The sequence below is a fragment of the Oncorhynchus mykiss genome, chromosome 12 (assembly GCF_013265735.2).
Source record: "Oncorhynchus mykiss isolate Arlee chromosome 12, USDA_OmykA_1.1, whole genome shotgun sequence".
In the NCBI taxonomy this organism is placed as follows: domain Eukaryota; kingdom Metazoa; phylum Chordata; class Actinopteri; order Salmoniformes; family Salmonidae; genus Oncorhynchus; species Oncorhynchus mykiss.
Window position 1 is genome coordinate 52,798,385 of NC_048576.1, and position 144,179 is coordinate 52,942,563.

At 42.9% G+C, this 144,179-nt stretch overlaps 5 protein-coding genes across 5 annotated transcripts; 4 read left to right on the forward strand and 1 right to left on the reverse strand.

Annotated features, from left to right (window-relative positions):
• The first annotated feature begins 5,842 nt into the window (after nucleotides 1-5,842).
• Nucleotides 5,843-23,413, forward strand: LOC110537762 (heat shock 70 kDa protein 4). The gene is made up of 19 exons (XM_021624134.2): nucleotides 5,843-6,302; nucleotides 17,466-17,523; nucleotides 17,616-17,756; nucleotides 17,882-18,004; nucleotides 18,217-18,316; nucleotides 18,405-18,538; nucleotides 18,614-18,858; nucleotides 19,042-19,118; nucleotides 19,242-19,393; nucleotides 19,625-19,731; nucleotides 19,836-19,969; nucleotides 20,112-20,293; nucleotides 20,587-20,676; nucleotides 21,085-21,228; nucleotides 21,517-21,642; nucleotides 21,723-21,830; nucleotides 21,915-22,034; nucleotides 22,162-22,323; nucleotides 22,485-23,413. Exons 1-19 carry the CDS (start codon nucleotides 6,196-6,198, stop codon nucleotides 22,692-22,694), a joined length of 2,520 nt encoding a protein of 839 aa, XP_021479809.1. The 5' UTR covers nucleotides 5,843-6,195; the 3' UTR covers nucleotides 22,695-23,413.
• Nucleotides 23,414-38,293: 14,880 nt separating this feature from the next.
• On the forward strand, nucleotides 38,294-44,341 carry LOC110537763 (E3 ubiquitin-protein ligase RNF14). The gene is made up of 8 exons (XM_021624135.2): nucleotides 38,294-38,449; nucleotides 38,992-39,150; nucleotides 39,262-39,392; nucleotides 40,084-40,608; nucleotides 40,688-40,916; nucleotides 41,083-41,255; nucleotides 41,366-41,496; nucleotides 43,124-44,341. Exons 2-8 carry the CDS (start codon nucleotides 39,000-39,002, stop codon nucleotides 43,182-43,184), a joined length of 1,401 nt encoding a protein of 466 aa, XP_021479810.1. The 5' UTR covers nucleotides 38,294-38,449; nucleotides 38,992-38,999; the 3' UTR covers nucleotides 43,185-44,341.
• Nucleotides 44,342-44,734: 393 nt separating this feature from the next.
• On the forward strand, nucleotides 44,735-52,941 carry endou2 (endonuclease, polyU-specific 2). Its single transcript, XM_021624136.2, has 7 exons — nucleotides 44,735-45,658; nucleotides 46,133-46,293; nucleotides 46,836-46,956; nucleotides 50,553-50,674; nucleotides 50,921-51,033; nucleotides 52,296-52,449; nucleotides 52,652-52,941. The coding sequence occupies exons 1-7, from the start codon at nucleotides 45,520-45,522 to the stop codon at nucleotides 52,913-52,915; spliced, it is 1,074 nt and encodes a 357-aa protein (XP_021479811.1). The 5' UTR covers nucleotides 44,735-45,519; the 3' UTR covers nucleotides 52,916-52,941.
• A 325-nt stretch (nucleotides 52,942-53,266) lies between these two features.
• Nucleotides 53,267-62,888, forward strand: LOC110537765 (NEDD4 family-interacting protein 1-like). The gene is made up of 7 exons (XM_021624137.2): nucleotides 53,267-53,442; nucleotides 57,881-57,968; nucleotides 58,249-58,379; nucleotides 59,220-59,307; nucleotides 59,521-59,645; nucleotides 61,401-61,467; nucleotides 62,106-62,888. The coding sequence occupies exons 1-7, from the start codon at nucleotides 53,413-53,415 to the stop codon at nucleotides 62,207-62,209; spliced, it is 633 nt and encodes a 210-aa protein (XP_021479812.1). The 5' UTR covers nucleotides 53,267-53,412; the 3' UTR covers nucleotides 62,210-62,888.
• A 48,967-nt stretch (nucleotides 62,889-111,855) lies between these two features.
• Nucleotides 111,856-117,876, reverse strand: LOC110537767 (protein sprouty homolog 4). The gene is made up of 2 exons (XM_021624138.2): nucleotides 117,682-117,876; nucleotides 111,856-115,598 (listed from the first exon to the last, which is right to left on the reverse strand). The coding sequence occupies exon 2, from the start codon at nucleotides 115,564-115,566 to the stop codon at nucleotides 114,610-114,612; it is 957 nt and encodes a 318-aa protein (XP_021479813.1). The 5' UTR covers nucleotides 115,567-115,598; nucleotides 117,682-117,876; the 3' UTR covers nucleotides 111,856-114,609.
• Nucleotides 117,877-144,179: the final 26,303 nt, after the last annotated feature.

Below are 144,179 nucleotides of genomic sequence, written 5' to 3' on the forward strand. Positions count from 1 at the left end.
TACTTAAGTACATTTTAGCAATTCAATTTACTTTTGATACTTAAGTATATTTAAAACCAAAAACTTTTAGACTTTTACTCAACTAACATTTTACTGGGTGACTTTTACTTGAGTCATTCTCTGTTAAGGTATCTTTACTTTTACTCAAGTATGACAACTGAGTACTATTTCCACCTCTGGCCGCAAGGCAGGTGATTCCTATGGGTACAGAGTAACGCAGTTCGCTGGTGGACTGAAGAGTGTAGAGAAGCAGTATGAACAGGGCTTCCAAAATGTTGAAAAGGTCCCATAATTACCAGTACCTGATTCAGTATAAACAAGCACAAGCAGTAGTAAGAACGATCATTAGAACAGCTAAGACGGAGTATTGGTGCCAGTTCTGTGGAAACACAGGCAGGACCGCTTCTGTGGGAGAGGTATGGGGGAGGATTAAGAGGATGAGTGGGGTCTGCTGAAATTGGGATCTCCCTGTGCTGAAAAGTGGGGAAATTAATGCAGTGAGAGATATGGAGAAGGCAGAGAGAGAGATGTTAGCCCAGATATTTGTGAAGGTCCACAGCTCAAATACTTTGATAGAAAAGGGTCAGTGTGGGAGAGAGCTGGTCAGAGGAGAACATCCGGAAGTCCTGGATCAGAGAACGATGGTGGGGGATGCATTGAATGTCCCTTTTTCGTTGGCTGAGATGAAGAGCGCATTAGCTAAAGCTGAGGTAACATCTGGGAAGGATGAGATGTGTTACATCATGATGGCTCATCTCAGTGACACTGCAATAGGGAAAGTATTGGGCCGTTACAATAATCTCATGTATGTACATTTGTGGAAAGGATGATAACGGAAGACTGAAGTACTTTCTAGAGAGTAGAGGAATAATGTCACCAGATCAAAGTGGGTTCAGGAAAGGCAAGGGAACGATGGCTCCTCTACTGTGCCTTGACTTGTCATAAAGAAGACACAGGCAAATGAGAGTTGATGGTAGCTGTGTTATTTGATGTGGAAGAGGCTTATGACATGATGTGAAAGGAAGGCCTACTTATCAAGTTGGATAACATGGGGGTTGGAGGAAGGGGTTTAACTTGATAAAGGATTACATTTTTGGGCGATCAATGCAAGTGAGGTTGGGGAGCTATGATGTAGATAATGGTACCCCCTGCAGGGAAGTGTCATTAGTCCTTTGTTGTTCTCCGTTATAATTGACGATGTATTCTTCCAGGTGAGACCTGATATTGGGAGGTCATTGTTTGCGGATGATAGGGCACTGTGGAAGAGACAGAGAAATATTACCCATAAAGCCAGAGTTCACGAAGCGATTAGTGAAGTTGAGTAGTGGTCCGTCAGGTGGGGCTTCAACTTTTCAGTTGAGAAAACATAGACAGTGTTTTTTTCTAGAAGGAAGGTTGGGGAGGAAATCTTATTGAAGTTGTATGGAAGGAATCTAGAGGAAGTGGGAGGGTTTAGGTTCCTGGGGTTCTGGTTTGACTCTCGAATGACATGGCTGTGTGCTTAGGGTCATTGTCCTCTTGAAAGGTGAACCTTTGCCCCAGTCTGAGGTCCTGAGCTCTCTGCAGCAGGTTTTCATCAAGGATCTGTCTGTACATTGCTCCGTTCATCTTTTCCTCAATCCTGACTAGGATTGTGTCCCAGTCCCTGACACTGAATAACACTCCCACAGCATGATGCTACCACCACCATGCTTCACCATGGAGATGGTGCCAGCTTTCCTCCAGACGTGACGCAATATTGGTTTCATCAGACACAGAGAATCTTGTTTCTCATGGTCTGAGAGTTCTTTAGGTGCATTTTGGCAACTTCCAAGCAGGCTGACGTGTGCCTTTTACTAAGGAGTGGCTTCCGTCTGGCCACTCTACCATAAAGGCCTGATTGGTGGAATGCTGCAGAGATGGTTGTCCTTCTGGAAGGTTTTCGCATCTCCACAGATGAATTCTGGAGCTCTGTCAGAGTGACCATCGGATTCTTGGTCACCTCCTTGACCAAGGTCCTTCTTCCCCAATTGCTCAATCTAGGTGGTTCCAAACTTCTTCAATTTAAGAATGATTGAGACCACTGCATTCTTGTGGACCTTCAATACTACAGAATGTTTTGGTACCCTTCCCCAGATCTGTGCCTTGACACAATCTTGTCTTGATGCTCTACAAACAATTTGTGCGACCTCATGACTTGGATTTTGCTCTGACATACACTGTCAACTGTGGGAACTTATATAGACAGGTGTGTGCCATTCCAAATCATGTCTAATCTTTCGAATTTACCACAGGTGGACTCCAATGAAGTTGTGGAAATATCTCAAGGATGATCCATGGAAACAGGATGCACCTGAGCTCAATTTCACATCTCATAAGCAAAGGGTCTGAATACTTACATAAATAAGATATTTCTGTTTTTTATGTTTTATAAATTTGCTAAAATATCTAAAAACCTGTTTTCGCTTTGTCATTATGTGGATAGATTGACTATTTTTTTCCACCCATTTTACAATACAGCTGTAATGTAACAAAATATGGAAAAAGTCAAAGGGTCTGAATACTTTCCGAATGCACGGTATATAGCGCTGTAAAGGTCATCACTAGATTATGGAAGTAATCAGCAGCTCAGACATCTTAAAAAAATATGTAATCCAGGCCCAAGCCCTAAGAATATGTTGTGGAGCACTCAGGACCTTCCCGGTGGTAGTGATGCAGGTAGCTTTGGGAGAGATGCCGTTAAAGTTAAGAACAGATGGCCGTGACATATTGAGTAATTCTACAAGGAGATAAGGTTACACATCCTACAGAAAAGGTACTCCTAGAGTACTGGGAAGATGAACGAAATCTGAATACAAGCCTTGGGTGGATAGGCAGTGGCATGGCCAGAGAGATGGGGTTGTTTGGGAGGGAGTTTAGCCCTCTGTGGTTCTTCCTGCTATCCCACCTTGGTTTCTCTATCAGCCACTGACAGATCTAGGGTTGCTTGATAGGGTAAGAGATGTTGAGGAAGGAGTAGATTCAGTTGCGAATATTTACAAACACAATACTATGCTTTCTTGAATATATTCACATATGGATCTAAGGACCCTAAAACAGGGAGGACAGGTGCAGCTTTTAGTGTTCCTGAGTTTAAGGTGGCAGTGACCAAAAGAGAAACAGATCATGTATCTGTTTACACAATGGAGTTGTTAGCAATACTATTGGCTGCACAATGGGTGGAGGAGGTGAGGCCAGACAGAGTAGTCATCTGCTCTGACTCCTGTGCAGCGCTGATGAGCTTAAATGCATTTGTGTCTCAGAGCAGACAGGATGTATTGTATGAGTTTTTGCAGTGTGTGTATACAGTCGTGGCCAAACATTTTGAGAATGACACAAATATTAATTTCCACAACGTTTGCTGCTTCAGTGTCTTTAGATATTTTTGTCAGATGTTACTATGGAATACTGAAGTATAATTACAAGCATTTCATAAGTGTCAAAGACTTGTATTGACAATTACATGAATTTGATGCAAAGAGTCAGGGCAATCCGCCCTGGCATACTGTGAATTAACTTCTGGGCCCATTCTTACATAATCAATGGTTGGAGTTTGTCAGAATTTGTGGGTTTTTGTTTGTCCACCCGCCTCTTGAGGATTGACCACAAGTTCTCAATGGGATTAAGGTCTGGGGAGTTTCCTGGCCATGGACCCAAAATATCTATGTTTTGTTCCACGAGCCACTTAGGTATCACTTTTGCCTTATGGCAAGGTGTTCCATCATGCTGGAAAATGCATTGTTCATCACCAAACTATTCCTGGATGGTTGGGAGAAGTTGCTCTCGGAGTATGTGTTGGTACCATTTTTTATTGTTCTTAGGCAAAATTGTGAGTGAGCCCACTCCCTAGGCTGAGAAGCAACCCCACACATGAATTGTCTCAGGATGCTTTACTGTTGGCATGACACAGGACTGATGGTAGCGTTCACCTTGTCTTCTCCGGACAAACTTTTTTTCCGGATGCCACAAACAATCAGAAAGGGATTAATCAGAGAAAATGACTTTACCCCAGTCTTCAGCAGTCCAATCTCTGTACCTTTTGCAGAATATCAGTCTGTCCCTGATGTTTTTCCTGGAGAAAAGTGGCTTCTTTGCTGCCCTTCTTGACACCAGGCCATCCTCCAAAAGTCTTTGCCTAACTGTGCGTGCAGATGCACTCACACCTGCCTGCTGCCATTCCTGAGCAAGCTCTGTACTGGTGGTGCCCCGATCCCGCAGCTGAATCAAATTTAGGAGACGGTCCTGGCGCTTGCTGGACTTTCTTGGGCACCCTGAAGCATTCTTCACAACAATTGAACCGCTCTCCTTGAAGTTCTTGATGATCCAATAAATGGTTGATTTAGGTGCAATCTTACTGGTAGCAATATCCTTGCCTGTGAAACCCTTTTGTGCAAAGCAATGATGACGGCACATGTTTCCTTGCAGATAACCATGTTTGACAGAGAAAGAACAATGACTCCAAGCACCACCCTCCTTTTGAAGCTTCCAGTCTGTTATTCGAACTCAATCAGCATGACAGAGTAATCTCCAGCCATGTCCTCATCAACACTCACACCTGTGTTTACAAGAGAATCACTGACATGATGTCAGCTGGTCCTTTTGTGGTAGGGCTGAAATGAAGTGGAAATGTTTTTTGGGGATTCAATTTACTTGCATGGCAAAGAGGGACTCTGCAATTAATTGCAATTAATCTGATCACTCTTCGTAACATTCTGGAGTATATGCAAATTGCCATCATACAACCTGAGGCAGCAGACTTTGTGAAAATTAATATTTATGTCATTCTCAAAACTTTTAGCCATGACTGTAGGGTGAAACAGATGGGGGTATGTGTGATGTTCCTCTGGGTACTAGCTCATATGGGAGTAGAGGAGAATGAGGATGTGGATGTCATCGCCAAGCAGGCTCTTAGACATCCTTATGTTGAGATGGAATTGTCAGTCAGTAAAGCAGAAGCCAAGGGGTTAATAAGAAATTGGTGAAAAACAAATGGCAAAAGTTGTGGAACAGGGAGAGAAAGGGAAGACACCTGTATAAGATCCTGGAAAAGGTGGGGGCAGGGAGGTCCTCAGGCCGAGAGAAGGGAGGAAAGTGTAGTCACAAGGCTGAGACTGGGACACACAAGGCTCAATAGTACATTGAAATTGGTGGGGAAACATCCGACTGTGATCATTGTCAGAAGGAGATGGAGACAGTGGAACATGTTCTACCAGAGCACAAAGTCTAGGTCCAAAAGGCTTTTTAACAGCTTCTACCCCCAAGCCATAAGACTCATGAACAGCTAATCAAAGGGCTACCCAGACCCCTCTTCTACGCTGCTGCTACTCTCTGTTTATTATCTATAGTCACTTTAACTCTACCTACCTGTTCATATTACCTCAATTACCTTGACTAACCGGTGCCCCCGCATATTAACTCTGCACCAGTACCCCCTGTATATAGCTATTATATCACTATTATATCGTTATTGTTATTTTACTGCTGCTGTTTAATTATTTTCTACTTTTATTTTCTATGTATCTATTTTTTACTTAACGATTATTTTTTCTTAAAACTGCATTGTAAGCTTGTAAGCATTTCACTGTAAGATCTACACCTGCTGTATTCGGCGCATATGAGAAATACAATTTTATTTGTTTCTGTGCCAGAAATATGTGAGGGAAAGGGAGCGATTGTTATTAGATTTGAGGAGTAATGGGGTTGAAGAGCCAGGTAGGATTGAGACCTTCAATGTCTCTGGTCCACACTCCTGTCCAGTTGGAGGCGGTAATGCACCTTAAAGTTGGTTGCCAACCTCCATATAAAGTTGATAGAATAAGAAGGTCCTGGTTCAGAATGAAATCTTTCAAATAGAAAGGTTCAGAGCCAAATATCTATTGACAGAAAGGTCTAGAGCCATCGAGAACTATTCAATTCTCGCGATATTGCATTAAGATTCCGCGTGAACTCGCAAAACCACCTTGCATCTACCGGTGTGCACCACTACCACCAGAGTACTCCGTATTGTGCTGTGGATTATGAATTCAATTTGAATTTACACTTTTGATTTAACATTATCCACTGACTTTTATACGTCTTTCAAAATAATTCAAACACGTTTCTGTTAAAAAAAAAAAGAAGAGTTATCTACGTCTCCATTTCATACAGTAGTAGAATACAGGCAAGGTAGCGTGGAAGATGTCAGTGGTGGGAATTGATCTGGGCTTTCAAAGCTGCTATGTTGCTGTAGCTCGAGCCGGAGGAATTGAAACCGTGGCTAACGAATATAGCGACCGAAGTACACCGTAAGTAGAACATTTTAAAACTCGTTTCACTAGTCGAGATTTGCCATCCACTTGAAACAAATACATTTGGTTTGTGAGTGGCCAGTTTCTGCGGCCTTGACAACTAACGTTAGCTAGCCATTTGGCTAACAGTTGTGTGTGTGTGTGCAGGGTAACGTTACTAGCTACTGCACGTGATTTCCGCTGGATAGCGTTATTCATCCCGTTTTGTCGGCAATTGTAATTATCGTTATTATTATATGGTCTTATTTCACATGTGTATTTAACTAGATAATGGTTGCTGACTAGCAGTAAGTTATCATAAGGCGGGTGCCTACTATCATAGCTAACTAGCCAGTTAGCTAGCTCACCACTTACTGCGTTTAGTTAACACAGCCATAAAGTAATAAACCCCGCCCATTTCTACAAATTCTCTAACGAAAATCTAATTTTTAAATGTAACCTTAATACTAACCGTAACCACACTGCTAACCTTATGACTAACATTAAATGAAGACAAAAAAGCAAATGTTTGTTTTCAATAATGTTTACGATATAGCCATTTTTACTTTGTAGCTGGGGTAACTAGTGGAAACTGCTTACTGTAGTAGCTTGCTTGCTATGTATGATGACGTCCGTTAATCGCTGGTAGGAATATTCTAGCAATTTTGCAGAGCGTAAAGCTATGTCGCAAAGTATAATGAGATGTAATGATCCCAAATGTAGTAAAAATGTATTCTTATCCTTTCCATATTCGTTTATGGCACCACTGGCAACATTTTTAATTTACAGCTAGTGTTTTAGCTACATTAAATCATATTAAAATCTGTTCAAATGTACCCTCAGGAAGATTGACTTTAAAATTATTTTATGTTTTTACATTTTCGCATGTTTGAGAATGATATATATGGCATTTGTGAAAATTCTATGGACATGTAGTGAGAAAGCAGCCATGCGTTTTGGACAACTAATAGACACTGCACCAAATAAAACCACAAAAAAACATGTTGTGCAGACCAGTGCACCATAGCCAATCAGAGCTGCGGTAGGCCTACATGCAAATAAGCCATTTTCCACACCAGCCTGCCATCATTGACTTTGAACTGGACTGTATGTTTAGTAACAGTGCGACTTTAGAGCATTAGAACGAATTTGCCACAAAATACACCTGAATGGATTCCTGCAAATATGTAAATACCACAGGGGGAGTCCTACATTTGAGTACTTCAGTCCTATTGATCAAACAACCATGAAAAGGTAGGGTTAGTGGACTATGCATGTAAACAAGATCAACAACTAATGCCATCCAGAGCGAGATTATTTCAAATTTAACGAGGGAACTTTCGATAAACCCTCTCAAACTTGGACCTCAACATAGCCCTGATGGGGAATAGTAGCCTGCTCGTCCTTCTGCAGCTTGCCTGCCCATGTATGCTTGTCCCAACTTGCCTGTCTGCCCACCCATTTAATTGATGCCAAATACATAAGATCAACTAAGAGAGATGCTAACTGTAGATACATTGTTCAAGTTCAGCATAGCTAGCAAAGGAATTTACATATCTTGCTAGCTAACAAAATGCAACCAAAAAACAATATGAGGGGGAAAAGTCAATCCTTCACCCACTACTCCAATGACATGACATCCTCCTAGCTACCTAACATTATATTCTGTGGTTTTAGGTTGTTAAATAAATAGCTAGCTACATAAATAGATACGTCAACCCAGGGGTGTCAAACTCAATCAGTGCACAGGCTTTATTGGGGGAGGAAAAACAGCAAATTTGCAGACCAGACATATCCTATATTTGTTTTTATAAAAAAAAAATTAACTGTGACCCAAAGTGACCATTGTTTTATTTGAAAAAATATGGCTCATTATAATGTTCATTTATGTACATAGGATACTGTATATTGCAGTAGTGTCACTGTCACTGTGAAAGAAAATGTTCAGTTAGAATAGTTTCACATATGAGCCCTGTATCAGCAGGTATAATGAACAGATATGTATAGAGTACAAGGAACATACGGTTTAATATATTATAGACCTGCTAGATCTACTGTCTCATTTATATTATGACATTTCACCTAGATCTACTGTCTCATATTATGACAGACCAGCTGTATTTACTGTCTCCATTTCACTTTGGCCATTGTTGTGGGCCTCCCCTCCCCTCAACAGCCTCAAATAGGCTATTTCACAAATAATATTTTATATTATAAATTTCAAACAACGGCATTAACATGAGAATAACTTACCAGTCCAAAACGATGTCCTCTCAGTTAAAAAAATATTCCCCCATTTAGGAATCGCTAAATGAATCGTCCTCAATCAATTTCTTCTAAAATTGTGTGTACATCTGTATATCTAGACTTAGATTTAGCTTTCCTTGACTTAGTTGCCATACTGATTGATATATAAACAGCTGAGTATGCGCTTTACAAAAACAACGCTGTGCGCAACATCCGTTGCTCCTTCCGGTATGAAACTTCAATGGCGAATGACCCTCTTTACGCCGGAGTTTACTACATGGGTTGGTCTTCCAACACAAACATTACATATTGCCGTTTACCTCAGCTCATTGGCTATCTACCCAGCTAGATTTCAAGACGATCAGTGGTCATTGGGTTAAAATACAGTCAATCAACGAAACAGCGGGCAAATCATTGGTGCACAATGATGTCGTTACTTGTTGTCTTCAAATGGTTTCTTTCAGTCAATACGTCCCACAAAATGACCCATCAGGTTTGGTTGTGTTAAACAAACCAGTTGATTGCAATGAAACCAAACATGACTGGAAAAGTCACGTTCTGTGTGTGTATTTACTTCGAGTGTGTCGTCAAAAACGGAATGAGACAGAATTCACTACACAAGCGGTTCACAAAATGTTTTGTGTTAGGCTATAAAAATGGATTTTATCAAACAATAGACCATTCATTGTGTAACAATGAGCATTGGGATTGCAAACAGAGGAAGATCATCAAAGGTAAACAATTTATTTTATTACAGTTTGTGATTTTGTTACGCCTGTGCTGGTTGAAATAGTTGTTTTTTATGGGGCTCTATCCTCAGATAATCACATCGTATTCTTTCGCAGTAAATCCTTTTTTAAATCTGACAACGCAGTTGGATTAGCAAGATTCTAGGCTTTCGAAACATGTGAGACACTTGTATTTTCGTGAATGTTTAATATGACTATTTATGTAGCGATCACCCTATGTTGTCGAATTTCATCCCGCTACCGGGTTCCGTGTGCAGAGAGGTTAACACACACGGACGCAGCGGTCTAAGGCACTGCATCTCAGTTGCAGTCCCTGGTTCGAATCCAGGCTGTATCTTATCCGACCGTGGTTGGGAGTCCCATAGAGCGGCGCACAATTGACTCAGTGTGGTCCAGGCCACCATTTGTTAATAAGATTTGTTTTTAACGGACTTGCCTAGTTAAAGGTTACTCACACACCACACTGACCAACAAGTTATTTTGTTGGCAGTTAAGTGTATCCCCATTACCTGCAAAACATAATCAAACCCTATTTCTTTCACTTACTGGCTGTGCTGTTTTGTTGTTAATTTGTTCAGTTATTTCATTCTGAACCAGGATTTCTATGGAATGCCGTTTGGGTCTTTACATGTTTATTTTTTATTTATTTCACCATAATTTAACCAGGTAGGCTAGTTGAGAACAAGTTCTCATTTGCAACTGCGACCTGGCCAAGATAAAGCAAAGCAGTTCGACACATACAACAACACAGAGTTACACATGGAGTAAACAAACATACAGTCAATAATACAGTAGAAAAGGTCACAGTATGTGCAAATGAGGTAGGATAAGGGAGGTAAGGCAATAAATAGGCCATGGTGGTGAAGTAATTACAATATAGCAATTAAACACTGGAATGGTAGATGTGCAGAAGATGAATGTGCAGGTAGAGATACTGGGGTGCAAAGGAGCAAGACAGATAAATACAGTATGGGATGAGGGAGTTGGATGGGCTATTTACAGATGGGCTATGTACAGGTTCAGTAATCTGTAAACTAGAGGTCGACCAATTATGATTTTCAACACTGATGCCGATTTATTGGAGGACAAAAAAGACGATACTGATTAATCGGCCTATTTTTAACAAATATATAAACAAATAATAATATATATATATATATATTTTTTTAAATAATATATATATATATATATATATATATATATATATATATATATATATATATATATATATATATATATATTTTGTTGTAATAATGACAATTACAAAAAATACTGAATGAACACTTATTTTAACTTAATATAATATATACATAAAATCAATTTAGCCTCAAATAAATAATGAAACATGTTCAATTTGGTTTAAATAATGCAAAAACAAAGTGTTGAAGAAAGTAAAAGTGCAATATGTGCCATGTAAGAAAGCTAACATTTAAGTTCCTTGCTCAGAACAGCTGGTGCCTACCATCGCTCAGTCAGACTGCTCTATCAAATCATAGACTTAATTTTAATATAATAACACACAAAAATACGAGCCTTAGGTCATATGGTCAAATCCGGAAACTATCATCTCAAAAACAAGATGTTTATTCTTTCAGTGAAATACAGAACCGTTTCGTATTTTATCTAACAGGTGGCATCAGTCTAAATATTCCTGTTACATTGCACAACCTTCAATGTTATGTCATCATTACATACAACTCTGGCAAATTAGTTTGCAATGAGCCAGGCGGCCCAAACTGTTGCATATACCCTGACTGCGTGCAATGAACGCAAGAGAAGTGACACAATTTCACCTAGTTAATATTGCCTGCTAACCTAGATTTCTTTTAGCTGAATATGCAGGTTTAAAAATATATACAGTCCTTTTTCGCGAATGCGCACTGCATCAATTATATGCAACGCGGGATACGCTAGATAAACTAGAAATATCATCAACCATGTGTAGTTATAACTAGTGATTTATGATTGATTAAGTTTAATGCTAGCTAGCAACTTACCTTTGCTTCTTACTGCATTCGCATAACAGGCGGGCTCCTCGTGAGGCATTGGACTAGTTAACCGTAAGGTTGCAAGATTGAATCCCTGAGCTGACAAGGTAAAAATCTGTCGTTCTGCCCCTGAGCGAGGCAGTTAACCCACCGTTCCTAGGCCGTCATTGAAAATAAGAACGTGTTCTTAACTGACTTGCCCAGTTAAATAAAGATTAAATAAAGGCGTTTAAAAAAAAATCGGCATCCAAAATTACAGATTTCCGATTGTTATGACAACTTGAAATCGGCCCTAGTTAATCGGCCACTCCGATTAATCGGTCAACCTCTACTGTAAGCAGCTCTGACAGCTGGTGCTTAAAGCTAGTGAGGGAGATATGAGTCTCCAGCTTCAGTGATTTTTGCAGTTCGTTCCAGTCATTGGCAGCAGAGAACTAGAAGGAGAGGCGGCCAAAGGAAGAATTGGCTTTGAGGGTGACCAGTGAGGTATACTTTCTGGTGCGCATGCTGCGGGTGGGTGCTGCTATAGTGACCAGTGAGCTGAGATAAGGCGGGGCTTTACCTAGCAGAGACTTGTAGATGACCTGGAGATAGTGGGTTTGGCAACGAGTATGAAGCGAGGGCCAGCCAACGAGAGCGTACAGGTCGCAGTGGTGGGTAGTATATGGGGCTTTGGTGACAAAACGGATGGCACTGTGATAGACTGCATCCAATTTGTTGAGTATGGTGTTGGAGGCTAGTTTGTAAATTACATTGCCGAAGTCGAGGATCGGTAGGATGGTCAGTTTTATGAGGGTATGTTTGGCAGCATGAGTGAACAATGCTTTGTTGTGAAATAGGGAGCCGATTCTAGATTTAATTTTGGATTGGAGATGCTTAATGTGAGTCTGGAAGGAGAGTTTACAGTCTAGCCAGACACCTAGGTATTTGTAGTTGTCCACATACACTCGGTCAGAACCGTCCAGAGTAGTGATGCTGGACGGGCGGGCAGGTGTGGGCAGCGATCGGTTGAAGAGCATGCATATATTTTTACATTAATTTAATAGCATTTGGAGGCCACGGAAGGAGAGTTGTATGGCATTGAAGCTCGCCTGGAGGGTTGTTAACACAGTGTCCAAAGAAGGAACAGAAGTATACAGAATGTTGTTGTCTGCGTAGAGTTGGATCAGAGAATCACCAGCAGCAAGAGCGACATCATTGATGTATACAGAGAAGAGAGTCGGCGTGAGAATTTAGTCATGTAGGTGGGGGTTCCGTTTTCCGTCCGATCTGTGGGGTTCCGTTTTCCTTACCAGGAGTGGCTGATAGGCCTCATCAGCTAGCTGGGAGAATGGGCCTAGCAAGGGCAAGCTCCAGGCTAATTGGTGCTTGCTTCGGGACAGACGTTAGCCAGGAGTAGTCACTCGTATAGCAGCTAGCTAGCTGCGATGATCCAGGTGAAACGGTTCCGAGCTTGCGGTAGGAATCCGGGGATATGAAGAGAAAATTGGTTCGGTATGCTCTGGTTTGAGTCGCGTTGTACAAACTGGCGAGAGCTTTCCGAGCTAAAGGTTAGCTGATGACCGCTAGCAGTGGTTAGCTGACTACTAGCTAGGAGCTAGTGAGCTGGCTAGCTTCTGTTGGGTGTTTCCAGTTCCGAAGTAAATAAAAAAAACTTTTGAAAAAAACAGATCCACACCACATAGTGTGAGCCGGGTTGCAGGAGAGTATTTTGAAGTTGAGGTTTAGAAAAATATAAAAAAAGATATGCGAAGAAAAAGATATAAAAAGATATATACATGGGACAAGACGAAGGACAAAGACGTCTGATTGCTACGCCATCTTGGATAAGACGTGGGAAAAGATGCACGTCAATAACACTTTCACATGTCGAATAACACAACATAATCTGTTTCAGTAGCTATAGTTAGCTAGCTAACTATATAGCTAGCTGTCATCTAAAATAACCCTAATTTATAAGACGGTTCTTATTTGATTAATGGCGGTCAGACCATCTATGTGAGCCACAATAGTGGACTTTGCAGTTATCCTTCAAAATAAAAGTATGGCATAATTTTACTATTTGTATTCATTTGCATCACTGTCGATTACATACTTTTATTCAGAAGGCAACCCACAAATTATTATTATTACAAATTATTATTACATCATGTACCTACGTTATATAGGTATGCACGGTATCTTTGACATCGGTTTTTAACATCGGCGTTAAACTAGACCGGGCCGATACCGATGTTGGCATTTTTGGCTAATATCGTCCGATTTTGATATGTCCATCGATATATCGTGCATCCCTAATTTGAACAAAATATACATTTGTCCAGCCTTTGCTGCTATGCTTTCTGATGTGCATAATATACTGCGACCCTAATCAAAAAGTATTTAATAACTCCAGTAACAAAAAAACGTAGCTATAGGTTGTTGTAACATTTAAACTTAACATGTTTTTAATTGTTTTACACTGCATGGATCACCAGGGTGGTTGAATTCAGCATTTCTGTATGGTGCACTCAATGTCTTGTAGTTGAGTGCAGCATAGGCTACTGCTCAAATGTTGTTGTAATAGGCCTACATGTTTCTTCTTTGCATGGTGTTTTATTGCAGGATTTGTTTTTTGGTTATTCATTGTCAAGCTTTAACTGACGCTAGACTGCAATATTTTAGTAGCCTAGCTAGGACTGTGGAATGTTTGTACACTTTCCCTCTGCTCGCTGTAAACAGGACACACGAAAGCAGCACAATTGAAGTTGAATTTACAGACGCAAGCGCAATAGGCTGTAATGAAATAAAGTATACTCAACCAACCACAATTGAGTTAGTTCATATAAGGAAATCAGTCAATTTAAATATATTCATTAGGCCATAATTTATGAATTAAGATACCTTTTTTTTAATGTAGGAGTGTGGATAAGAACCTGTTGTGACCACCATTTACCACATACAGCGTGACGCATCTCATTCACATAGAGTGGATCAGGCTGTTGATTGTTGCCTGTGGAGTGTTGTCCCACTCGTCTTCAATGGCTGTCCAAAGTTGCAGGATATTAAAATAAATGTATTTGGCACATGCGCTGAATACAACAGGTAATTCACCTTACAGTGAAATGCTTACTTTGACATATTGATGGGAACTGGAACATGCTGTTGTACACGTCGATCCAGAGCATCCCAAAAATGATCAATGGGTGACATGTCTGAGTATGCAGGCCATGGAAAAACTGGGGCATTTTCAGCTTCCAGGAGTTGTGTACAGATCCTTGCGACATGGAGCCGTGCATTACCATGCTGAAACGTGATAGCGGTGGATGAATGACACGCCAATGGGCCTCAGGATCTCATCATGGTATCTCTGTGCATTCAGGTTGCCATTGATAAAATGCTATTGTGTTCATTGTCTGTAGCTTATGCCTGCCCATACCATAGCTCCACCGCCATTATGGGGCACTCGGTTCACAACGTTGACATCAGCAAACTGCTCGCCCACACGACACCATATGTGTTCTCTGCAGTTGTGAGGCCAGTTGGACGTACTGCCAAATTCTCTAAAATGACATTGGGTGTGGTTTATGGTAGAGAAATTAACATTACGTTCTCTGGCAACAGCTCTGGTTGACATTTCTGCAGTCAGTATGCCAATTGTACGCTCCCTCAACTTGAGACATCTGTGGCATTGTGTTGTGTGCACATTTTTGTGATCTTTAATTTCATCCCATGAAACATGGGACCAACACTTTGTGTTGTGTTGATATTTTTGTTCAGCGTAGATGACTCCACTGTTAACTTATTTATACTCGCTTGTGTTTCGTATTCGGCCTGCGGGCCTTGTTTGACACGTGTGCTAGCCTATTAGCCACGTTATGACTGACTTGTGTTCATTGCCTTTGCTAGTTTGATTGTATTGACCTTCCCAGCCTTAGTTATGATCACCCGTTTTTGTTTAAAATATTGTGTAATTGAAACTGAAACAATGCATCCGAATGGGTGGAGGCAGAAAACAATGTACCAGCCCAGCTGTGATTTACAACCTGATAGATTTCTTGGTAGTTAAAGAAATAATGCTCTTGGCGAATTATATAAATCATGCATCTATTCTGCCAGCAATGCCTTACTGTATTTCATTGTATTTTGAGTCAAATATAACCTATTTTTAAACCTCTTATAAAATTGGTTTTGAACCATAAACTTGGAATTTTATATTTGTGACTTATTATTATTAATATCGACAAAGTATACTGAACAAAAATATAAACAACAATTTCAAAGATTTTACTGATTTACAGTTCATAGAAGGGAATTAGTCAATTGAAATTCATTAGGCCCTAATCTATGGATTTTACATGACTGGGCCTGGGAAGTCCACTCCCTTGGGAGCCAGGTCCACTCCCTTGGGAGCCAGGTCCACTCCCTTGGGAGCCAGGTCCACTCCCTTGGGAGCCAGGTCCACTCCCTTGGGAGCCAGGTCCACTCCCTTGGGAGCCAGGTCCACTCCCTTGGGAGCCAGGTCCACTCCCTTGGGAGCCAGGTCCACTCCCTTGGGAGCCAGGTCCACTCCCTTGGGAGCCAGGTCCACTCCCTTGGGAGCCAGGTCCACTCCCTTGGGAGCCAGGTCCACTCCCTTGGGAGCCAGGTCCACTCCCTTGGGAGCCAGGTCCACTCCCTTGGGAGCCAGGTCCACTCCCTTGGGAGCCAGGTCCACTCCCTTGGGAGCCAGGTCCACTCCCTTGGGAGCCAGGTCCAGTTTAGCAGAATTAGTTTTTCTCACAAAAGGTATTTATTACAGACATAAATACTCCTGAGCACCCCCATTCCCCTCCTCAGACGATCCTACAGGTGAAGAAGCAGGATATGTAGGTCCTAGGCTGGCGTGGTTACAGGTGGTCTGCAGTTGAGGCAGGTTGGATGTACTGCCAAATTCTCTGAAACAGAGGCGGCTTATGGTAGAAAAATTACATTCTGTCAACAGCTCTGTTGGACATTCCTGCAGTCAGCATGCCAATTGCACACTTCCTCAACTTAATACATATGTGGCTTTGTATTGTGTGATAAAACTGCACATTTTAGTGGCCTTTTATTGTCCTCAGCACAAGGTGCACCTGTGTAATGATCATGCTGTTTATTTAGCTTATTGATATGCCACACCTGTTAGGTGTCTGGATTATCTTGGCAAATGTGTACTTTTTGTATGTATGGAACATTTTCTGGCATCTTTTCTTTCAGTTCATGAAAAATTGGACCAAGACTTTACATGTTGCATTTATATTTCTGTTCATTGTAGTTAAAATGCTGTCAGTTCCACTTTAAGTCAATGATTACAGAGTGGGGTTGCTAAAATACATGTCAGTGAGTGACACATCCATATGTTTGATTTACATACTACTTGTGATGATTCTGATATACAGTATACTTCCACTAGTATAATGGATGTTTTATTGACACATACACCAGACAGGTGCAGTGAATGTGGTGTTGTACAGCAGGGCTGCCCAACCCTCTTCCTGGAGCGCTACAGTCCTGTGGGTTTTCAGTTCAACCCTAATTTAACACACCTGATTCTATGATTAGCTTCTCAACAAGACCTTAACTAGCTGAATCAGAGATGCTAAAGTAGGGTTGGACTGAACGCTTACAGGACAGTAGATCTCCAAGAAGAAGGTTGTGCAGCCCTGCTGTACAGGGTCAGCTATTGCTCAAGGGCACACGAACAGATTTTTCACTTTGTCGGTTCGAGTATTTGAACCAACAACCTTTTTGTTTCTGGCCCAATGCACTAGCCACTAGGCTACCTGCCACCCTAATTAGTAATCACCTTCGGCAGGTAGTCTCGAAATTCTTGTCATCTCTGCACCTGACCTCGGTCTGAGATTTAAATCGGTCTGAGATTAAGTTGTTAATCAGGGTAGCAAATAACTGTGGAAGATAATTATTGTCAGCCTTTTATTAATAATGAGGTTTCGTTATACATTACTGCATTGTAAGATTTACTATACTTTGCTTGTCAGCTTAACTATACGGGTGTAGTGACATCGGCATGCAATTGGGTTGTCTACATTTTGGTGCATTAACCTCTCGCTGACATCATCATGTTGGCATTGCGAGTTTTGTCTGTTGTGGCAGTTAAGCATGTAGGGGTAAACAATTTTGAGCACCATGCACACAGGTTATTGATAACAGATCCTTCCATCTTCACTTTTTTTCAGAGCATGTGTGTCCTTTGGACCACGTAATCGTTCAATAGGAGCGGCAGCCAAAGGCCAGGTAAGCTTAAACCTTATAGCTAATACAATTCAGTTGTTAAAATAAAGTAGAATGTTATTTGATCATGGTATTTGTTGTTTTGTTTTTGAAAGGTTGTAACAAATTGTAAGAACACTGTTCAAGGGTTCAAGCGATTCCATGGCAGGGCATTTTCAGACCCCTATGTCCAGTCAGCAAAATCTAGCCTGGTTTACGACCTGGCCCAGTTGCCTTCTGGGTCGACCGGGATCAAGGTAAATGATCAAAAGTGAAGTATACTTTCTGTTTTAGCACTTGATCCATCATGGTGGTAGAGGCTGAACAGTTGAGATATTCAATCTTCAAGACGTTTGTACTTCGTTACTATACTTTTTACTAGGTGATGTACATGGAGGAGGAGAAAGTCTTCAGCATTGAACAAGTCACTGCCATGCTGCTGACCAAACTGAAGGAGACTGCTGAGACCGCAATGAAGAAACCTGTGGCTGATTGTGTTATCTCTGTAAGCAGTTTTACATCTACTTAGACGAGGCCCAGAGATGTAAAGATACAGAGCAGTATTTTTTGGTTAGCAAAATGTCATTCCTACAGCGACGCCTATGCCCTATTGTAACTCCATATCTTTTCTAAAGAGTAAATGTTTTATCACACAGTATAAGCAGTCAAGGATGACGTTTTTGTTAAGGGTCATCATTTTTCCTAAATGTGCTCCAGGTCCCCAGCTTCTACACTGACGCAGAGAGGAGGTCCGTTATAGATGCTGCTCAGATTGCAGGACTCAACTGCCTACGACTTATGAATGAGACCACTGCAGGTAATGCCATTACCATGCTAACGCTGAGCAATGTTAACTCATGGAATCTTGGTCTGAACAGATTTTTCTGTCTCTTTGATTCTTCCAGTTACACTGGCATATGGGATCTATAAACAAGATCTCCCTGCCCCTGAGGAAAAGCCAAGAAATGTGGTGTTTGTAGATTTGGGCCATTCTGGTTATCAGGTCTCCATCTGTGCCTTCAACAAAGGAAAGCTCAAAGTATGTTATTTATATGTACAAAACTTTTTTTTTTAATAGAATAAGGCATGGAATTAATGTTCTTTCTCTTTTCAGATGCTAGCTTCTGCGTCTGACGCAGCATTGGGTGGCAAAGACTTTGACGAGGTGTTGGTGAACCATTTCTGTGAGGAGTTTGGCAAGAAGTACAAGCTGGATGTGAAAACCAAGCCCAGAGCCCTGGTTCGTCTCTACCAGGAGTGTGAGAAGCTCAAGAAGCTGATGAGCGCCAATTCCTCTGATCTGCCACTCAACATTGAGTGCTTCATGAATGACATTGACGTCACTGGGAAACTTAACAGGTTGGTGAAGCAAAATACAAGTCCTCTCACCCATCACAGTACCTCTATTACATTTAGGCCATCCGCAGTGGAAAAGCCATGTGTCAGGAAGTGTTTTCATTCGGTGCCTGTGTATCGTCATGATGCAAGCAGCTGCATGTGTGTATGGTATCTATTAATATCCCATGACCACTGTTGTTCCAGAGGCCACTTTGAGGAGATGTGTGCAGGGCTTCTGGCCAAAGTGGAGGCTCCCCTGCGCAGCGTCATGGAACAAGCCAGTGAGTAACTGTAGTAGTACTAATAGTAGCAGGAGTATCCCTCAGCACAGCCTGTTCATGTTCTTGCTAACACCTGGGTGGGCTGTTTAATTTGACTGGTGGTGTGTTCCATGCATTGTTCAGAGCTGAAGAAGGAAGACCTCTATGCTGTGGAAATAGTGGGCGGTGCCTCCAGGATCCCAGCCGTCAAAGAAAGAGTTTGCAAATTCTTTGGAAAAGAACTGAGCATGACTTTAAATGCAGACGAGGCTGTTGCAAGAGGATGTGCACTGCAGGTATCATGTCATGACTCGCTGCCCCCAGTGACCTTTTCAGCAAATGGGCACGCTGTTTTTAGCCTCTCACGGAACTGGTTGTTATCACTGTAGTTGTCAACCTGATTAGCACAAACTATTTGCAGTAAATAACCTTACTGTTGACATGCCATGAACTGTATACAGTTGTTAACCAGTTAGTAATGTAGCCCCCCTGAAATGTGTTATAATGCATGTGATTGATCTCCCCAGTGTGCTATCCTGTCCCCCGCCTTCAAAGTCAGAGAGTTTTCCATCACTGATGTTGTGCCCTATCCCATCTCCTTGAAGTGGAACTCTGCTGCAGAGGAGGGGTTAAGGTGTGAACTCTCTTCTTTACATTTGACATAGGCTTATTTGACACTGATTGCACTGAACTCAGATCAGCAGTGACTCACAATCTTCTTGTCTCCTCCAATGTCAGTGATTGCGAGGTATTCCCAAAGAACCATGCAGCACCCTTCTCCAAAGTGTTGACGTTCTACCGGAGAGAGCCCTTCTCCTTGGAGGCCTACTACAACAACCCTAAAGAGCTGCCGTACCCAGACCCCTCAATAGGTACCCAAACAAACAGGCCTGAAACTCTAGACCCGTCTAATAAGCAATAGGCTTGCACATATTCAGTTAATTGTTTACTTTGAATGGTTGGCTCTAAGGCCATGTTAATCAGTGTCTAATAATCCACTTGTGAACTCCTTAGGTCAGTTCGTGGTCCAGAAAGTGGTTCCCCAGGCGAATGGTGAAAGCTCAAAGGTTAAGGTGAAAGTTAGGGTGAATGTCCACGGTGTCTTCAGCGTGTCCAGTGCCTCCTTAGTGGAGGTCCTGAAACCTACTGAGGGAGAGGAGCCCATGGAGACAGACCTTACTGGGAAGGAAGACGAGGTTTGTGTGCTTTGTTTTGGCGCGGTTTTCACAAACCTATAATCTACCCACACCCAGTTGATTGGAAAATTATCAGCCCAGACATATTTAGTAAAATGGCAGGTAATTCAGCTGTCATGTCTGAACAAGTTAGATATGTTCCAGGACAGATGTGTCCATTTTCTATTCCCTGTGGGTTTTTTTTCTTTCACAATGATGACTTTCTCCAATATGTGATCTGTGCACTGGGATGCCAAGCTAACTCTTGGTGGTGTTAACTCCACATTAATGGCTAATCGAATGTTTCTCATCAGAGTAAGATGCAGACTGACCAAGATGAGAAAGCCCAAGGTGATGGACAGAAAGACAATGCTGACAAGAAGTCTGAGACTGAGGAAATGGAGGTAGCTAACGGACTGCGTATTTCCTTTGCTAATCAGTGCGATAACATCTTTTTCTACCACTGACATTCTGAGGGGATGCTTTTTGTCTAGATGTATTAATGATTTTAATTTTAAACGTAACCTTTATTTAACTAGGAAAGCCAGTTTAAGAACAAATTCATATTTACAATGACTGCCTACACGGCCAAACCTGGACGACGCTGGGCCAATTGTGCGCTGCCCTATGGGACTCCTAATCACGGCCGGTTGTGATAGTCTGGATTCGAACCAGGGTGTCTTGTAGTGGCACCTCTAGCACTGTGATGCAGTACCTTAGACCGCTGCGCCACTCGGGAGCCCATGATATAGCCTTATTTATGGGACCAGTGCACATTTATCTAAAAGGTGTATTTTTTTTTTTTACCTTAGACGTCAGAGGATGGAAAAGAGAAGAATCAAGCTTCATCAGCAAAGAAACCAAAAGTGAAAACGAAGACTGTCGAGCTCCCAATAGAAAACAGCCTGCGCTGGCAACTAACCAACGACACAGTCAATCTGTTTGTGGAGAATGAGGTAATATTGTAGGATATCATGGCAACTTGTCCCGTCATGAATTATTTTTAATTAGCTGAAAACCTGTATTGACATGAAATGTATGTAGTTGTCTCAGCAATTGTTTTACAAGCATAACCTTGACACATTATTGTCAATCGTAAGGCTAGTTAGTGTACAGTATTTTTGTGTGACTCAAACTGAAGGTTAATGACTTGCTTGAGCATGTCAATCTTTATCTACAGCAAGGCTGTGATGGGAAGGAAAGTAAAAATATAAAACAATATGTATTTGATGTGTCCATCTCAGGGTAAGATGATTATGCAGGACAAGCTGGAGAAGGAGCGGAACGATGCCAAGAACAACGTAGAAGAGTACGTCTATGATATGAGAGACAAACTGCATGGATTGTTGGAGAAGTTTGTCAGTGAATCTGTGAGTATATTGCCACTATATACCTTACACGCATTGAAAACAAATGATGAGTTATTCAAGTGAATGTTTTCCAAATGCAGGACAGAGACACCTTTTCGTTAAGACTTGAGGACACCGAGAACTGGTTGTATGAAGACGGCGAGGACCAACAGAAACAAGTGTACATCGACAAACTGGCTGAATTAAAGGTAACATTGTTGGTCAATTCATGTCTCTGGTTTTAGCATAGGATAGATTGTGTCAGGTGACTGAACTGAATGTCCCTTCTTCAGAAACTTGGGCAGCCCATCCGGGAAAGATACAATGAGGCTGAGGAAAGGCCAAAAGCATTCGATGAACTCGGAAAGCATATCCAACAGTTCATGAAGATTGTAGAAGCTTACAAAACAAAGGTAATTTATAAGATTATTATTGCATAGTTGTGCACATAGTTTTATCAACCTTGAGCTACTGGACATCTAATGATATCTCAATGTCTCCCAGCACTGAAATGTTCCTTATGCCTGTCTTGACACCCAGGAGGAGCAGTATGAGCATTTGGATGAGTTGGAGATGTTGAAGGTGGATAAGCAGGTGAACGATGCCATGATCTGGATGAACAGCAAAATGAACGCGCAGAGCAAACACAATCTTACCCAGGAGCCTGCTGTCAAAGTCAGAGAGATTCAGGCAAAAACAAAGGTAAGTGCTAATAATCGGTTTGCATAGTCTTTCCAATAACTGTTTTGCCTGGTCAGGTCACATGGTCAAGGAAAACTCCTGGTCCTAATATGACATATGTTCATCCAAATGTAAAAATGTCCCAGATGTCTAACTATGATATCCTCTCTCCATCTTTGTAGGAGCTTGACTCGGCTTGCAACCCAATCGTGTCAAAACCCAAACCTAAAGTGGAGGTCCCCAAGGATGAGAAGGCAGAGCAGAATGGGCCAGTAAATGGACAGGAGGGCACAGAGGCCCAGCCAGGCAGCCCAGAGAAGGGTGCAGCAGGGGGCACGGTGGCTCCTGAATCTGCAGAGGGCAACAAACTGCCAGAGATGGACATTGACTAACTGCTGCAGCTGCCTCTCTAACCCCTCTGACATCTTGCTGATGGCCTCTCTTTTGATTACACAATTGGACTATTCCTTTAAATACTCTCAATCTGCCTTCTTGGCATGTAACACTTTACCTGTTGATATACAATGATAGCGTATTGATCAGGCTGTTTGACATAAAATACTATAAGGCTGCAGGATGGAAACTTGTTTTCTGTGTTTCGCTTCAATGGCCATTTTGCAAGGAATGTTCATCTCACTTCCACTGAGAATGTCATATTAAGAGGTGGTACGCAGAGGAAAGTAGTAAAGACGTTTGATGAAATTGTTAACTATTATTGATTGGGGGTAGAGGTTCAAGCTTAGCATCATCATTATTCCCCATTGGATATGACTTACTGTGCATTTGTTTCACTTAAATCTTGCACCTGTTGGATAAATGGATAGGACACCCTGCTGGGGAGAGATTGGATGGAATAAAGGTTAATGTATTCAGAGATGGGTATTATAGAGGCACCAATTATCTGTCCACTATATTCAATTAGATTTGAGTTACTGTCATGCAGTATTTTAATGTAAGGCTGTCTCTTTAAAAGCAATGGTCTGTGAGTTGTTCTCTGGTATAGACTTGTTTTGTTTTTCTATTCTACAACAGTGTGGATGTGTGGGGAAGACCAGTTTGGTGCTGTTACCACTAACCAAAAGCAAAATAAATACATGTTGGTGTCTGAGAATTATGTGAAAGATCGCTGAAAGGTTATTTGAAAATGCAATGCGGAGCGTGTTGATTTTGACCTTGAATTCAGCAAGAGGAAAAAACTCCATACAATTTTCTGGTCTAATGTCATGCAAAGGTTGTATAACAACACAACATGTTTAGATGGTATACTTTCATAACAACATTGTATGAAAGATTCAATCATTTTAAGGTCTGTGGAGGTTTTGATGAACAATGCATTATTTTTCGACCACCCCTCCACAAATAAAACCCCCAGGGGTGTACTGCCCAAGGTGTGCAGAGAAAGTGAGACCTCTTCCCCCCCCCCCCCCCCAGTGTAACAGTATAACTTTAGACCGTCCCCTCGCCCATACCCGGGACCCTCTGCACTCAACAACGGACACCCACGAAGCATCGTTACCCATCGCTCCATAAAAGCCGCGGCCCTACTACTTCAAGGTCTCAGAGCAAGTGACGTTACCGATTGAAACGCTATTTAGCGCGCACCACCGCTAACTAAGCTAGCGTTTCACATCCGTTACACAAGCTTCTCAAAGGCACTTCTTCCCTGCTGGCTGGGTTTCTCTTTCTTTCTGTTCCAACCACCATGACCTACACAGCAACATCACCAGTAGTATTCTGGTTGTGCTTTGGTTAAGGCTGTACTCTACAGCTCTCACAATATTCTGGGTTTCTGAGACTAGTCAAATCTTAAATTTATTGGTTGGGTCCGGTTTTTCTTGATCACAGGTGCAGTGAAATGCTTGTGTTATAGCTCCAATGGTGCAGTATTTTACACAGCACGAATACAGTCTGACTGCTTACTGTTGTAGTTCCCCTTATATATTGAATAACCATCCTAAGATGGCCAGTCATAAAAAGCTTTATCACTACATCAAGATAATTCCACTCATTTCCCAAAACTCTTTCCCCGCAGGAGGATCTGAAAATCTCCCCCAGCAGAGACTTGCAGAAAGATAATCCATTAATAAATGTTGTTGAAAGTGTTGCTGTAATGCAATGCCTCTTTCCGTAGGTCCACACTTTACTGGTGAGCTTACTTATAATTGCCCCGGCTCTGCGGGAGGGAGGAAGGCTGTCATCTATTATTGGTAGATAAGTTGGATGACCGTTCAAAACTATTTTCCCAGTTGTCTAGAATGTACTGAATTCGTAAGTCTGATATTTCCTAGTTCCCAGTTGTTTTGAATGCGGCATATAGCAAGATATATTACATTAAAGGAGATAGGAATACCCTTGGGAAATTAATGGAGAACGTGTTTTCACCTCACACAGTAGACTGTCGACCAATCGCGTTCACGTTGGCATGCAGCTGCTAAAGTAATCGTTACGCAATCCCTTTTAAAAGTCAAGAGTATGAGTCAAGAAACCTGCCTATTTTCCTCTAAAGTACCTAATGTCACGATTCCAAAACTATACGATATTACAGAGAACAAGTTATCTATATCGGAATATATTTGTATTATTGTTCTTGTTGACGAAGTTGTTTTTGGAGCTAGCGCCCAATTTATGGAGTCATTTTCACGCCATATGTACTAAATTCAAAATAAAATAAATCGTGAACATGAAAAAAAAAGTTGAGAATGTAAACATATTTTCGAGGACGGGTGAAATAATGGATGTTGAAATCAAAATAGAAATGTAAACTAACATAAAACATCAAAACTATTTAAAGTCGTTGCCAGCCTGTAGTTAGCCACTGCCAGCCATAGGGTTGTCCATATGTTTTTATTAAACCAAGTCACGTCGAAATAAGCCATTTTGATTTTAGACCCATCACTAATGTATCCAGTTAGCTAGCTAGGTAACGTTACATCTATCCACCATGACGACACTCTAAAATCATGAGATTGAAATCATATTTCACCCTTTACGGACAGCTACTTGGTTTACAGAAAGCATACTTTCAAACTAGTCATATCTGAATTACACTTAGAAAAACGTTCTGGACTAGCTGGCTATTTAAGCTAGAGACATTCCAACTTGGTCAAAGTATGATAATGCATTTCCCCATATATCCAGCTGATGTTCACAGCAGAGTATTCAGAGGTGGTTTTGGCCTCATCTCTGTGCTGACCCAGACTATGAATAAGTTTCAAGTCCAGTGCCACCGCATCAGCAAGCACAGGTACATCAATTGCATGGTCAGGGGCATCATCAGCTGACAGAGGTGCAGGGACAAACCCAGAGATAGCTGCATTCCTCTAGTAACCAGGATGGCCAGGTGCATATCAATGGTCCTAGAATACAGGAAATGTGTACTTTTGCTGTCTATACTCAACCCATCATAGGGTCTACCCTATTTTGGCGATTGATAAATTCAGCCAATCTGTAAATGATGCATTACTTTTCTCATCATGTCTCACGCACTCACACTTTTTTTGCATGTTACACATGCAAAGTTGTTATTTTGGTACTTTACACATTTGCAGACACAAAATAAGATTAATAGACATGCTCTCTCTGATACATAGTGATGCACACTTAAATCTCTCTCTTTCTGATAGTGACACACTGTATTGTATGCCTCTTCCACCTCACTACACCGTTTCTCATTACAATTATTAAATTAAATAAACTTAAACATAACCTTATCAATGTGAATTTTCTCCCTTTTGCTTGAAGGTCCTTTCTGAACCTCTTCCGGAGGCAGGCTGCCTCTGGAAAAATAAAAATGAACCCTTCTTCTAGAACACCAGGCAAGAATACAAAGGCCTTTTATTCAGTCTATGGCTTCCTGGAAATCCATCAGAAGCAGACAAATCTCTGCAAGAGTCTGTCCCTGGGGGAAGATTGCAGTTAATTAATGTTTTATTACTAGTTGTGTTGTATGAGTCAGATTTATTTATACATTTCATTTATCCTTCTCCAGTCCAATGCTGACACTGTAGTCGGCCTCATCGCTCCCGAAATGAGCGGGAGAGGATCCTTCAGGGCTGCCATAGTCAAACTTTAAGGACTTTGTTAAAGATGTGGAAACTGCAGGTGAGCGTCAGCCTTTGTATTTTTTTAATTGTCAACATTTAATGGTAATAAACCAACAGGGCTGGGAAGATAATGTGTTCAGTTGCTGATTACCAGTTTATAAATGGTAACATCTATTGGATTACTCACCTAGTAACATAGTCCAATTACTTTGCCTTCTAAAGCCATAGTTAATACTATGAACAAAGCAATGTTTTTCACATTGACACCAGCAAACACACACCGGTAATTGTTTCAGGAGGAATGGAGGAAAAGGAAGCGGCAATGCACGGTGAATTAGTAGGAGAGAAAGATGGACAAGAAGTGGAGCCATCCAGTTTAACAGTTCCCACTATCCCTATAGTTATGCCATGGCTGATGGGTCAGGGGCACATAAGAAATTAGTTAAAGTATTTTATACAAATACTGTTTAAATGTAGGCCTTAGACACTCACTGTAAATAAGACAAAACAATATTTTACCCTTTTCTTGTCCTCATATAGCAAAGTGGCACATCCCAAATTATGCTGAGCCGCAGGTCTATGACCCATGAAGTGTCCGTCATTTTGTCAACAAAGCAGCATGGTGCATCGTCCAGAGACATTTATATTTTCCATAAAATGTTATAATTTTCAAACTAGTTTTCATTGGGACGGCAGATAAAGCAATCACTGACATATGAACACAGAATCCTAGTCATTACTACACAGGATTAATTGCATCACTTGACATTCTGTTGCTAGTTTCTATTTGAAGGTTTAATTTCTGTTCAAAAAGATCACCATTTACCATGTAGTGAAAACATTTATTTTCTTTTACATTTAATGACTGCAACCATTTGTATTTTAGTTATTTAAATAAACTTTGTCCATAGTGTGGTGGCAGAATTTGGGGTGAGCTGTTCTGTAGCCTATTTGGTGTTGGACTGTGATATGCCTTTCATAGACTCCTAGTATGTCTGCACCCTAACACAATGCCATTGTGCTCTGGAACTGTTGCTTGTATAAATAACTTGTAACAGTAGGATTGTATTATTACCTCTCACTACATAAAGGGACATGCAACCATTTACTCTGAAATCTTCCCTGCAGCTCCTTGTTTGAAGACTATTCTATTATACAATTAAAATAGTCTGCCTGAATCTTTGGTTACTAATGTTGTGGAAAATTTTATCCAATCAAAAAAATAAAAAATAAACAAATAACATTTTATAAAAATATATATTATTGTTATTTATTTTATATAAATAGGCCAATTGGTCTCATTTTGAATTACTGGACTAGACTTATTCCTTGCGACAGTATCAAGCAGCGGTATAAGGATAATACAGCCAAAAGTAGCAGCACATACTTCAAAACAGATGCATAAATATCTTGTCCATAGTCTCGAGATGGTGAGGTTGGGTCAATGGCTGCTTTGAGCAGTGTCATATCCTGGGCACTCCACTGGTGGGACCTCAATTCCCTGGCCATGCTCCTCCAGCAGGCAGGCATCGTCCAAGCTGTTTAAATCCTGAAAAAATGGAAAATCATGTTACATTTACAACCACTTTTTAAAATATATATATTTTTTTAGATGAGACTTACATTTTCATAGTGGCTCCTTTAAAATCTATAACTCCACATTGCCAGGGAAGGTGACAGGATTCTGTACTTTCTCATAGCTGGTTGGGGGTCAGATTTTGCTCGGTGTGCAGAGGATGTTTATCCCATCCATTGGTAAAGGTGTCTAGGTCTGCTTGGAGGCACACAATAGGTGACCTGTCAAACAGCCTTCAAGGGAGCCCTCATCTTCCAAACTGTAGGACATTGTAAAATGTTTGACACGGCGATCCACACATCCCACCATAACCGTTAGCATAGGAGAGAGCATTTGAAGCAACATAATGAAACATTCAACATCATAGCCAGTCCTGTCCAACAACAAATGTTAACCTTTGAGCATGAGGAGATGTAATTGGTCAAAGTATTCTAAGGTACTTTGCATTTCTACTTCACCGTCTCCAGTTGAATTGACCCGTTTCAACCCCATCACTGTGCACTTTCACCATCCTGTGATGCTCATAATTGATTTAATCTGTAGTCTAATAAACTGCATGGTTTCCAGAGGCATAGTGTCACGATTCTTCAAAGTCGAACCCAGAAGCAGACCAGGACAAGGAGAGTAGGAAAAAGATGAGTATTTATTTACAAGTGAATGGGTAGATATATCCAGGTGGTGTAGCGGGTAGCGGTGATGAGTTGATGGGAGTAAATAGGTGGATCCAATGGGGAAGCGGAATCTTCTGACGACCAGGCGGGAATGGGGTAAATGATCCGGGTGAGTAACTGAAGACAGAACAAACAGAGGTAAGTTCAAGGCAAGCAATACGTAACAAACAACAAAACAACTTCTATCCAACTTGAGGCTGATACTCTGGCACAACATACTGTTCATGGCTAACGATCCGGCAGGGAATGGATGTCAGGTCCGGGCTTATGAAGAGGAGAGATGATCAGGACCAGGTGTGCAGATAGCTGATGGGATACAGGTGCGGGTAATCAGAAACCCCAACTGGCTACATTGCCCGGCAACCAGACAGGGTGCGTTCCAGGACGCCGGAAAAACTCTCCAAGACAGAACATAGGTAAAAAACAGACTCAGGAAACGGGATTCGTGACAGTACCCCCCCTCCGACGAACGCCACCGGGCGGACTACCCGGAGCGCCAGGGTGGAGGCGGTAAAAGTCACGAAGCAGGTCATCGTCAAGGATCTGACGCCGAGGAATCCAACTCCTCTCCTCAGGACCATATCCTTCCCAATCCACTAAATACTGGAACCCTCGACCCCGCCGTCTGGAGTCCATGATGCGGCGCACCGTGTAGACAGGACCACCTCCGATCATCCGAGGAGGAGGGGGTAGCAGAGGACTGAGGTGAACCGGCTTGAGGCAGGAGACATGAAAGGTGGGGTGTACTCGAAGCGTTGCCGGCAATTTGAGTCGAACCACAGCAGGGTTAATGATTCTCTCCACCACGAACGGACCAATGAACTTTGGTGACAGTTTCCTCGACTCAGTCCGTAGAGGAAGATCCCGTGTTGCCAACCACACCTTATCTCCGATGGTATAAGCGGGAGCAGGAATACGGCGACGATTCACCTGGATCTGATACCGGTCAGAAACTCTAAGGAGGACCTTCCTGGCCCAATGCCAGGTCCGGTGGCAACGACGAATGTGGGCCTGGACAGAAGGGACCGAAAGATCCCTCTCCTGAGAGGGAAACAAGGGAGGTTGGTATCCGTACAGGCATTGGAAGGGGGACATCCCAGTGGCAGATGAAGGAAGGGTATTATGGGCATACTCGACCCAGGGTAATTGAGTTGACCAAGAGGTGGGATCAGAGGAGACAAGACAACGCAGCGTGGACTCCATCTTCTGGTTGGCTCTCTCCGCCTGACCATTAGATTGGGGGTGAAATCCAGATGTGAGACTGACTGTAGCTCCAATGGCCAAACAGAAAGATTTCCAGACAGCAGAGGTAAACTGAGGACCACGGTCAGAAACAATGTCACAGGGTAACCCGTGGACCCTGAACACCTCCCTAACCAGGATCTCGGACGTCTCAGTGGCAGAAGGCAGCTTGGAGAGGGGAACAAAGTGGGCAAACTTGCTGAATCTATCTACAATGGTCAGAATAACCGTGTTACCAACAGAAGAGGGCAACCCCGTGACAAAATCCAGAGCCAGATGCGACCAAGGTCGCCGGGGAATAGGTAGGGGGTGAAGAAGCCCAGAGCTGGCCCGATTGGTACTCTTATTCTGCGCACAAACAGGACAAGCGGCAACAAACCTCCGAGTATCTTCTCCCATGGCAGGCCACCAAAATCTTCTGCGCAGTAGCGCCATAGTCCGAGCAACACCAGGGTGACAAGCTATCTTGCTGGCGTGGGACCACTGAAGGACAGCAGAACGAACCGACTCAGGCACAAACAACCGACCGGGTGGACCGTTACCGGGCCCGGGCTGTGTCCGAAGAGCCGCCATCACCTCCTCAATCCTCCATGTAACGGCTCCCACGACAACGTTCTGGGGAAGAATCGTCTCAGTCTTGGCCTCACTCTCCTCCGTCTTGGAGAACATCCGGGACAGGGCGTCCGCCTTCCCGTTCTTCGACCCAGGTCGGAACGTCAGGGAAAAATTGAAGCGTCCAAAAACAAAGCCCATCGGGCCTGACGAGAGTTGAGACGTTTAGCCGATTGCACGTAAGCCAGATTCTTGTGGTCAGTCCAGACCACAAACGGTTGCTCCGCTCCCTCCAACCAGTGACGCCACTCCTCCAAGGCAAGCTTCACAGCGAGAAGCTCCCGGTTACCCACATCGTAGTTTATTTCAGCTGGAGAAAGACAAGAGTAGAAGGCGCAGGGATGGAGTTTACCGTCAGTGGAGCTACGCTGGGACAGGATGGCGCCCACCCCCACATCAGACGCATCCACCTCCACAACGAACTGACGGGAAGTGTCAGGTTGAGAGAGAGTCGGGGCGTTGGTGAATCGGCTCTTCAAATCTAGAAATGCTCGGTCTGCCTCAGGAGACCAACAGAATTTTCTGGTGCAAGACGTCAGTACAGTTAAAGGGGCGGCCACCCGGCTGTAATCACAGATAAACCTCCGATAAAAATTTGCAAACCCCAGGAATCTCTGGAGCTGCAATCTCGAACCGGGCTGGACCCAATCCCGAACCGCCCGAACCTTCTCTTGGTCCATCTTGAGCTCTCCCCTGGAGATGATGTAACCGAGGAAGGACGTCGTGTGGGCGTGAAAATCACACTTCTCAGCCTTCACGAACAGACGGTTCTCCAATAACCGCTGCAGGACCTGCTTGACATGCTGAACGTGGCTAGAAAGCTCCTTCGAGAAGATGAGGATATCATCCAGGTAAACAAACACAAAAATACCAATCATATCTCTCAGAACGTCATTCACCATACTTTGGAACACAGCAGGAGCGTTGGTCAGTCCAAACGGCATCACCTGGTACTCGAAATGTCCCATCGGAGTATTGAACCCAGTCAACCACTCGTCTCCCTCCTTGATCCGAACCAAATGATAAGCATTACGTAAATCAAGCTTCGTAAAAACCGTAGCACCCTGTAAAGAATCGAAAGCCGAGCTCATCAAGGGCAGGGGATACTTGTTCTTGACCGTAATATCATTCAAACCCTGATAATCAATACACGGTCGAAGAGAGCCATCCTTCTTGCTCACAAAAAAAAATCCTGCTCCCAGAGGTGATGACGAGGGCCGAATGAGACCTGCAGCTAGAGACTCCTTGATGTAGGTCTCCAAGGCCTCACGTTCAGGTCGAGAGATACTGTATAACCGTCCCTTGGGTAAGGAAGCTCCACGAAACAGATTAATCGCACAGTCATAAGGTCGGTGGGGAGGAAGGGACTGAGCCTTCTGTTTACTGAATACTTCACCCAACTCGTGATATGTTTCTGGAACCAGGGACAAATCAGGAGGAACAGAGTCACTGATCTGACTGGAAATGGCAGGAGAACAGGCAGTCCTAAGACAGTTAGCATGACAATCAATGCTCCAACTAGTTACCTTACCCGTCACCCAATCAAACGAGGGATTGTGTTCCTTCAGCCAGGGGTAACCAATAACCAGAGGAACATGGGGTGAGGACAGAATGAAGAAGGAGAAACTCTGAATGATTCCCCGACAACAACATCTTAACCGGTTCAGTCCTCATAGTGATCCGTGCCAGACTACTGCCGTTCAGAGTGGTTGCTTCAATGGCTTCCGGCAATTGCTCCTTAGAAAGCCCCAGCTGTTCCACCAAGTCGGCATCAATAAAGCTGCCATCGGCACCTGAATCGATAAAAGCGTTAATCTCTAAGCTCTGATCCTTATTCATAAGGGTCGCAGGAAAACGGGGTCTGACAGGATTCTGGAGAGGTTGAATCTGGCTCGCTAAAATTCCTCCCAAAACTAGCGAGCCGGGCAGTTTAACGAGCGCTGTGGACAAGTGGAGATGTAATGTCCTGAGCTACCACAGTAGAAACAGCTGTTGGTCTCACGTCTACGTTGGCGCTCCTCCTTAGTTAGCCCGTGTCGCCCCACTTGCATTGGTTCAGGATCTGGTGGCAAGACCCCTCCACTAATCCCGTGTGGGGAATAACGATCAATACGTTCTGGTTGACTTCCTGAACCGAATGGTAACCGAGTTGCTGATTGATTGGATGGGCCCCACTGCTTCTCCCTCCTTCTCTCTCGGACTCTATTATCTACCCGAATAGATAAAGTGACCAAGCTGTCTAGATCACTAGGCTCTGGATAGGATATCAGCTCGTCCTTGAGTTGCTCCGACAACCCCTGGTAAAAAGCCGCTTGTAGTGACTCCTCATTCCAACCGCTCTCCACAGACAATGTCCTGAACTCGATCATAAAGTCTGCCACACTGCGAGCTCCTTGGCGAAGAGTGAACAAACGTTTAGCTGCGTCCTTACCTCGGACTGGATGATCAAAAAGCCTTCTCAGCTCTCCCGTGAATTCCTGGTATGAAGACATGCAGGTCCCCTGTCGTTCCTAAACGGCTGAAGCCCATTCCAGAGCTCTTCCACGCAGCAGTTCAATAACAAAGGCTATCCTAGCCTTGTCAGTGGCGTAGGAATGGGGCTGCAGATCAAACACTAACCCACACTGCATAAGAAACGAACGGCATCTTCCCAAATCCCCTTCATATTTATCAGGCGTCGGTACCTTGGGTTCACGGAAGGAAAACGCATCAGGCACGGCAGGTAAGATGGGTGAAATAGGTGGTGAATGAATCGCCAGCAAACTGAGCTGATCCTGGATCTGTGTCAAGCTAGCAGATAATTTCTGGATTGCAACCGCTATCTCCTGTAGCTCCGTCTTGTGTTGTCCCAATGTCCTCCCCTGCTGGGTAATGGCATGGCAAACGGAATCCAGGTCCGCTGGGTTCATTCTTGGCCGGATCGTTCTGTCACGATTCTTCAAAGTCGAACCCAGAAGCAGACCAGGACAAGGAGAGTAGGAAAAAGGTGAGTATTTATTTACAAGTGAATGGGTAGATATATCCAGGTGGTGTAGCGGTGATGAGTTGATGGGAGTAAATAGGTGGATCCAATGGGGAAGCGGAATCTTCTGACGACCAGGCGGGAATGGGGTAAATGATCCGGGTGAGTAACTGAAGACAGAACAAACAGAGGTAAGTTCAAGGCAAGCAATACGTAACAAACAACAAAACAACTTCTATCCAACTTGAGGCTGATACTCTGGCACAACATACTGTTCATGGCTAACGATCCGGCAAGGAATGGATGTCAGGTCCGGGCTTATGAAGAGGAGAGATGATCAGGACCAGGTGTGCAGATAGCTGATGGGATACAGGTGCGGGTAATCAGAAACCCCAACTGGCTACATTGCCCGGCAACCAGACAGGGTGCGTTCCAGGACGCCGGAAAAACTCTCCAGGACACAACATAGGTAAAAAACAGACTCAGGAAACGGGATTCGTGACACATAGTGGGAGAACCACACAACACTATCATCACGTGACTCCAAGTTTACTTCGATATGATGGTTATTATATCAATATTGACACAAAGGCATTTCCACAGCCATTTCTCACACAATGAATTTTACCGGCAAGACCGCACCATGTCCAAACAAATGATCGGTCGGCATTTATCAAGTTGTACCGAAACTGTCTGTTTCCATCACAGCTGTCATCATTTTTGTTATACAGTACTTGCATAAAAAGTGAATGGAAACGTTGTCTATAAAGCACTCATTTTCAAAGCATTTAAATACCAGTTATGCATGAAACAGCACAGCTTGTCTTCTCTACTCCGTGTAGGGATTATAATTTAGGTGTAGGCCACTTGTCTAAGTATAGTCTTGGTGAAATTTCAATAATGTGGTCATAATCTATGTATTCAGCACATACAAATAGTGGTGGAAATTAATGTTGATTGTGAATGTTTTTACCAGAGATAAATCTTCCCTTACCACAACCACAGACATGAAACATGCATCTTGGGATGTCCACATTCTCCACTCCTTAGTCTGTCCTCACCCTAGATGCTGACAGACAGACACTGGGATTATAATAAAGACAATTATTCGTCATATTTCAAGGTGTAATTCAGTCACTCTCCTCTGTGATGTATGAAACTTGGTCAACATGAATATATATTTGTCTTGATAGACAAGGCCTCAGGCAGACCTGGCATATGGTCTGATTCGAGACCATATACAAACAAGTGCCTGATTCTACACAGCACTACTGAGGGAATGATGCGGTTACCTTAATGGAAAGCCAAGTTTCTCTACAGACTCCAGGAAGAAACCAATGGCAGTTGATGCTTTGTTGTTGGTTGCTGCACTGTGTACATGATCTATAGGACATCATTATGAAACTGATTGTGTAATACAAAAAAATAACATGTATATAAAAACAGCGGGGCTGTTGTATAATTCAAACCCATTTTGAATAGAAAGCATTGGATTATCCACATTGAGTCAGACAAACGTCAAATACCATGGGAGGTCAATCGGTTAACTTTCTTGAGAAGCTGTCTATACCACCAAATATAAAAAGCCATATCTGTTGAAAGACCATTGGACAGTTTTGTATACTTCCGAAAGCAGGAGTCTTGCAGTGAAATACAGAGGCAGCATAGTATGGGCTAGGAGTTATGACTAAATGTGCACCCTGATCAGAAAGGGGTTTTAGCTTACCTGATCAATGTGTGGTTGGTGTCCACATGTATGAGGGAAAGAGGACACCGAACAGAGTATGTTCTGACAACACAACCAAGTCGTGCCATTCTTTGCTGTATTCCTGCAGCATCGACACTCGGGTCCACTGACTCGATGACCCATTACTTTCAGACATTCTCTCACCATCCTATTGTGGTGAACTTGTCTTGATTGTGTCCACCAGATTGTCCAGCTCCTCATCTATCATTTGGCTGCATGTTCCCTCACCACGATACCGTATTTTTTACATTGGTCAGTTTGTGTTGAGATGCCAAGCAGTTGCAAGATACAGGCAGATCCATTTCAATCAGCTGTTGAAGGTGCTGTTCTGACAATCAGTTTAAGACGTCCCATTTCGCCATCCAACTCAACAACAATTGATGGGGCACATGTTTCTTCCATTGCAGCATTGACGAGACTATACAGGTTGGGGAGACCCCGCACTACCTTTTGTGGCAAGTCTACTTGATTTGCTAGTGAGCGGAGGATGGGTATAATTTGTGGAACGTTCCAACAGGAATCTGTTCCAAAAACTTTGTAAAGTACAAGCAACGTATACAAAGTAGCATGATCAATTCACCTAGCGAACTATAGCCGAATAGGCATCAACTCACCACGTAGCTTATTCTTAATGTTTGAGAACTTTTTCAGAATAAATGTGGTGAGTGAAAACTTAAGGAAATAGCCCACTCCCTACACGGTACTTTATTCGGCCACTATACAACTTTGTTTGCGTTGTTTGTTGGCAACCTTATTTACTACGTTTTTGTTGAAATGTTCCACAAACGAATGTTCCACAAATTATACTGATAAATATAATCTCAATGGTGCTGACAAACTAAGTAATCAAGGACCAGAGGAAGGCATTGCATAGCCTGCTGTAATCTGTACAGGAGCGTCTCCATAATGTGCCTCCCCATAGACTCCCCATAGTCTATGAAAGGCAAACAGCTGGTATCAGGCAAGATTTGGTCTTGACTTCAGGTATTGGAATAGCTATTTAGGGTTGTCACGGTTTTCACTCTCGCTCTCTCTCTCACACACACACACACAAGCCATGTTCAGAATACCCGGGTACAGAAAGGGAAGATTTGGCACGTAGTGGTGACGTCAGACCGTCTACTTAAGTAGGCAAAAGAAAAAAAAATGACAAAATTCAGCTAATGAAAGGTGCAGTGTTCCTGACGACTGTCGCCTCTCCTGGGATGATTGCAGGATTTGGCTCAACGTTAGCCTTGGCCAAGAAAAATAGCCAGGGATAGTTTAGCATGGTAGTTATGATTGATGTAGGCTAGCATTACATCTAGGCAATTTAGATGTATGTTAGCCCTGACCGATGACGGAGTGATATTACACTGGTCCACATAATCTGACTACTAACATTAATTGTCCAAAATGTATTGCATTTCTTGCATAGCCTCCCTGGGTGTATGGCAATTTTATATTATGAAGAAAAACAAATTGCTCGCGCTGAAGACATCTCTCTGTATTTGGGTGTTTACCAGCATTTGTAACTTGAGTCTGAAAATTATCTGTATAAAACAGTTCATTTGATAATACTTGTGGAATATACAAATACTTGATTGTGTTCGTTGATAGTGTTAAGACGAACTGTCACTCCAAAACTAGCGGGCCTATGAAGACTCATTGTCAACTCCTCCCTCTAAACCCCGCCCTTCACGGAAAAATAATGCCAAAACACTCAATCGAAAAGACTGTCAGTGAAAGCAAAGAAACAGACATCGAAAGCAAAGATACGAGTAGCGTAACCAAAAGGTAGTACATGCAGGCAAGAGCGTAGGCATTATTGGAACGTATTTATTGATAATATCTGTTGGAAAAAAGTTTGGCTGTTGCCACACACATACCTACTTGTTAACAAAATTAAGGAAGTTTCCTTTAAAATTATTCACAAATATTACCCTGCCAACCACTATATGAAGAAGTTTAAGGAAAACATAAACTCAAATTCTTTTGGCCTAATTTTATATTCACAAATGTAAATTTACAAACAAAACACCACATCTTCTTACCTTACACAAATAAACTGAACTGTTTTTTAAGACAATTAAATACTCTTCTGACAAAAAAGCTGTTAGAATTATAAGTGTATGTGCGTCCCTTAAGGTCCTTGTGTAATGTGATATTGTACCCTAGCCCAATTGTCCTTTATATATTATGTATATATACTTGTGTTCCCACATGTACTTCCTGTATTGATTTGTTGTTAATAAAAAAAAATAGAATATATATATTTATATCATTTTAAAAAGAGCATAGGCAAAATGTATTCAATAGGATTGGTTGCTGGGAAAGTTGAACCGAAAACGATTTTTGCATTCGTTTTCAAATATTGTTTAAAATCAATTGTCATAGTGTTTTTCTCGCGCTTTAAAATGATTTGCTTACGAGTTTTTTGATTTTGCTTTTGAAGTCTTATTTTTGTTTACAATTTCTATACATTTTGCTTTCAATTATTTGTTTTGATTTCAACATCCATTATTTCACCCGTCCTCGAAAATATAATATTTACATTATACATCTTTATTTTTCATGTTCACGATTTTATTTTATTTTGAATTCAATACATATGGCGTGAAATTGACCCCATACCAATTGATTCCCATTCACTCATTGACAGCGCTCCTTGTCCCAGTATCGCCCAGAATGCACCCCGCGGCCCTTTGACGACACGTCGACGACGTACGCAATGGGCGTTAATACGATTCCAATTGAGCTTTCCATCTCCTGTGGAGAGATGTACTGCTTGGATTCTTTACCTACAATAGAAATAAGCTGAAACATTTTTATGTAATTAATTTAATTATTCTTTTGGACAAATTTCATATACACAAATGTAAATTTACAAACAAAACACCACGTTTTCTTACCTTACAAAAATAAATTGAACTGTAAGACACTTTAAGACAATTAAATACTCTACTAACAAAAAAGCTGTTAGAATTATAAGTGTATGTATGTCCCTTAAGGTCCTTGTGTAATGTATATTATTTATATATACTTGTGTTCCCACATGTACTTCCTGTATTGATTTGTTGTTAATAAAAATAAAAAAATTCCTCAGTGGTCATCCAAAAACGGGGGTTCCTCTAGATAACACAGCCACAAAGACAATTATTGTAAACATTTATGAAAACAAAAATGTTAGCAGTGTGGTTAAGGTTTGGTTTAAAATGTAAGAAGATAAATTGTAGAAATAGGCGGAGTTTATGACTTTGTGGCTGTGTTAACTAGTGAAAACCAATACGTAATTTGTGGTGGCTGAAGTAAAAGGTAAATAACACAACATGATCTAAGAAAATGATAGCTAGTTGTGATAGTCGTTTTATATATCTCGGCCAGTGACTGATTAGTCATGATAGATAGATAGCTTATTATTAAAGAGGCACTTAGCTAAAGTTAGCTAACGTTACGTTAACGTCGTCAGCCCTTGAGATCAGGGCCTAGCTAGATTTGTTACATAGTCACTTTAGACTATGGTTCTCTAGTTGAAACCATATAACGTTAGCTAGGTAACTGTTAGATAGCTAACGTTAGACGACTCTAATCAGCCTGCTAGCTAGCTAACTTACCTAATACCCATGCATTATTATTAGGATGATGCTGCTCTATCCTGAAACGTTGTAAGAGCTAGTTTATTTAACCTTGTTACCTCTCACTTTATCTTTAATGCTGTGTTAATTTGCTGGTGCTATACTTCTCTGTATTATTGAAGCAATACTTAGCTAATACACTACACTGCCAATACACTACCAATCAAAATGAGATTGGCTATCACGCAGAGCCTCACAAGTTTTACTATTGTTGCCGCACAGGAATGTAAATGTCGGAGGACCAGGAAGCCCAGGAGGATGAGTTGCTTGCTCTAGCGAGTATTTACGATGAAGAGGAGTTTCACAGAGCCAAATCTGCACAGGGCGGTGAGATACAACTATGCCTTGAACTTCCTCCTAGTTTCAAGTTGATAGTCGATGGTAAGGCTGTTTACCTTCCTCTCCATTAATACTGAGTGTCCCTTTAAAATGAATCAACTGTCAATCAGCATTAAAACCTGAACAATCAAATGTGTTGTATGTTTCTGGCAGGAAACAAGCAGACCGAATATGACATATCTTTCCTACCTCCTCTGGTGCTTAACTTTGAACTTCCTGCTGACTACCCTTCTTCCTCATCTCCGGTCTATACACTAAGTTCCAAATGGCTGTCAAGGGACCAGGTGAGGTAGACCCATCAACATGACAAGAAATCACATAACATGTTTCAACAATATTCCCCTTGTCCTCTAGCTTGGAAACCCAACTTTGAATTTCATTGAATTCTACGTTGGGCATAAATGAGCGTTTTGAATAAGGAAAGATGTCCCTCACATGACCTCTACAAGCCAGAATGTTGAATCTAATTATATTTTAACTTACTTTACCTGTTGTCTGAGCGGTTGGTCCTGTTGAAGGTAGTAAAGTCAGACATTCTATCCTCAGGGAAAGTATGATTACATCAACTTTTCAAGGCGATGGTAGTACATTCAGGTTTCTATTATGTGAAGCATGCGCACAAGATGAAAATACATGCACGAGATGCATGCATACTTGCCAAACTCGTGTACGTATTTACATGCTTCTATGCATGCTTCAGGTGATAAATATCGGAAAGCACTACCAGTGCTTTGAAAAGTTAATATAATTATACTTTCCTGTGGATATATTCTCACATTCCTACCTGCAAAAGGACCAACCGCACGGACAACAGGTAAAGTAAGTTAAAATCAAATTTTATTCAACATTCTGGTTTGTAGACGTCGTGAGAGGAAACCTTCCTGATCCAAACTCTCACTCATGCCCGATGTAGAATTCAACGAAATTCAACGTTGGGTCTACAGGCTCCTCACCAACCCTCTTTCTCCCCCTCAGATGACTTCTCTATGCAAGCGCCTGGATGGGCTGTGGGAGGAGAACCAGGGCTGTGTTGTTCTCTTCACATGGATCCAGTTCCTTAAGGAGGAGGCCTTTGCCTTCCTCGACGTCAAGTCTCCCCTGGAGGTGGTCAAGGGGGGCAACGCTCCGGTGGAATGGAAGAGGAGTGAGGCTGGTGTGAAGCGGGCGGGGAGTCTAACCGGGGAGAAGGATAAACTGGAGCCCCTGCTGGAGCTGGACCCCCGTGCTGTCCTGGTGGTTGACCCCCGTACTGATATCCTACCTCAGCTCCTGGACTTTGATGAAGCTCAGCGGCAGAAGGTGTTTGACGCCAAGGCGTTCTGCTGTGGTATCTGCTTCATGGAGAAGCTGGGCTCGGGCTGCCTGTGCTTTAAGGAATGCCAGCATGTGTACTGCAAGACCTGCATGACGGAATACTTCCAGATTCAGATCCGCGACGGCAACGTTCAGTGCCTTAACTGCCCCGAGCCCAAGTGCACCTCCTTGGCTACACCCTCACAGGTAACTTTGACTCTTGTGACATTAATGAGCTCTTGTGACAATCTTATGAGCACTGACTAATGCACTGCCCCTTTTACAGGTCAAGCTCCTTGTCGGGGAGGAGTTGTTTGCGCGTTATGACCGCCTTCTGCTTCAGTCCAGCCTGGATCTGATGGCTGACGTGGTGTACTGCCCTCGCCAGTCCTGCTGCCAGGCTGTGATGGTGGAGCCAGACACCACCATGGGCATTTGCCCTGCCTGCCAGTACGCCTTCTGCACCCTCTGCAAACGGGGATACCACGGCCTGTCCCACTGCAAGGTCACAGCAGGTAAAGGAAATAGTTTACATTATATTTCATAGTTTATATAGTATATTACCTTACAAGTAATTAGTTATATGCTGTGCACAGTCTATACACTAAAGATGATCAATCAAAATGTAGGTTAGAGTAATGGTTATGGTATTGAGAGTGGTCTCTACCTCCTGCCTTGTAGATGAGCTGCGAGGCCTGCGGGATGAGTATATATCTGCCAGTGCTGAGGGGAAGAAGTTCATGGAGCAGCGCTTTGGGAAGCGGGTCATCCAGCGTGCTGTGGAGGAATCCTTCAGCAGGGATTGGCTTAATGAGAACTGTAAAGGCTGCCCTCGCTGTGGCACTAATATACAGGTATGTTGCTCTCCGCACTACACAGCTTTATAACTAGTTAGTATGCATATGTTTTGCTGCTCCTACATGATTTTGATCTATCATCTTCTCTGTTCTGTCTTTATGTGTAGAAGGTTGATGGCTGCAACAAGATGACTTGCACCTCGTGTAAGCAGTACTTCTGCTGGCTGTGTCTGGGCCAGCTCACACGTGTCAACCCCTACAGCCACTTCAACAACCCCTCCTCGCCTTGCTTCAACCAGTCAGTGGCTTTGCTATGTCTGACAATTGGCTCTGTGTCCTTTTGAGGTGTAGGATACATAAGGATTATGCACAAAGGGGGGAATTCAGACACGAGTTACATATGCATCAATTTAAATTTCACTTTTCTCTCTATGCATATTCTGAACTTGAATTTAAGCATGGGGAAATTACCAGTGCCAGCAAGGTAAGCGTTTAGGGTGGAGATCAAAGAAACAGGTGTGGCAGAGGTGTGTCTACAGATGCATCCTATTCTAACCTGGACTTAATTCCCTAATATTTCCACCACTTTTTTATGCACGAGGAAACGGTGAATACAGTTGAGTTAACCTGCCGGTTCCAAGTGGAAAAAGCATCTACTTAATTTTTTCCAATACACAGTTCCATGATCAGTGCAGGCAACTAGGGTATTTTTGAAAATACTATTCTACATATTATAATTATATTGTAGGCAACACTACTTCCAACGTTACCACTGATGAACTTAATGTGTCAATTTTCAGAATGAATCAAACCACCTTTTTTTTGTTCATGTGGAAAAGGAGTGGCGCAGCGCCCTAAGGCACTGCATTGCAGTCCTTGAGGCGTCACTACAGACCCGGGTTCGATCCCAGGCTGTATCACAACTGGCTGTGATCGGGAGTCACATTTGGCCCAGCGTCGTCCGGGTTAGGGGAGGGTTTGGCTGGGGGGGGGGGCTTTACTTGGCTCATCGAACTCTAGTGACTCCAAATCCATGTGTATATATTTTTTATTTAACTAGGCATGTCAGTTAAGAACAAATTCTTATTTACAATGACTGCCTTCCCCCGTGCCAAACACGGACGACGCTGGGGCAGGTAGCCTAGTGGTTAGAGCATTGGACCAGTAACCGAAAGCTTGCTGGATCGAATCCCTGAGCTGACAGTTAACCCACTGTTCCCCGGGCGCCGAAGACATGGATGTCGATTATGGCAGCCCCCTGCAAATCTCTTATTCAGAGGGGTTGGGTTAAGTGCGGAAGACACATTTCAGTTGAATACATTCAGCTGTACAACTGACTAGGTATCCCCTTTTCTCTTTCCAATTGTGCGCCACCCTATGGGACTGCCTATCACGGCAGAATGTGATACAGCCTGGAATCGAACCAGGGACTGTTGTGACGCCTTAGACCGCTGCGCCACTCTGGAGCACTTATGTAATATTTTGTTTTGTTTTTAAATCTATCCATGGGTTCTGAAACGGAGAGCCATGAAAACATATGCACATTTGTATCTTTGTATATTCTGACCGCGTTCCCCATACATTCAAGTCTTGGGCCAATCAAATTAAATGAACACCGTATTTAAAGGGATTGCTTTAGATAAATGAACAGAAACTAATTGAACAAAAACTCACTGATCAAATTGTGTTTTCTGGGGTTGAATTAAATGTATTTAGTGTGCGCAAGGGAACCACGCCCGCAAACCTCGTTATGCACCTCCATAAGGTCATTCTAAATACCAACTACTGAAGTGCGTACGAAAGGCGTACATTTCCAAAGTCTGAATCGGCCCCATAGAATGTCTATCTAACCTTTTTTTTATTGGCTTCTTAATAAATGAGTAAAAATGACAAATTTCTTGTGTTTCTTTGTTGTTATTTTATAGGCTGTTCCAGGGTGTGGATATTGATGAAGATGATGCCTTTTGGAGTGATGAAGAGGACTGATGTGCAATACCTCCCATGCGTGCTTCATTTGTATGCACTTTAACCGCCCATGGATTTAGCCAATACAATTTCTCACCATCATTGATCAGGCATTTACTTACCCAAAATACATCAGTCATTTCTGATGGTTGAATGGCTAGCGGAGAGCAATTCCAGTTAGAAGTAGGCACATTACCTTACTCCAAACAGCAGTCAAATACTCAGGGCCAGTATTTTTCTGAAAGAATACTTGTGAAGAGAGTGTGAGCGAGTGTACCAAAAACGAATGGGTTACAGTGTGTTTAGATGATTTGAACAGATAACGTTGGTATGTTTTATCAATCTCGATATGAAAAGGAAATTCAGGGATCCGGGGGTGAAATCTTTCAATCAAGAACAGAGGACAACATTTTGGGATAATGTTTGTACAATTTAATGTCTGTCCTTTAGAACCACTTTAATCATGAGTTAACTCTCTGTATACCCGGATACCATCCAAACCATGAGCTCACAGCTTGATGTAAAAAAAAAAAAAAGGGTGAATAAAGCTTTGCCAAATGTGACATTCATCCAATGGCCATCAAGACATGATTTTTAGACACACTATTGTCCTTTTTTGTATGTTTTTGTTCCTTTTTCACCAAAAGGTACACTTTATTTATCATGTAACATGATTTGTTTGAATGGGACACACTCAGGAGGAGGCTGGTGGGAGGGGTTATAGGATTATGGGCTCATTGTAATGGCTGGAATGGAATTAATACAACATGGGTTGATACATGGTTTCCATATGTTTGATACAATTCCATTTACTCCATTCCAGCTATTACAATGTGCCCGTCCTCCTATTGCTCCTCCCGCCAGCCTCCTCTGACGCACACTGTTGATTAGGTTAAATATGGCATTGTTTCAGTACAAAAGATATGTCTGTAACCACCCTGGCATTTGCTAGTTACTACCTACTCACATTATGATCTTCATTGAAACTTTTCAGAAAGTGAGGCTAATTTGGAAATGGACATCAATGTAAATCACATTCAAAATACATGTCCTGCTCTTAAAGCAGTTATATTGTGCTTTCACTTTTATCTGTTAATGTTGAAGGGGGACAGTCTTTGATATTTGCAGTAGTCCTGAATTTAAAAAGTGTTGTAATAACCATAAACATACATAAATAACCCTTTGGTTTTAGTGTTCATTCCCATGTTGGGGGTTTTAGGACATTCTTCATGTATTCCTTTTCTCAATACATGTTATATGAAGTTACTCAGAAATGTACTCCCTTGTTTATTTTGTCACACTGTATTAAGAGTGAACATGTGTTAACAGAATCACTTCCATTCCTATACTTGCAAAAGTGCTTGTACCTTGATACCGCTGCATGCAATTATAGTTCCTTATATCTTGTCCCATAGTCGCACTCATCTGCTGGTAGAAATTCTGCCTTTTGGCATTGTTTTAATCAAAGTACTTACTCTTTTTAGTTATATTGCCTCCCTTGTAAGTTCACTGTTGGCTTTGCTGAAAAGCTGACTGCTGAATTAGTGATGAGATGAGACCCATCCGAAGGACGCAACCTTTCCAACGAGAACATACAATGCCTTTTCCTTCCACAAGAGTGTGCAAGGGCTGTGCTGTCATTGTCTTTAACACAGAAGGCATTGCTGAGTCAAACAGGTGGCAGAGGAAACCAAGAATGATTGTTGGTCCAAAATTACTGAACTAACATGAGGTGTTAGACATGTTGCTGATTATGGTTACATTCTGAAATCAAATGTTCTGACTTCGATTAAATCCTGATCACTTAATCAGCCTTTATTTTATTGAAGTCAACCTTCGATTTTAGAATGCAAACATATTTTAATTTCCTGTCATGAGTTTAACAGATGTGTATTAAAACATGTTTTGGATTTATGCCACTCATCTACAAAATGTTTGAGAATTGAGAGCATTGTTGTAACTGTTTGTCATGATCTTACAGACACAGACTACAATGTAACTGTTGTCTTTGATTCAACTGGCCCCTTTAATCTGTCCTTCAGCAGGAACACAGCTTCCCTGGTCTCCATGCCTATCAAGGGACCTTATTTATTACACGCAATAGTTGATCTTATTTATACACACTATTACCATGTGTTTCCACCTGGGAAGGGGACAGGGTGATGGAGGGACAGGACACAGAGGCAGGAGAAGAACAAAACAGTACTAAAGAAACAAAGAGAGTCCATGTTGTAGCAAGTGATTCAAAAGCCATCAGTACAACACAGTTTAATCCCTTTGCCTAAAGTTGCTGACAGTGGATAACCCTTTAAAATGGCCCCTGTCATGCCTCGTGGTATAGGAGCGCCCCCCCAGCATGTTAGTAAAGATTTGTGCTTTCAAACGGGCCAGTTCCACACGCACAAATTCGGCCACAGGACTGAATCCCCTTAGCTGCCCCAAACCCACAGACCACTTCTCTTTATACGCCGGTGAGCAGGCCAAAGCTGAACAAGGTCAGTAATATATGATGAGTAGCTTGCGTCGATGGCGAGATACTGATTAGATGATAGTGTCAATCAAAACCTGAATGTTGAACTAAAACTGTTGATGTAATAATTTTAGCTTGAAATTGGCTCTTTTTTTGGTGTGTTGATTATCAGTTCACTGAATGATTCAGTGATAACATGTCTGGAAATGTATTATTTAGTTCATTGTCATACACTTAATCTGTTTACCTTGATGAACACAGAATTATTTTTCTCCGTTATAACTTGATTGACCACTAAATGTGTTTGTTCAATTTTATGGAGGGTATACAAAAAAATATATGATATTTACCACACTTCGTAGGCCTATGTGTAATTCATACATTGAGAAGATGTATAATGTACAAATGTTGGAATGCAGGATTGACAACACCATTCAGAGTTGTATAGCAACGTAAGCATAGGACTCACTGCACATGATGTGATATTTCTTCACACCAGAGGAACCTGACCAAGTCAGCTGTAGCCTGCAGAGTAAAGAGGGACCAACCAGTCACATCATGATTGAAGCTGACCGAGAGCTATCAACCATGGTGCAGGATATATGGGATAAAGATGTCAACAGACTGAAACCAGGGACAGACTACCGGATCTCTCTGCAGGTAGCAAAACTGAAAACGATCCAAATGGCACTACAGTATGTGGATGTTTTAAAAAATATATATATACACATCATTCCCGTGACAAATTGTACAGAGGCGTTTTACTCCAAATTAACTAATGGATGTTTTTGCACAACATCCTGAGGCCACAAGCATTGTTTGATGAGAAAGGTCAGAGCACATTGAACAAATCTAGACCTCTAAAGTGCTCTAGAGTGTTGCTCTGTGGTGTCTTTCTGAAGGACACAATAGCATGTTAGACACTGTGCCACAGACAGAGAGCTGCCACAGACAGACAGAGAGAGAGAATGCAAGTCAAGTGAAAACATGCTGCTGTTGTTAGAATTTCCTGGCTCTCATAAACAAAACACCGGAGTTGCAGCTTTATAGGGCTCTGGGTCATGTTTCTTTTCCATCAAGGGGTTACCATGTAAAAAAAATAAAAATAATATTTATTCCTGGATCATTGGTGGGAGTGCTTAGACATTTGGAATACTGTATGTAACTGATTTGCTCTTCCTCCTCTGCTGTGCTTTGTGCAGGGGAAAGCTGGGCCTGTGAATGCTGACATGAATGATGAAATGAGTGATGACAATGATGGAGCCGGATATCCTCTGTTCTCATTTGTCGATGAACGAATTTTCAAAAAGGAGTCTTTCTTAGGTAAGGGCCTGACGTGTGAGGGTTAGAGCTTTGGGATCAACTTTTGCCTTCAACCATGCAGTTTCCTGTGTCTTATCATTATTTTCCTTTGGAAATTCTGCCATATTTGCAATGTATACATAAGCAGAGAGTAGCAGGAGTTCGAGTATAATTGAACAAAGTGGCAATTTTAGCATAAAAATCTTGGTGAAGCAAACTCAACATTTTTTTTAATGCATGCCAGCAAAGCCACAACACTAACAATACATTAATTGCACTATAACAGTGACAAGCGGTGCCCACAAACTGTTAGGGCCTACATAAAGCTGTCCCAACAGCAGAGCTTTCTTTCCAACACCAAGGAGTCCTTACCACTGCTACACCTGGCTATCGGCATAGCCTTGTCTGGCAGCGAAACAGTTAGTTTAGCTCATCGTTCCCTTATGCCACAACCCACATTTGTTTAAGCAAGTCAGCCATATCAGCTGTGTTTTTAAAAAATGCAGTAAGCATTTTTTTAAAACACAGCTGATATGGCTGACTTGCTTAAACAAATGTGGGTTGTGGCATAAGGGAACGATGAGCGGATAAGAGGCAATCTGTAATTTCGATTAAGACATTGATGAGTGAGCTAAGACGGACTTAATCAACATAAATATTTGTTCAACAATTTTGAAATGTAAACGACAGATTTCAGAACATGGGCTATTCTTACAGTATTCTCCCTGTACACCAAGTCAGAACCATAGGATAAATAAAGGGGGCATATAAGCAAACAATGAAAGCTCTTACAATATTCAGTTATGATATTTCTCTAAAACAGGCTATAGACTACACGTGCAGCACCAAGTCAGAACAGTAGGCTAAGTTATGAGGGGGAAAGGGACAAAATTATTAGGGTGAGGCACATGGGCCACTAGCAGCTTACTACACAACATACACCTAGTATTACTTTCTTAGCTACAATATACAGTGGGGCAAAAAAAGTATTTAGTCAGCCACCAATTGTGAAAGTTTTCCCACTTAAAAAGATGAGAGAGGCCTGTCATTTTCATCATAGGTACACTTCAACTATGACAGACAAAATGAGAAGAAAAAATCCAGAAAATCACATTGTAGGATTTTTTATGAATTTATTTGCAAATCATGGTGGAAAATAAGTATTTGGTCAATAACAAAAGTTTATCTCAATACTTTGTTATATACCCTTTGTTGGCAATGACAGAGGTCAAACGTTTTCTGTAAGTCTTCACAAGGTTTTCACACACTGTTGCTGGTATTTTGGCCCATTCCTCCATGCAGATCCCCTCTAGAGCAGTGATGTTTTGGGGCTGTTGCTGGGCAACACGGACTTTCATCTCCCTCCAAAGATTTTCTATGGGGTTGAGATCTGGAGACTGGCTAGGCCACTCCAGGACCTTGAAATGCTTCTGACTGTTCAAAACGTATTTCACCAGTCGGAGCTAGTTTTTTTCAGAGTTTCCACTTGTCTTGAACTCACTGAAGTCCGATATTTCTGAGTTTCCAGTTGTTTTGGACGCGGTAGAAGTCACCTGGATTAACAGCATGGCCACTGTATTCAACCTTTTCTGGCCCATGGTGTTGCATGTGAATGTTTATCCTTTTAAGCTTGGAAAAGAGACCCTTAAACCCAGACTTGGACCACAAACTTTCTCCACTGAATAGAAGGCTAGTGATTGCTTTGCAACGCTTGCAGTTAGCCACCGATTCCTTCCAAAACACTCAATGTTGGATTTGCGATTTCTGACTTGTTGTATAATGTTTATTTGCAATGGCCGATGAGCACCGATACGATATATCTATAATTTCTCTTTATATGACAAGGATTGAAGAATTTGCCAGTACATTGTCAACTTGATTCATGATGATGACTGCTTGTCTAGCTTGCTAGCTAAGATTTTGAAAGTATGATGTTGACATGATCAGTCCAATCAAAGCTACCGGTAGATATAACGTGAGCTGACATCATTTTATCTGATGCCAATGGCCTTAAGCCTTCTTGGATGCCAATGGCCTTCAGCCTTCTAATGTAAATCTATGCAGCACATAAGGGGCTTGAATTTTCGAGCTCTCCCCTGTAGATTTTTGCAGTGATGCCAATTATGGTGTAACTAGAAAACATTACCAACCTCTATGGTCTGTATTTTCCGCTGGCTGCCCTACAACCACAGAAAGCACTGAGCTAGGCTCAAACACCTGCATTTTTGATCTGCCTTACTCAAGAAAGCAAAAAAGAGACCATGTTTGTATGCAGCTTTATTAACTCAGTTATGTATTTTTTTATATTGTTTGCAAACTGATATGTGACACGTACTAATGCCAAAATAACATGCAAAACTGGCAACAAAACAGGTGGGGCTCAGCCCTACCTGAATGATGGGTCACCACTGATTGAACATGATACAACAGGATGTGTACTAACTTCAGTGGGAGTGGATAGACAAAACAAACTTGTCCTGTCAGCAAACATGTCCACATTGGCACAATGTAGGCCCAGTGTGGGCTAAAATATTGGCCTCATGTAGGCTGCCCACATTGGGCCGATGTGCCTTTAACCCATAAACTCCACATTGGCCCCAGGGCAGGTGGGCACAAGGGCAGGCCTCACGTCACTTGAAATAAGCCCACCCTTTTGGATCGGCTGCAAGTTACATTGTATCAGGAAGATAACAAAGTTGTTACTGTCATACATATTTTTACCAGAGAAAAATCAGTTTATCTTATGTCATATGCACTTATCTAAGGTTGCGTTTACACAGGTAGTCCAATCCTTATCTTTTTTCCACCAATTAGCCTTTTTACTAATCACAACAGATCTTTTCACATCAGATCTTTTTCTAAACTGATCTGATTAGTCAGATGACCAATTAGTGAAAGCCACTTCATCACTGGCAGTGTACAATATACATTTTTTGTTGATTTCACACAACAGAACACTTGGAATAATAACACTGGAATAACACTCAGTAATGGTTGCACAAAAATAACTTGTGAACTTATACGTTTATAACTGGAAACAAATAGAATTAAAAGAAAATTGGCTGTAAAGTTCTGAACCCTCATTGGTTTGAATGGTATCAGCCATTATTATCTTGTATTATTTTTTACTTAACAACATGAAATTGGGTATTTGTACACCACGCCTGCAAATATTCGAATGAGCCCCTACTTCTACATTATGGTGTGGACTTGCCTGTGCTGGGCTTGGTGTAGACTAGCCTGTGCTGGGCTTGGTGTAGGCTAGCCTGTGCTGGGCTTGGTGTAGGCTAGCCCGTGTTGGTCTGGTGTGGGCTTGGTGTGGGCTAGCCCATGTTGGTTATGGTGTGGGGTGGCCCATGTTGGGCTGGTGTCCACTAGTTTGCTGGGTTGGTGTAGGCTAGCCCGTGTCGGGCTGGTTTGGACTTGGTGTGGGCTAGGCCATGTTGGGATTGTTGTGGGCTAGCCCATGTTTGGCTGATTTGGGCTTTGTGTGGGATAGCCCCTGCCCACCTCGCCCAACAAATACCCACATGGGGCCAATGAGGTCATGTTTGCTGGGATCTTACAAGATCAGAACACACGCTACACTCTAAACTAAACTGGATGTCTTCTTCCAGCCTTTATCTCTCTACTGGATAACTATGAAAGTGATACAGGTGAGCCTGAGATTGTAACCCCAGAGGAGGAAGCAGAAAACCACAAGTTTCTGGACTGCATGCTTCGAACGCCCACCATGAAGGTACCAGTTAAAACATATGGTGGAGTGGTCGATAAAAAGAAAACTGTATTTATTTGATCAGATTAAAAGGAACAAAAGTCAAATCACAGATAAATTTGATCAGAAAAAGTTTAATTTTTAATTTTTAAATGTATGTGACATCAACTTACGGGGAGAACCATGGCCAAATTGGAATGTCAACAGCGAAAGGGAGTCAATCAACATCCCATGATTGAAATTGTCTTCATATGTTTCTCTCATTTTTAGATTGCACATAAGTACCTAGTAGAGAAACAGCTCTCCCCAGAGGGATTACCGGAATTCAAGATGCAGCTCTACCGTATCTGGTTTGAGCTGTACGCCAGACGAGGAGCTAGCAAGTGGGTGGAACTCTCCTCTACGTAACTATTACTTTTCAGATGTCAAAATAATTCATCATTATGCTGCTAAATGTTTTCTCCTCCCTGGTTAGGGTTAGGCTCAGTCAATATAAAATCCATTCACAATTAGAGAAAGCTGTATCATCACCTCAGACTCTCTTTTCCTTTGTCTTTATGCCAGTCTATTCAAATGGCAAAGAGTGTGGACGTGCAGCTCAAGATTGGACTCGAGTCTGACTCAAGCCACACATTTGATTATTTGAGACTTGACTTGGCAGGAAAGAACTTGAAACTTGACTTGGAGTTCTCTGCTGCCAATGACTGGAATGAACTACAAAAATCTCTGAAACTGGAAACACTTATCTCCCTCACTAGCTTTAAGCACCAGCTGTCAGAGCAGCTCACAGATTACTGCACCTGTACATAGCCCATCTATAATTTAGCCCAAACAACTACCTCTTTCCCTACTGTATTTATTTATTTTGCTCCTTTGCACCCCATTATTTCTATCTCTACTTTGCACATTCTTCCACTGCAAATCAACCATTCCAGTGTTTTACTCGCTATGTTGTATTTACTTCGCCACCATGGCCTTTTTTGCCTTTACCTCCCTTATCTCACCTCACTTGCTCACATTGTATATAGACGTATTTTTCTACTGTATTATTGATGGTTGTTTGTTTAACTCCATGTGTAACTCAGTGTTGTTGTATGTGGCGAACTGCTTTGCTTTATCTTGGCCAGGTCACAATTGTAAATGAGAACTTTTTCTCAACTTGCCTACCTGGTTAAATAAAGGTTAAATAAAAAAAATAGTCATTATATCTAGGGGAAAAAATTACCAAATTAAACTAGAGGCTAGAGACTTGGGGAAAAAACACTTGTTACTCGACTCGACTTGATTTGAGATTACTATGCATGATTTGGACTTGATTTGAGTTTACTATGCGTGATTTAAACTGATTTGAGATTACAATGTATGATTTGGACTTGATTTAAGATTACAATGCATGACTTGGACTTGATTTGCACTTAGCTTTGTTTATTCCTCAGGGGAGAAGGAGAGTAGTCTATTATTTTCAGTAGTTAACACTTATACTGTATGTTAACATGCAGATTGTGCTGTAATTTCATCATGTGCACTACCACTCAAGTGGTGGATGAGCTTCCATTAGACCTGCCCCATATCATCCCTTCAGAAAGAGGGTGTAAAATCAGTAGTCTGTGTTCCAGCCTCATGATGTTCTCCCATGTTCCTCCAGGCCAGACTCCTCAGGGTTTGAGCATGTCTTTGTCGGAGAGACCAGAGGAGGCCGCACAGTCATCGGCTTTCATAACTGGATTCAGTTGTATTTGCAAGAAAAGCTGGGACACATTGATTACAAAGGCTACAGTGTGAACGCAAATTCCCCCCAGGTTAGATAAAAAATACTGAAATTATGAATGTATCTTTTGATTATCATGTTGAGTGACTGTGATGAGATGGTAGTTAACATTTCCAGGGCATTTATTTGGAAATTATGTGAGAACTTTCAAACCTATTGAATGACTGTCCCATGGGTGTAGGCCTGTATGTCTTTATTGTTGTCTCTCTCTTCTCTCTTTTATTTAAAACCAGCCTGACGAGAACAAGCATATCCTGGCACTACAGTTCAGTTGGAAGAATGGTATTAAACCCAAAGGCAGCATCTTCGTTGGTGTCAGTCCTGAATTTGAGTTTGCCCTTTATACCCTGTGTTTCCTGGTCTCACCCAATGAGCGTGTCAAAGTGTTCTTCAGTATCTATGAGGTGGATATTGTCTGTCACCACTACAACCAGAAGCATATTGGCACAACTTACCCTGTTCTTGTGAAATATCAAAATGAACCAAAAAAACAATAAAACGAATCAAACAGGACTCAAATACAAGTGTCATGAGTATTGTTTTAGTCTTTTTTATTTTTAAATAAAGATACAATACATATTACAAGAATACGTGTTATGTTGCTGTATTCATTATTGCTGAACTAAAAGAACTGGCAGCACAGCATGTCATCTTCAGAGGTAACCTCTATTATTTCACCTTTCAAGTTTTTGAATAGTGGAATACAGTGAGTAGGCTACACATAGTATTGCCACTCTAAGCCAAAATGTACAATAACTGGAATATGGATGGTTATTATTTTACTGTCAATGCCTGTGTTTTTGTGGGGGCAGTGCAGTAAAGAGCGGATGCGTGACCTAGTTTTGGAGTATTGACGTAACAAGCTCGCAGAGAAAGAGGGGAGGGACTTGAGCAGACAGCGTCCCAATAGTTTATGTTTCCGTTATACTTTCTGTATTGAATACATTGACAATCGCTTGTTTAAATTAAAATATTTGAGTCTGTTCATATTAGGATGGCTGAGCCGTGTGCTAGATATCAGCAGGTGAGTAAAAAAGTTTATCGTGTTTGTTTCAGCTAGCACGCATTAGCTAACTGTGGTTTGTTTACTAAGAAACACGGGTAATGGGTTGGATCTAGGCCTCATTGTTTTGTGAAGGCACCATGACTGCAACGTCAGTTTACAAGTTAATATCAACACGTCATGATGCTTTATAGCTAAATTAAAATGCTAGTCATTTTTGTTGGTTAGCAATACATTTGATTTAACATGGTCAATATTTGTAGGTGATGTTTTGACTTGCTAACTACTGTACACACTCGCTCCTCCAACCCTGTCCTTGGAAAGCTACCCTCCTGTAAGTTTTCGCTCCAACTCCAGTTCTAACTAACCTGGTTTATTTTGTCAACCAGTTCATTATTAGAAGCAGGTGTGCTAGATTATGGTTGGAGAGCCCTGCACTAGCTAGCTACTCAATAGGCGATTAACCTCAACTCCACGTTTCTGAGCAGCGACTAGTGTGTGCTGACAGGACTGGAGGGCAGACATCGCATAACAATACGTTTTTATAAAAAACGACTCATTTCGGCACGTAAAAAGAACCCAATATTACACACGTTCTGTGTAATTGCTGGTTAGTGGTTACTCTTTAAGTGCATAAATCCGTAGTTCGTTTATGAGAAAAACTTAATTATATTTGACCTCTGAGCTCAAATCCGCCGACACTAGTCGCCGCTCAACTCAATCATAAATCGTGGTGTTGAGTTTGTCAGCTAGTGTAACAGATGTCCCACGAAGACAAGACTGGTCTCGGCACCAGTCTAACTATGTAATCGTATTTCGTAAGTCTCTTGTGTTGTTTTTAAAGAAATAACTACTCAGCCAGCGACCACAGTTAATTGGTGTTTATTCTGACAATGGCTGTAGATTCGTGATTCATGCGTGCATGAAAATATCAGACTGGGTATTTTGTAATCAAACATAACAATGACAAAAATAGTATACAATACATGTAAGTATCTGACGATTGACACAAGGAAGCACATTAGATGTACAGGACAACATTACATTAAGTGTACAAAATATGAAACACCTTCCTAATATTGAGTTGCACCCCTTTTTCCCCTGAGAACTGCTTCAATTCGTTGGGGCATGGACTCTACAAGGTTTCATAAGCTTTCCACAGGGATGCTGGCCCACGTTGACTCCAATGCTTCCCACAGTTGTCAAGTTGGCTGGATGTCCATTGGGTGGTGGACCAGTCTAAATAAACACAGGAAACTTGAGCGTGATAAACCCAGTAGCGTTTCAGTTCTTGACACACTCAAACCGGTGCACCTGGCACTTACTGCCATAACCCATTCAAAGGCATTTAAATATTTTGTCTTACCGATTCACCCTCTGAATGGCACATATAGACAATCCATGTCTCAAGACTTAAAAATACTTCTTTAAACTACCTTCTACCCGTCATCTAAACTGATTGAAGTGGATTTAACAAGTAAATCAATAAGGGATCATAGCTTTCACCTGGATTTACATGGTCAGTTATGTTTTGTACACTCAGTCTATGTTGATGGCTGTTGTCGTAACGTTGTATTGATTAATGTGACGACTGCTGCACATCAAATGATTAATGGTTTACAATTACGTGATTCAATTAATTAACCTGGAGCACCATGCAAAAGTTTTGGCTTTATTGGGTTTCTATTTCCCAAATTAACTCAGAGAATATCGAATTTTACAACAGTCGCTAATTAATTAAGTTCCTCTACAGTCTCATTCTGAACGGCATAATCTGTGAATCTACACAAACCCGAGTTCCACTAAATAAGTCCGTACCACACCAATTGAGTTTATTATTTATTTACTAACAAGCTAAAATGATAATGTAAGATACACACAGTCTAGGCTAATGATTAGAACTTAGTATACTGAAACAGGTCCCTAGCAGGCCAACACAATATGACACGTTACACAAAATGGGGATTTCATAAGCGGGAGAAAGAGAGCGAGAGAAAAGCACACTTGTGTACATTTGTCAACTATGCTGATTTTAACCCTAACTTTGCCTCGAACTGCCGCTCTTATGGGTCAGAATATAATGATGTAATTACATGTTGAAGGTCTCCGATGGGGTGTCTCTTCGTGGACTGGGTTCCCGACTTCTCTGATGACCTCACGTCTTCGGGTTACCGGGTGTAGCTCTGTTTGTCCTCACGATGTCAGTGTCCTTTGTCTTAGTGGTCTTTTTCCTCGCACTTGCTCTGAAAAGGGTTCTTCGGAGGACAGCTAATCAGCAGTGTAGATGGTTCCAGCATTGGAATGAAAGCAGTGTAGACACACGATTCCTTGGAGAGTGGTAACTGGGTGGTCCTGCTTGAATTCACCCTCTTAGACACGTAGCATAGATTGTAAAAAGGTTCCTTTGTCTTCTTCAACCTCATGTTGAATTTTGGGTTTACAACTAATTCGAACCTTGGCTGCAGCCCGTGGTCACTTACATGGAACCCAAACGTGTGCGCCATCGTCCATACATTTATTTTGTCCCCCCACAGCAAACGCGATCACGACACGCAGGTTAAAATATCAAAACTAACTCTGAACCAATTACATTAATTTGGGGACAGGTTGAAAAGCATTCAACATTTATGGCAAGCTAGCTAGCTTGCTGTTGCTAGCTAATTTGTCCTGGGATATAAACATTGAGCTGTTATTTTACATGAAATGCACAAGGTCGTCAATTCCGAAAATTAATCCACACAAACGGTCAACCGAATCTAGTCATCCTCCTTCCAGGCTTTTTCTTCTCTGGACTTTATATTGCGATTGGCAACTTTCATAAATTAGGTGCATTACTGCCACCGACCTCGTTCGTCTTACCGTCACCCACGTGAGTATAACCAATGAGGAAATGGCACGTGGGTACCTGCTTCTATAAACCAATGGAGGAGATGGGAGAGGCAGGACTTGCAGCGCGATCAGCATCACAAAAAGAACTGACTTCTATTCTAGCCCTTGGCAATGCAGACGCTCGTTGGCGCACACAATAATTTAATAATATAGATTTCTAAATTTATTTTGCAACGCTCGCACACAACGCAAGCAGTGTAGTCAGGGTATTAGTCTGCTATGTTAATTCTTAACTCACATGTTTTATACCCTTGGGTCAGAAATGGTCATTTCCGCCTCTAGGCAAGTTCTCTGGGCGTAACTAGTTACGAGGCACGGTCTGGATTTTACTCAGATCCAATTTAGACAACTAACGTCACATTTCGTCTTTACAAAAACATTCTCTTTGATCTGGACATTTTCCACACAACGTACAGTATGCAAACATCAAGTACATAGTGTGAACTCTTCAAGTTACAACGTTTTCATTATAACGTCGTCATTTAACTTTTAATAACATAACAAAAACGACATTAATTTTCATGTTTCATCTATCGTCACTACTACCGTTTTGGTTGACGAAACATATTGTCCCAAAGTCCATTTATTTTGTGTTACTGTTCAGAGGTAGATTCTCCATAGGCCCATCATACATTCCATCCCTCCATACTGACAGGACAGAAGGGATTTTGTCTGCTGCCTTAAGATTTACAATGGGCGGGAGTTGTCATAACCCCCCACCATCATACCTTCCGATCTCTTCCCCGCTGGTGGGTGTGAGAGATATCTCAGTAGGATTATGGTACACGGTAACCAGACCCGAACAGGCCAGTCATGACACTGTAGATCCGTGATTCATCTGTTAGCATGGAAATAACTGAATTAGCAGGGGCCAATGCGATTGTTACAATTTAAAGCATGCTAGCTCGCTCTTACAGCAATAACATACAAAAGCACATCCCAGGTAGCCCCCAATATCTAATAGGTACTGTGCACTCACCATATATACTGAACAAAAATATAAACGCAATAATTTAAAAATAATCTCTCAATTGAAATACATTTAAATCTAATCTATGGACTGGGAATGCAGATATGCATCTGTTGATCACAGATAAAATGAATGGTCCTGGGCTTCCTGGGTGGCGCAGTGGTTACTGGGCCACCAGAGACTGGGTTCGCGCCCAGGCTCTGTCGTGACCGGGAGGCCACTATCTTTGGCTGAATCCTAGCGTGACCCTGTAAGAGGGAAAATGCCATCTCAACGTCGACCTTGTGCAGCGGGCGACCGTCCTATCTCATCTGAACATTGGCCTTCATTTTCAGTTAATTTCCTGACGATTCTACATGCTGAATCGCCATCGTTCATTGACACCCAGCAGGGGATATATTGCGCACGGCCGGTGTTTGTTAGGATGTGTCTTGTCCATAAGTCTGCTATAATATGGAGTTGCCTGACCCTGTAGCTTAGCTAGCTTGTTTTCCTTAGGCTACTTCTCAATAGTGCTTGGACTGATTTCTTCTCTACGTCATGTTGACGTTGTCACGGTCATCTAGGCCTAACCAGTGTATTGACTCCTCCCCCATGCAGCTGCCCAATGAAGAGGAGCCAGAGGAGGCTCTCCAGGTGGCAGCTGATGCCCCACCCCCTTACAGCAGCATTGCAGAAGAAAATGCAGGTAAAAGCACAATACACACACACACATCACAGTGCAGCACTATGGTTTGGCCTGGGAATCCATGTCCTTACCTTTACTCCAAGAGACATTGGACATTACACAGTCTAGAACTAGACTATGACCATCAAGTATCTTTGTTAGGACACAGAGGAGATTTCCCCTTCTAGCGTTAGGTTTACCTGTGCTGTTACAGCAATTAGCCCACCATGAGGGGATAGATATCACTGAAGTGTAACACAGCAGCTTATGCTCTGCAATTTCACTTATTTATCTCTCTTAGCTTATTTTGACTACAAAGAAAATGGGGGTTTCCCCAATCCACCATCATACAACGTGGCCACAACGCTCCCTTCCTATGACGAGGCGGAGAGAACCAAGGCTGAAGCCCTTGTTCCCTTGGTGGCTGGAAGGGTGAGTGTCCCACCGTTACAAACTCCACGTAATCCTCCCGTGTGGTTTTGCCAGACTATTTTATATATATATTTATGTTTTAAAGGTGTGGCCGATCTCCCATCCAACCTCACTTCTGTTTTGTGTACTGTTTACATTTAGAGCTGGAGGTAGGCTAGTTTCTGAATATAACATCATGAACCCCATTGCAACTAATTGCATATAATATCAAAGCTAACCTGTTTAACTATGGTTGTGTGTGTGTGTAGATATACTGTACTCAGTATAGTGTATTGAAATGGTGAGTCATACATTGTCGGCAGACACCCTAATAATCACTGTCAGATATTGAGACGGCTCATCTATGCCCTCTAGTGGGAAATGTTTTGCCATACCTTGTCATCCCATTTAAATGACTGGTCTGTGTTTCTTTGCCACACACTGCTTGCCTTGCGTACAGCACAGGGAACAACTGGGGACTTTTGATGATGTACTAACTTGCTGTGCACTGGAGGTACAGTAATGGGGTGGAAGTGTGTGGAATGGAATAGTACCGTTAGGCAAAGATGTCGCAGTCATTTGCAGAGACCTGTCTGTCGACCTGTAGCGTATTAGTGGCGCATTTCCTGATAGCACATCAAATGTTATTCTTTCAACTAAATTGAAGCAGCTTTCCAGCTAAATGCCTTCTCCATCCACGACATTAGAGAAATGTAAAGCAACGGGTCAATGAAGAGAAGGGGTTGTGCTTTGTAGCGGGAGTGTTTCCTTTCTTGGTTGATATAGCCTTTTTTAATGGGATTTCCATCATAAAAGGACTTGGTAATGATCTCTACCGTATGTTTATCTCTATCTCTGCAGGATGAAGACTTTGTAGCCAGGGATGACTTTGAGGATGCAGACCAGCTGCGGATAGGGAACGATGGCATTTTCATGTTGACCTTTTTTAGTAAGTCACATCTTGAAGTAAGATCTTCTCCTTGGTTGGGATGGGGGTTGGTACACTACACAACAGCGAAATGAAGAACAGTCATGTAATGTATTTATTTCCCGATACAGGTATTTGATGGATCTGTGATGTGATCGTAGAATGTTATATTGTGAGGAGAAAGCCCATCCTAGTAGACCATATAGCCTCTTTCCCTCTCTTCCTCCACTTTAGTGGCATTCCTTTTCAACTGGATCGGCTTCTTCCTGTCCTTCTGTCTGACCACGTCGGCAGCAGGCCGCTACGGGGCCATCTCTGGCTTCGGCCTGTCACTCATCAAGTGGATCCTCATTGTCCGGGTAAGATTTCCCTACCAACCCTCCCTGAGATGTAAAGGTGGTAGACAAAGGTTTCCCTGATATTTATATACAACAAATAAATACTTTATTAGAATAAGATTTTGGTCAGAGTAGATTGTGGTTCCTTAACCTTTCTGATCTCCCCATCCCGGATCCGGGTTCGTGAATACAGACTCAAGCTCATTATCATAACGCAACGTTAACTATTCATGAAAATCGCAAATGAAATGAAATAAATATGCTAGCTCTCAAGCTTAGCCTTTTGTTAACAACACTGTCATCTCAGATTTTCAAAATATGCTTCTCAACCATTGCAAAACAAGCATTTGTGTAACAGTATTGATGGCTAACGTAGCATTTAGCATTAGCATTCAGCTGGCAACATTTACACAAAAAAACAGAAAAGCATTCAAAAAAATCATTTACCTTTGAAGAACTTTAGATGTTTTCAATGAGGAGACTCTCAGATAGCAAATGTTCAGTTTTTCCTGAAAGATTATTTGTTTAGGACAAATCGCTCCGTTTTCTGCGTCACGTTTAGCTATGAAAAAACCCCTGTATCCAGGATTGTGTAAATCTATCAGCAAGCTCATTAGCATAACACAACGTTAACTATTTATGAAAATCGCAAATGAAATGAAATAAATATGCCATCTCTCAAGCTTAGCCTTTTGTAAACAACACTGTCATCTCAGATTTTCAAAATATGCTTCTCAACCATAGGAAAACAATAATTTGTGTAAAAGTAGCTAGCTAGAGTTAGCATTTCGCGTTAGCATTTAGCGTTAGCATTAGCGTTAGCATCCAGCACGCAACATTAACAAAAACATAAAAGCCTTCAAATAAAATCATTTACCTTTGAAGAACTTCTGATGTTTTCAATGAGGATACTCTCAGTTAGATAGCAGATGCTCAGTTTTTCCAAAAAGATTCCTTGTGTATTAGAAATAGCTCCGTTTTATACATCACATTTGGCTACCAAAAAAAATCCATAAATTCAGTCCTCAAAACGCTAACTTTTTTCCAAATTAACTCCATAATATCGACTGAAAACATGGCAAACGTTGTTTAGAATCAATCATCAAGGTGTTTTTCACATATCTCTTCATTGATACATCGTTCTTGGACACATGCTTTCTCCCCTGAATCAAATGGTAAAGTAGAAGCAGCTGGCAATTGCGCACCGAATTCGACGCAGGACACCAGGCGGACACTTGGAAAATGTAGTCTCTTATGGTCAATCTTCCAATGATATGCCTACAAATACGTCACAATGCTGCTAAGACCTTGGGCGAACGACAGAAAGTGTAGGCTCATTCGTTGCGCAATCACAGCCATATAAGGAGAGAATGGAAAACAGAGCTTCAGAAATTCTGCTAATTCCTGGGTGATGCATCATCTTGGTTTCGCCTGTAGAATGAGTTCTGGGGCACTTACAGACAAAATCTTTGCAGATTCTGAAACTTCAGAGTGTTTTCTTTCCAAAACTGTCAAGAATATGCATAGTCGAGCATCTTTTCGTGACAAAATATCGCGCTTAAAACGGGAACGTTTTTTATCCAAAAATGAAATAGCGCCCCTAGAGCTCTAACAGGTTATAAGCATCTAGTGGCAGGGATCTGATGGCAAAGCATCAGATCATGATCATGGTTTCCCTCTTCCAGAGCCCAAGATCAATCACATTCATGGTTACTATGACCAGTCCACTTATCTTTTATGTTTGTGTGATTATTATTTATTTATTTTTCTCCCCAGTTCTCCACCTATTTCCCTGGGTACTTTGATGGGCAGTACTGGCTGTGGTGGGTGTTCCTGGTATTGGGTAAGTACAACCAGTTCTGTCTTTCTCATTTGTAGTACTAGACATGTAAATACAGAAACATTGTAGCATTGGTGTAAAGGTCAATGGATAGTATGCATAAATCCAATACATTATGACAATGACCCTTATAGAAGAGTTAAAGCTGCAATATGTAACTTTTTGGGAGACTCAACCAAATTCGCATAGAAATGTGTGTTATAGAGGCGTCATTCTCATTGAAAGCAAGTCAAAGAAGCGGCATATGTGTTCTATGTGCACTTTCTATGCTTCTCGTTCTTAAGTTTTGTTTTTGCGTCTTTTACTTTTCAGTTTTGTACACCAGCTTCGAACAGCTAAAAATACAATATTTTTGGTTCTTGAGAATATATTTCAGTGGTTTAGACTGTACAATGGTTCTCTACATTGGCTGTGGTGGGTTTGTCACGAACTGAAATTAGGCGAACTATTCGAACCGGGAAATGGCAGAGCGATTTCGGCATAGTGCACCTTTAAACACACACTATCTTGTTTGTGCTGCTGGGAGTTGGGAAGTACTAACCCAGAAAACATGATTGAAAAAGAAAAATAACTACTGTTAAATCCTGCTAAAATAACAGTGACCCTTATTGCCCCAATCTACTGTATTCTCTGTCCTCCAGGATTCTTGCTCTTCCTCAGAGGATTCATCAACTACGCCAAGATCCGTAAAATGGCAGACTCCTTTTCTAGTCTCGCGCGAACCAGAGTCCTTTTCATCTACTAAAAGGGGAAATCTGAACTCTTCTTTAGAAAATTTCGCTATCTGGCCTCAACTCCATCACGAAAAACAGAGAGGAAACACCTCTTGTTTTGCTGCTGATAAATTGGACAAAATCATTTCTGTCTCTTGATGTAAACTAGTGGATGTTGACAATTCTGTAACTATTCAATCATTAGTGGTTTATTTCAAGTGCTGTTTGGAATCAAGTCTGTGACGTATAAATAATGGTTAGACTAACCTGTACCCCCCCGCACATTGCCTCGGTACCGGTACCCCCTGTATATATCCTCAGTATAGTTATTTTATTGTTTTATTTTTGTATTATTATTTTTTTTACTTTAGTTTATTTAGTAAATATTTTCTTAACTGCGTTAAGGGCTTGTAAGTAAGCATTTCACGGTACGGTCGACACCTGTTGTATTTGGCGCATGTGACAAATAAAATTTGATTTATATCATTTGTATTATCTGTTTAACAATGGCATGTACTGTTCCTGTTAAACAATAGGGGGCAGTCTTTGTCTTTTTCTCTGTCCTCTTTCAAAGTGTTTGATATGGAGACCGCTCGGCTCTATGCTGACCCTGTGGAACTACCCATAGAGTTATGTCTGTGAATAGGAGCATTGAGTGAAATCTATTGATGTATATGATAATGAAATTAAAGTTAGTCTTTTCAAGATGTAGCCTTCAATGTGGAGAAAACAGAATGATTTTGTATTCAAGCTTAATTTTTACTCTGGAAATCCTAGTAAATACAGTGGTGGAGGAATGCACTGGAATCTTGTAGCTAGGGGTTTGTGAGAATCCCAGGCAAATTGGCTAAGATAACCGTTCATTTACACTGAACAAAAATATCTAAAAGCATCATACATTTTTTTTGTGAGTTACAGTTTGTGTAAGTAAATCAGTCAATTGAAATATATTCGTTAGACCCTAATCTATGGAATTCACATGACTCGGAATACAGATATGCATCTGTTGGTCACAGATACAGTACCAGTCAAAAGTTTGGACACCTACTCATTCAAGGGTTTTTCTTTATTTTGACTATTTTCTACATTTGTAGAATAATAGTGAAGACATCAAAACTATGAAATTAAACATGGAATCATGTAAAACAGAGAAGTGCCAAAGATTTGTTTTCGCAAACATCCTTTCTGAATGTAAACGTAATCCTCGAAGTAATCATGTCGTGTTTCAAAAGTATCTAATCTGATTACAATATTTTTTCAGGTAATGTAACTGATTAAAGTTATTGTTTTTTTTGTAATCCCTTACATGTAATTGACTACATGTAATCTGTTACTCCCCAACCCTGTGCAATAAGCAGCAAAATAACTATAATGGTGAAACATGGAGAAATGGTTTGATTAAGTGGGATGAAATCTTCCTAGAAGTGACACAGGTAAATGGTTAATGGAGGGACATGTCAAAATGCAGAATTTTTATGATTCATGTAATTCTCCATGTGGTCTATATTAAAGAGAACTTAAAAGGCTTTTAAAATTATATGTTGGTGCACAATTTCTACTTAAAATATCAAAGGGACGTTAAAGGCACCCATTTCGTGGAATGACGCTGCTATTGATAGTCAACCCACATTGGGCTCCTGAGTGGTGCGTTGGTCTAAGGCATTGCATCTCAGTGCAAGAGGGGTTGAATTCTACATTGTAGAATAATAGTGAAGACATCAAAACTATGAAATAACATATGGAATCATGTAGCAACCAAAAAGGTGTTAAACAAATCCAAATATATTTGAGATTCTTCAAATAGCCACCCTTTGCCTTGACAGCTTTGCACACTCTTGGCATTCTCCCAACCAGCTTCATGAGGTAGTCACCAGGAATGCATCCCAATTAACAGGTGTGCCTTGTTAAATGTTAATTTGTGAAATTTCTTAATGCGTTTGAGCCAATCAGTTGTGTTGTGACAAGGTAGGGGTAGTAAATGACCAAGTCCATATTATGGCAAGAACAGCTCAAATAAGCAAAGAGAAACTACAGTCCATCATTACTTTAATGACATGAAGGTCAGTCAATCTGGAAAGTGTCAAGAACTTTGAAAGTTTCTTCAAGTGCAGTCGCAAAACCATCAAGCGCTGTGATGAAACTGGCTCATGCAGCGCAACACATCTCCTTCTCATAGAGTTGATCAGGCTGTTGATTGTGGCCTGTGGAATGTTGTCCCACTCCTCTTCAATGGCTGTGAAAAGTTGCTGAATATTGGCGGGAACTGAAACACTGTCGTACACGTCGATCCAGAGCATCCCAAACATGCTCTACGGGTGACATCTGGTGAGTATGCAGGCCATGGAAGAACTGGGACATTTTCAGCTTCCATGAATTGATTACAGATCCTTGTGACATGGGGCAGTGTATAATCATGCTGAAAAATTAGGTGATGAGGGTGGATGAATGGCACAACAATGGGCCTCAGGATCGCATCACGGTATCTCTGCATTCAAATTGCCATCGATAAAATGCAATTGTGTTCATTGTCTGTAGCTTATGCCCGCCCATACCCTAACCCCACCATGGGGCACTCCGTTCACAACGTTGACATCAGCAAACCGCTTGCCCACACGATGCTGTACACACTGACTGCCATCTGCCCAGTACAGTTGAAACCAGGATTCATCAGTGAAGAGCACACTTCTCCATCCAGGGTGCCAGTGGCTATCGAAGGTGAGCATTTGCCCACTGAATTCGGTTACGACGAATATCTGCAGTCAGGTCAAGATCCTGATGAGGACGACGAGCACGCAGATGAGCTTCCCTAAGACGGTTTCTGACAGTTCGTGCAGAAATGTTTCGGTTGTGCAAACCCACAGTTCCATCAGCTGTCCGGGTGGCTGGTCTCAGATGATCCTGCAGTCGAAGAAGCCGGATGTGGAGGTCCTGGGCTAGCGTGATTAAACGTGGTCTGCGGTTGTGAGGCCAGTTGAACGTACTGCCAAATTCTCTAAAACGATATTGGAGGCGGCTTCTGGTAGAAAAATCAACATTATGTTCTCTGGCAACAGCTCTGGTGGACATTCCTGCAGTCAGCATGCCAATTGCACACTCCCTCAACTTTAGACACGTGGCATTGTGTTGTGTGACAAAACTGCACATTTTAGAGTGGCCTTTTATTGTCCCCAGCACAAGGTGCAACTGTATAACGATCATGCTGTTTAATCAGCTTCTTGATATGCCACACCTGTCAAGTGGATGGATTGTCTTGGCAAGGGTGAAATGCTCACTAACAGGGATGTAATCACATTTTTTGCAAAACATTTGAGAGAAATAGGTTTCTGTGCATATGGAAAATTTCTGGACAGGATCTAGTTTTAGAAATCTTAACCCAATTGATCTCTTATTATTATTATTTGGTATCATGGCATTTGTTTGTGTTTGTGCATGCTGCCACCTACTGTGTGTGGTCGACCATGTTACATTTTGATACAAAAATAAAAAGGAAGCGGGAAAGGAAAGAATTGCACCGCCAACTAACCGTATAGTACAGTTGATAACCATGGCATTGAATGCTAAGAAGCCAACCTTACTGAAGCACAAAATTGTATCACTCTGTGTTAGCCTAGGCCTAATACTCACCCCATCATCCTCTACTCTCTTTACTGCCTCAGCACACGACACCTTCTGTTCTACTCTGACCCTGGCAATCTCAGCCTGTATCCTTCTGACTCTGGCAACCTCAACCTGTCTATCTCACACCGGGCACTTCTGATCCCCAGCAACATGGGCACCTTCACAATTGACACCATTTTTTCCCACCGATGCTACACATCCCTTTGTCCCATGCCCTCCTGCACACTTCTCACATCTTGGAATCTCCCTCCTACACACTGCTGCAATATGACCATAAGCTTGGCATCTAAAACACCTTAGTGGGTTTGGCACAAAAGCTCTCACGGGATAACTGACATATCCTGACATTACTTTGTCAGGTAAATACTCTGCTTCAAAACAAAAAAATGACAGACAGTGGGTTCTCAGTTTCACCATCACAGACACAGGAAATCTTCAGTTTCAGTTGTTCCACAGCACTTAACGCCACCCCAGTAATCACTCCTTCAAAGGTTCCTTGCTCCTGAAAGCAAAGCAAGTCACAGGTTTTGTCCCAATGCACGTATCGCAAAGTGCCCGCTCTCTCTGTGCGGAAGAAACACCGAAAATCATCACAAGACCACTTCGAACTACCTTCACCGGTTTAACAGTACCCAACTTATTTTCTACCCACCCTGAGCCTACATATGGGCCAGACAAAAGGCAGGGATCCACTTTCTCCAAAAATACCACTCCCACTGGGCCTAATTAATCCTTTACAAGACCATCAGAGTGAGGCTTGGACTCAGAGATCTTAAAAAAAAATAATAATAATGTTTTAACCTTCACCACACCTACAACCACAGGTAATTCATCCTCACTCTTGTCAGGTTAAATTTCAAAGCTATCAGAGACAGCAGAGTGTGGTTTGTACTTGGCGCCATACTTCCTCAAAACACATCTAACCTCTGCACTCATATCTTTACTTTCTTCCTCGCTGCCCATAACCACGTCTATCCATTCACCACGCTCTTGCCACACCTTCATCTGTTGTATTGTTTGCAGAGCATGCACTAACAAGGTTGGGTAGGTTACTTTCTGAATGTAATCCGTTACAAGTTACCTGTCCAATTAAAAAAAAAAAAATCAGTAACATAATCTGATTACATTCAGTTACTTTTAGATTACTTTCCTCTTAAGAGGCATTGGAAGAAGACAATAATGTATGTTACCAATTGAACAACATCCATTGCAGGACAAATCAATGTTAAAGTTTACATAGCTGGACATATATGGGGATGTTAAATTTGACTTTATGGGTTATGTATTTAGGCTTCTTCTAACCCATCGCTTTCTACTACATATAGTAATAGGATTAAATTATATCTTTACATTAAAAACCAAAGTCTATCAGAATTCCAGTCATTCCAATAAATGTTATACTCCTTGATCTTCAAGAATAGGACTTGGAAATATGGAGGTATAGATTAGCCAAATTGTTTTACTTGAGTATAACCCCAAAACTAAGGATTTATTAGCCAGCCCTACTCTGTTGTTTATTTTGTTGTCATGGAGGACTGATTGGACTCATTGATTTGAGTTGAAAAATAAATGCTGCTCTCATGGAATGGCATGCTTTGAGCTCTACTGAAAAGTGTTATTTACATGTGAAAAATGAATGCCATATGCTGCATTTGCTATAGGCCCATTGTTTACCTTTTTGTTGGCACTTTGATATCTTGATAATATGCAGCTGTTTAAAAGGCAAGTCCACATTGAAACAATAACAAAATGGTTGCCCCGCCTCTGTTTTGGTAAAAAGCTGAGGGATTGCCTGGAGAAATGTAACCACCCTCAGATTAATAGACAGAGCTATGCATGCAAGGACAGACCATCCAAGATATCAAAATGATTGTTTTAACCATGTTATGAGGCTATACAGTGTTTGTTTACATGTACAATGTTTACAAACATGGGAGAAAACAAGCTTATATTAAATGTTCTCATGGAGTGTGACAGTTGAACTAAGCTTATGAGCAATTTCTAAGTTATATTCTTCAAGAATCAATGAAAGCAATGGGGGTATGTAGCCTAGGGGTTAGAGTGTTGGGCCAGTAACTGAGCTGACAGGGTAAAAATCTGTCTTTCTACCCCTTCACAAGGCAGTTAACCCACTGTTCTCCGGTAGTCTGTCATTGTAAATAAGAATGTGTTCTTAACTGACTTGCCATGTTAAATAAAGGTTAAATAATAAAATAAATACATATATATATATATATATATATATATATATATATATATATAATTTATAAGTCAAAAAATGGGTGTAGCAACAACAGATTCTGTGCAAGTTTGAGCATGTAGGACTATGGATAAAAAAATATCACCATGAATTAGATTGAGCAATAAAAGCCTCACTTTTATTCCATAGACTGGGATCCGCACTATGCAGCTGTTGCTGGAATGCATTTTTCACTGGCTGTCCACTGGTTTAAAAAAAATGGTTGATAGGAAGCTTAAACTTCTTGAATTCAACCATTATTGGGTTCAAATACACATTTAGATTTGTGAACAGCCATCCACAACAACCAGGCGCAAATAGGCGCAAATAGCTAAATGAGAGAGCAGCAGTGTGATTCACATCAATGCGCTATGTAGATATCAATAATAAGGGATATATCTGTATCGCCGTAGACTACACCACTGCTGTCATCCTTACCTCCAAGCGTTTATTCAAGTTAGATAATCTTTGGATGCTGACAGCAGTCACACCATTGGAAGACTTAGCTTGGACTGTAAGCCTTCAAAAGCCTATTCCTGCTCTTTCCCCACGATCCATCAAACACATTTGGTGTGTCATCATAGTGGTCTCTGACTTGTGGTCGAACTCGCTCAGTTGGAACAAATTTACATTAACACCTTTCTCAAGACTGATTTGAATGTCATTGAGAAAACAGAGAAGTGTCAAAGATTTATTTCGCAAACATCCTTTCTGAATGTAAAAGTAATCCTCAAAGTAATCATGTAGTTTTGCAAAAGTATCTGTAAACTGTTTTTTTGTAATCCCGTACACGTAATTGACTACATGTAATCTGTTACTCCCCAACCCTGTGCAATAAGCAGCAAAATAACTATAATGGTGAAACATGGAGAAATGGTTTGATTAAGTGGGTTGAAATCTTCCTAGAAGTGACACAGGTTAATGGTTAATGTCAAAATGCAGAATTGTTATGATTCATGTAATTCTCCATGTGGTCTATATTAAAGAGAACTTAAAAGGCGTTTAAAATTATATGTTGGTGCACAATTTCTACTTAAAATATAAAAGGGACGCAAAAGGAACCCATTTCGTGGAACGACCCAGCTATTGATCGTCAACCCACATTGGGCTCCCGAGTGGCGCGTTGGTCTCAGGCATTGCATCTCAGTGCAAGAGGCTTCGAATCCAGGCTGTATCACATCCAGCCGTGATTTGGAGTCCCATAGGGTGGCGCACAATTGGCCCAGTGTCGTCTGGGATTGGCCAGGGTAGGCCGTCATTGCAAATAAGAATTTGTTCTTAACTAGTTAAATAAAGGTAATATAAAAATAAAATAAATTCAGCCCCAAGTAAATTGCAGGCTGATCACCTGATTGTAAAAGCGAGTAGATTTGTGTGTGGAGGAGGGGGTGTCGCCAGTCGCTACTGACATCATGCTGGCCCTCCCCATCGCTCCTCTCCTCCCCTCCCTGCCCTTCACATGAGTAATTTGGTGTGTGTGTGTGTGTGTGTGTGTGTGTGTGTGTGACAGTTTGTTGGGGGATGGGAGGCAGGGGCTGACTCTGTACTGATAAGGTCAGCCTGACAGTGGGCGGAGAAGAGAGGATAGGATGTTAGCTCACACTGGCTGGTGGCAGGAGGGAGGAGGGAAGGCTGGTTGCCTGAGGGTGACGGATGAGCAGCGGTGACTCATCGTCGGGCTGCCGTTGCCATGGGGCAGACAGCAGGTAGTTCAGCCCAGAGTTTCCCTACCCCCCCACATGCTCGCTCCGCTCAGCACACCCTCTCAGCCTCGCTTTCATCTTCATCCCCACCAGCTCCTCTTCCTCACCACTCTGACTCACTCCTCCTCTCCAGTGGCATCACTTTAAAAAAAAAGGCTTACATTGTTATGGTGAATGCCTTTTTCTCATCTCTGGGCTAAACCTGGCAGGACATATCTGAATGTAGCTAATGAATGAAGTGCTTTGGATTGTCGCCTCCCTTGTCTTCTGCGTCTCATTTGTCATTTCACTTGTAAGGATAATGTATTTGTGAATGATACTTGCTCTGTGGTGTTAGTATGTGTGAGAGAGAGTGCTGAGTCGGTCCTCAGGTCTGTGTAGGCACCGGACAGCGCCTGGGAGAGGAGAGTGGGGGGGCTGCATGGCTGGGGAGACGTCACACTAGGCTTCCGCAGTGCATCAAGGGAACTGGGCTGCCTCTGACTCATACCGTCAGGAGAGGAGGGGGAGGAGGAAGCAGGGAGAGGGGAGGAGGGGAGGAGGGGAAGGGGGTCTGCTCTTTCCTCCCATCCCTCTCCCTCCCCCACTGCTTCCATCGCTTGGTTGCTCTAGCAGTGATGTAATCCAGGTGACCTATTCGTCACAGCCCTCCCCCGCTTCCCCTCTCTCTCTCTCTCTCTCTCTCTCTCTCTCTCTCTCTCTCTCTCTCTCTCTCTCCCTCTCTCCCTCTCTCCCTCTCTCCCTCTCTCCCTCCCTCCCTCCCTCCCTCCCTCCCACCCAGCTGACTGACTGACTGGCTGGCTGGCTGACTGAATGCATGAATGGACCGCTCTCCTTTCACTGGGTGGAGGGGGAGAGGAGGGGAGGGGGGGGGGGGGGGGGGGGGGGGGCAGGGAGCCAAGCAGCAAAGCGTCACACATTCACAAATAAAAAAGAAGGCAAGCTAGAGCTCCCAAAGTAGCCGGGCTGAATAGCTCTGAAATGAGTTGTATGCTGATCTCATCCATTGCCGCCTACGTAGGTGTGTGTGTGTACAGTATTTGTGAATGAGAGTTTCATTCATACTGAAATGCCTGTGGATATTGGTTGTCTTGCATGTATGTGAATATCTGTCACCGTGACCTTTGTCCTGTATCCGCTGCAACCTGCATGCACGTGTGACATTGACCGAAAGGAAAATCTGTCTAGTTAAAGAGTCTAGAATTCTAGATTACACATGACGTTCATTCATAACAGTTTAGCGTGGAAGATTTTTGTCAATGAATTGCTGATACAATTACGTTAATGTATTTTGGAGCTTTCCCTGGATAACCAGCTGTGCTCAGCAGGCTGTGAGGCTGTGTGTGTGTGTGTGTGTGTGTCTGTGTGCGTGTGCGCACGCATTTGTGCCTGTGTGATGCTGATAGAGGAATGTATTTGTGTGTGCTCATTGTCAGTCAGCAGACCCTGGCCGTCTCTGCCTTGATCGTGTATGAGTCAGTGCTGCAGTGCTCTGTGGGAGGGGCTAGGATTGGATCTCCTGCTGTAAGCCTGGCCAAACGCACACACACGCACTGACACTAACGCTGCATACTGTCACATCCGGCCCTCCGCTCCACAGTGTGGCCTATTATTAGCTGCCTGCATAGCTTATTGTCTTGCGATGATCTAACCAAATGAACTTGGATGCAGAAGTTCTCAAACCTTGCATCGGGGACCCCCAGCCGATCCGTGCATTTGAACTATTCTGCATCTAGCACACCTGATTCAAATAGTCAACTAACCATCAAGCCCTTGACTAGGTGAATCAGGTGAGGTAGTTCAGGGCTACAACACAATTGTGAAACGTCTGGGGGTCCAAGAGGAGAGGTTTGAAAACCACTGCAATAGAGAGCTGGAGAAAGAAGAGAAAAGAGAGAGAGATGAAGGGGATGGGGAAGAGGAAGTGCATGTGTGTGAGGGGCAGGGTGGATATAGAGCTTGTAGGTGGGAGTCTCTTGAGAGCAAGCTCAGCTGTAGTTGTGGAATGTCACAAGCAATGACTGTCCTATTATTTGGGCCTCAATTGTACTGTGTTAAAGATCTCTGATCTTTATATGTCCCTCACTCTGACGATATATATAGCAACCATAATGTTGTAATTACTTCAGGAGGATTTCATGGACGCTAACACTGTTAGCCTACACCTCTTTACTTGTACACTACAGAACCACTAGTATGAATGTATGTATACTACCTTTCAAAAGTTTGGGGTCACTTAGAAATGTCCTTGTTTTGTCAATTAAAATAACATAAAATTGTGAATGTTGTAAATTACTATTGTAGCTGGAAATTGCAGATTTTTTAATGGAATATCTACATAGGCTGCCATCGATAAGAGACAATATTGTGCAGCCATATTCATCGACCTGGCGAAGGCTTTTGACTCTGTCAATCACCATATTCTTATTGGCAGACTCAACAGCCTTGGTTTCTCAAATGACTGCAACGCCTGGTTCACCGACTACTTCTCTGATAGAGTTCAGTGTGTCTAATCGGAGGGACTGTTGTCCGGACCTCTGACAGTCTCTATGGAGGTGCCACAGGGTTCAATTCTCGGGCCGACTCTCTTCTCTGTATACGTCAATGATGTCGCTCTTGCCGCTGGTGATTCTCTGATCCACCTCTACGCAGACAACACCATTCTGTATACTTCTGTCCCTTCTTTAGACACTGTGCTAACTAACCTCCAGACGAGCTTCAATGCCATACAACTCTCCTTCCATGGCCTACAACTGCTCTTAAATGCAAGTAAAAATATATAAATGCTCTTCAACCGATCGCTGCCCGCACCTGCCCGCCCGTCCAGCATCACTACTCTGGACGGTTCTGACCTAGAATATGTGGACAACTACAAATACCTAGTTGTCTGGTTAGACTGTAAACTCTCCTTCCAGACCTACATTAAGCATCTCCAATCCAAAATTAAATCTAGAATCGGCTTCCTATTTCGCAACAAAGCATCCTTTACTCATGCTGCCAAACATACCCTCTTAAAACTGACAATCCTACCAATCCTCGACTTCGGCGATGTCCTTTCCAAAATAGCCTCCAACACTCTACTCAAGAAATTGGATGCAGTCTATCACAGTGCCATCCGTTTTGTCACCAAAGCCCCATATACAGTACTACCCACCACTGCAACCTGTACGCTCTTGGTGGCTGGCCCTCGCATCATACTCGTCGCCAAACCCACTGGCTCCAGGTCATCTACAAGTCTTTGCTAGGTAAAGCCCCGCCTTATCTCAGTTCACTGGTCACCATAGCAGCACCTGCGCCCCAGCAGGTGTATGTCACTGGTCACCCCCAAACCCAATTCCTCCTTTGGACGCCTTTCCTGACAGTTCTCTGCTGCCAATGACTGGAACGAACTGCAAAAATCACTGAAGCTGGAGACTCTTATCTCCCTCACTAACTTCAAGCACCAGCTGTCAGAGCAGCTCACAGATCACTGCACCTGTACATAGCCCATCTGTAAATAGCCCATCCAACTACCTCATCTCCATACTGTATTTATTTATTTATTTTGCTCCTTTGCACCCCAATATCTCTCTACTTACACATTCAGCTTCTGCACATCTATCACTCCGGTGTTTAATCGCTATCGTAATTACCTCGCCACTATGGCCTATTTTATTGCCTTACCTCCCTTATCTTACCTCAGTTGCACACACTGTGTATATATACTTTTTTTCTACTGTATTATTGACTGTATGTTTGTTTATTCCATGTGTAACTGTGTTGTTGTATGTGTTGAACTGCTTTGCTTTATCTTGGCCAGGTCGCAGCTGTAAATGAGAACTTGTTCTCAACTAGCCTACCTGGTTAAATAAAGGTGAAATAAAAAAATAAAAAAATAAATAGGCGTACAGAGGCCCATTATCAGCAACCATGGCACATTATGTTAGCTAATCCAATATAATTTTAAAAGGCTAATTGATCATTAGAAAACCCTTTGCAATTATGTTAGCACAGCTGAAAACTGTTGTTCTGATTAAAGAAGCAATAAAACTGGCCTTCGTTTGACTAGTTGAGTATCTGGAGCATCAGCATTTGTGAGTTAAATTACAGGCTTCAAATGACCAGAAACAAAAGACTTTGTTCTGAAACTCGTCAGTCTATTCTTGTTCTAAGAAATGAAGGCTTTTCCATGTGAGAAATTTCCAAGAAACTGAAGATCTTGTACAACGCTGTGTACTACTCCCTTCACAGAACAGCACAAACTGGCTCTAACCAGAATAGAAAGAGGAGTGGGAGGACCTAGTGCACAAGTGAGCAAGAGGACAAGTACATTAGAGTGTCTAGTTTGAGAAACAGACACCTCACAAGTCCTCAACTGTCAGCTTAATTAAATAGTACTCGCAAAACAACAGTCTCAACGTCAACAGTGAAGAGGCAACTCTGGGATGCTGGCCTTCTAGGCAGAGTTGCAAAGAAAAGCCATATCTCAGACTGGCCATAAACGATAAGATTAAGATGGGCAAAAGAACACAGACATTGGACAGAGGAACTCTGCCTAGAAGGCCAGCATCCCGGAGTCGCCTCTTCACTCTTGACGTTGAGATTGGTGTTATGCGGGTACTATTTAATGAAGCTGTCAGTTAGCTAACAGATGAGCTAACACAATGTGCCATTGGAACACAGGAGTGATGGTTGCTGATAATGTGCCTCTGTATGCCTATGTAGACATTCCACAAAAAAATCTGCCGTTTCCAGCTACAATAATAATTTACAACATTAACAATGTCTACACTGTATTTCTGATAAATGTTATGTTATTTTAATAGAAAATCTGCTTTTCTTTTAAAAACAAGGACATTTCCAAGTGACCCCAAACATTTGAACGGTAGTGTATGTATGTACAGTGCCTTGCGAAAGTATTCGGCCCCCTTGAACTTTGCGACCTTTTGCCACATTTCAGGCTTCAAACATAAAGATATAAAACTGTATTTTTTTGTGAAGAATCAACAACAAGTGGGACACAATCATGAAATGGAACGACATTTATTGGATATTTCAAACTTTTTTAACAAATCAAAAACTGAAAAATTGGGCTTGCAAAATTATTCAGCCCCTTTACTTTCAGTGCAGCAAACTCTCTCCAGAAGTTCAGTGAGGATCTCTGAATGATCCAATGTTGACCTAAATGACTAATGATGATAAATACAATCCACCTGTGTGTAATCAAGTCTCCGTATAAATGCACCTGCACTGTGATAGTCTCAGAGGTCCGTTAAAAGCGCAGAGAGCATCATGAAGAACAAGGAACACACCAGGCAGGTCCGAGATACTGTTGTGAAGAAGTTTAAAGCCGGATTTGGATACAAAAAGATTTCCCAAGCTTTAAACATCCCAAGGAGCACTGTGCAAGCGATAATATTGAAATGGAAGGAGTATCAGACCACTGCAAATCTATCAAGACCTGGCCGTCCCTCTAAACTTTCAGCTCATACAAGGAGAAGACTGATCAGAGATGCAGCCAAGAGGCCCATGATCACTCTGGATGAACTGCAGAGATCTACAGCTGAGGTGGGAGACTCTGTCCATAGGACAACAATCAGTCGCATATTGCACAAATCTGGCCTTTATGGAAGAGTGGCAAGAAGAAAGCCATTTCTTAAAGATATCCATAAAAAGTGTTGTTTAAAGTTTGCCACAAGCCACCTGGGAGACACACCAAACATGTGGAAGAAGGTGCTCTGGTCAGATGAAACCAAAATTGAACTTTTTGGCAACAATGCAAAACGTTATGTTTGGCGTAAAAGCAACACAGCTCATCACCCTGAACACACCATCCCCACTGTCAAACATGGTGGTGGCAGCATCATGGTTTGGGCCTGCTTTTCTTCAGCAGGGACAGGGAAGATGGTTAAAATTGATGGGAGGATGGATGGAGCCAAATACAGGACCATTCTGGAAGAAAACCTGATGGAGTCTGCAAAAGACCTGAGACTGGGACGGAGATTTGTCTTCCAACAAGACAATGATCCAAAACATAAAGCAAAATCTACAATGGAATGGTTCAAAAATAAACATATCCAGGTGTTAGAATGGCCAAGTCAAAGTCCAGACCTGAATCCAATCGAGAATCTGTGGAAAGAACTGAAAACTGCTGTTCACAAATGCTCTCCATCCAACCTCACTAAGCTCGAGCTGTTTTGCAAGGAGGAATGGGAAAAAATTTCAGTCTCTCGATGTGCAAAACTGATAGAGACATACCCCAAGCGACTTACAGCTGTAATCGCAGCAAAAGGTGGCGCTACAAAGTATTAACTTAAGGGGGCTGAATAATTTTGCACGCCCAATTCTTCAGTTTTTGTTTTGTTAAAAAAGTTTGGAATATCCAATAAATGTCGTTCCACTTCATGATTGTGTCCCACTTGTTGTTGATTCTTCACAAAAAAATACAGTTTTATATCTTTATGTTTGAAGCCTGAAATGTGGCAAAAGGTCGCAAAGTTCAAGGGGGCCGAATACTTTCGCAAGGCACTGTGTGTATGTATGTATGTATGTATATATGTTTGTATGTATGTGTGTGTGTGTGTGTGTGTGTGTGTGTGTGTGTGTGTGTGTGTGTGTGTGTGTGTGTGTGTGTGTGTGTGTGTATGTATGTATGTATGTACGTACGTGTATGTATGTATGCACTCCATAAGATAGCCCTGTCTATGACTCATCCAACCACTCCCACTGTCATCCCACTGCAGTAGTGGTCAGTCATCAGTCAGTCCCTCCCCACTGTCTGGCTGCTTCCCTCCCTCCTTCCTACCCTCTTGCCTGCATGCCTTCCCTCCGCCATACAGCTTGCCTCCCTCCCTACTGCCTGTCTGCCTCCCTCTTGCCTTCCTACAACCTGCCTCCCTCCCTACTGCCTGCATGACTCCCTACTGCCTGCCTGCCTCTCTACTGCCTGCCTCCCTACTGCCTGGCTGGCTGCCTGGCACCCCAGGCCCTCAGGGTCCTCCTCTCCCTTCCGCTGCATCCTGTATGTAGCCCAGGCAGGCAGTACAGGCAGCCCACTTCCCTGTGGGGGCAATGTGAAGGTGAAAGGAAAGGCTTGGGGAAGGGGGACATAGCTACGGTACATTCATTTTACAATAAACTCCTGGAAATGGCACTAGGTCATGCATGTTATGTGCATATTCTTTCTGCTTTCCTACCAGAACTAATTGTGCTGTGTGCTGGGCCCTGTGATTTCACGTTGGCCTGTTAAAAGGTTGGACATTTAGATACATACTCAGAGTGGTTAATTGTCATTATCAAACAAGGCAGGTATTCTTCCAACGGCCTCAGATCCACATTTACAATCTGACACACTGAATAGCCAGCCATAAGTGTATGTTGTTTTATTTCTCCATACTCACATTCCAGTCTCATGACATCAGGAGTGTTGTGTCCTTTTGATATCTCCACTGGCCTAAAAAGGCCTAAGGAATCAAATCTAAGGAAATATCATTCTAATGAGCCTGTAATTAAATCATCCGATTGATAGACGCCAGTCACCACAGTGGGTTGTTGTTGTGTTTGGGCCAGCAGGGTGAGAGAGTGGTAGATGGGAGGCTGTCCACCACAGCCTGCCTGCTCTGTGCCCCCAGTGAGCTGTCAGCGGCTGAGGTGTTGGAGTAACAGTCATTGTGAAGTGTTGCGGTGTTGAGAGGAAGTGCTGGCTGGAGGAGGAGGGTGAGGCGGAGGGCCAGGAAGGATAATGAAGGTGTAATTTGGGAACCATCTGTGAGGTGCCTGGAGGGCTTCCTCTCCGGAACTCCCCCTCCGGAGGGGCACAGGTGCTGGAGGCGGGATTAGAGTGCGAGGGCTGAGGCTGAACTGGTGTGGAGTGCAGGGACAAGGGGAGAACTTGCGAGGCAGGGCGTGGGAGACTGGGGGCTGGAGGTACACTCCATGCAGGCTGGGTGTGTAAAGAGAGATCAGAGAGGTTTTTGTCAGTGCGAGAGTTAGGGCCGTGGTTTTTCTTGCTGATCCCCTCCTGGAGGGGATGTGTTGAGGCCCAGGGCTGGGCCCTAATTGGCAGTGACCTCACTTGAAAACAGGGTACTTTTATGGATCCCCGTCTTGCACAGAGGGTGGGCCTGACTGTCCTGGTGTGCTCCTTGATGTGGGGGATAACGATGGGAAATGGGAGAGGTCCTAATCTTAAGTGGTTAAGCTGGAGTCTTTGAGTGGCCTTTAATGGTCTTAAATCAGCCTAAATGACTGAGAAAACATGGAGGAAAAAGAGCATTGTTTAAGAGATGCTCCAGAGATTTTGTAGAGTTTTGAAAGTAGTGTTCACGGGCCGAAACCGGTCCCTGAAAATTGTGCACAATCGTGTACATTTCGTATGATATGTTACGTCCTGTAAAAACAAACAATTATACTTGCAATTCGGAAGAATATGTAACGAATTTGAAAGTGCTTAAGATCTCAGGCTGCATCTCTAAACATATAGACACAGCCACTGTTTTCACATTTCCCTGCTGCCTCCCAAGGCTTGTTGAATGGTGGTGTTTTAATTTAGCTGTGTATGTAAGTCATTCATATATGCTGCACGGAGAGGGGAGGTGGATTTTTATTACTTCTTAAATGTATAGGCAATGGAAATCCTTGTTAATAAATCAGAGGGCTCTGCATTCCTGGTGATACTGATAACCCGGCATTCCTCACCCCACTGGGCACGCCACGCCATTTCAGCGTGGAAGTGTGGGTGACAATTGTTTGAGACGTTGATCAATGAGTTTTCAGCCTTTATTCACCCACTCAAAAAAGACAGCCAGAAGTTTGTTGAGTTCCCGGTGCGTTATCACGATGCTTCCAACGATCAAAAAGCACAACCAAATTCCAATGGAAAACAGTGTCATATTTCTGGTTTTAGTTGTCGTCTAAATGTGTTTTCACTGCGCTTTCAACCATTTAAAAGCACAATAAAATTCAAATGGGAATACAATGTCAGATATTTTGATTATTTATACAACAAGTTATTGTGTTATCACTGTGCTTCATCTAATAGCAGAACCACACGATCTGGATGGCAGTTGAGATTACATTAAAAGTACATAGTGCAAGTGATCAATGCTGTTTGAGATCCTGCACAGATTATTCGAGCATTTGTGACGATCTCCACAGTCCTGCAACCTTTGCATGCTATGTTGAACATGCATGCTTTCTACGATTACATAAGAAGACATTTACTGTATAGTTACTGGTAGGTTAACCTGAAAATGGGGCCATGGATGTGTTACTCATTTTAAGGTTAAATAAATATGGTTCCATTAGTTTGTAAGGTAGTCTTAACTTTAGGCTATTTACTGTCTTACTAGAGTAATATTGAATTGTGTTTGGTTGACAACGCAACCAAATATTAACATGTAAAGGATATGTAATGCTTGGAAAGTTTTGTTGACTTAATCACATTCCTTAACTTTTATTGTTGCTTTGTTTGGAGACATGAATCCAACGTATAATCTGTTAACATGTCGAGAAGTTGATAGGCTATTTTCTGTATTGAAAAATGTATATTGAATTGTGTTTGGTTGTTAACACATAGGTGTAGGAGATGTATAATTTGTGCCACTGACTAAGTCTGACTTTATGTCCAGTGTGTCTACAAATGAATAATTAATATGTTGGATTCACTTCTCCATCTCAACCAAGAACCAAAGACTAAATCAAATGAAACTTTCTGTAAAGTGCATTTAAAGTTTGATTTGATTTGATTTAGTCCTATTCTTTAACTTAGATGTTTGGTTGCGATGGAGAAGTGAATCCAACATATCAATTATTAATTTGTAGACAAACTGGAATTAAAGCCAGACTAAGTCAGTGGCACAGATGGAACTATCCAATCAGAAGATACATCTCCTTCAAATGTTGATATTTGGTTGCGTTGACAACCAAACACAATTGAATATCCAGTTTGTCTACATATTTCTAATTTATTATTGATATGTTGGATTCACGTCTCCATCTCAACCAAAAACCTAGGTTAAATAATAGAACTTAATCTATTCAAAACTTCAATGCACTTTAAATAAAGTGTGATTTGATTTAGTCTTTATTTTTTATTTTTTGGTTGACATGAAACCAACATATTAATGATTAACTTAAAGATTACATTTGAAATCAACTCAAGCTTGAAACCCTAGCCCTATATGTATTGCCTATTTTTTAGTTGAACCCTGGTTTGAACCAAACATCTAAGTTAAATGCACATTTTATTTGCTCTGGTAAACCTATCTTTTGGAATGACTTCGATTAGCAACAGTGAATCTATTTAGTTATTAAGAGGTATCTCAATATTCATTCTCATGATAGGACATTGGTAGTAGTCAGTGACAAATATCAATGCAAAGCTGGGCTTGGTCAAAACCCTGAAAGGGATACTAACTGCATAGCTGTAAATGTATCAACTCTCCAGTAGGAGGTGCTGCCCAGTCTATAGTGGACATAACAACAGTTCACAATACTTTGACAAATTACATTGAAACAACGTTGATTTAACCATTTTGTCACCAGTGGGGAATGACCAATCAGCGTTATGGCTGGGTGTAGTAACCAATATCACGTCTCTTGCATAAGTTGTGGGGTTGGATTGGGGTGTGCATGTGTGAATAAACCAGAGGGCCCGTGTCTGGCTCTTTGCCTAAGAAGAGGATTAAGATGAAAAAAATTATCAGAACAATTTCCTATTATTCATCATATGTCTTATATGATGAATAATAGGAAATTGTTCTGTGAGCATGTCTTGGATTGATAATACTATCAAGTTTTCTGCAGAATTCCTCTCTTCCAATAAAGTTTGCCTGCTATCTCTGATGTGAGGCAGGTGTGGGAGCTTGCCGGAGAGGTTAATGGTTGTTTTTAATCCATTTGTGTCTTCCCCCTACCCCTGCCCTCTACCCCTACCTACCCTCCTACCTCCCCCTTAAATGTGCACGGTGGCGGCTAGCTCTTTCCTGCTTTGAAACGCTCAAGTCAAGCGTGCTGGCTCCCTCGCTGGTAATGGGTTTAAGAGGATCTCCTGAGCCGCCTGGGCTTCCTGAATAATGGCTCTTTCCGCCGGCTCTGTCCTTACCGGGGAATGTGGCAGGTGGCTGGGTTGGGCAGAGCTTTGTCTGTCTTTTTTTCTCTTTCTCCTTTTCTTGGATCGGACAGAACAAGGCCTTTAAACCCCATGTGCCAACCCTACTCCAGCCACAGTGCGTCTGTGTGCCCCTATAACCTGTTTTGTTACAGTGCCTTTAGAAGGTATTCACACCCCTTGACTTTTCTCACATTCTGTTGTTTTACAGCCTGAATTGAAAATGTATTACGTTGAGATCTGTGTCACTGGCCTACTACACACAAGACCCCATAATGTCAAATTGGAATTCTGTTTTTAGAAATGTTTACAAATTCCCCCAAAAAAATGAAAAGCTGAAATGTCTTGAGTCAATAAGTACTCAACCCCTTTGTTATGGCAAGCCTAAATAAGTTCAGGAGAAAACATTTGCTTAAGTCAGATAATAAGTTGCATGGACTCACTCTGTGTGCAATAATAGTGTTTGCAATAATAGTTTTTAACATGGTTTTTGAATGACTACATCTCTGTACCCCACACATACAATTATCTGTAAGGTCCCCTCAGTTGAGCAGTGAATTTCAAACACAGATTCAACCACAAAGACCAATGTCTCGCAAAGAATGGTACCTATTAGTATATGGGTAAAAAATAAACAGACATTAATATCCCTTTGAGCATGGTGAAGTTATAAATGACACTTTGGATGGTGTATCAATACACCCAGTCACTACAAAGATACAGGTGTCTTTCCTATCTCAGTTGCCATAAAGGTAGGAAACCTCTCAGGGATTTCAGGCCAATGGTGACTGTAAAACAGTTTCAGAGTTTAATGGCTGTGACAGGAGGAAACTGGGGATGGATCAACAACACCTAAATTACAGAGTGAAAAGAAGGAAGCCTGTACAGAAGAAAAATATTCCAAAACATGCATCCTGTTTGCAATAAGGCCCTCCCTGTATGCCTGCATGCCTGCCTGCCTGCCTGTATGCTCTTACACATCCAGCCCCAGTCAACCACTTCCCAAGATAGGCCTCACATCGGCCCTTCAAGACATGAGGAATTTCTATTTTCCCACTGAGGCTGTACACCTCCATTTAGTAGTAGGTTGTTTCATTTGTTCCTTTGTTTGCTTAAATAAAGGTTTAGAATGTGTCATCATCTCGTCTACAGCAATATCCCCACTGCAGAAATGACAAAAACAAGTCAAAGATGTGTTCTCTTCTTTATCACAACCCCCAAAGAAGTCGCTATGCACATGGACTTTATTCCCATGGTCTGAGAGAACACAATGGTTATTCGGTCAAGAGCAGGACAGGGTGTACCTGGTGAAGGATTGTGAACGTTTTTGTCTGGTAGCCCTCCTCTTTCACGCCATGGCTCTTCATGCACCGGTGCCTGGGGATGGAATGTGGCGACACAGAGTGCTGCGATGATGGAGACGCCGGCTACTGGGATCGTGGTGCAAGTGCTCTTCCTATCAGAGGGCATCCCAATTGGCACCCTATTCCCTATATGGTGCACTATTTTCCATATGGGCCCTGGTTTAAAGCAGTGCACTATACAGGGAATAGGATCTGTCTCCATTGATGTTGCTGTAGCCAATGGGGTTAATATACAGGTAACTGCCAAAATAAAGGAAACACCAACAAGTAATGTCTTAATAAGGCATTGGTCCACCACGGGCCGCATGAACAGCTTCAATGCACCTTGGCATAGAGTCTACAAGTGTCTGTTGGAGGGATGCGACACCATTCTTCCTCGAGAAATTCCATAATTTGGTGTTTTGTTGATGGTGGTGGAATGGCTGTTTATTTATTGCTGTTTATACCTTGCCCTCTAAGGGGTTGAGTGGACCTAACCCATTGCCAGGAAAATGCACCCCACACCACAGCAACTCAAAAAACTCAAATGTTTCCTTTATTTTGGCAGTTACCTGTATAAGTCAGGAATGAGAAAGACATCAACAGTCTGAGGTATGAGCTAAGAGGAATGATCTATGTTGTTCAGATCCCTCAAGCATCAGACAAGTCAAGACCCCTCCATACCCAAAGCCAGAGTGCATTTAGGAGACTCTATGGATGAGATAACCTTAGCCTTCAATAAGGCTGGTGTTTTTGACTACTGCCTCACTACAGCCCTCCACGTGCCTCGGCAGCAGCAGCAGCTCTCAGGTGATCATTAAAGCATGTGTGGGAGGAGGACGGAGGTGCTACCGGATATTTGCCCTCAGTTCAACTCTGGGCTGCTAATTGCTATTTTCTTTGGACATGAGGATAACTGTGTTGGGCTCAGCTCGGCTGTGCTTTCATTGAGATTGATTACCTTGTGGGACGGGGATCCGCATCTGTCTCCCCGGGACAAGTGTTCAACTTGGGGGGAGGGAGAGAGCAGATGAGAGCAGGGGAGGGAAGGGAAGGACAATGAGACGAGAGGAGTGGACAGGAGAGGAGCGGAGAGGGGAATTCCACCGAGTGTCACCGTCTGACCCTGGCCCTAACTTTGATGCCCATCGGATAATACTTGCACTCCGGGTTGAAATGGGCTTTTGTTGCAGCAGGCAGTCTGCTCCAACAGGCCAGTGCACACAACAGTGTACGCAAATACAGGCCCACGCATAGACACACACACACACACACACACACACACACACACACACACACACACACACACACACACACACACACACACAACACACACCTCGCCGTGGCTTATTGCCCACTTCATCAGATGGTAAATAGAAGGTAGCGGAAGCATGGGAACACTCTATCAGTACAGTATCTCCACTGCTGTTTACGCTGCCAGTCTTTATCTGTCACGTGAGTGCGGCCCAGTCACATAAACATGGCCCTTGAGTGGGGCACCCTGGGATAGCGCCGGACGCCATGTGAACACTGGAAATCCGCTCTCTGCAAAGCCTCTTGGACCAAGTCGATTGACGCTTACATCTTACACGCACGCGCGCATGTCCTTCACAGGGCGTAAACACAAACAAACGTTGATATTTATGTTGAAATCAACATCTGTATTGTGAGGGGAAATAAAGTAGTAATAGAGCCACTGTGTCATTGATTTCAATTATTCTTGGTCTTACAGCAGCTTTGTAGATGTGAACTGTAATTCAACCTTTAGTCCATAGCTTAATGTAGCTTTATTTTCGTGCTTTAGCAGACATTACAAAAGCATATATACGACGTGATTTTTTTGGTTAGCCTTGTCTCTTTTTTTTTTACGCCTTGAATGAAAAACAGACATTTTGGCTAATCAAGATGTCCCCCAGTGAATTAAACGTATTATGAGAGGAATAAACAGAGAGTTCCGATGCCCGGGGATAACTCCCAGGACAAAACCCGCTGATTGAAACGAATGATACCAGCATCTCCCTCTGACCCGACCGGCTTTCCCACTATCATCCTCCTCCACAGAAGGAGGGGGTTAAAAAGGGCTTGCTTGTTTCGTACGGAATGACAAGGCCCCAGCGCAACTATCAGTAAACAAAACGTGGCAGTAAAATGAACTACAAGACAGGTTCAACAGGAATCCCTCACGGCACTTCCTGCCGCTCAGAGGCCATAAACAAGGCTTAAACAAGCCTGGCTGGCTCCAGCTCATATCCCACGGCAACAGGCCGGGGTCATGGCGTCTAGGCTACCCGCTGCTGCCGGGGGCAGAGACAGGGGCACGGGAGGGATGGGGAAGGGTGCTAATGTTCCAGCTGGGTGGACCTCCTAAAGCCACTGCCGGTAGTTAAAGTCTGCGTGGACGTCTGTCTGCCTCACCATGGAAAAGGAAGGCTGCCACCTGCGGTGCAGTGGAACATCAATCTTCAAGGGGACTGTAGGAGAGATGGGTTCATGAGAGGGAGCTCAACAGTGTAATCTCTGTTAATGATAATGACCTGAGATGAACTTAGATCCAGGTTTGAATCACAGGCTGTCATTCCTGAGGAGTTTTTCCCTGACCATGTGTGACCTGATACAAATAACTCCTGGCCCTTGGTATAGGGTATAGCCAGAGGCGGGAGTTTTTCCTGGTCAGGTCAAGTCACATAATCAGGAAAGACTCCTTGCCCAATAACCTAGTCATTAAACATATGTTGTTGTTAACGTTCCCAAACTAGGGTCAGAGCTCATTTGTGTTCCCTCCTCTCCCCTGCCCTTCTCTCCCCTTCCCTGGACTCGCTGTTTTCAGCGGGGCATGCTGCCCTCAGTTTACTCCTGGAGCCTGTGAACTCTGGGAGTGTGTCTGGGTCTCACAGTGTGTAGACTGGAGACAGACGGCCAGTGGGGTGGCTAAATGGCTAAGTACTGCTGGGGAGGAGGGAGGGAGGGAGGGACCCTCTGTTGAACTGAGGCATTATAAGCTAGTGCTCTACATAAAAACATGTCCCCCAGAGACTAGCTAGTGGCCAAACATGGACCTTATCCTGAACAAACAGTGAGAGACTAGCCGGGCTGAGCAACCACAGAGATCTGGTGACAGGCTGCTGATGTGATAGACATCGCTTTATTGCTACGCTGCACTGCTTCCAAATCAAATTTCCGCTGTGCGATTTGCCATTGTTTATATGCAAAAGCATCTGGAATATTAACATGCCCTTGAAAGAATTTCTTGGCAGGCCTCGTGTAGTGACAACATGTGTTCTCAATGCCATGGTGGGTGGGGTCTTACAGAGCAGAGTTGTGACAGTGAATCTGACACGAATGGAGATTGACGGAGCTCAGTTGTAAACGTTATATATTTTTTTTGTGACCCACTTGATGCTTTTTTTTTGTTTTTTTTTGCTGTTGTCCAACAACAGTTTTTCATTTGGAATGAGGGTGCAGCACTGACCGTATTTATAGCCTGGTGTTCTAACCAACGTTATCAGTGTACCACAAAATAACTTCCTCAGTCCTCACCGTAAAATAACAGGATGCCTTCAATTGTACATATTTATTCGTTTTTAGCATGGGAATGCTCGCTTTATAAATAGCCATATTCCTGCAGCACTCCAAAGTTGGCTGTGTAAACTTCCTCTCCTGAGTCTTCTCTCTCTCTTTCGTTCTCTCGTTCTCTCGTTCTCTCTCTCTCTCTCTCTCTCTCTCTCTCTCTCTCTCACTCTCACTCTCTCTCCCTGTCATTCTCTCAGACCCTCACTAGGCTTGCTCCTGAGGGAAAAGGAGTGAGTGAAGGCAGAGTCCCAAGACAGTGGTGAGTTGTCCACAGGGCCGAGCTGAACGTCCCCACCCCTCCTGCCCACTTGGCGTTACCGTCTGCCCTCCATTAAAACTCCATTCTGGCAGATCAGGGGTCATAGGTGAGTGGTCGCAGCATGTTAATAGGTAAAATGGGGGTCCTTTCTGCTTGGCTGGTCCTCATGACCATGAACAAGCCCTCAACCTCCCCATACACACAGTGTATGTACAGTATGTGCTCTCCAATCAACACATGTCAAAACCCAGGTCCCACTGTAAACTGGAAATTGCATTTTTGTCCCCCCCAGTTTAATAATTGGAATGTGATGCAAAACGAGGCGATGGTGTGCTTTAGGGCCATGGGGTTGCCTCGGGTAGGCTGTTTAGAGTGTTTATCCGACTGGATTCCATTTTTTAAATAATAAATAAATAATTGCCCCCCCCCCACACTTCTAAAACCAAAGCTGCGCCCCTGCCCATGACACCGTACAAGGATGAAGTATGAGGGATTGACAAGCCCAGTATTCAGAAATGAAGGAATGGGCTTTTCTCGATGATATGTCAAATGCTGTAGTGTCTTGCTAAGTCTCTTTCAAAATAAGATGCATGATAGTGAGCAGGGCAGAACCACCGTAATAGGAGATGTGTGTGTAGTATTATGTGAATGCTCAGCTCATGGTACTGTAAGGCCCCCCCCCCCCTCCCTCTCTCTCTCTCTCTCTCTCTCTCTCTCTCTCTCTCCACCTCTCTCCAGCTCTCTCTCTTTCTCTCCACCACTCCCCTCCCAAGCTCCAGCACCTCTCCACATGGGGCCTCTGGGTCAATAAATCTCAGGGAGGAAATTTCAGCACAGGACCCTTGAGCAGCAGAATATAATAACAGACGTTCCACCTGGAGGAGATGTTAGTCTGTGCTGCCTGATGCAGCCCTGCAGCCCTCTCTCCTTCCTGCTCAGAGTCTGACTCCACTTAGTTACCCTTATGCACAAATGCTCATCGTTGCCTTCGGACTCCAACTGAATGACCCAAGTCTTTCACAATGTAGCTAAAGCTATTATTACAGCTTTCGTATGGTATACCAACAACATGCTTGGGACTCATGGGACTAGTGTGCTGGTGTGGGTGATTGGAGAGTTTCCTTGTGACGCAAGTGTTCATGCGTATTTGAAATTGGATAGGTGTGTAAGTGTGTGTGTGTGTGTGTGTGTGTGTGTGTGTGTGTGTGTGTGTGTGTGTGTGTGTGTGTGTGTGTGTGTGTGTGTGCGTGCGTGCGTGCACATGGGTGTTTTTGCGCTTGTGAATGCTTGTGGTGTATGTGAGTGAGTGTATGCGCACGTGTGTATGCGCACGCGAGAATATGTGTGCATGAGTGTGTATAAGAGTAGTTGCCTGGTTGCGCAATCAACATGTGCCTGGGTGCCTAGGGCCCGGCGCTTGTTAATCTGCTCTCCTTCCTGCTGTCACGTTAAACAAAACAAACAGCGAATTTATCTGCCCTTCTCTCTCCCTTCTCCACGCGGCGAGCAAAGCTTGCTGGGAGCCGAGACACGTCACCAGAGGCTCACCTCAGCCAAGAGAGGGGATCATCTATCTCCCACTGATCACAGGTGGCCTTTTTATTTATGCTGCAGAAAGGAGGTTGCACTTAGGATATGATAGAACATGTCATTGAGGAATTCTCCCTCCTTGGCCTGCCAATTAAAAAACAAGAGTCTTCGACTCGTGATCCTCCTCGCTATAGGTCCTCAGGACAGTGCTCCCTCCCTGGTCTCTTGCTGCTCCCTGCCTGCCACCACCAAGCTCTCTTCCCCTCCTCCTCCTTCTCCTCCTTGTCCTCTCCCTTGTCCTCCGGGACAATGCTCCCTCCCTGCTCCCTGACACCACTGAAGCCCTTCCTCGTCCTCAAATCAGAGAGATGTGCCTGTAGGAGAGATGGGTGGGTGTCTCTGGAAGCCTGTAGGAGAGATGGGTGGGTGTCTCTGGAAGCCTGTAGGAGAGATGGGTGGGTGTCTCTGGAAGCCTGTAGGAGAGTTGGGTGGGTGTCTCTGGAAGCCTGTAGGAGAGATGGGTGGGTGTCTCTGGAAGCCTGTAGGAGAGATATATGGGTGGGTGTCTCTGGAAGCCTGTAGGAGAGTTGGGTGGGTGTCTCTGGAAGCCTGTAGGAGAGATATATGGGTGGGTGTCTCTGGAAGCCTGTAGGAGAGTTGGGTGGGTGTCTCTGGAAGCCTGTAGGAGAGATGGGTGGGTGTCTCTGGAAGCCTGTAGGAGAGGTGGGTGGGTGTCTCTGGAAGCCTGTAGGAGAGTTGGGTGGGTGTCTCTGGAAGCCTGTAGGAGAGATGGGTGGGTGTCTCTGGAAGCCTGTAGGAGAGATGGGTGGGTGTCTCTGGAAGCCTGTTGGAGAGATGGGTGGGTGTCTCTGGAAGCCTGTAGGAGAGGTGGGTGGGTGTCTCTGGAAGCCTGTAGGAGAGTTGGGTGGGTGTCTCTGGAACCCTGTAGGAGAGATGGGTGGGTGTCTCTGGAAGCCTGTAGGAGAGATGGGTGGGTGTCTCTGGAAGCCTGTAGGAGAGATGGGTGGGTGTCTCTGGAATCCTGTAGGAGAGATGGGTGGGTGTCTCTGGAACCCTGTAGGAGAGTTGAGTGGCTGTCTCTGGAAGCCTGTAGGAGAGATGGGTGGGTGCAGATTTGAAAGCTGTCAGACCAAAGGGACCGCAGCTACTCTGCTGGAGGAAAGAGCTGAACTGTGGTGAATCCCCCCTGGGGTTGTTCTGGTCTCCATGGATGTTGGGTGTGACTATTCACCTAATGTCTTCATGTGTTCACAATGTCTATGTCTTCAAGTCACTCTACACTGTCAGAATTAGCTATCTGATGTGTGCATCCAGGCATTCCCAGTACAGCCAGGCCGTCCCATCCAAGTACTCTCCTCAATGCCTGTGCAGAAATTTAAACAACCTCATTCATTTGATTGTGTTGCAGTTTAGATTTTTCAAATCAGTGCAGCAAGCTGCCAAAAGTCCCTTTCACAACCCTTAGTCTTGCACTAGCTCGTCTCCACATACATTAGTGGGCTACAACATAATCATTAAAGCCATGGCAAAACCCAAAATATCAACCACATGCAGAAAAGACACATCAATCTCTAATGTTTGTTTAATGAAAATCATTATAATAACTACAAAAAAATCTATGAAAACCCACTCCCTTGACTTCCTTCATAGAATGACATGTATTAATCAATGCTTTTATCCCTGTCTTGTAAAACAAAGTATTGAGACATGACAAGTAAGTCATTAAAGGAATAAACAAATAAATAAATAATGGATAAATGGCACACTCCCCCTCCTGAGCCAGACTTCCTGCTGACTTTATTGGGTGACCATAAAATACATGGTCTGGTCCTGGATTAGGTTAATTATTTCCTTGTGTTAATTTTACCCTACAATCTTCTCTCTCTCTCTCTCTCCCTGTCTCTCTCTCCCTCTCCCTCTATCCCCCCTCTCTCTCTCCCTCTATCCCCCTCTCTTTCTCTCTTACCACCTTTTCTCTATATTCACCTCTTTCTTTCATCAATCGCTCTCTTCCTCTCCATATCTCTTTCTCTCTCCCTCCCATTCTCTCCACCTCTCCCACGTCCCCGTCCCCCCCTCCCTCGCTCTCTCTCTCTCTCTCTCTCTCTCTCTCTCTCTCTCTCTCTCTCTCTATCTCTCTCTCTCTCAGAGATTAAGGGTCATGTTGCCTTTTACAGTCTCTCACTGTGCTCCAGTCTGATAAATGCAGTGAGGCGTAGAGTGCAGGCTCAGCGGCGGCTCGGCTCCAGGAATCAGCGCCACTTTTCCAGTGCCAATAAATTTGGGAATTAGCTAGTGTGAAGGAAGTATGATCCATTAAGTGCTAAGTGATGCTGTCTCCCCCTCCTCCTCTCCCTCTCTGCCTCCTCTCCTTCCTCATCCTCCCCTCCGCATACTCCTCCCCCAACCCTCCTAATTTTAATTATCCTCATCCCCCTCTTCCTCCCGCTCTTCCTCCTCCTCTTCCTCCAACATTGTTGGATAGGCATTGCTGAAATGTTTGTCCATTTGAAATCTGTTTAATAGATCTAGTCTGGGGATTTTACATTATGACAGTGAATTATTTGGGCTTACTTGTCAATTGAATTGTCAATCCATCAGCTAAAATGAGGTTTCTTTCTGATTGCCACACCACCCTCAAAACATGTTCCAATCCTCATCCCCAGGAAGAGAGAGACAGGCCCTTGGTGTTTATCAGACCCACTCAGGCCTGTCTCTCTTCCTGGGGATGAGGATTGGAACATGTTTGGGGGTGGTTTGGCAATCAGAAATAAACCGAATTGTATGTTCCAATCCTCATCCCCAGGAAGAAAGATACAGGCCATTGGTGTTTATCAGACCCACTCATGTACAACTGGCTTCAATGACTGAACAATGGCTTGACTCCAATCTGCCTTGCATGACCTCCTGGCTTTGATTTTTGATTTTCAATTTAATATTTTACCTCTGCCCCAAAACAAACATCATGATTTGAACTCTGGAATTCAGAACATCATTCTGCTGCATGTAAAATTAAGACAAATTACAGGGACCAGATTCTGACTGTGGAAATAATTCATTAACAAACTTGAGTTTTATGCTCATCTTTTTCTCGTATAAGCTGTGGGAGAGAGGGATTGCCAGAGGAGACGTCTTGGCTCTGCTTGTGTTCCCACTGAAAGGATTGAATGGCGCAAAGAGATGACCTGTTTGGACAGAGCTCCAGTGTTTTCTCTTCCCCCCCCCTCTCTTTCTGTCCCTCTGTAGCAGAAACAGTGTAAAGTTAAAAAGGGAATAGTAAAATTACTCAATGAAACATCTCTTGGTGTGTGTTGGCTACATGGTGTTTATGCCTAGTGAGGAAGGCCTGTTCTGCTCTCTTCAGCTCTGCTCTGTGCTGTGCTGGTCTGACCGTGTTTGCTCTGGTTCAGAACCTGCTCAGGCCTCCTCTGGGACCACAGCCATGTGCTTTGGAGGCCCTCAATAAGGAAACCACACAAGAGAGCATTGCAGGGGGGAGAATGTTCCTGAAAAAGCCCTGCTGCTCCCAGCCAGGACACCAGCGAGAAAACCAAACTGGATGTGGTGAAAATGTCAAATTACTAAAGGAAACTAAAGGGAAACCTCAGGCGAGTGAAAAAAAGACGGACGTGTTTGTGTTTTACAACATGCTGTTCAATGCAGTGGAGGAGAAGTAAGCAAGAGGGGATGAGAGAGGAGATACACTGAGGTGGGGGAAAATACAATTTTATATAAACAAAAATGGACCAGGAGCTTGTATCTTCATGCCATGTTAAATAAAGTGTTTCAGTAGTACTGAGGAAGGGTTAAAAGTGTCTGGTGTTTGCTGCATGTGTTTGAAGAAAACAGTGTCTGCCTCTGCACTGGGCTGGCTCCACAAAGGCTCCATTCCCAGCAGTTATGGAGGACAGAGACCGCTAACAGCTTCCTCCTCACTTCATAACAAACAGTGCGAGGCCAGGCCCCCGAGGCTTCCTGTGTCCCACACACAGCCCACAAATAAACACAATCACGTTAATTTACCTCTAGCCTCAACACCCCCCCCCCCCCCCCCCCCCCTCCCCCATCCCCTCGCTCCACGCCGCGCCGCTGCACGGAAAAAGAACTCAGCCCAAATTGCTCAAACTCTTTTTTTTTCTCTCATTAGAAGGGAGATTCTCCATGTCCCCGTGTTTCATGCAGCTGCAAAGGCTGCAAATGTCTGCTAATTGGATCAGAGAAGTAGACTTTCTTTCTTCTTACAAGGTAATCAAGAACACAAAGATAAAGAAAACACTGTACAGGTTCTTTATCCATACCCTTCATCCATATCTTCACTTCATAAACATTTGTTCCCTTTCCTCTATAGGGAACAGAGGGGTAACTTGAGCTACCCTTGTTTCTGGGAAACCATACCCAAAAGGAATCATTTCACCAAATATTTATCATTTAATGGAGTCTGTCAAGGAAGAAACCACATGGAAAAAGTGGTATGCCAGTTAGGTCCAAAAAATGATTTTCATCAAGTCAAATGAATGTATTGTGTTAGAGGTGTCATGATGCTTGTATCTAAACCAAAGTAGATACATCAGTTGGGGTCTCTATAAGCTTCAATAATGATGTCCGAAACCTAGCATGAAAGTGCATCCTTGTAGCTGTGTGGGTTAATATTGTCAAAATGTTTGCCTTGGGGTAAATTGAGCCAATGGCCATGGGGTAAATTGAGCCAATGGCCATGGGGTAAATTGAGCCAATGGCCATGGGGTAAATTGAGCCAATGGCCATGGGATAAGTTGAGCCAATAGCAAGTGTCTTCTTCCCAAGTGTATTGCAGGGCATTATCGCTGGAATGTGAGGTAACAACAGGGCCTGGCCTATGTTAAAAAAAAGTACAAAGTGTTTTTTAGGTGTTACGCCTATGTTTAAAACATATTTAAAATGATTAAAAGACAAAAAAGCGATTGTGATTGTGTTTGGGAAATATAGATAGGCATGGTTTTAAAAAGGTAGTGGTAATATTTCAATCAGTACAGAAATTTCTAGGCGGCTTAATTGATCCTTTCCCTTGGCTCAACTTACCCCATAGGACAGACATAAGTCGTGCCAAGAGGCTACATTTTTGAACAAGCTATGTTTTCAAAACTGTAATGTTTGGCATTAGTTCTGATTAATTCCAGTTACACACAACATGCTGAAACATATGTAAATATATTGGTTAGAAAGAATACTATATTTTCCTTGACAGAGTGATGCTGAACGTAAAAAAATGTCTCAACTTACCCCACTCTCCCCTATGACCAATGGAAGGCTGGAATTTAAACATCGCAAGTGATAAATCACATCCTGCATCAGTAAGGATACAAGTCCCATTTAAGTGATTTAATAAATTGGACAATTTTTTATTTTACCTATATTTAATTAGGCAAGTCAGTTAAGAACAAATTCTCATTTTCAATGACGGCCTAGGAACTGCCCGTTCAGGGGCAGAACGGCAGATTTGTACCTTGTCAGCTCGGGGATTTGAACTTGCAACCTTTCGGTTACTAGTCCAACACTCTAACCACTAGGATACCCTGCCGCCCCAACAATGTTTACTGGCTCAAACATAACGAGTGCAACATTTTTCACACATTTCCTTTATCGTACAATCACAGCCATTGGGACTGGCGTAAGGTAATGTATTCTAATCCAATAGGTTGTACTGACTGAGCCATAGACTCGATCAAAGAGAGCCCTCAGTGTGCAATAACAGCAAATAAGATTCAATGGGTTAATCAGTCAGTGGTGCCATATTCAGGAGGAATTTGGCTGCCATGCGGTGGGCTCTAGAGGCTCTAATGTGGCGGACGGACAAGTCTGAAAACTCTGCAGGGAATCACTGCAGATAGCTAGCTAGAGCACAGAGGGAAAGAGAGAACAGCTAGAGCCATACTGCCATTATCATTCAGCACATCAAGGTTTTACTTAATGACTATGATATGTGGTTGTCTTACCTACCTTAGTTTAATGCACTGACTGTGAGTCGATCTGGAAAAGAGTGTCTGCTCAATGTGCCCCACAAGACCGTGAGGAGCTAACGCAAGTCTCAGGCAAATGATGCATCACGTGAGCGAGTTTCCCTGAACCACCTCTGTTACATGGACCAGATCCAGTCTGACGCAGGGAAAGTACAGTAGTGCACACTCCAGAGAGGGAGCCAGAAGTCATACACGGCTATGACTGTTCATTTTTCATCCCGCACGCTAACACAACTAACCATTACTTACCCTGTGCTCTTATGTTCACACTGCGTTGTACTGTGTTCATAATTGAATTACACCTCCTCTCTCCCGTTGAGAGCTCAAGCCAAGTCCTTGATGTAAAACAAAACCGCATACGGCCACATCAGCACACATAAATAATATCTGCTCCATGAGGCACTATGGTTTCGTGCAGAAAAAAAAACTGTGGATATACTGTACGCTCGCATATAAATCAGCCTCAACTTTCCACAAACTCCAATGAGCTATGCAACACTTTCTAGACATTATTTAGCCAACAGTGGTTGACCGCCAACCCGAGTAGGCCAATGTAGACACAATTTTAAACGCCTTCATCATTGAGAGAGAGAGAGAGAGAGAGAACATGACCAGCACTAGCTTATTGGCTAAACTGCGCATTTGTGTTGGCATGGCGTGCATCACCTTCAACCAGCGTGGATTGTCTTTTTGGAGATGATTTTATTGATGATAGAAGACGAGATAGTGCATGTGAGCTAAGCTATGTACATACTGTCTATGTTTACGCTTAAAGATGCATGTGAGCCTGCCTAGAGCCACCTCTCCCTTCCCCCCTTCCCCACCCTCCCGAACTCCTCCTCTTCTTCCCTGGGTCGGATGAAAGACAGAGGCACCGGTTTAGGAAACCTAGTAGGCGCATAATTAGCAGACAGGATCAAGCGCTGCTTACAATCCCTCCCCCGATTAGCAATCACATTGTATACACCTCCGCTAATTAAACCAATCATCTGGCATGTCCATGTAACGTTCACTTCCTTGTTTCCGTTCGCTATTCATTTCCAGCAGAACCTCATCTGGGTGCCATTTGAGCAGGCAGAGTAATACCCAGTGTCACCCAGATCAGGGGGAAAGGAAAGAGAGAGACGCTAATATTAATTCATTCGGGGGACTCTCTCTCTCTCTCTCTCTCTCTCAAAGCTGATTGACAGACATGGTTCTGTTTGCAGTAAAGGCTGCGCACCGTATTGAAAAATGTGGTGTTATACAGGTGCTGCAATAGGGATATGGGACCTATTGGACCTCCTGCATGTGTTTGGCCTTTGCCTCAACTTCATGCACTGTTATGGGAGGATTATTATGAATGGAATATACCATAAAGCCAAGGACAGAGAAATGTTAGTCCCTCAGAGTATACCCTTACAAAAAAAAAAAAAACACATGGTTTTTGGACACGAGTAAACATATCATGTGAGAAATCGGTTGGGTTTAATTCCAGAACGCGATAAACGTCAATTTTTCACATTTACATAAAAATAAAAATACATCTTAAACAAACGTTCATGGGTCCCTTTCGATGTGTATGAATTGTGGCTGTTCTCATACTTTTAAACATTTACTTGACTTCGTCTGGGGCCGCACAACACCCGTGCCAATATATCCTCCAAATACGGACTTCTTGGGCATTATCACTTAATTATTCCCAAATACATGTATAACTGTAGTGTTCGTTTCCTTACATTGTGCATCATTCCATTACTTCGTTAGTTTACCTTTCGTTCCTCACTGACGTTTGTGTGGTTGTTCCTGAGGATCGCTAGCAATGGTGGATCATATTAGGCTAACGTATTACAAGTTGTGCAATAATTTGGGACATGTAGCCTATTTGAATCGTTATGGAAGGCAGACCATACAGAGCCGTTTAAACCTGGAGAATGGCACACAGTTGACGAGGACTGGACCGTTGTCGTCGCAGTTCCATGATTAGTGAGGATTATTAGGGTCGATTTATAGACTACTATATAGACTACTGTTCAACCCCTATTGTACACTTTTTCACCGTACAATATTTCATGGACTGAACAATTGAATATGTCAACTTTCAGGATGAATCAAACCACTGTATTTTTGATTCACCAATATATTTAGTGCGTAAAGGCGCCACAAACCTGTAGGGCCTCAATACATTCCTAACCCTAAATAATATACGTGATCAGAGTATTTTTTTAATCTACCAAATTTTAAATGATTGGGGTTATTGTCTTACTGAAAAATCCACTTGCGGACAAGTTTCAGCCTCCTGGCAGAGGCAACCAGGTTTTGGGCTAAAATGTCCTGGTACTGGGTAAAGTTCACGATGCCATTGATCTTAACAAGGGACCCGTAACATCAAAGATCCACCACCACACTTTACGGTTTAGTATGAAGTACTTTTCTGCCGACCATAGCTTCCGGTTCCAATCCAAGTACCAATGCCGTTTAGCAAACTCCAGGCGGTGCTATGGTCAGATGACATGAAAATAGAGCTCTTTGGTGGGTTTGGCATTGAAACATTGAAACATGTGCAGAAATGTTCCTCATACATATGGTAAGATATGGTGGTGGATCTTTGATGCTATGGGGCTATTTTGTTCCACTGGTCTTGGGGCCCTTGTTAAGGTCAATAGCATCATTCATTTGACCAAGTACTAGGACATTTTAGACAAAAACCTGGTTGCCTCTGCCAGGAAGCTGACACTTGGCAGCAAGTGGATCTTCCGGCAAGACAATAACCCCAAGCACGAATCAAAATCCACAGAGAAATTGTTACTCGACCACAAAATCTAAATTTCGCAATGGCCATCTCAGTCTCCGGACTTGAACCCCATTGGAAACCTGTGGTTTGACTTGAAGAGGGCAGTCCATAAGCGCAGACAAAGGATATCAAGGATCTGGAAAGATTCTGTATGGAGGAATGGTCTAAGATCATTGTGACCTGCCTACTTTTGCCCGTAAAAAAACAAATACCCTGTCTAAAATTTGAGCAGGCTCTCCGTGTGTGTGTGTGTTTGTGTGTGTGCGTTTGTTTGTGTGTGAATGTGTAGGTGCGAGGGGGGTTATGAAACCTTAAACATGAACTCCAGTGAGAGGCAGACCTTGGCTGAGTGAAAATTCCTTCATACGTTATTAGGAGCCGCTGCTCAAGAAGAAGTCATTTCACCACCACTTCAAAACTAGGCCCAGTGGCCAGAAATCAATTCCCTGGGCTGCTTCCACCCAGTGGCATATTTGAATCCAAACAAAGGCCAGAGGGCCAGAGACAGAGAGATATAGTGGTCAGTGCTGCAGCTCCACACTCTCTGCCAGTCACTCAGACCATCAGCTCTCCCTCACGCCGGCCCAGGGCACCATCCTATTGGACAAACTGTGCGGGGTACACCACCAACCATTCACTCGACCAGAGATCATGCTATAAAGGAAGGGTTTCAGGCCAAATATGAGGGACCCTGGGAACAACAGTCAGTCATTGTGCAAGGGCTGTGGAGGGGTGTATACATGAGGACTGTAAGGATGGCTTGCTGTGGGGCTGCCAGAGCAGGCAGGCAGGGGCAGCCATTGTGAGGCCTGGACAGAGGTACCTTTGTCTGGGGCACCGTCGCCTAGCAGGTGCTGTCTTACCCACTCTCCTCTCGCTGTGGGGAGCTCCTGTATCCAGCCCCCCGGGGGCAGGAAAGAACCTTGCGGGTGGGCGGATGAGAGCCCCCTCTCTCCCAGCTGGCCCCCCTCCTCTCCCATGGCATAGAGAGAGATAGAGGGAGAGAGAGCGATGGAGAAATTATACAAAAAGATGGAGAGAGTATGATACAGAATAGAGGAGAGAAAGAGAGAGATGCGCTCTGATCGTCAGACGGGAAGGGCATTATTGATCATCTCTCTCTCACAAATAAAGGAAATCCTCAAGCACATGAACTGGACTTTATTAAACCGACCCCCTCTCCTCTCTCTGCACCCTAATACCAGGAGAGGAAAAGAAGAAGGGGAGGATGGAGGGATGGGGATGCGGAGTGTGGGTTATTGAAGAGAGAGAGAGAGAGAGAGAAAGAGAGAGAGAGAGAGAGAGAGAGAGAGAGAGAGAGAGAGAGAGTGAGAGAGAGAGAGAGAGAGAGAGAGAAAGGGCGAGAGAGCGGAGGATGGGCTAAGAGGTTAAGATGGATCAGGGGAGGGGTGATTAGAGGGTAGAAGAGAGAGAGAAAGACACAGGAAAAAAGAATGTGAGAAAAGAGTAAGGGAGAGATTAACACACTAATCCAATATCCGATGCTCCTGGACGACAGGGCGGGCGCTGAAGGATGTGTCTCGTAAGCATTTCATCGTGACACACCACATCCTACGCTAGGAGCCGCAGGAGCAGCAGCCTAGGCCAGGGAAGCACGCTGCCAGCCCGCCCTCCGGCCAGCTCCAGACCAGGCCACCGCTCGCTCATACGCAACACACACCACCTACCCTACCCCACTCACATCCTGGATTTACAAACCTCTCTGTGTTCTCTGGAAACCAACCACCCTCTCTCTCTCTCTCTCTGAGGCATGGTCACTCCCATCCTCAAACAGGGCTGGGGGTATTTTTCAACATTTTATGTTATAAGACTTTAGGAAGATTTGTCCTCATGGACCTAGTTACTGCACCCTAAATGGCACCCTATTCACTTTATAGTGCACTACTTTTGACCAGGACCCATAGGGCCCTTTTGTATCCCTTACAAAAAAAAAGGTTTCAGATGTGAAATGGCTGTATTCGCATGTTGAGCTTGAATTTCACATGTGTTACAATTAGAATTCATATGCTAACACCACCTTTTCATGTTAGGAGGATAACATGGTTTCACCTCAAATGTGAATTGTAGTTTCAACTTGTGAAAGATGTTTACACGTGAAAATCACATTTGCATTTGGGTCATTCCACCAATTCGGTGCCGTTTACGAAATGTAACTTGGTAAAAGAAAACTTTGGATTTAGCCTAATTGTACTTTCTGTAACAAAGAGCACGTGTTAAACTTCATTAAAAAAAAAAAAATCCTCATCTCAAGAGATGAAATGAAAACAAATACTATAGTAAGTGCCTATTAAGTGCCAAATAAAGTAAAGGGTTGACCGTAACAGGGTTGATGATTTAATCTTAAATCAGCCAGAAACACTCTTTGTTGTGTGCAACAGGGAGTGGCAATTGAAAAAACAAAACAAAAAAAATCTATGGGTAACAGGGTTGACGTGTTATGCTCGATCCGCTCAGTTTTCAACCACAAAACGCCAGAAAATTGCCAAAAAGAGTAGAACCAGCTCACCTGCTTTTACACTATGATTTGACTATTAGATGTTCAATGTATCTTTTGAAAAAATATTTTTTTATAAATATTTTCTTAAAATGAGGGACAGACGTAAATGAATCACTAATCACATGAAATAAATAATGATCTTCAGAAATGACTTTGTCAAAGCAACACAATAACTATGGCTTTACAATGATGGTGAAAACGTGCATACATTTTGGGTTTAAGTGGGTTGAAAGGTCCTAGAAGTGACACAGGGTTGACACCGGGTTGACACAGGGTTGACACAGGGTTGACACCGGGTTGACACAGGGTTGACACAGGGTTGACACCGGGTTGACACAGGGTTGACACAGGGTTGACACAGGCACATGTCAAAATGCTGAATTTTGACACTTTAGTAAGTCTTCATTCCTATTAAAACTCTGATTTATTGAATTCTCCATGTCATATAAAGTGCCTTCAAAAATAATTCACACCCCTTGACCTGATCCACATGTTGTTGTGTTACAGACAGAGTGAAACATTTATTAAATTGGGATTTTTTTGGTCACTGGCTAACACCTCAATGTCAAAGTGGGATTTCACCATGATACCAATGGTGACTTTAAAACAGTTACATAGTTTAATGGCTGTTACAACATTGTTGTTACTCCACAATACTAACCTAATTGACAGAGTGAAAAGAGAGAAACCTATACAGAATACAAATATTCCAAAACATTCATTCCGTTTGCAACAAGGCACTAATGTAATACTGCAAAACATTTGGCAAAGCCATTAACTTTTTTTCACTGAATACAAAGTGATATGTTTGCGACAAATCCAATACAACATGTTTCTGCGTACCACTCTCCATATTTTCAAGCATAGTGGTGTCTGCATCATGTTATGGGTATGCTTTTAATGGTTAAGGACTGGGGAATTTTTCAAGGATAAAAAAGAAACGCAATAGAGCTAAGCACAGGCAAAATCCAAGAGGAACACTTGGTTCAGTCTGCTTTCCACCAGACACTGGGAGTTGAATTCACATTTCAGCGGGATAACAACCTAAAACACAAGGCCAATTCTACACTGGAGTTGCTTACCAAGAAGACAGTGAATGTTCCTGTGTGGCAAAGTAACAGTTTTGACTTAAATCTACTTGAAAATGGATGGCAAGACCTGAAAATGGTCCTAGCAATGATCAACAACCAATTTGACAGAGCTTGAATCATTTTGAAAAGAACTAATATTGCCCAATTCAGGTGATGAAAGCTCTTAGAGATGTGGCTGTAATCGCTGCCAAAGCTGCTTCTACAAAGTGTTGACTCAGGAGTGTGAATACTTATGGAAATGAGATATTTCTGTATTTAATATTCAATACATTTGCAAACATTTCTAAAAACAGGTTTTCACTTTATGGGGTATTTTTACATTTTTTAATTCAGGCTGTAACACAACAAAATGTGGAATAAGTCAAGGGGTGTGAATACTTTCTGAAGGCTCTGTATATTAACGTTGGCTTCTCCCATGGGAGATGCAGGTTTAAATCCCACCGATCACAAGAGTACTCCAATAGAAATCTCTGATCACAGTTATAGATGATGTCATGGCGAAGTTGGCTAGCAACTCATGGGTATAACGGTCGTCTCACTCCAAACTGTGCAAGCCGTCAAATCAAAGGCAATCCTTGGATATGAAGTTGTTTTTTACTCAAAATTAAATAAGTCAGTTTGTCACATTCACAAGGTTGGAGTAATAACATGTTCAACTATTTAAGACATTGGCTCGAATCTAGGTTGTGCCTTTAAATTTCGAGAAAATGAACAACTAAGGAAGAATTTTTCACTTTTTTCATTGACTTCTCAAACACCAAACCCTGGCCTGGTCTGTTTGGTCTGTTTCGCAAACTTTTTTGGGATGTTTTTTTTTTTAACATACAGGGGTCCTAAAATTCTAATGAAATAGCTAAATGATCCATGGTATGACCATCTTAAAACAATTACATATGTCAGCTTATAACTCTCTCACTCTTGCTTTTCCTTCATTTTTTATTTGTTCAAAACTGTTTAACTATTGTCTTTCTCTTTCTTTGACTCAACTACTCACCACATTTTATGCAAAGAGTGCTAGCTAGCTACAGCTTATGCTTTCAGTACTAGATTAATTCTCTGATCCTTTGATTGGGTCGACAACATGTCAGTTCATGCTTTAAGAGCTCTGATAGTTTGGAGGACGTCCTCTAGAAGTTGTCATAATTACTGTGTAAGTCTATGGAAGGGGGTGAGAACCATGAGCCATGTACCAAGAGGAGGACAAAAACTAGCTGTCCTCCAGCTACACCATGGTGCTACCCTACAGAGTTGTTGTTGAGGCTACTGTAGACCATCATTGAGAAAGTTTTTAGTATAAAACAGATACATTTTTTAAAAATCTTTCACTATTTTTATTTTTATTAAATTCCCTGAGGAGGATGGTCCTCCCCTTCCTCCTCTGAGGAGCCTCCACTGGTTGAGATGTTGAGCTGTTTTATATTACACACGCACACTCGCGTGTACACACACACACACACACACACACACACACACACACACACACACACACACACACACACACACACACACGCACACACGCACGCACACACGCACACACACACACACACACACACACACACACACACACACACACACACACACACACACATAGAACGCCTCCTTATCCCCCGGCAGTAGACATCTCAGCCAACTGCAGAGCTCTATCTATCTAGGTAAGGAGGACAGACGCAACAATGTTGACCATTCACATCAGGAATCCTCCCCCCTTTTGTGTCCTGTTCACAATGCAACCACAGCAGCCAGGCTACACCTCCTCAGTCAGGTTTGGTAAAAATAGGAAACACAATAGAGAGAAAGAAACATTAGTAGTGAAGACAATGTGGCTGAGGACCCATAGTACAGCTGCCGGCTGCCTGAGTAGAGGAGCCACTGAGGGCTGCATAAATAGCAGATCATATCTTCTGACTGGTTATCCTTCTATTTATGGGCCTCGTATACAGGACCTCAGGGCAAACTGGAAAACTACACTCTCCATACTCCCTCAGGGTCTAGAGAAAGCAGTTTCCTGAGTATATGACCTTGGAGTCTCTAGCCTACTACTCTGGTAGGTCTGCAGGGCAGTGGTACGGGAAGAAAGATTAAAGAAAAAACTGATTTGCATCATACAGCCAGGTACATACACTAAATTCCTTTATCCTTATGGAATGTACTGAGAGAGGACAAGAGACCGAGAATCACTAGACTGGTGTCATCACTCCCTTTTTCCATGTTCCCAAACATGGGTTCAAAGTAGTTACCAACATAACGTAATGGAACTAACAACACCTGGGAACAACATAAGAAGAAGAAGTCAGTGAGAGTTGGACTGAGTGTGGGAGGGAGAGGAGAGAGGGGAGGAGAAGAGAGGAGACATGGAGAGGGAAGGTTTTGCAACAGTGTTCTCTGTGAGAAATAAATTTATGAAATGTTATTGCGGTTGTTTTGGCTGAGCTCCAGAGGAAGTGTTGGGCTTTGACAATGCGCTTACAAAGAATTCACTGCAGCTAAGTCCAAGTGGGCGTGTCAGCGCTGTGGGGTCGGAAGCCAAGTTTGGTTGGCTCGGGCCCCTCTGGCGCCTCGGGGGACTGCTGCGCTCTATGGAAGAGCTGTTATTCACGCAGCACAGAGAGTGCATAGGCAGAGAATTGTGTGTGTGTTTTGAGTATCTGAATGAGTGTGTGTTTGTGTGCATGTGTGTGTATGTGCGTGTGTGCGTGTGTGTGAGTGTGTGCATGCGTGTGTGGGTGCGTGCTTGTTTGTGTGTGCTTGTGTCACAGAAATGCTCTTTTACACGTCCTCCTCTCAGGCATAAGACATGTAAGTTGAAAGATTCATCCACGTGACATATACAACAGTTTCAGGTATTAAATAGTCAAACTACATGGTCTGACTACTTATAATGGTGGTGGGCCGAAGAGCCTCATTAAGATTCCTGTCCCCTACCATTCACCTCAATTCACTTTTGTTACCATTCCTTGAGCCATTTAAAAGATGAAAAAAAATCCAGTTTACTGAGCTACGACTTTGATCCACCAGTTTATAGGCTTTGTGTATAAATATGCTGCATCTCTTTGCACACAAACATTGACTGAAATGGTTGGCTTTCTTGGTATAATGTTTTCCTTCTGCACAAAGTAGTGAATATAAGAAATCATATAATGGGAACAAGAGGACATATTTATAAGATGAAATGCTCTTGCAAGACACCAGTGCTATGCATTTTACAACTGTCTGTGTTTTGAGCAGTGCAAATCCATTTGGAATGGGTGTTAGCAGAGTGGAAGCTCTGATACAGGGTCGGCAATAAATGGTGATAAGAAGTGCTGGCCTGACCAGCCTCGGGAAAGGGGAAATGATGCAAGACAGTAGCTCTTTGTTTCAAGTTGCTGCTTGGTCAGATGCCATGGAGTTCGGATAATGAAGGAGTCTGGCTGGTGCACTCTGAAACTTTTGGCCAACTCTGAATTCCATCTCCCGTTCTCCCTATCTCTATCTCCCTCTAGCCCCCCCCCCCCCCCCTCCATTTTCTCTCCCCAACTCACTCCCCTATTTCCTCTCTCCCACTTACAGTGTTGAAGTGTGTTTCTCTTGCGCTGAAGTCTTCCTGTCACACTTGGTTCGTTGGGCTCTGAATACCAGTAAAAGAATGGTGCAGGATGGCTTTCGCAATCTCCAGGTCTAAATGTCAAAGTTACATTTCCAAACAGCGTGCACTTGCCATTTCCTCCCATCTGAGCGTGCATTCCTGCAGACCTGCACATGTCCCGTAGGAAAACCCAGAATGATCTCTCCTCCAATTCCCTGACCTCACAAATCATTCAGAGGCACTTTGTTTGACTCTCTCTCTCTAGTGCATGTCATTTGTATTCACTACTAGTAGAGAGTGGGAGAGAGAGGGGAGGGGGAGAGGGGAGAGGGAGGGAGAGAGGGGAATGAGTACTACACCAGATGTGGAAAGGACTTTTGCAATATGTCATCCAAACTGCAAGGGGACATTTACTTGAACCAAATCAACATGGATGAGTTTACTTGAGAAATGTGCAGACAGGTCTGTTCCAGTCACAGCACGAACTGACTGGCTGCACAAAATGGCTGCTGAACATGAGAAACATCAAGCAAAGAAAACAGCCCCAAAAAAGAGAAGGATCAACGGATGTTATGTGGCCAAAGTTGGACAGGGTGATCTGTTTTGACAGTCCAACTGTGTGTCTGCTGTGGCTGTGGCTTTCTCTCTCTGTGACTTCCAGAAAGGTGTGGCCTTACAGTAGGGCACATGTGGCCTGAACAGAACAAAGTCCTCTATAGGTGGAGGACTGGTGACACATTTCTGTTGAAAGAAGGGCTTTGCTATCTCCTAAGCTAACATATGTAATTATTTTAAGATGGTCATACCATGGATCATTAAGCTATTTGATTTAGAATTTTAGGACTCATGTATGTAAAAAAAAAAAAATATATATATATATATATATATATATATATATATATATATATATATATATATATATATATATACAAAAATTATTTGATAAAATATAGAAATGCACTGAATAACACTTTCATAAATGACAAAAAAGACAGTCAAAAAAATCTATCTTTTATTTATTTATTTATGTATTAAATTGTACCCCCTTTTCTCCCCAATTTCATGGTATCCAATTGTTAGTAGTTACTATCTTGTCTCATCGCTACAACTTTCGTACAATCTCTGGAGAGACGAAGGTCGAAAGCCATGCATCCTCCGAAACACAACCCAACCAAGCCGCACTGCTTCTTAACACAGCGCGCATCCAACCCGGAAGCCATCCGCACCAATGTGTCGGAGGAAACACCGTGCACCTGGCGACCTGCACCCCGCCCGCCACAGGAGTCACTAGTGCGCAATGAGACAAGGATATCCCTACCGGCCAAGCCCTCCCTAACCCGGACGACGCTAGGCCAATTGTTGCCCCATGGACCTCCCGGTTGCGGCCGGCTGCGACAGAGCCTGGGCTCGAACCCTGAGTCTCTGGTGGCACAGCCCTAGACCACTGCGCCACACGGGAGGCCCAAAAAAATCTATCTTAAGGAATAAGGTTTTAAAGTTTCTCTCCTATATCTAGGAGATATGAGAAAGTTCCGGAAATATATAATTCTTCTTCTTTCTTTTTTTACCCCTTTCTCTTGTTGGCAAAACTACCTCCATACTTCCATTCATTTGTAATGGTTATTTTCAGACGAGTCCCGTGACACTTGTGGGGGTAGAGCAAAACGGAGAACACCATCGTGTTCGCGAGTCTCATCTTTCCATAGAGTGACATAATAGTTAAAGGCCAAACTGTTTGAACGCTACAGCTACAGACGTTTTCAGCTACAGACGTCCCCTGGTCTGACAAACAGTGCTGTAGCTCTGCCACTTCACACTGCAGATGCGGAAGGCCGATAGCGGCTGGGATGGATTGAGTTCAAACTGACAGATTTTGAAGGGAATCTTTTTTTAATAATGTTAATTAGATTGACGCACAGGATTTGAAATGATTACCCAGACTATCTACATACGCACACACACACACATGCATACGGACACAACACACACACAGACATACATACAAACACACACGCACACATACACACACACTTTCACACTCATCATATGCTGCTGCTACTCTGTTCTTTATTTTACTCTTATTATTTTCTATCCTGGTGCCTAGTCACTTTGCCCTGCTTTACCCCGCACACTGACTCGGTACCAGTACCTCCTGTATAAAGCCTCATTATTGTTATTCTTATTGTGTTACTTTTTATTATATTTGTTTTACTTTAGTCTATTTGGTAAATATCATCTTAACTCTATTTAAACTGTACTGTTGGTTAAGGGCTTGTATTTGGCGCATGTGACAAATAAAGTTTGATTTGATGTACATACAGTGCATTCGGAAAGTATTCAGACCCCTTGACTTTTTCCTCATTTTCTTTACGTTACAGCCTTATTCTAAAAATGTATTAAATAAATAAAGATCCTCAGCAATCTACACACAATAGCCCATAATAACACAGTTTTTTTTGCAAATTTCGAAACAAACAAACTAGCATTCAGACCCTTTCCTATGAGACTCGAAATTGGCGTCAGGTGCATCCTGTTTTCATTGATCATCCTTCAGATGTTTCCACAACTTGATTGGAGTAAGATGGTGCCAACAGAGATGGTCACCTCGCTTTGAGTCCTTAGGAAACTATGCAGTATTTTATTATTTTATGTATTATTTCTTACATTGTTACCCCAGGAAATGTTAAGTCTTATTACATACAGCCGGGGAAAACTATTGCATATAAGAGTGACGTCAACTTACCAACATTACGACCGGGAATACGACTATCCCGAAGCGGTCCTCTGTTTGGACCACTACCCAGGACAATTGATCTAATCCCAGAAGCCGACCCAAGACAACGGCGCTGCAGAAGGGGCAGACGGAGCGGCCTCCTGGTCAGGCTCCGTAGACGTGCACATCGCCCACCGCTCCCGAGTATACTACTAGCCAATGTACAATCTCTTGACAACAAGGTAAACAAAATTCGAGTAAGGTTTGCCTTCCAGAGAGACATCAGAGATTGTAATATTCTCTGTTTCACGGAAACATGGCTCTCTCGGGATATGTTGTCGGAATCAGGTCAGCCACCCGGCTTCTCCATGCATTGCGCCGACAGAGATAAACATCTCTCTTAGAAGAGGGGGTGTATGCTTCATGATTAACGACTCATGGTGTAATCATAACAACATACAGGCACTCAAGTCCTTTTGCTCACCCGACCTAGAATTCCCGCTCAATCAAATGCAGGCCATATTACCTTCCAAGAATATTCTCATCAGTTATCATCACATCTCCGTACATTCTCCCTCAAGCAGACACCAAGATGGTCCTAAAGGAACTTCACTGGACCCTTAAGTAAACTGGAAAGCATATATCCTGAGGCTGCATTTATTGTGGCTGGGGATTTTCAAAAAGCTAATTTGAGAACAAGGCTACCTAAATTATATCAGCATATTGATTGCACTACGCGCGGGAGCAATACACTCGACCATTGCTACTCTAACTTCTGCGATGCATACAAAGCCCTCCCCTGCACTCCTTTCAGAAAATCCGACCATGACACCATCTTGCTCCTACCGTCTTATAGGCAGAAACTCAACCAGGACATACCAATGACTAGAACCATTTGAAGCTGGTCTGACCAATCAGAATCCCCCCTTCAAGATTGTTTTGATCACGCAAATTGGGATATGTTCCGGTCAGCCTCAGAGAATAACATCAACCTATACGCTGACTCTGTGAGTGAATATATAAGGAAGTGGATTAGAGACTGTGTCTACCCTAACAAGAAACCGTAAACTGAAAGTGCGAACCATCATATCTAACCATGGAAATAGGTCTGGGAATATGGCTGATTATGAACAGTGTAGTTATTCCCTCCGCAAGGCAATCAAACAAGTAAAATGCCGGTGCAGGGACAAAGTGGAGTCGCAATTCAACGGGCTCAAACATGAGACGTATGTGGCAGGGTCTACAGGAAATCATGGACTACAAAAAGAAAACCAGCCACGTCACGGACACCGACATCACGCTTCCAGACAAACTAAACAACTTATTTTCCCGATTTGAGGACAATACAGTGCAACCGTCGCAGCACGCTAACAAGAACTGCGCCCCCCTCCCCACTCATTCTCAGCGGCTGATGTGAGTAAAACAGTTAAACGTGTTAACCCTCGCAAGGCTGGTGGCCCAGACGACATCCCCAGCCGCGTCCTCAGAGCATGCGCAGACCAGCTGGCTGGTGTGTTTATGGACATTCAATCGCTCCCTATCGCAGTCTGCTGTCCCGACATGCTTCAAGATGGCCACCATTGTTCCCTTACCCAAGAAGGCAAAGATAACTGAACTAAATGACTACCGCCCCGTAGCATTCACTTCTATCATCATGAAGTACTTTGAGAGACTAATCAAGGATCATATCACCTCCACCTTACCGGCCACCCGAGACCCATTTCAGTTTGCACACCGCCCTAATAGGTTCACAGACAATGCAATCGCCATCACACTGCACACTGCCCTATCCCATTTGGACAAGAGGAATAGCTATGTAAGAACGCTGTTCATTGACTACAGCTCAGCATTCAACACCATAGTACCCTCCAAGCTTATCATCAAGCTGGAGAGCCTGGGCCTCAACCCCGCCCTGTGCAATTGGGTCATGGACTTTCTGAGGGCCGCCCCCATGTGGTGAAGATAAGAAACAACATCTCCACCTCGCTGACCCTCAACACTCGGACCCAACAAGGGCACATGCTCAGCCCCCTCCTGTACCCCCTGTTCACCCACGACTGCATGGCCATGCACGCCTCCAACTCAATCATCAAGTTTGCAGATGACACAACAGTAGTGAGCCTGATTACCAACAACAACAAACAGCAAACTAAACTACCTGCCCTCCATGACATATATAGCACCCAATGTCACAGGAAGGCAAAAAAGATAATTAAAGACAACAACCACCCGAGCCACTGCCTGTTCACACCGCTACCATCCAGAAGGTGAGGTCAGTACAGGTGCATCAAAGCTGGGACTGAGAGACTGAATTACATCTTCTATCTCAAGGCCATCAGACTGCTAAACAGCAATCACTAACTCAGAGGCTGCTGCCTACATGGCTACATACATATACAATCACTGGCCAATTTAACAAATGGATCACTAGTCATTTTAAACAATGCTACTTTAACAATGTTTACATATCTTACATCACTCATATCATATGTATATAATGTATTTTATACCATCTATTGCACCTTGCTTATGCCGCTTGGCCATCGCTCATCCATATTTTTATATGTACATATTCTCATTCACCGCTGTTAGATTTTTGTGTATTAGGTAGTTGTTGGGGAACTGTTAGATTACTTCTTAGATTTTACTGCACTGTCGGAACCAGAAGCACAAGCATTTTGCTCCACTCGCATAAACATTTGCTAACCATGTGCATGTGAAAAATACCATTTGTTTTGATTTGAGTCCACCTGTGGTAAATTAAATTGATTGGACATGATTTGGAAAGGCACACACCTGCCTATAGTATATAAGGTCCCACAGTTGACAGTGAATGTCAGAGCAAAAACCAAGCCGTCGGGTCGAAGGAATTGTCTTTAGAGATCCAAGACAGGATTGTGTCGAGGCACAGATCTGGGGAAGGGTATCAAAACATTTCTGCAGCATTGGCCAAACTAAGCAATCAGGCGAGAAGGGCCTTGGTCAGGAAGGTGACCAAGAACCCGGTGGTCACTCTGACAGAGCTCCATAGTTCCTCTGTGGAGATTGGAGAAACTTCCAGAAAGACAACCATCTCTGCAGCACTCCACCAATCAGGCATTTATGGTAGAGTGGCCAGACGGAAACCACTCCTCAGTAAAAGGCACATGACAGCCCGCTTGGAGTTTGCCAAAAGGCACCTGAAGACTTTCAGACCATGAGAAACAGGGTTCTCTGGTTTGATGAAACCAAGATAAACTATTTGACCTGAAGCGTCTCGTCTGGAGGAAACCTGGCACCATCTCTATGGTGAAGCATGGTGGAGGCAGCATCATGCTGTGGGGATGTTTTTCTGAGGCAGGAACTGGGAGACTAGTAAGTATCGATGCAAAGATTACCGGAGCAAAGTACAGAGATCCTTGATGAAAACAACCTGACAGAGCTTGCAGGGAAGAATGGGAGAATCTCTCCAAATACAGGTGTGCCAAGAAGACTCGAGGCTGAATAATTCTGTCAATGTGATATACTTTTTAAAAAAATTTATATAAACGTGCAAACATTTATAAAAACCTTTTTTCGCTTTGTCATTAGGGTGCTTTGTGTGTAGATTAATGAGGGGAAAAATGTATTTAATCCATTTTAGAATACGGCTGTAAAGTAACAAAATGTGGAAAAAGTCAAGGGGTCTGAATACTTTCCGAATGCACTATATACAGACAGACCCTTTACTCAGTACTTTGTTGAACCACTTTCGGCAGCGATTACAGCCTCGAGTCTTCTTGGGTATGACGCTACAAGCTTGGCACACCTGTATTTGTGGAGTTTCTCCCATTATTCTCTGCAGATCCTCTTAAGGTCTGAATACTTTCGGAATGCACTGTATCTACCTCAAATACCCCGTACCCCTGCACACTGATCTGGTACTGGCGCTCCCTGTATACAGCTTCATTCTTGTGTATTTTATTCCTCTTGTGTTGATATTTTTATTTCAATTCATATTTTTTAACACTGCATCATTGGGAAGGGCTTGTAAGCAAGCATTTCAAGATAAAGTCTACACCTGTGCATGTGACAAATAAAACGTAGGATAATTATACCATCAGAGTAAGGACAGACCAGAATAAAAGTTATAGGAACTGGTACTCTATTTGATGAAGTCCGGTATAACTGTTTGTTTTTTTTGTCATGTAACCCCCCTTTTACAGATATTTTCACAGCTTTGATCGTAATGGAATTTAGGAAGTGCTGCACATGGGAGCGATCAGCAAGAAAGCACAGGCGTTCTAACCTGCAGGGTGAGAATATGCTGTGTGAAGGGGTGTGACGACCTTATTCTCAACATTGTGCACTGACCTTAAGCATGAAGCGGCACACTTCCTAACTCAGCCTAACTTCCTAGCTCAGCCAAGAAATACTGGGGTTACCTAAGATAATAATACTGCCCCTACCAGTATTACGGTTTCACCCTCCTGTATGAGACAGGTGGGTTTGTTCACTTTACTTTCTGCAATTTAAAACGCCTGAGCTGATGATGTGGTGGAGGTGTGTGGGAGGGAAGGAGGGCGGGAGGGTATTGCAAGGTGGGGAGATGACAGGCAGGCAGGTAAACAGGCAGGTTTGTCTCAGATCTCACCTGTTCTAACAGACAGGCTCCAGCGCCACAGGCTGCAGCGGAAGCCCCAGCTCAGCCAGGAGGGGAAGTCAACTCAGCTCCTCACTCATCTCCCCCAGGTGCTCACAGGGCCCTGCCTTGCGGGGGGGGGGGGGGGGGGGGGGGGGGGGGGGGGGGGGGGGGGGGGGGGGGGGGGGGGGGGGGGGGGGGGTCGTCAAAGGTCGGCCCAGGGAAAGGGGGCGGAGTGGAGGGAGATATTCCAGCCACGTACGGTGGTGTGCTTGTTGGGAGATAAGGAATGTTTCACATCTAGACATAGAATACCACCCCTTAATTATGCAGGCAGTCAGCGTTTGCACGCACAACTTGGGAGGATAATACCCTCTCATGTTGCTGTTTTTTCCAAATTGAGGAAAGGATTTGCTCAGTACGGTTTTTCCTACTTACAGTTACACACAACCAAGACCTTATCTTTGACTTTGATTGAACATTTGAAATTTGACCAGGGCATGTTCCTGTCTGGGTGAGGAAGGAAATATCTGAATTATTAGCTGTAAAATTTAATATTTTCTTGCAGAAAAATGTAGGGACAAACTGCTTTTTCTGGCTTGAATTGGAGTGTGGCTTACCGCTCTTTTATACAAGAATAATACAATTTAAACTAAGAGGAAGGAAATTCAGAAAGTGGAAACATTCAAATGAAACAGTGACTACCACTAAATGTTTTGATTTAAAATTATTAACAGTTTTAATTTGGTCCTCTGAGAATGAGCAGGAAACAGCCTTTTTCCGACCCACGTTTTTATTCCGTAGCTTTCAACCATAACTCTCCATCTCCAAATCAACAAAATGACAAACTAAGTCTAACCATGGAAACTGAACTTCTTTGTAGCTTCAAAACATAACTATCTTCCTCTAACCATGCGCATCTTGGAAAGACATGGCAGAAGGCCAGAGCATGTACTGATATGGTTCCAGTCTGTGTAAGAGTTCAGTTTGTGTATGATTCAAGTAGATGAAGATCAGTAACAAGAGACAAAAACAAGACACCACAACTTGTTTATATTTAACAATATATATTTCCAATGTCAATGTACATTCCGTTTCGACATAAGCTTTCTTCAAACAAAAGTTGGCATCTAAATAAATACTATATAAAATAGAACTTCAAAATAAATATATCTATAAAAGGGAAAATGTTATATGTGAGAATGTTTCTTTTTTGTTATATTTTAACAAAACAAAAGCTCTTTTTCAATCAACATTGACATGGCAAAGGCAAAGAAATTGAATAGCAGAAGCCAGCCGTTTAAAAGGTTATTTTGATTGAGTTGAAGAAAATTCTAGTGGCCACAGTGAACCACAAAATGGAGTTTAAGTCACAGCATTCTAATAGAAAAAAAAGTTTAATCATTGAGTTGTCATGGTTGGTCATCATTCAATACCTTAACAGGCCAGCAAACACATGGCATAAACATAAAGCTAACGCGGTTTGGAGCTAAGGGTTTAACCCTAGCCACAGTGAGAGACAGACATAAAAAAAATAAGCAGAAAAGCAAAAGACGACCACTATTAAACAAGATGGAATGTAGCTTGAGAGAGTTCTCTTTCCCTACCGGTGGTTTAAACAATTTATGCACAGCAGCTGTATTTGTCAATCAAGGCAAGGGTATTTGTCGGACAACTTGGGAAGGGAAAAAAAAAAAAAAAAAGTTGTGACACCGAGCACAAAAAGGACCAAATGGGTTGATCCGGATAGGCCGAAATTGTATTCCTTCAGTGGATTCAATGAGTCCACAGTTTCAGGGGCACTGGGGGACTGGGAATTAGCTTCACCTCTCTCCTGCTAATGAGGCATGAATAGCATAAACAGAGGTATTTTATTGCAGGGCACACTTTTCTAAGTCAAGTGCTTATGATAGAAATATGTCTCCCCCCCCCCCCTCCCACTTCCCCTCAACCTCAACTTTACCCCCAAAATATATATCTACATATCTCTATATATTTTGTACTGAATTGTAGTTATAATGTACCATGCAATTTTTCGAGGACATTTAAAACTCTTCTAAAGAACACGTGTCTTGAAACTATTTACAACAGCATGTCACCTGCATAGGTCTATCTCTATAACATATTGTCAACACATTTGCAATTTTTTCCCCTGGCTTTGCCAGCCACATAATCATTCCCAATTTTGGCACCTTTTCCTTGGATTGAATTGCAAACGTTTGAAAGTAATATTGCCTTATACATTCAAGACTAAGAACAGTGTTTTTTTCCTGTATGTTTTCTGCTTTGTGCAACAAGACAAGTACAAACATGAGAAGGTGACAGGTCCTAATGTTATTAGGGGACCTTAGAACAAACATGACAGAATTATGCCAAACTGAAGCAAACTGCAAAAAGGACACCGTACCTTTAAGAACAATTGCCTTCCGACCATTTGGCAAGTGCATAACACATATGATCCCTTAGACAGCTAAACAAGCTATACTAAACTCCTTTTGGCAAAGTCATTGGAACTCCATGCAAGACACAAAAAATAGATTGAGAAAATAAAAGGTAAATAATATTTCTAACATAAGACAAACTCGACTTTTTTTGAGTAGTGGGGTATTCAATGTGGACTCAAAGTAGTTCACAGAGTAATGCAAAATACATTAAGCCTTTATACTTAATACTGTGCTTTAGTCCATCATAAGAGGTTTGCTTCATCTAAAAAGGTTGTGCAAGTGGCAGATTGCATTTAACTAAGGCTGGCTAGATACGCTACAACTTCGCTCTACCTTCTCCCTCTTCCTGAAAATGCTATTTTTCCAGCCATTTCCTCTCACCCTTCCTAAATAATTCACAATTGCCCTTTTGCCCTTTTTAAATGGTTCTTCGCCCCTTGTGCAAAGTGAAGTCGGCTGGGCTTTCAAGCAGTTCTTACGTGCTAGACCAAATTCAACGGATGAGGAACAATCCCTGAGGAGGTTTTTCTACAACACATCCACATCTAGCACTGGGGTTAAGCTCTAAGTTACATCATGCAGTGCATGACATGCCATTTCTGAAGTGATTGGTAAAAGCTAGGTTAAAATCCATATTACGTTTCCCCTTAAGGAAATAGAAAGTGATCAAGTCAGGCAATCCTAAACACAGTTTTTCACTCACTTGTGGCATGACCTTACATATCGTACGAGCACACAAACAAGAATATAAAAAACAGACTATCGCTCCAAAGCCACATGACTACCTCTCACTTTGTCACCTTGACCTAAAGAGCTCAACATCAAGCTAGCAACAGGAAAGCTTGTGTGGGACTGAAACCTAAATAATGTTCATATATAGGGGAGAGTGGGTGGTAGATTCACTTGAAGTATCCTAAACTACCAAAAAGGAAAACCAACAGTTTGCAAAAAAAAAATAGAGGGAAACTGCTTTGGAACAGGCTTATTTTCTCAAACATATATCTTTATGTTAGGGGAAAAACAACTGGTGTCCAATTTGTCATGGAGTAGCTAGCTATCATGAAGCTATAAATTCAGAGCCATATAGGAGGGGAGTATGACTTGTGCCTTCGGCCATTTTATAAAAACAAAATCCACCAGTCTGTTACACTCATAAGGATGGGTTCTGAGGCAAGCAGTTGTCTAGGCCAACAGATCTAGCAGACAGACCGATTTTTTAACTTGTGTGGCATAACATCACTAGAATTGAAAAGGACAGGTGTGAACCCTTCTGTAAGTACCATAGTTTTTGGGAAGTCTTTCAGCGGGTGGGGGGCTTGGTCTATCCAAAGGGGATTGATAAGGCAACAGCCAGTTAGTATCATGAGGACTGTTTCCCCTGGCCTCCAGCCTTGGCCTCCATACTCTTACAGGCCTGCTGGGAGTTCTTGCAGCGGCAGCCCGGGCGGCTGGTTTTATCGTAGCACTTCTGCGACAGTTTGACACAGCCCATGGCGGGCAGGTAGCACATCATACAGGGCAGCACCAGGGACATGGCCGTCATGAAGGACCAGCGTGCGCAGCAGTTGGACTGTTGGCAGGAGCATGGGCGGTCGGCGCAAGAGCCCTCGTCGTCCTCATCCTCGGTGCAATGGTAGAAAATGCCCTTGACCAGGCACATGCAGGTGGCCGAGTCCACCAGGCTCTGCACCGAGCACAAGCACTCCTGGTTGCACACCCAGCAGGAAGGCAGGGTTCGGGGCAGGGTGCACTCTGTGCAGCGGCACTTACCACATGTCTCACACAGCAGCATGTGCTTCTTGTCCACCGCCATGGCCCCCTGGGCAGCAGCCTTTAGGTCCAGAGGCTTGGAGGTGAGCACCTTGGGCTCGCAACAGGGGGTCCTGGTGGTGAGTACTGTGGACCTGTGGTCCACCACGGGGGTAGGGGCTGCGTGGTCCAGCAGCCTCTGGTCTGACGAGGTGCTGCTGCTACTGCTGATGGAGCTGGGCCGCCCGCTGAAGGAGATCCAGGGGTGTGTGGTGGCGTCGTTGGGGTCGCAGCGCGCCAGCTGGGGGGCCCCTAGCAGTGGCTCGTGGGGCCCCCTTTTGGCAACCTTCTGGCTGGGGGGTTGCTGGGAGACCACAGCCGGACTGTCAATATAGTCGTTCTCCATGTGAGAGGACTTCATCTGGTCGATGGGGAAGATGGTGAGCGGGTGCTGTAGCCTTCCATAGGGGACACTACTGTCCAGCAACGGCTGGGATATAATGGAGGAAGAAACTCCAGGGATGTGGTGGGGAACCCTTGACTCCATCTGTGCAGTTGTGTCCCTCATACAGCAAACAGAGAGCTCAACGTCTAGCAGTCCTGCGGAAACATAGAGATGACAGTCAGCCTCCTGGAATGGCTACCCTACTTACACAAACCCATATCTAACACGAGGCTCTCAGTCGGTGGTTGTACAAGATATGAGTCAGCATAAAATCTATATTCTCAACAATGACTCATAGCAGTAGATGGTACTGATGAAAGTTACATTCAGAGAACGTCCTGTATCGGTTTGTAACTAATATTCACAAGCACGCCATTTCAAATGAATTCTAATTATACATTGTTTTCGAATGCAATTACAATCAACATTAATATGTAATTTACTCAATTCACATTGCACACTTTCTCATGAGACAAAAATACCACAAGGCCAATATTAATTGGAAGACTTGTATGCAAAAAGAATGACAACCTAGGCCAAATTAGATTAAGACCAAGAGGGGCCGCAGAGACCAGATTGAGACTAACACATGACTTTAAGTGCTATAAATACATTCACCAAAGGACCAGTCATAGATTCAATACATATTGCTTTTTTTTAATTTATTTTTTAAAGATGATTGGTGAGAAGACATAAATCCATGCGCAATGTTGATTTTATTGCATTTGATCTGTGTTCATTTTTCCTTAAAAGGTTGTAAGTTATTCTTAATGTACTGATTGCATGAAGTAGGACTAGGGTATTTCACAGGGCTAGACAATGTGTGCAGTTAAATAACGAACAAGTATTCATGGTAGTAAAAACAAATAACAAATGTACCCATCTGATCTTCACAAAAGGCAGACACTGGTGTTTGGAGATGATCTCTTTTGGCGCATGCAGACTACAGTTCCATATGACTACGAGCCAGTATGCAGAAACTAGAAAACTAGAATGAGTAAGTAGACTAGACAATAACTACAACTATTTAACTTCCCAATAGATCTACAGGACACAACAGTTGCTACTCAGCAGTTACTCTATAGTAGCCACTACAAGGAAGTAGGAATGCATTAAGCATGAAGTAATTAAAGAGTTGTTTGAAAATCAACCTATATCCTATATGTCAAGAATGATGGAGTAGGCTATGTAGAGAAAATAGCATGTATAAGGGAATTCTATCAACTTTATAATATTTCATATAGTGTTGACCAATACATCTCTCAATAGATTATTTCATTGAAATAATTATGTGATTGTCAGATCATTTGCCAGAGAAATACTCACAGAACCTGAATATAGCCTAATTGTGACTATAGTGCTGTGTCTCTCAGATCTGCCAAAACCAGCTTATGAAGAACAAACCTGAACAAACCTGTTGCGACATTGCTGTCAGGGGGACAAATGCTCCTGATCAAACGTAGGACCCTAGTGAATCCACAGAAGGTACAAGTGTCCCCCTCCCCTCAATGCGGGTGAATATGAGTGATTGTAATCGGAGGCGACGCGACACCACAGTCGCTAGAAATATTAAATAAATGTAAAATCGGATTAAATATTAATCGAGACACGATGATAGCATTGCATTCGACAAGTAACGTTAATTCACAATAATAGCCAAATCGCATACAGAACATAGGCTCTTTTTTTTTACGCGCAAGTCGCTATTGGTTTATAAAAGGAGGGTGGCAGTTTAGACCAAAACACTGCTTCATTTTCTTGGACAAACGGTTTCTTTAAAACGTTGAGTTATTTAAAGGAATAGATGACACAACCACCTGACATATGCATATGATGTGCCAGCTCAAACGCTGCAGAGAAGCGTCACGCAAAGATCCTCAATAATGCGAATGGTGAGCAGTCCGTTACTTATACCTTAAACGGTTTGTTTTTAAACACAACATCATTTCTTAGATGTGTATAAACGGTTTACAACCTAGCCTATAATAATGAACGATTATTCGTATTATCATTCATCTCTCGCCCACAACCTTGTAGGGTCCATGGTTAAATATTGACAAAGAGTAAATACGGGAACAGCTTGTTGCAAAAGAACAAGCTCTTTTCAGCGCACCCACATAAACCACAAAACTGAAGGTAACACAACAGTATTCTAATTTGTTCAACCAAAACGTGATGGGATACCCAAACCCGCCTAGCCTATGTCGAAAACGTCATACATCCGAGAGAATAACTTACTTTTCCAGACTAGCAGCGCATTTCTCTGTTGAGCTTGACGACTGCATGTATATTCCAAATATATTACTCCCAAGTAAAGAAAAAAGACCGAGGCGAAAAATTATTAAACACTATCCACTCGATGCGTACTGCGGTCAGGACACTGATTTTTTGATACGATGTTGCAACTACATGGGGAAATGGGTTTTTATGAATGGGAGGGTAAAGAACAAACTGCGCAGATGCATTGACCGATTTTTTTTGTGAATGGGAGGGCAGAACGACCCAGGGCTCAAATGCAGGGGTTACATTTTTATGAATGGGAGGACTCCGAATTTCATTGCGCAAGCGTAATACCAAGATTTCATGAATGGAAGAATTGGGAGCTTTTCGTCACAAGGGCAATGTCATAGAGAATTAAATGAATGAGGCAGCTATGAGTCTCACACACCATGCTACTTATTTATGTATGCATTCACTCATTCCTGTTTCCCAATGGGCCTTCGACCAGAAAAGGAATGCTAATTTCGAATATATAACCACATGTTAGGGCCAATGTAACCATTTTGAATTGTGTAATGGGAAATAACATTAGGAAAATAAATATTTGATGTAATTTCAACCAAAGAATTCAATATGAAGTTGAATCAACGTGGAAAATTGATTGATTTGTAAAAAAAAAAAAAACTTACACTTAATGTATTTTTTGTATTTTTTCACCTTCCTTTTAACATAAATCCAATGACTGGGTGACATTTTTGGTTGAATTCACGTTAGTTGACAACTCATCCAAATATCAATCAAAGCTAGACATTTAACTGACGTCTGTGTCCAGTGGGACTTGTCATTATGTGGCACACTATTGTAGTGTAAAGAAGGTTACGTTTATTTTATCGTTATTGTAGAGTAGGCTATAGAAATTGTATCCACATTCCACACTAATGTATCTAAATATGTTCTCCAGGAAACACACAAACATTAGCATATGGAGAGCTGCGTAAACTGGGAATAAAATTATATGCAGGAGAGTTTTGTTCGATCAAAGCTTGGCACCAAATTTAAAACCTCTAAATGAATGTTTGCTCAACCTAGATTGTGGAAAATCGGCTACTATATCGTATTTATCACTCACTTTAGTAGGCCTACATGTAGGCTACATTGTGGATCACAATTCAAAGGGCAGAACAACGACATTTTTAGATTGCTTTTGCTTAGCCTAGTTCTTGGGTTTATATTTATTTACATGTACGAATAAGGTCATTTCGCTTTCTCCATTTAAGTGCAGTTGCAGTTGGTGTCGAGTCCTTGCGCAGTAAAAGGCCAGTTTATGACGCCAAACTGTGAAACGCAAACAGCATGAGGGAAGGCAGGATTCACAAAAGAACAGGATGTTGTTGATTTGTACTGAAACCACAAGAAGGAAATTAGTGTGAATGTCCTTTTTAACACCCCACTGTCTGCCCTTCCCCCACGGATAGCAGCTTCCAGCTTGTGCCTGTAATGCTGTGTCAAAGGTTAATAGTCCACTACATTAGCACAGATTTTCATGACATCCTAACCAACCTAACCATCATTTTAACTGCCAAATTGTAATTGTTTGTGAGTGCTTTCTCAAGGGAAAATAAGTAGGCAATGGTTTGAATTTATTTCATTCATCTGAGACCATGCAGAAATTGGGCAATCACTTAGATCCATCATTTTGTGAGATACGCTATTTTATATCAGTTTATGTGAATAAAAGGTTATGTTATAGAGCTGCAGTTAGGGCGGCGCACAATTGACCCAGTGTAATCCGGGTTAGGGTTTGGCCTGGGTAGGCCATCATTGTAAATACAATTTTTTTTCTTACCTGACTTGCCTGGTTAAATAAAGGTTAAATAAAGAAAGAAAAAAGTTACATCTTCTGTAAGGTGGCAGGTGGCAGGTAGCCTAGTTAGAGCGTTGGACTAGTAACCGAAAGGTTGCAAGATCGAGTCCCCGAGCTGACAATGTAAAAACATCTGTTCTTCTGCCCCGGAACAAGGCAGTTAACCCACTGTTCCTAGGCCGTCATTGAAAATAAGAATTTGTTCTTAACTGACTCACCTGGTTAAATAAAGGTCACATAAAAAAAGCTGTGAATACACATAGACACATCTCCTGCCCAGTCTGTAATAATTTCTATTCAGTGCTAATGACCACACATTGGAACCAGGATGTCACTTGGGAAATGATGGTCTTTCACAGCTCCAATTGTGTTTTTGGGTAGCAGGCACTATCACACATGGCTATGGAATTCTCTTCCTTCCTGGTGGCACCTACTGAGCTCTCTCTTTCTTTCTCAGTCTCACTTTGAATAGTTAGGATTTTCCATCTGTAGATGGTCATACTATCAACCAACTATCTGTTGATAAGCAATTGCTCGCTAAAGTTACGGTTACGGTTAGGTTTAGAATAATGTTTAGGGTAAGGGTTAAGGTTAGGGCTAGGGTTACGTTTAGGGTTAGGATAAAGGGTTAAGGTTAGGATTAGTAGATAGTTAGTTGAAATATTACTGATAGACTGTAGATAGTCTGTAGAGCATCTACAGATGAACTATCCAAATATGGTGTTGCCTCTCTATCTTTGCAACTGTGTAGCTTGCATGCATGGGTGCCTGTTGAATTGCAGATTGCTTTGTCAGTGTGATCATCTTTATGGTCACTCCCACATCCTCTTGGTACCTCCATTCTGTTGTACAGAATAAACTATTTGTCACGTTCTGACTTTAGTTATTTTATTATGTCTTTGTTTTAGTATGGTCAGGGTGTGAGTTGGGTGGGTTGTCTATGTTCCCTTTTCTATGTTTTGGGATTTCTGTGTTTGGCCTGGTATGGTTCTCAATCAGAGGCAGCTGTTTATCGTTGTCCCTGATTGAGAACCATATTTCGGTAGCCTGGTTTCACTTTTGAGTTGTGGGTGATTATTTTCCGTGTTAGTGTTTGTTACCACACGGGACCGTTTAGTTTGTTTCACATTGTTATTTTGTATTTGTATCGTGTTCAGTTTGTCTTATTAAAATGGACACATACCACGCTGCAAATTGGTCCGACCTCTCTTACTTCTCATCAGAGGAAGACGACGAATGTTACACTATTTTAATGAATAAACAATGATAGGTGTTCCAGTGCTGACCCAATGACAACATGAGAGTGATCATGCATTCCGCAGTAAGTTCCTTGCAGTAAAGACATATCTCAAACATGGAGGCGGGTAATTTTAACTCCTCAAATATTGACTTTCTGAATTTGCAGAAACAGGGTTTTCAGGTGTGTTTGTGTGCTTTGGAGTTGAGAAAGGTCTGTGGGAAGTAGGAAGGGGAGGAGTATGTGTGTATATTTTTGTATGTGTGTGTTTGGAGTATGTGTGTGTGTGTGTGTGTGTGTGTGTGTACACACAAGTGCATGTGTCCTGCCATCATGTCTGTGTGTCGCTATCATAATTGTAAGTGTCTCATGTGAGATTGATTACTTTGGCCAAAATATGCATTTCCTCTCAATCTGAATTCAATGAATACTAATATGATGAGCCTTCCCATTTTGAAACAAAAGCCGAATATAGCACCTTATGGTAGAATTGAGATAGATTGATTATGATTACTTCAATATCTTTAATCAGAGAGCATTGAAGGACTCTTGACCTAAATTGTGGTCTATACACATTTTTAGAAACAGTAGCACTATCTTCCCTAGAAATTGCTCAAAATGTAATCGTCATTTCTATCTAGATGTGAGAATAGGTAATATAGGGAGAATGTTCTTGTGTAAATATGAGTTTTGACCAAAGCCCAATTCATTGGACCTGTAAACACTGTCTCATTTCATAACACTCAGCAATGGACTGTAATAATCATGCAATAAGCATGGTATGTTTATTCGTTTTATAGCTAGAACACACAGCTGACAAACTGTCCTCTCCTCAATGTAGAACTATAACTTTTGTTTGTTCAATCTATTCAGATCCATTATACAGAAGTTCAAATAACAACACCATATCATAGAAAATCCATACTAAATGAACACAGCTTTGGCCACCTACAGAAATGTACAGATTTTTGGCCACCTACAGATATTTTGTAGGGCCTCTGTGGTCATGGACATAGCCCACAGGAAGAGGGGCTGATATGGACAACGTATGTTGGAGATGTGGGCCTTTGGTGAGCTGGGGGTGATGTGGGAAGACTGGAGGCAGTATCCCTTATCCCCCTGCAGTGACAGAGGGGAAAGCTGAGACCCGGGACCCGGAAGACCAACCAACGCTGAAGCGTGAACTGCTGCTGGGGACGTGGTGCAGCAACCTTCGCGCCACTCACATTCTGGGCATTTCACGCATTGCTCCATGCACATATCATCCATGCCCCCTGAGACCCCACCCCAGTACCCCCTCATCCACAACACAAAACAACACTGGTACAGGTGGTCCCATCTCTCACCCTGAAAGAGGGACGTCTCACACTTCATTCTCCAGTCGGACTCATGATTCATTACGGCGCATCCCACTTGGAGAGGAATAGAGACCTATGAGCTACGTATGTGCTGCCCTACATCGGGGCCTTCACGGACATGGTGAATGCGCACACTGTATGGCATGCACATCTAGACTGTTTTCACTGCTGCAGACAACTTGGTTTGTGTGAGGGCTGTACTCGCCTGTGGTTGTCTGGTAAAGCCTGTTGGCCTGTGTCTGTGTGTTGTGTGTTTGTGTGTGTGTGGTTTATATTTATCCTCCCTGTGTGGCTCAGCCCAAAGTGGTGCTCTCCACTTCACATCTTGTGGCGCTGGATAGATTCAAGTCCAACAATGGGCTGGCCCAGCCTAGCAGCCCAGACCAGGAAGTAATTACATGGCTGGAATTATACATCAAATCAAACAGTCATCAGGCTGTGTAAAATGGGCGCCCCAATCAGGGCAGCATGGCTGTCCTACTGTACATTCACAGCACATGAGGCTGGTAATAATAATACCTGGAATGGAATGAATGGAATGGTATTAAGCACTTGGAAACAAATAGTTTGATTTGTTTGATACCATTCCATCAACACTGTTCCAGCCATTACTATGAACCGTCCTCCCCAATTAAGGTCCCACCAGCCGCCTGTGATTCACACGAATACTGTCACGAATATTACCGAAGGTGGCTCCCCTTCTTGTTCGGGTGGCGCTCGGCGGTCGTCATCGCCGGTCTACTAGCTGCCACCGATCCTTTGTTCCGTGTTCGTTTGGTTTTGTCTAATTGGTTTCACCTGTTTATTGTTTGGTTGTTAGGGTGGGGTTATTTAAGTTTGTTTAGACCGCTTCTGTTTGTGCGGGCTTGTTCTCCTGTATGTCTGAGAGGTGTTAGTGTTTTTGTTGGGTTTTCTCGCTGTCCTAGTATTTCACATCAGGGTACTATTTTGTTTTATAATTACGCCTGTGTTTGGTAACTATTTTTGTTCCTGTGTATTTTTGGACATTAAAGCGTGTTTTTCCTGAATCCTTTTGATCTCTGCGCCTGACTCCACACCCATTCACTCATTGAGCATTACAGAAGCCCGCACCCGATTATGGAGTCAGCAGGAGCAGCGACCACCCCTCTCCCCACGATGGAGGGGAGAGTTCTTCATCACACGTCCATCCTCCATCGCATCGGATCAGCGATGGATCAAATGATGGAGAGGATGGACCGTTGGGAGAGGAGTGGTCTCCCTACTACCCCACCTACCCTCCCACCAGCATCTCTACCATCTCCCCCAGCGGGATCCGGTGCCAGCGCTCTGCGCATTACGCCTCCGAGGGAGTACGATGGAGCGGCGGCGGGGTGCCAGGGATTTCTACTACAACTAGATCTCTACCTGGCCACCGTTCGGCCGGCTCCCTCGGACGAAGAGAGCGTGAGTGTCCTCGTCTCTTGCCTTATGGGTAGGACTTGTCGGGACACTACGCTCAGCCTGGATGAACTGATAGACCTGTCGATCCGGTTAGACCATCTGCTAGCTGCTCACGGACGTTCTGAAAGGGCCCTGTTAGTTCCACCTCCTGACCCTCCCGCTCCTATCCCGATGGAGCTATGAGGGGCTGCATCTAGGGAGATCGGAGGAGGAGGCTCCTCCTGTACCAGTTGTGGCCGGAGAGGGCACACTTCAGGTCGGTGCTGGAGGAGTTCATCTGGGAGTCGAGAGGGCAGGCAGAGCACTCCTCGGTCACCCCAGGTGAGTCAGCACCACACTCTCCCAGAGTTTCCTGTTGGTCACATGTTTTTATTAATATGTTTCCTTAAATTTTTCCCTCTCTCCAGCATAAGGCGCTAGTCGATTCAGGCGCAGCTGGGAACTTTATAGATCGCAGACTCGCTCAGAGGTTGAGGATTCCGTTAGTTAAGGTAGACCCCCCTTTTCCCGTACACTCTTTAGATAGTCAACCTTTAGGGTCAGGGAGGCCACTATTCCTTTGGAGATGATTACGCAGGGGAATCATAAGGAGCGGATTAGTCTGTTCCTTATCATTCACCTGCGTTTCCGGTGGTGCTGGGGATTCCCTGGCTGGCTATTCACGATCCGACAATTTCGTGGAAACAGGGAACTCTCCAGGGGTGGTCTGATGAGTGTTCAGGCAGGTGTGTAGGAGTTTCCATCGGTGCGACAACAGTGGAGAGTCCAGACCAGGTTTCCACCGTGCACATTCCCGTTGAGTATGCCAATTTGGCTATCGCTTTCAGTAAAAAGAAAGCGACCCAATTACCACCCTATCGACAGGGGGATTGCGTGATAAACCTCCAGGTAAACGCTGCACTCCCCAGGAGTCATGTGTCTCCTTTATCCCAGGAGGAGACGTTGGCTATGGAGACATATGTCACGGAAGCTCTGGGACAGGGGTACATTCGGCCCTCCATGTCAGCCGTCTCCTCGAGTTTCTTTTTTGTGAAAAAAAAGGATGTTGGTTTGCGTCTGTGTATTGATTATCGAGGTCTCAATTCCATCACAATGGGTTTTAGTTACCCACTACCTCTCATCGCTACGGCAGTGGAATCATTTGATTTGTTTGATACCATTCCATCAACACTGTTCCAGCCATTACTATGAACCGTCCTCCCCAATTAAGGTCCCACCAGCCGCCTGTGATTCACACGAATACTGTCACGAATATTACCGAAGGTGGCTCCCCTTCTTGTTCGGGTGGCGCTCGGCGGTCGTCGTCGCCGGTCTACTAGCTGCCACCAATCCTTTGTTCCGTGTTCGTTTGGTTTTGTCTAATTGGTTTCACCTGTTTATTGTTTGGTTGTTCGGGTGGAGTTATTTAAGTTCGTTTAGACCGCTTCTGTTTGTGCGGGCTTGTTCTCCTGTATGTCTGAGAGGTGTTAGTGTTTTTGTTGGGTTTTCTCGCTGTCCTAGTATTTCACATCAGGGTACTATTTTGTTTTATAGTTATGCCTGTTTGGTTACTATTTTTGTTCCTGTGTATTTTTGGACATTAAAGCGTGTTTTTCCCGAATCCTTTTGCTCTCTGCGCCTGACTCCACACCCATTCACTCATTGAGCGTTACAAATGCCTGCTTAATGCAATGATGATTTAGTTAGATTTATTAGTCAGGAAAAGCATGCTGGCATTCTGCGCTTACCTTCAAGACATTTTGAAAAGCTGAGTTATTAACGTTTGTTAGACGTTATGTAAACTCTTAGTCAAATGTGTGTGGGGGTGTGTGTAGTCATGGGCTTGCTGTCAGCAGTTTCAATGCTTACGCTTATCATGATGTAGATCCACTCGGTCCCTTGTGACACCTCACTAATAAAGAATTCAGAGAATAGAAAAGTACTTTTACAGTTCCATTTTAGTCATTTAGCAAACACACTTATCAAGAGTGACTTCAAATAAGACATCCTTCTCAAAACCTCATTCACTTCAATCCTGTTGGATGACTATATCAAGGCAAAGGGTCTCTGAGCTCTAGTGTTTGTCCATCAAGTGACTCATCCCCGTTGTCATCACGTTAAACATTCGGAGCTTTCATGTTAGCATACAGTGGGTACAGTAGGTGTGAATATAGTACCCTCTGCCTCACAGAGGCAGGGAAGTGGGGGAGGGGTGAGGGGTGAGGGGAAGCTAGAGCTTGGCCGCGGTGTGGGTGGGAGGCAGTCAGAGGAGAGGAAGTGACAGTTTAGTGTGTACCTCAGCAGTCAGTCAGTCGTGGAGACATGAGACGTGCTGACCTTCATTAAGCCCCACAGCAGTAACAGCATCATAGAGTCACCAGGGGCTATGCTATATTTAAGACCTGATTCAGCAGCGCAGGCCTGGCTCGTGTACAGAGCATCAGCACTACCCATCCCCTGAGTGCTTCTGTTAACAGGCTAACAGCAACAAAAAAAAGCTCCATCTGGGAAGAGTACACTTCAACATCAGCAGCTTGCCCACTTCCTGTGAGGCAGCAGGTTTGAGGAGGGTGAGGGGGCGAGGTGCTCCACCCTCGGATGTGACGGGCTGCTCTCTCTTAATCTGTAGCTGATTCATGCTAAATACAAAATGCATCATGTGTTTTTAAATGGTAATAGAGAGTTGTAGAGGAGGAAATATAAGATGAGGAATGGGTTGACTGACTCAGAGTTATTTTGTTAATGTGTTCTGTTCTGTATCATCATGGGGTTGGTGAGATGACTGTCACCAATCCGTCTCAACTCCTTCCCCTGTCACTCCTATGTTGTTCATTGAAACCCCATTGCCTGCATATCAATCAGATGGGCTGTTGGTGAGCAAGGTAAAGGGCAGTGTGTGGGAGCTGGTTTACCCAGAGTGAAGTGTCCCCTTTGATCTGAGCTAATGAGCTGCCAATACTGCCTCCAGGACCGCATCCTGCAGCCAGCTGGTGGCCTGTGAGTTTGTCCACCTGAAACAACATGCAGCCTAGCCCTGCTTAGAGTGTCACTCCGTCATCTAGCCCCCTTCTTCCCCATCAGCCTTCCCTGCCACCCATCCGACCTGACCCAGGCTAAATGTGGCCTCTACCCTATCCGAGGGGGCTCACACTTTGTTCCTTGCCGCCCCTACCGCCCCCACACCACCCGCAGTGACACGGTGTCATTATGGGTGGTGAGGGTTAGGGATCGGCTATTCAGAGGAGTGCAGTCAGCCGGTGACCATTTGTCCTCCTTTGTGGACAGTGGCTCTGTGACCCAGTGACCTGAGGCTTGATTTCTCAATGAAATCCTGCTTGGGTGATGTCAATCCAGTCATGTGCTTTGATGTGTATTTATAAAGGTTAACTCATAACTTCCGGTTTTCATGGAAAATAGATTAGATGTGATGTTATGTTTTGTACCTCTCTATTGTCATCTCAGGTTTGTTTTGATTAATCTTTTTATATCTGTGTTTAATGACATATTATTAAATGAGAAGCAGGCTGACTTAGTGAATGAACCCCATGCACCAGGAACTGAAGTGAGTTGAACATGTCCTTACTTGTGTTTTGTTGTAAGTCAATGCTCTCCACTCCTTAGTCACAACTAACTAAACTGTTAATTTACCCTGGTCTAGAAATACACAGATAACATTGTGGCAATCAGGGTGAGATGGCTCTTAGAATGTTTTCAGAATCTGAGTGTGTGATTTAGGGTCATTCGGGACAGACGAGGCCTCACAGCCTTCATATGGAGAAGACAGACAAAACAGCAAGGAAAGGAAATCCTCCCACCCAGCAGAAAACAGGTTGCTTATCAAACTGGTTTAACAGAGAAATTATGTGCCAGTAGTGCCTTTTCACATCTGTTTAGCATACTCTTGGAGTCATAGCTCCTGAGTGTAACTGTCTGAACATGAAAGTAATAGGATTGTCAGCAGTGAAAATGAATCTTTTAAAAATGGATACTTTTATTTTTACAGGCCAAATCTGTTTGGAAACTGACACTCAGGGAGCTCAGGTTGAATGCTCGGAACTCCTTCTTGCCCTCTTTCTGTTTCTCTCTCTATATATCTCTCTCTATCTGTCTCTCAATCTCTCACTCTCTCTGCTTTGGCTTTTAGAATAAGCCATTGGAAACCAGCGTTTCCAACTGAGAGGAGTTTGTCCACTCCAACCATTGTTGAAAATTTGTCTTGAATAACAAAGGTTCCTAAAAAGGTCCTTGTTTAAACCAAATCCTGGTGTAACACAGTCTGTCTTTCCAAGAGTGTTTCTGTTTGTCATTAATTTCCTTCCTTTCTAGTGCAGCTCAGGTTGACAGAACAGAACAGGAGCTTGGGAACAAGCTAATGGCAGCAGGTAATGGCCCTCTCTTGTCGGGCCTGCCCATGGGCCCCTGCCTGGCCTGGAGAGCACATAGCAGGCCCTTTGATGGGCCAGGGGACAGTGCGACATGGGACACTTCCTGGGCTGAATGGCGCCTCGTAACCCTACACCTGGGTCGGCTGGGGCTCCGCCACTGGACCTGTGCCAGCTCATCCAGCCACCTTTGTGTGGCGGGAACGTAGGGAGAGGAGAGCCATCCGGACAGGTCCGTCCTTGGAAGTTCCCAGGCACCCCTCCACACCACCACTCCACACCCCCTTTGTTCTCTCTCACTTTACCCCAAATACAGAGAGGACATACAGCAATTTTTTTGTTACTTTCCTTTGTCTGTTGAGGGACAACAGCACTGCCTAATTACATACAGTAACAGTCAAAAGTTTGGACACACGTACTCATTCAAGGGTTTTTCTTTAATTTGTAAAAATATTTACATTGTAGAATAATAGTGAAGACATGAAAACTATGAATTAACACATATGGAATCATGTAGTAACCAAAAACGTGTTAAAGAAATTAAAATATATGTTATATTTTAGATTATTCAAAGTAGCCACCCTTTGGCTTGATGACAGCGTTGCATACTTTTGGCATTCTCTCAACCAGCTTTACATGGAAGGCTTTTCCAACAGTCTTGAAGGTGTTCCCTGCTTTTCCTTTACTCTGCAGTCCAACTCATCCCAGCCATCTCAGTTGGGTTGAGGTTGAGTGATTGTGTAGGCCAGGTCATCTGATGCAGCACTGCTTCACTCTCCTTCTTGGTCAAATAGACCTTACACAGCCTGGAGGTGTGTTGGGTCATTGTCCTGTTAGAAAACAAATAAAGTTTACATACACTTAGGTTGGAGTCATTAAAACTAGTTTTTCAAACACTTCACAACTGTCTTGTTGTCTTGTTAATAAACTATAGTTTTGGCACGTCGGTTAGGACATCTACTTTGTGCATGACACAAGTCATTTTTCCAACAATTGTTTACAGACAGATTATTTCACTTATAATTCACTCTATCACAATTCCAGTGGGTCAGAAGTTGACTGTGCCTTTAAACAGCTTAGAAAATTCCAGAAAATGACGTCATGGTTTTAGAAGCTTCTGATAGGCTAATTGACATCATTTGAGTCAACTGGCGGTGTACCTGTGGATGTATTTCAAGGCCTACCTTCAAACTCAGTGCCTCTTTGCTTGACATCATGAGAAAATCAAAAGACCTCAGAAAACAATTGTAGACCTCCACAAGTCTGTTTCATCATTGGGAGCAATTTCCAAATGCCTGAAGGTACCACATTCATCTGTACAAACAATAGTACACAGGTATAAACACCATGGGACTTCACAGCCCTCATACCGCTCAGGAAGGAGACGCGTTCTGTCTCCTAGAGATGAGCGTACTTGGGTGCGAACAGAACAACAGCAAAGGACCTTGTGAAGATGCTGGAGGAAACAGGTACAAAAGTATCTATATCCAAGTAAAATAAGTCCTATATCGACATAACCTTAAAGGCCACTCAGCAAGGAAGAAGTCACTGCTCCAAAAATGCCATTTAGAAAGTCAGACTACGGTTTGCCACTACACATGGGGACAAAGATCGTACGTTTTGGAGAAATGTCCTCTAGTCTGATGAAACAAAAATAGATCTGTTTGGCCATAATGACCATCGTTATGTTTGGAGGAAAAAGGGGGAGGCTTGCAAGCCGAAGAGCACCATCCCAACCGTGAAGCACGGGGGTGGCAGCATCATGTTGTGGGGGTGCTTTGCTGCAGGAGGGACTGGTGCACTTCACAAAATAGATGGCATCATGAGGCAGGAAAATTATGTGGCTATATTGAAGCAACATCTAAAGACATTAGTCAGGAAGTTAAAGCTTGGTTGCAAATGGGTCTTCCAAATGGACAATGACCCCAAGCATACTTCCAAGTTGTGGCAAAATGGCTTAGGGACAACAAAGTCAAGGTATTGGAGTGGCCATCACAACGCCCTGACCTCAAACCTATAGAAGATTTGTGGGCAGAACTGAAAAAGCGTGTGCGAGCAAGGAGGCCTACAAACCTGACTCAGTTACACCAGCTCTGTCAGGAGAAATGGGCCAAAATTCACCCAACTTATTGTTCACCCAACGTATGTATTGCTGAAATACATCATTCTCTCTACTATTATTCTGACATTTCACAATCTTAAAATAAAGCGGTGATCGAAACTGACCTAAGACAGGGAATTTTTACTCTGATTAAATGTCAGGAATGGTGAAAAACTGAGTTTAAATGTATTTGGCTAAGGTCTATGTAAACTTTCAACTTTTGACTGTACATATTGGTTTACTTGCCCTGTAAGCAGTCTATGGACAAGCTATGACATCAATCCACAATTTATTTTTGTTAACCTGGCCAGTGTCGCTAACTTTTAGCATTTGAGGCGCAAATCCAATGCAAGTCAATGGTACCTATATTAGCATTTTTGTGCTTCATCTCCAAATCATCCTAAAGTATCTACAAATTGATTGTTTAACTCAATAAAGCTACTTATAGATGATTTGGACATGAAGTGCGAAAATGTTAATATACAGGGAATTAGGAAAGTATTCAGACCAATTGACATTTTCCACATTTTGTTACGTTACATCCTTATTCTAAAATTAATTAAATAGTTTTCCCCCCTTATCAATCTACACACAATACCCCATAATGACAAAGCAAAGACAGGTTTAAAAAATATATATATATTTTTACAAATAAAAAAACATAAAAAATATATTTTTTTTAAATCACATTTACATAAGTTTTCAGACTCTTTACTCAGTACTTTGTTGAAGCACCTTTGGCAGCGATTACAGCCTCAATTCACTCAATGACTCAATGACACTTGGATATGACACTACAAGCTTGTCAGAATCTTGTTTCTTGTTTCTTGAATCTTGTTTCTTGTTTCTCATGGTCTTTAGGCCTTTTGGCAAACTCCAAGTGGGCTGTCATGTGCCTTTTACTGAGGAATGGCTTATGTCTGGCCACTCTACCATAAAGAATGCAGAGATGGTTTTCCTTCTGGAGATCAAAATAACACTTTGAAACCTCCCGAGTGGCGCGGCGGTCTAAGGCACTGCATTGCAGTGTTGCGGCATCACTACTGAGAGTCCCATAGGGCAGCACACAATTGGCCCAGCGTTGTTATAAGAGGGTTTTGTCAGGGGGGCGTTACTTGGCTCAACTCACTCTAGCAACTCCTTGTGGTGGGCCGGGTGCCTGCAAGCTGACAACAGTCGTCAGTTGAACAGTGTTTTCTTCCGACACATTGGTACAGCTGGCTTCCGGGTTAAGCGAGCAGGTGTTAAGAAGCCCGGCTTGACGGGCCATGTTTCAGAGGACGCATGACTCGACCTTCGCCTCTCCCGAGCTCTTTGGGGAGTTGCAGCGATGAGATATGATCGTAATTGGATTGCAAATGGATATCACGAAATTGGGGAGAAAAGGGGGGGGGGGGGTTTAAATATGAAATTGCCATTCTCAAATGTAAAGCCCAGAAAAAAGTAGGCTACCGTTATGTCAGAACGTGAAATGCTATTTTTTTTTTAAATAGATTTTTACATGGTCAAATTCTTAGATTGGCTGCAAAAAAATGAGCTTTTTTTAAAAAAATGCAATGAAAAAATTGGAATAGACCAGAATGACGCGCTCACCCAACAAATGTTTGTTTCTGCAGTGATGATTCACAGTATTGAGAGAATTCATGTGTAATTTATCAGCAGATTCTTGTTGTCTGGAGCTCAAAAAGCAATAGTAGCAGAATGCAAATCAAGGAGCCGAATGAACGGCTCTTTCACCGATGTGATTCGGTTCGCGACGTTCACCAAAAACAACTTTTCAACAAGAGCCGTTTGTTTGCGAACGAACCATCACTAGATGTGGGAAGAATGTGAATAATACATCTCCTGATCATTCTGTTCCAAAAATGTCAACAAGTGCATTCATTCAGGAAAAAATAATTACTCCAACCCAGTCTGGACCGAGAAAAGATAACAAAGAGAATAAAAACAAGAGTAGAATACCGGAGCCATGATTAAAATGAGTGGAAATGAATAGAAAGCAGGTGACGAGAGACAGATGAGGTATAATTTACAGTGAGCGACCACAACACAGGGTCCAATGGTAAGCATGTGTGCTGGTGGAGGGCGGCGCTGTCTGCTGTCTCTAACCCAGGATGGGTTGTCAGTTCCTGGGTTTGGCTGGCTATGCTTCTGGGGCCTGGGCCTGCTTGGTTGGTCCTACTCTGAACCCATTGGCCTGTCTGGTCTGCCAGACACACAGGCCTGTCTCTCCCTGCATGGGAAGGAAGGTTCAGAGCACTGTACAAAGTGACAACCCCATCAAATAGGCCTGAATAAAAGGGATTTTTATGACTTTCCATCAAAGAGCAGTTGGGAGATCAAAGCACACAGAGAGTGAGCACGAGTGGATGGAAAGTTCAGAATCATACAGGGAGAGAGAGAGATGTGGAGAGAAGGAGGGGGACCCTCAAAGGGAATTTGATATCTCTCATGAAAGGCCTGGCCTAACCTGCCACACTTTGCGTTCCCCTCGGCAGTAAATCTCCAACATGAGGTTGTCCTTCACCCCTACACATCTACCATACCTATTTTACAAACGTGGCACACACCTTATGGTCATATGCAAAGCACCAGAGATAGCAGAACGGAAATACAGTATAAGTCATGATTTACCGTGTTATACTAGATCAGTTAAAACTAGAAAACTTGTGTGCATCCTTCATCTATGCAAAACTATTACATACACCACCGGTCAAAAGTTTTAGAACACATACTCATTCATTCAATATTAAATACACCAAAACTATGAAATAACACACATGGAATCATGTATTGACCAAAAACGTGTTAAACAATTCAAAATGTATTTTACATTTGAGATTCTTCAAATAGCCACCCTTTGCCTTGATGACAGCTTTGCACACTCTTGGCATTCTCTCAACCATCTTCACCTGGAATGCTTTTCCAACAGTCTTGAAGGAGTTTTCACATATACTGAGCACTTGCTGGCTGCTTTTCCTTCACTCTGCGGTCCGACTCATCCCAAACCATCTCAATTTGGTTGAGGTCGGGGATTGTGGAGGCCAGGTCATCCGATGCAGCACTCCATCACTCTCTTTCTTGGTAAAATAGCCCTTACACAGCCTGGAGGTGTGTTTGGTCATTGTCCTGTTGAAAAACAAATGATAGTGTATCACTGCAGAATGCTGTGGTAGCCATGCTGGTTAAGTGTGCCTTGAATTGTAAATAAATCACAGACTGTGTCATCAGCAAAGCACCCCCACACCATAACACCTCCTCCTCCATGCTTTACGGTGGGAAATACACATGAGATCATCCGTTCACCCACACCTCGTCTCACAAAGACACGACGGTTGGAACAAAAAATCTCCAATTTGGACTCCAGACCAGAGGACAAATTTCCACCGGTCTAATGTCTGATGCTCATGTTTCTTGGCCCAAGCAAGTCTTTTATTCTTATTGGTGTCCTTTAGTGGTGCTTTCTTTGCAGCAATTTGACCATGAAGGCCTGTGTAACGATCGTCGTAGGTGGAAGAGGACCAATTGAGAACCATACTTACTTAGTACCCTCCCCAAAGGTGCGGACTCCGGCCGCAAAACCTAAACCCATAGGGGAGGGTCTGGGTGGGCATCTGTCCGCGGTGGCGGCTCTGGCGTGGGACGTGGACCCCATCTTCGCCTTAGTCTGGGCCCACTTAGGTGGCACCTTTGGAGCGGCTCCGGAGTGAAGGGCGGCTCTGGCAGCGCCGGAGTGAAGGGCGGCTCTGGCAGCTCCTGACTGACGGGTGGCTCTGGCAGCTCCTGACTGACGGGCGGCTCTGGCAACTCCTGACGGACGGGTGGAGAGACAGCCTGGTGCGTGGGGCTGCCACAGGAGGCCTGGTGCGTGGAGGAGGCACTGGATGTGCCGGTCCGTGGAGGGGCACTGGAGGTCTCGAGCACCCAGCCTGCACAACCTGTCCTGGCTGGATACTCCCTGTAGCCCGGCAAGTGCGGCGGGGTGGAACAGACCGCACTGGGCTGTGCTGGCGAACCGGAGACAACATGCGTAGGGCTGGTGCCATAAAACCCGGGCCGAGGAGACGCACTGGAGACCAGATGCGTTGAGCCGGCTTCATTACTCCTGGCTCGATGCTCACTCTAGCCAGGCCAATACGAGGAGCTGCAATGTAGCGCACCGGGCTATGCGTGCGCACCGGGGACATCGTGCGCCTCACCGCATAACACGGTGCCTGCCCGGTCAACCTCTGGCCACGATAAGCACGGGGAGTTGGCTCAGGTCTCCTACCTGACTTAGCCACACTCCCCGTGCCCCCCCCAATAATTTTTGGGGGCAGCTACTTACACGGCAGCCTATCGCCGCCGCTCGGCTTTAGCTGCCTCCAGCTCTTCCCTGGGGCGGCGATATCCCCCAGCCTGTGCCCAGGGTCCCTTACTGTCCAAAATCACCTCCCATGTCCAGGAGTCCAGAACCCTCTGCTCCTGGTTACCACACTGCTTGGTCCGGTTGTGGTGGGTAGTTCTGTAACGATTGTCGTAGGTGGAAGAATGAGAGGACCAAGGTGCAGCGTGGTACGTTTTCATGATCTTTTAATTACACTGAACACTAGAACAAAATAACAAAAACGGAACAAACGAAACAGTCCTGTCTGAGACAGAGACAGAAAACAACTACCCACAACTCAAGAGCGAAAACAGGCTGCCTAAGTATGGTTCTCAATCAGAGACAACGATTGACAGCTGCCTCTGATTGGGAACCATACCAGGCCAAACACATAGAAAAACAAACATAGAATGCCCACCCCAACTCACCAACCTAAAATAGAGACATAAAAAAAGGAACTAAGGTCAGGACGTGACAGCATGATACACACGGTCTCCTCTGAACAGTTGATGTTGAGATGTGTTTGTTACTTTGCCATTTCTGAGGCTGGGAGCTCTAATGAACTTATCCTCTGCAGCAGAGGAAACTCTGGGTCTTCCATTCCTGTGGCGGTCCTCATGAGAGCCTCATTGCGCTTGATGGTTTTTGCGACTGCACTTGAAGAAACTTTTTTTTTAAACTCTCAAAGTTCCTGACATTTTTCGCATTGACTGACCTTCATGTCTTAAAGTAAGGATGGACTGACTTTTCTCTTTGCTTATTTGAGATGTTCTTGTCATAATATGGACTTGGTCTTTTACCAAGTAGGGCTATTTTCTATATACCCCTCCTACCTTGTCACAACACAACTGATTGGCTCAAACACATTAAGAAGGAAAGAAATTTCACAAATTCACTTTAAAGAAGGCACACCTGTTAACTAAAATGTATTCCGGGTGACTACCTCATCAAGCTGCTGGAGAAAATGCCAATAGTGTGTAAAGCTGCCATTAAGGCAGATAGTGGCTATTTGAAGAATCTCAATTATAAAATGTATTTGGATTTGTTTAACACCTTTTTGGTTACTACATGATTCCGTATGTGTTATTTCATAGTTTTGATGTCTTTACTATTATTCTACAATGTAGAAAATAGTAAAAATAAAGAAAAACACTTGAATGAGTAGGTGTTCGTAATCTTTTGACTGGTAGTGTACATTGTAAAATAGGAACAATAATTATCCTGGTTGTCAATGATAAGGCATCAGTTCTTTTAGGGTCTCTGTCTGCAGCAGGTTGTGTAGTCAACTTCTGCTCTCTCTCCTATTATAAGTCTTATTGACAGGCTAATTAAGAAGCCGATCGGGGCCGTATCCTTCCACTCTATATTTGCGGAAAGGAGAAGAATGCAGCCAGTGCTGCAGAGAAACTAGTGTAGATGTTTAACAACAACACCCTGACAACAAAGCAGGCCCTCAAGACATTGTCTAATGTCCGAAGATTCCATCAACACAGAGTGTGCGTACAGGACCACCTTTCTATAAGGCTCAGATCTATGTATAGCTATGACACTAGTCATTACTTTTATTTAAAACATTTTCTTTGATCATGATCCTTCTCCATCTTGACAAAACATTGAGTATATGTTTGGGTCCCTAAAGTTGCTGTTGTCCAGAGTTGCTCAGCACCCATTGGATAGATTCAACTGATTGCTGGATGAATCAGTGAGAGAAGAGATAACTGGCTTGCAGAACTATTGAAAAAGTGCAAAAGTAAAGCAATTCAACTATTATAACAGTTTGTCTTATAAGGATGACAGTGTTATTTTCAGATATGCACATACTCGGAGAACAAAACAACAACTCTCCCAGGTATCCTGTTTCTTGCTGACAGATTACAGAAAATGACAGATCTGTCTAAAATGTATATCCACATTAACATAATTTCTCAATATGATCTACTAGTTTACATCAGGTGTACACACGTACTATTTAAGAAGGTCCTGTCACACAAATGCCCTAGGTTGCAAAGGTCCATATGGATATTGTCATTTATCGGCCTGGAAACAAACCCCCACCTTGTAACCCATGTTACCCCAAACTGTTCAAGCTATTCACACCCCTCTTGTTGGCGGAGAGAGAAATATATATATTTTTAAGCAGATCTTTTTGTACTAAAAACTCCCTAGTCCTTGTAGATGAAAAGCATACCCATAACACGATGCAGCCACCACCATGCTTGAAAATATGAAGAGTGGTACCCAGTATTGTGTTGTATTCAGGACATGAAGTTAATTTCTTTGCCACATATTTGCAGTTTTACTTTAGTGCCTTGTTGCAAACAGGATGCTTGTTTTGAATATTTGTATTCTGTACAGGCTTCCTTATTTTCGCTCTGTCATTTAGGTCAGTATTGTGGAGTAACTACAATGCTGTTGATCCATTCTCAGTTTTCTCTTATCAAAGCCATTAAACTGTGTAACTGTTGTAAAGTTACCATTGGCCTCATGGTGAAATCCCTGAGCATTTTCCTTCCTCTCCGGCAACTAGTTAGGAACGATACCTATATCTTTGTAGTGACTGGGTGTATTGATACATCATCCAAAGTGGCATTAATAACTTCACCATGCTCAAATAGGTATTCAATGTCAGCTTTTTTATATGTAACCATCTACTAATAGGTGACCTTCTTTGCGAGACATTGGAAAACCTTTGTGTCTTTGTGTTTGAATCTGTGTTTGAAATTCACTGCTCGACTGTTGGACTTTACAAGTAATTGTATGTGTGGGGTACAGAGATGAACTAGTCATTCAAAGATCACGTTAAACACTATTATTACACACAAAGTGAGTCCATGCAACTTATTATGTGACTTATTCTGTGACTTGTTACCCCTGAACCTATTTAAGCTTTTTTTGACAAACGGGTTGAATACATTTCAGCTTTTCATTTTTAATTCATTTCTAAACATTTCTAAAAACATAATTCCACTTTCACATTATGGGGTTTTGTGTATTTGTGTTTCTATTTATTATGGATCCCCATTAGCTGCTGCCAAGCCAGTAGCTACTCTTCCTGGGGTCCGGCAAAAGGAAGGAAGTTAAAGAAGGAAGTTATACATTTTTAAAAACATTGCAGTACATTCATAACATATTTCACAACACACTAAGTGTGTGCCCTCAGGCCCCTACATATCTACAACACAAAATCCATGTGTACGAGTGTATAGTGCATATGTTATCGTGTGTGTGTATGCATGTGTCTGCGCCTATGTTTGTTGCTTCACAATCCCGCTGTTCTTTAAGGTGTATTTTTAACTGTTTTGTTAATCTGATTCTACGGCTTGCATCAGTTACCTGATGTGGAATAGAGTTCCATGTAGTCATGGCTCTATTTAGTACTGTGTGCCTCCCATAGTCTGTTCTTGACTTGGGGACTGTGAAGAGACCTCTGGTGGCATGTCTTGTGGGGTATGCAAGGGTGTCTGAGTTGTTTGCTAGCCATTTAAACAGACAGCTTGGTGCTTTCAACATGTCAATACCTCTCACAAATACAAGTAGGGATGAAGTCAATCTCTCCTCCACTTTAAGCCAGGAGAAATTGACATGCATATTATTAATGTTGGCTCTCTGTGTACATCCAAGGCCCACCTGCCTACACAACTGAACAGTAGTCCATGTGCAACAAAACTAGAGCCTGTAGGAACTGCCTTGTTGATAGTGCTGTTTTAAGAAGGTAGAGCTACGCTTTATTATGGACTGACTTCTCCCCATTTTAGCTATTGTTGTATCAAAATGTTTTGACCGTGACAGTTTTACAATCCAGGGTTACTCCAAGCAGTTTAGTCACCTCAACTTGCTCAATTTCCACATGATTTATTTCAAGATTTAGTTGAGGTTTACGTTTAAGTGAATGATTTTTCCCAAATACAATGCTTGTAGTTTTTTTAATATTTAAGACTGAATAAAGCTTCAGTTAGTTTCAGAATCGGTGGCAAGGAATAAGTCAAGCCTAAATTTTCTAATCTTGCCAATGAAAAAAATCATTAAAATAGATGGCAAGTCATCTGATTCAATGAAGGATGGAGTTGAGTTTTCCTTTTTTCCCCAAAATGTCATTGATGGTGCTCCAAAGCTTTTTACTATCATTCTTTAAGTCATTTTATCATTGTTTCATAGTGTAGTTTCTTCTTTTATTCAGTTTAGTCACATGATTTCTCAATTTGCAGTACTTTTGCCTATCGGTTGTGCAGCCACACTTATTTGCCATTCCTTTTGCCTAATCCATCTCAACCATACAATTTTTCAATTCCTCATCAATCAATGGGGACTTAACATTTTTACAGTAATTTTCTTAATTGGTATATGCTCATCAGTAACTGGGATAATCAATTTCATAAATGTGTCAAGTGCAAGATCTGTTTCACCTGTCTTTGTGATTGCCTCCACCCACCTCCAGGTGTCACCCGTTTCCCCCATTAGTCCCTGGGTATTTATTCCGGTGTTCCCTGTTTGTCTGTTGACAGTTCGTCTTGTCAAGTCAATCAGTGTGTTTTTCCGTGCTCCTTCTTTTTCATATCTCTCTTTTGCTAGTCCTCCTGGTTTTGACCCTTGCATGCCTTGACTCCGACTCCGCCTGCCTGACCATACTACCTGCCCTGACCTCGAGCCTGCCTGCCACTCTGCACCTCCTGGACTCTGACCTTGTTTATGATCTTCTGCCTGTCCACGACATTCTCTTTGCCTGCCCCTTGGATTATAATAAATATCAGCGACTCTAACCATCTGCCTCCCATGTCTGCTTCTGGGTCTCACCCTGTGCCCTCATAGGTTGCGCCTCATTACACACCACAGACCAACAAATAGTTTTACATCAACAACATAGAGTAGGAATCACTACTAAACTTCTTGTATGATCTCTAAAACACTGTATTAGGCCCAGCCTTTGGAACTTTGATGTTCCTAGATATGGCTACTATATTGTGATCACTACATCCGATGGATCTGGATACTCCTTTCAAGCACACTTTTACAGCATTAGTAAAGATGTAATCAATACATGTTGAGGATTTCATTCCTGTGCTGTTTGTAGCTACCCTGGAAGGTTGACTGATAACCTGAACACGTCTGTAGCCATGAAGTGCTTTGAAAGGCTGGTCATGGCTCACATCAACACCATTATCCCAAAAATCATAGACCCACTCCAATTTGCATACCGCCCCAACAAATCCAAAGATGATGCAATCTCTATTGTACTCAACACTGCCCATTCCCACCTGGGCAAAAGGAACACCTATGTGAGAATGCTATTCATTGACTACAGCTCAGCGTTCAACATCATATTGCCCTCAAAGCTCATCACCAAGCTAAGGTCCCTGGGACTAAACACCTCCCTCTGCAACTGGGCTTCCTGACGGGCCGCCTCCAGGTGGTAAGAGTAGGTAACAACACATCCGCCACACTGATCCTCAACACGGGGGCCCCTCAGGGGTGCGTGGCTCAGTCCCCTCCTGTACTCACTGTTCACTCATGACTGCATGGCCAGGCACAACTCCAACACCATCATCAAGTTTGTCCGATGATAGGCCTGATCACCAACAACAATGAGACAGCCTATAGGGAGGAGGTTATAGACCTGGCCATGTGGTGCCAGGACAACAACCTCTCCCTCAATGTGATCAAGACAAAGGAGATTATTGTGGACTACAGGAAAAGGAGAACCGAGCAAGCCCCCATTCTCATCGACGGGGCTGCAGTGGAGCAGGTTGAGAGCTTCAAGTTCCTTGGTGTCCACATCACCAACAAATTATCATGGTCCAAACACACTAAGACAGTCATGAAGACAAGGCCTATTTTCCCTGAGGAGACTGAAAATATTTGGCATGGGTCCTCAAATCCTCAAAAGATCTACAGCTGCACCATCGAGAGCATTGCATCCCTGCCTGGTATGGCAACTGCTCGGCCTCCGACTGCAAGGCACGACAGAGGGTAATGGGTAAGTCCCAGTACATCACTTGGCCAAGCTTCCTGCCATCCAGGACCTATATACCAGGCAGTGTCAGAGAAAGGCCCTAAAAATTGTCAAAGACTCCAGCCACCCTAGTCATGGACTGTTCTCTCTGCTACCGCACTTTCAATCCTCACATTCCCAGTGGGTCAGAAGTTTACATACATTCAATTAGTATTTGGTAACATTGCCTTTAAATTGTTTAACTTGAGTCAAACGTTTTGTTTATCCTTCCAAAAGCTTCCCACAATAAGTTGGGTGAATTTTGGCCCATTCCCCGTGACAGAGCTGGTGTAACTGAGTCAGGTTTGTAGGCACACGCTTTTTCAGTTCTGCCCACAAATTTTCTGTAGGTTTGAGGTCAGGGCTTTGTGATGGCCACTCCAATACCTTGACTTTGTTGTCCCTAAGCCATTTTGCCACAACTTAGAAGTATGCTTGGGGTCATTGTCCATTTGGAAGACCCATTTGCGACCAAGCTTTAACTTCCTGACTGATGTCTTGAGATGTTGCTTCAATATATCCACATAATTTTCCTGCCTCATGATGCCATCTATTTTGTGAAGTGCACCAGGCCCTCCTGCAGCAAAGCACCCCCACAACATGATGCTGCCACCCCCGTGCTTCACGGTTGGGATGGTGCTCTTCTGCTTGCAAGCCTCCCCCTTTTTCCTCCAAACATTAATATGGTCATTATGGCCAAACAGTAACATTATTGTTTCATCAGACCAGAGAACATATCTCCAAAAAGTATGATCTTTGTCCCCATGTGCAGTTGCAAACTGGAGTCTGGCTTTTTTATGGTGGTTTTTGAGCAGTAGCTTATTCCTTGCTGAGCGGCCTTTCAGGTTATGTTGATATTGGACTCATTTTACTGTGGCTATAGATACTTTTGTACCTGTTCCCTCCAGCATCTTCACAAGGCCCTTTGCTGTTGTTCTGGGACTGATTTGTACTTTTCTTACCAAAGTACGTTCATCTCTAGCAGACAGAACATGTCTCCTTCCTGAGCAGTATGAGGGCAGCGTGGTCCCATGGTGTTTATACTTGTGTACTATTGTTTGTACAGATGAACGTGGTACCTTCAGGCATTTGGAAATTGCTCCCAAGGATGGAACAGACTTTTGGAGGTCAACAATTTTTTTTCTCAGGTCTTGGCTGATTTCTTTTGATTTTCCCATGATGTCCAGCAAAGAGGCACTGAGATTGAAGGTAGGCCTTGAAATCCACATCCACAGATACACCTCCAATTGACTCAAATGGTGTCAATTAGCCTATAGGATGCTTCTACAGCCATTTCAAAATTTTCTGGAATTTTCCAAGCTGTTTAAAGGCACAGTCAACTTAGTGTATGTTAAACTCTGACCCACTGTAACCCTAGATGCAGTCGCACTCCTAAAAACAAAACACATTTGTCATAAGAAACTAACTCCCTGGTATACAGAACATTCCCGAGCTCTGAAGCAAGCTTCCAGAAAATTGAAACGGAAATGGCGTTACACCAAACTGGAAGTCTTCCAACTAGCTTTGAAAAACAGTACCGTGCAGTATCGAAAAGCCCTTACTGCTGCTCGATCATCCTATTTTTCTCACTTAATTGAGGAAAATAAGAACAATACAACATTTATTTTTGATACTGTCACAAAGCTATCTAAAAAGCCGCATTCCCCAAGAGAAGATGGCTTTCACTTCAGCAGTGATAAATTCATGAATTTCTTTGAGGAAAAGATCATGATCATTAGAAAGCAAATTACAAACTCCAAAGCTCAGTTGTCCCGAGTCTACACATCTCTGCCAGGACCTAGGATCAATGGAGAGATTCAAGTTTTTGAATACTATATTTCTTGAAACATTGATGAAAATAATCATGGCCTCTTATCCTTCAAGCAGCATTCTCGACCCTATTCCAACTAAACTACTGAAAGAGCTGCTTCCTGTGCTTGGCCCTCCTATGTTGAACATAATAAACGGCTCTCTGTCTACCGGATGTGTACCAAACTCACTTAAAGTGGCAGTAATAAATCCTCTCTTGAAAAAGCCAAACCTTGACCCAGAAAATATAAAAAACTATCGGCCTATATCGAATTTCCATTCCTCTTAACATTTTTAGAAAAAGATGCCTTCCTGAAGACAAACAATGTTCACGAAACGCTTCAGTCTGGTTTAGATCATAGCACTGAGACTGCGCTTGTGAAGGTGGCAAATTACCTTTTAATGGTGTCAGACCGAGGCTCTACATCTGTCCTCGTGCTCCTAGACCTTTGTGATGCTTTTGATACCATCGATCACCACATTCTTTTGGAGAGATTGGAAACCCAAATTGGTCTACACGGACAAGTCCTGGCCTGGTTTAGATCTTATCTGTCGAAAAGATATCAGTTTGTCTCTGTGGATGCTTTGTCCTCTGACAAATCAACTGTACATTTCGGTGTTCCTCAAGGCTCTGTTTTAGGACCACAATTGTTTTCACTATATATTTTACCTCTTGATGATTCTTAAACATAATGTTAACTTTCACAGCTATGTGTGGACGACACACAGCTGTACATTTTGATGAAACATTATGAAGCCCCAAAATTGCCCTCCCTGGAAGTCTGTGTTTCAGACATAAGGAAGTGGATGGCAGCAAATGTTCTACTTTTAAACTCAAACAAAACAGAGATGCTAGTTCTAGGTCCCAAGAAACAAAGAGATCTTCTGTTGAATCTAACAATTAATCTTGACGGTTGTACAGTCGTCTCAAATAAAACTGAAGGACCTCGACATTACTCTGGACCCTGTTCTCTCTTTATACATATCAAGACTGTTTCAAGGACAGGTTTTTCCATCTACGTAACATTGCAAAAACCAGAAACTTTATGTCCAAAAATGATGCAGAAAAATGAATCCATGCTTTTGTCACTTCTAGGTTAGACTACTGCAATGCTCTACTTTCCGGCTACTAGAATAAAGCACTAAATAAACTTCAGTTAGTGCTAAACATGGCTGCTAGAATCTTGACTAGAACCAAAAAATGTTATCATATTTCTCCAGTGCTAGCCTCTCTACACTGGCTTCCTGTTAAGGCAAGGGCTGATTTGAAGGTTTTACTGCTAACCTACAAAGCATTACATGGGCTTGCTCCTACCTATATCTTTGATTTTGTCCTGCCGTACATACCTACACGTATGCTTTGGCACAAGACGCAGGCCTCCTCACTGTCTCTAGAATTTCTTAGCAAACAGCTGGAGGCAGGGCTTTCTCCTATAGAGCTCAATTTTTATGGAATGGTCTGCCTATCCATGTGAGAGACTCAGACTCGGTCTCAACCTTTAAGTCTTTAATGACGACTCATCTCTTTAGTAGGTCCTTCAGTAGGTCCTATAGTGTAGTCTGGCCCAGGAGTGTGAAGGTGAACGGAAAGGCACTGAGCAACGAACCGCCCTTGCTGTCTCTGCCTGGCCGGTTCCCCTCTCTCAACTGGAATTCTCTCCCTCAAACCCTATTACAAGGGCTGAGTCACTGGCTTACTGGTGCTCTTCCATGCCATCCCCAGGAGGGGTGCGTCACTTGAGTGGGTTGAGTCACTGATGTGATCTTCCTGTCCCCCCCCCCCCATTGGGTTGCGCCGTGGGGGAGATCTTCTCTGGCTTTGTCTCAGGATGGTAAGTTTGTGTTTGGAGCTATCCCTCTAGTGGTGTGGGAGCTGTGCTTTGACAGAGTATCCTGCCTGTTTGGCCCTGTCTAGGGGTATCGTCAGACGAGGCCACAGTGTCTCCTGACCCCTCCTGTCTTTATATCTGGAGTATTTCTCCTGTCTTACCCAGCGTCCTGTGTGAATTTAA

Coding starts and splice junctions, on each gene's coding strand:
- LOC110537762 (XM_021624134.2), top strand. CDS start 6,196: ATGTCAGTGGTGGGAATTGATCTGGGCTTTCAAAGCTGCTATGTTGCT. Junction 19,119..19,241: donor CAGCGTCATGGAACAAGCCA/GTGAGTAACTGT, acceptor TGCATTGTTCAG/AGCTGAAGAAGGAAGACCTC. Junction 22,035..22,161: donor TAGAAGCTTACAAAACAAAG/GTAATTTATAAG, acceptor CTTGACACCCAG/GAGGAGCAGTATGAGCATTT.
- LOC110537763 (XM_021624135.2), top strand. CDS start 39,000: ATGTCGGAGGACCAGGAAGCCCAGGAGGATGAGTTGCTTGCTCTAGCG. Junction 40,609..40,687: donor CCTTGGCTACACCCTCACAG/GTAACTTTGACT, acceptor CCCCTTTTACAG/GTCAAGCTCCTTGTCGGGGA. Junction 41,497..43,123: donor TCCTCGCCTTGCTTCAACCA/GTCAGTGGCTTT, acceptor GTTATTTTATAG/GCTGTTCCAGGGTGTGGATA.
- endou2 (XM_021624136.2), top strand. CDS start 45,520: ATGTTAGTAAAGATTTGTGCTTTCAAACGGGCCAGTTCCACACGCACA. Junction 45,659..46,132: donor GCAGGCCAAAGCTGAACAAG/GTCAGTAATATA, acceptor TCTTCACACCAG/AGGAACCTGACCAAGTCAGC. Junction 52,450..52,651: donor TGAACGCAAATTCCCCCCAG/GTTAGATAAAAA, acceptor ATTTAAAACCAG/CCTGACGAGAACAAGCATAT.
- LOC110537765 (XM_021624137.2), top strand. CDS start 53,413: ATGGCTGAGCCGTGTGCTAGATATCAGCAG. Junction 53,443..57,880: donor CGTGTGCTAGATATCAGCAG/GTGAGTAAAAAA, acceptor TCCCCCATGCAG/CTGCCCAATGAAGAGGAGCC. Junction 57,969..58,248: donor CATTGCAGAAGAAAATGCAG/GTAAAAGCACAA, acceptor TATCTCTCTTAG/CTTATTTTGACTACAAAGAA.
- LOC110537767 (XM_021624138.2), bottom strand. CDS start 115,566: ATGAGGGACACAACTGCACAGATGGAGTCAAGGGTTCCCCACCACATC.